The sequence below is a fragment of the Glycine max genome, chromosome 2, assembly GCF_000004515.6.
Source record: "Glycine max cultivar Williams 82 chromosome 2, Glycine_max_v4.0, whole genome shotgun sequence".
Taxonomy (NCBI): domain Eukaryota; kingdom Viridiplantae; phylum Streptophyta; class Magnoliopsida; order Fabales; family Fabaceae; genus Glycine; species Glycine max.
The window spans coordinates 29,372,428-29,516,606 of record NC_016089.4 but is presented as its reverse complement, the minus strand read 5'-3'; the positions used below and the strand labels follow the sequence as shown (position 1 = coordinate 29,516,606).

At 33.4% G+C, this 144,179-nt stretch overlaps 5 protein-coding genes, 1 non-coding gene and 1 pseudogene across 12 annotated transcripts; 4 read left to right on the top strand and 3 right to left on the bottom strand.

Moving 5' to 3' along the window:
• Nucleotides 1-430: 430 nt before the first annotated feature.
• Nucleotides 431-8,045, bottom strand: LOC100815867 (probable plastid-lipid-associated protein 13, chloroplastic). The gene is made up of 7 exons (XM_003518994.5): nt 7,610-8,045; nt 6,296-6,417; nt 6,146-6,229; nt 5,876-5,972; nt 2,951-3,167; nt 2,160-2,212; nt 431-799 (listed from the first exon to the last, which is right to left on the bottom strand). Exons 1-7 carry the CDS (start codon nt 7,838-7,840, stop codon nt 704-706), a joined length of 900 nt encoding a protein of 299 aa, XP_003519042.1. The 5' UTR covers nt 7,841-8,045; the 3' UTR covers nt 431-703.
• A 31,770-nt stretch (nt 8,046-39,815) lies between these two features.
• Nucleotides 39,816-39,888, bottom strand: TRNAA-UGC (transfer RNA alanine (anticodon UGC)). Its single transcript has one exon. It is a non-coding gene; the product is annotated as a tRNA-Ala (tRNA).
• Nucleotides 39,889-41,622: 1,734 nt separating this feature from the next.
• On the top strand, nt 41,623-51,843 carry LOC100815333 (neurochondrin). The gene is made up of 17 exons (XM_003518993.4): nt 41,623-42,015; nt 42,250-42,386; nt 42,999-43,102; nt 43,211-43,306; nt 44,024-44,117; nt 45,198-45,318; nt 45,401-45,600; nt 46,515-46,606; nt 46,875-46,930; nt 47,646-47,735; nt 47,835-47,934; nt 48,180-48,284; nt 48,375-48,447; nt 48,741-48,904; nt 51,105-51,147; nt 51,230-51,338; nt 51,468-51,843. The coding sequence occupies exons 1-16, from the start codon at nt 41,681-41,683 to the stop codon at nt 51,283-51,285; spliced, it is 1,866 nt and encodes a 621-aa protein (XP_003519041.1). The 5' UTR covers nt 41,623-41,680; the 3' UTR covers nt 51,286-51,338; nt 51,468-51,843.
• A 9,594-nt stretch (nt 51,844-61,437) lies between these two features.
• LOC100790692 (uncharacterized CRM domain-containing protein At3g25440, chloroplastic) lies at nt 61,438-68,273 on the top strand. Of its 7 annotated transcripts, none has more exons than XM_006575147.4 (5): nt 61,438-61,639; nt 64,260-64,423; nt 64,810-65,103; nt 66,916-67,323; nt 67,648-68,273. In XM_006575147.4, exons 1-5 carry the CDS (start codon nt 61,453-61,455, stop codon nt 68,185-68,187), a joined length of 1,593 nt encoding a protein of 530 aa, XP_006575210.2. In that variant the 5' UTR covers nt 61,438-61,452; the 3' UTR covers nt 68,188-68,273. The 7 variants fall into 7 exon arrangements, with proteins under 7 accessions (XP_006575210.2, XP_006575212.1, XP_006575211.1 ...); XM_006575149.4 differs by having other exon boundaries at nt 61,502-61,639; nt 64,794-65,103; XM_006575148.4 differs by having other exon boundaries at nt 61,506-61,639; nt 64,305-64,423; nt 64,794-65,103.
• A 14,359-nt stretch (nt 68,274-82,632) lies between these two features.
• LOC102667793 (uncharacterized) lies at nt 82,633-86,753 on the top strand. Its single transcript, XM_006575896.2, has 15 exons — nt 82,633-82,824; nt 83,855-83,888; nt 84,000-84,039; nt 84,298-84,442; nt 84,525-84,565; nt 84,698-84,792; nt 84,888-84,972; nt 85,079-85,206; nt 85,285-85,375; nt 85,452-85,605; nt 85,691-85,848; nt 85,926-86,046; nt 86,131-86,301; nt 86,413-86,472; nt 86,592-86,753. Exons 1-15 carry the CDS (start codon nt 82,633-82,635, stop codon nt 86,751-86,753), a joined length of 1,677 nt encoding a protein of 558 aa, XP_006575959.2.
• Nucleotides 86,754-87,978: 1,225 nt separating this feature from the next.
• On the top strand, nt 87,979-90,249 carry LOC106797511 (ATP-dependent DNA helicase PIF1-like; annotated as a pseudogene).
• A 10,281-nt stretch (nt 90,250-100,530) lies between these two features.
• Nucleotides 100,531-103,603, bottom strand: LOC100814276 (RNA recognition motif (RRM) superfamily protein). The gene is made up of 9 exons (NM_001255744.2): nt 103,472-103,603; nt 103,207-103,305; nt 102,986-103,106; nt 102,831-102,886; nt 102,157-102,204; nt 101,974-102,071; nt 101,232-101,301; nt 101,028-101,138; nt 100,531-100,907 (listed from the first exon to the last, which is right to left on the bottom strand). Exons 2-9 carry the CDS (start codon nt 103,288-103,290, stop codon nt 100,860-100,862), a joined length of 636 nt encoding a protein of 211 aa, NP_001242673.2. The 5' UTR covers nt 103,291-103,305; nt 103,472-103,603; the 3' UTR covers nt 100,531-100,859.
• Nucleotides 103,604-144,179: the final 40,576 nt, after the last annotated feature.

Below are 144,179 nucleotides of genomic sequence, written 5' to 3'. Positions count from 1 at the left end.
TACCTAGCACGTGGTCTCTTCTCATACCACTTTTGTAAAAAGAGTGCCAAGTTCCTGGGCCCATTTCTTCTACTTCACTTGAACTTGAAAGTCCAAATCAGCCATGAATATATATATATATATATATATATATATATATATATATATATATATATATATATATGCACCAACTTTGTTTTGTTTTGGTTCCTCAGGGATTTGCATTCCATTCATTGCTGATATAAATGGGCATTTCATACGACATATTTATGGGTTGGTTTGCATATAAACTACAAAAAAACAAACAGAATACTGTTAGCATAAAATTGTATCATTTTATTTTTCTCGAACCATTGGCACTGACCCAATCAGTTGTCAGCCAGGGAAAATGAAAAACAATAAAAAATAAAGGCCAGAGAATTTCTATAGAATATCTATATGGATCACAGGCAGAGACAATTTGCATTTTATTTCACTATTGGTGGTTGCATGAGTAGCATTATGCAATTTCTACATCAAAGAACCACTCTGTTGTGAAACTAAAAATGAAATACAAGGTTTTGTAAGAATTTGTCAGGCTTCAACCCATATTCACATTTCTACCCTCTGGAAAAACCAAAAGGAGTCTTCAGTGAGAAAGAAACAGAAGCTGTCCACGGCTGAGAGGAACAGAAATTTGACTCATCACCATGATTAAGGTGGGGCAAAATTCACTTCCCATTTCCTAGCTTTCATACTCTGGACTTGAATCTCCCAAGGAAGATGGTGCTGCATCCAACCTCGTTAAAACTTCTGGAATCCCGGCTGTGTTCCTTATTATCTGCAACAAAACCAGCATAAACATTCAAATATAACTATGATTTGATTTAATTAATTTTAGGTAAAAATGGCAATAGATACATTCCATCTGTGACTACCCTTTACATGACTCACGACAATCAATTAAAATAAAATAAAAAGGTAAAAAAGGAAAGAAAAACATTTGAATCCCATCTCCTTTTTATTTTCTTCCATGTTACTATAATACCCAAGTCCCTATCATAGCACCACCCCTTGAGAGTCAACATCCTAGCGATTACACTGAATGACACTTCACTCAGCCTTTCTAATCAGCTTCTCCAAAGGCCATTTCCAAGACACTGACAACCAACTTTGATACCAATTGGTAAGCACCCAACTGATCCAAGCACTTTGGGAACCTTCCCTTAAAAGTTAGCAGTCAAGGGAGGAGAACCAAGCCACTTAGGTACTCTACCAAACATCACATACTCGATGTAAAACGTAGGACAACGGACACCCTATAATACCAAAGTCCCTATCACAGACACAAACACACTATAAGAGAAACTTGAAAGTAAAACCAAATTACATTACTTCCTATCACTATAATTTAAAAAGTTTCATCAAGCCATAAAAGTTAAGAGGATATTGATGAGAACAATTATCTGTCTAAAACAACTTTATTAAATGACAGTGCATATAATAAGCACCAAACATTAATGATATAATAACATTTAGTCAATAACATTTAATCATTATTCAGGCCTTCCCTTCAAGACTGAATACACCCTGAGCTGCATTTGGCTCTCGGTTCTGTTCATGCAAAATGTCAGTGAGGAAAAGCAACCCTAACAGATTTTGAAGATGTTCAGTTGTTCACAATAGATGCCAGAAGCTCCTCAAGACATTAAACAATTTAGTGTGACTACATATGTACTACTTTCTTCCTTTTTCAGGAAAATTAGTATGTATTATTTTAAACGTAAAAGAATAAGATATGCTGGAAACCAAGGTCATAACTCAACCCAATATGGTCAAAGGTTTAAAACACATCTTATTCTCTATAACATTTAGAATGTGTCACCATACTCCAATTTGACAGTTCAAGTAAAATATATCCAAATATCCAATCGGAAAAACTTTTTAGTTGCAAGAGACTTTATTATACATATACATATATAACAACTTTAACAATGTATATTTGGAACATTTAATCCCAAAAATTGACCATATCCCCATATCATATTTATATTAGTTGAAATATACCCATGTGCTTCTTAGAGCGTGCATCAAAATTTGAGATTTCACATTAGCTCTGTCAGCATAGTCATCTACAAGGGTACACATGCATCAAATTTATCTAAAATTGATTCCGGAGAATGATAGTATGTTAAACTTACAAGTATCTCCTCATCGAGATAAGAAATCATGAAGAGTCTTTGAAAGCTCCCACCTTCAAATATGAGAAAATTTAGTGTTTTTCACATTGAAATTTGAATAAAGGAGCAAATTGTATACACACTTGTCTACACACATTATAACCATAAGTCAATTACATAATTTCATGCATGAGAAATCACAATATTCATAGGTCCTACATCTTACTTAATGACTCTCCTGATTTTGTAGTTTTCAATACATTTTAACCAATAAGAGTGTGTGGTTAGCACTCCTCTTTCATGCATATCTTATCTTTCTGCATATATATTTTGTGAGTAAAACCAATAAATCATTAGACAATATCACAGTGAACATCTACCAACATGAGACATTCCACAATTGTTCACAGATAATCTATCCATTCTAATCCAAGCCACAAGTACCTTTTGTTTTTCTTTTGGAAACAAAAAGCATGTATCTTTTAACTATTGAGAAAACAGGTCAAAAAATCAATTACAAGGCATTATCATTATTGGAAAATGCCAAGCAATAGCTGCAAAAGAATGGATTGTAATGATGGCATAACACAATTTTTAATATCTGAAACGATAGGAGCATACACGAAGTTCATGTTTCATAGAGATAAGGTATTTCCCAACCTATTGCTTCAACAGATATCCGGTTTTCAGCATATTATATTGGCAGTGCAAAGTGAAATGAGACCAAAATTCAAGAGATTTGCATATCTACTAGAACACTTCAGTCAGAGGACTTGTTGACAGGCGAGTATGGAAAATTAGCAGTTGCTTACTTAGAGGAACTTTCAGCCCACTGGCAACAGGATCCCATATAGGGGTAGGAAGTTGTTGTAAAGCATTAGCTGCCTGCCCCAGTGCACCTTTAAGTTGTTCTGGTACTCTCTCTTCAATAATTGTTGGTGTCACAAGAACCCCTTCAACATACTCTTCTTTCATTCTAAGTGGCCCCTCCACAGATAATTTGGTTGAGAGAATGACTTTGTTTTCTATCTACACTTGATCAAAAAGTTAATAGTCAATAGCACTAAGGGAAGGAGTAATAATAACAAACACAATCAGCAAAGAAGACAATATAAAATATGGCATATAAGGTGTACAATAATGTGTTGTGTAGGTACTAGGTATTATCATAGCTTTTAAAAAACACACCTACTAAATGGATTCCTCAAACTAACTTTAAATACTACTAAATGGACACTCCTTCAACTATGTCCAAAAGAGAAAAGAACAATAAAGTTTCTGGATTAAAAAAACACCTACTAAATGGACTCCTCAAACTATCTTTAAATACTACTAAATGGACACTCCTTCAAGTATGTCCAAAAGAGAAAAGGACAATTAAGTTTCTGGATTAAAAGTGGAGTATGGTAAACAGAAAAGGACGTTCTATTCAATAGATAGAATAATGAAAGCAGTTTACTCCTCTATTGGTACGTCCATTGTTATGTAAAATCAAGGTAACTTTCCATCCTAGTCTAAAATTATCCAGAAAAAAGCCCCAAATACTTTTCAATGTTTAATTGTTTAAATTAATCAAAGTTGAGGTTATAAGTGAGAATTTATTTATAAAGAAAATATATTGAGAGTAAGAGTGTGTAGTTATTAGTGTAACCAAGATTGTTTCTCCCAATTCCTCATTTTTCTGGCGCTTACTATTTTCCCACTTCCCATAAACAAACAAATTTATCCTTTAAATTTTTATGGACATTTAGTGCATGCCCCACTCTCTCAAGTATAGAGATTGGAGTAAACTATATCAAGTCCACTTGTATGACTATCATTTTTTCCCAACTAGTATTTTAACCTACAATGAATATGATAAATTTTTTTAAATAATGAAAATTCATAATAAATAAATATTTGTTCATATATATTATGTATATTATAAATATTTTTTAATCTATAACTATTATAAAGGGAATAACTTCATTTGGTGTCATCTTTCTTCTGGACGTTTTTACCCTCAACTATTATAAACCACTACTAACATTTTATTTTAACTTCCAACAACAGTTACATCTTTCAAAACAAGTTACACCCGACTATATATATATAGGTAACTTCCAAGTCCAAGCACGGAATGTCTTTTTTGCACTAGTATTTATAATGAATATGTTTGAATACATAAATTATAATAATTTGGATTTATAATGAACAATTTAACTTGTTATATAAGGTTATTTTTAACTATTAACATTTCTTTTACAAAACTATTGAAAGAAAAGGAAGGTAGTTTAAGATGGTTGAGAGAATTTTGTTTTACTAGTTATGGGGCAGTGTGTGAAACGCACGGTCAAAGGAGAGAAGAGAAAATATTGAAAATGTCTAATTGAGAGAGTAAAATATCACTCTCTAAGTTGTGTGTTCCGATTTATAATATAGTAGATCAATTGCTGCTAGGCTTGCATCGATTACAGATCTCTTGGTAATATGTCATCAGAGAAATGATAGAAAACATCACAAAGAGGTACTGCAAGAAACTCATAGCATAGTGTTTGGCACCATGCAGATAGAAGCCAAAAATGGCAGCGGAATAGCACTCAAATCATGGAGGATAATGCAGCTATTCCCTGTTCACACCTCAGCCCCTCCATTTCCCAGCAAAACCTTCACAGATCACTCATATTTCAGCCAAAATAGCCCCATTTTGCCCAACTCACTCCTTTTCTGGCCAAGCCCATTCATTTTCTGGCAAATCTCACCTCCACCTCTATCTTTCAGTTCATAAAAGAGCATAGATAACAGGGTGTTTCATAACAGTGTAACTCAACTATAACATATCCAAGATATCTTCTCAGATGAACTGTGTTTTTCTCATTTCATAGTTCATCACATTCCACTAATTTTTCAATTGCAGCCTTCAGTTTTTTACTATAAATTCCTATGTCCTCATTTCTCTCATTGTTAATTATAGCTTAAATTAATGGTGAAAGGGTGTTAGACTATGACTTTTTTGGTATCAACTATGAATATATCTGTAATTTTGGATAAATTTTTCAATTTTATTTTTAAGCATTTGTATGGGTATAGTATATATTATGTATCTCGTATTTATAATTTTAAGCAGCATTACACTAGCAGTTTTGGGGTTGGCAGCTCAGCAGCACCACTATATGGTATTGATAGAAACGATATATATTAATTAGCTACAGTTCATCCACAAGCATCAAGAGGTGAAAATGCATGATTGCTATGATCTGCATACATAATTAGATAACCATGCTATGTTAAAGAAAAATCTGAGTTTTAGTTTAGACCATTTAATTAGAATGATAGAAGTAATCCCCATGAAAACTGGTGTAATATAAAATCATTCACAAGTCTTCACCTAACAACTTAAGCTTTTAGGATAGTTGCTTCGTAACATGATATATTACCAAGTGGTCTAGAATTTGATCCTTGCTGTCGACACTCTTCTAGTGAAGAGCCGCAAGGTTTGTGAGCCTATACTTGTCCACGATTCAAGCCTAAAGGGCTCTTATGTGAGGGAGCGTGTTAGGCATGTAATATAAAACCATTTATGTGGCTTCACCTAACAACTTAAGCTTTTCTAGTTTTCTAGATAGTTGGTTGACAACAATTGGAAACGGTGAAAAACATAAATCAAATACAGCAAATTACTAATGAAATTTGCAATGCTTCATGAATGCTAAATTAAGATTTGTGCATGCATAAAAAAATTGCAAACTCAGGTATACCGAGTTTAATAATCTCATATTTGCAGTAATCTTCGCATTTCCATCTTTAATAACGACATCCATTTTTGACAAATTAGCCAAAGTTGAAGGAAAGATTCTGCAAGGATATAAAGAACATAAGAGCATTGTTACTCACCAATGAGATCCATCCAAATTTAATTGCAAATATAAAAACTTTATATTCTTATAATCAAAAGGGACCAATCTGAAGTCCCAAGAGAGGCACAATAATTGAAAAGATAAAAGCAAATCTTCGAAGAGAAAACTCACTCAAATATAAACCTAGCAGCAAACAAGCCTGGACTTCCAGAACCAAACCACTCAAAGTTCCATTGCCCCTCCAAGAAGGGTGACCTGTAGCATAAAATTATATGAACATCTTATGAAGAGGCACAGACATGGACACTTTCAGTAACTTACGTTGTGGGGCGAGGTGTTGGATTGAGCCTCTCAAGACCAGTTATCCTTTCATTCACATCAATCTTTTGCCATTCCGTAGTCTTCCCGGAGACCAAGGCCTCAAAACCCCCTGCATCTTTAAACTGGCAGGATGGCTCCAGGGTAAGTATATTTTAGTCTAAGCTTGATGATTTGCAAAAACAAGAATAGCAAATTACTCTTTTTCTGTATTTTAAGTAAGGCAAATGCTAACCAGTGCCCTAAGGGCATTGGTTAAGGAACTTAAAGTAGAAATCTTTTATTAGGAGGCGGAAAATTGTGTTGTCCATGATCTTTTTTACGCTCTTCTATGATTTACACAATAAATACTTTTCCATTTTAGTTCCTTAACCAATACCCTAAGGGCATTGGTTAGCAAGACCCTTTAAGTAAATCCTATCATTGTTTGTTTCATTATTTGTTTACAACTTTCTTTCTAGCAGGTAACCAGGTTCATTGGCATAAGCAATTCACTGATTAGAATTTTGCCTCACTCTTTGGTCACAAATATCAAGCATCAACCAGGAAAATAAGAAACAAAAACAAACACTATCTTCTAGTTTTCCACTACTCACATAGCACAGCAACATATTTTTCGCTTTCTCTTAAAATAAGTAATTGTGAAACAAATATAAACCAGAAATTCTCTTGCATAAGTAATTATGAAACAAATATAAACCAGAAAAGCATTGATTTTGGAATCAAAATGACAGGAACGAAAATTGTCAACAAACCTAGGCCCCTAACCATAGCACACCAACATATTTTTCCCTTTCTCTTAGCATAAGTAATTGTGAAACAAATATAAACTAGAAAAGCATTGGTTTGGGAATCAAAATGAAAGGAATGAAAATTGTCAACAAACCTAGACCCTAAACCCAATACACACTACTCATGAAGCACGATAAGACACCAACCAAGTATCCACACATGTTGGTAATTTTCATTCCCCCCAATGTCTTAAAAAACTGTCTGAAACCTCAATTATAGCCACAACATCATGTTTTCCTGGTCTCCTCAACACATTTGTTTCTGCAAATCCCATTAAAACAGCATCCACGACTACAATTTGAAAAACCTCGTAACCCCCCCGAAAAAAAAAGTAAAACAGAAAAACTATATAAAAAAATATATATGAAAAAGGGGTAGTACAGACTACACAGAGCCATACCCATTATCTAAAACAGCAGCAAGTTCGTTTCTTTACTAACAAAAACACAAAACAAAGGGCCAAAGACAAATGGTTAGGTCCCAGAAAACGCAAATGGGAAATACACGCAAAGAAAAGAAGCTCACAGCAAGAAGAAGCGATTCTTTGGCAGAAAGGCGTTCCATTTCTTTGGCATACGCAGCAGGGGCACCCTGAACGGCTTGTTGAACCATGGCTCTGCATCCCGATCTCTTATTTGAGCCTCTTTGGAGTGAAGAAAGTGTCAGCGAAGAAGAGAATTTGGAAGAGGAAGAGGGGATGCATGTGGGGATTGAGGAAATACAAGCATGTGAAGAAGCTGAAGCAGCGATTGACATTGTTTGAAATGAAATGAGTGAGCGAATGAATGGTGTGTCTCTTTAATCTCTTTAATTAAGACTCACGGAAGTGCTTCTTCAATTTGTCATCACTCATGAATTGTGAGTTGAAAAAAAAATTAGTAAAATGCTGAGAAACAACACGAATGGAATGGCACAGGTTTTTTACTCGAAAAATTTTCGATTTTACCTTTTGTCCTAATCTAGACCAAACGCCACGTTGGTTTCTGGTTTTGGTGTGTCTGGTCGACGGTCGTCGCATGGATGAATGTATTTTTATTTATTTAATAAAAGCATGTTAATGACTAATGAGCATTTTATAAATACTACTTAGGTTACTTGTGCAATGCAGGAATTACTTTTTTAATATTTTTTTCAATAACAATTGAATATGTAATATATCATTGAGTGACATTCAAATATGAATACAGTCGTAATATTATATTCTACAAAAGGATACCAAAAATACAAATTATGTATATACATATTTGTCACTAACAACAAACCAACCACTATTATTACCAAGTTCATCAAAAAATACCCTCAACATACATAAAATGTCAAATACATATTTTTTTTTCACTTTACACTCACACCATACAGCAACCAATATCTTTATATTTGGTTGTGCAATTTTTAGAATTATAAATTTATTACATCCAAAGTTCTCCAATACATAATGTAACTCAATTTTGTGAATTGCATTTGTTTTGTTACTAAAACTGGTTCGGGACGCTTACACTGTTACTCATTACATCTCATAAAACTCTTAGTAATATCAAGAAGAAGAAAATATTTAACTTTGAACTTTGATTAAAGGGAACATAAGGAAAAAACATAATCAAGCATTCTAATGTTAGAAGGTTAGTCTAATTAAAACATCCAAGAAAAGATACCTAAATGAAGAAAACATGCATTACCTGACTTCAACTTGATACATTTAAATGACTAAATTTCAAATTCAAATTGTCACCAAGACAATGACTTAGTGAAATATAAAACATTTAACCAATAAAAATAACTTCAAAAAAGAACTAAAAAATGTAGAAGTGTCTTTTGTTTCTCATATTCAATAAAGTCAATGTAGCTAGCTTATTTGAAAGAGGAAAAAAATGCTACAGAGAATTTAATCGAAGAAAGGAAGGGGATGAAGAAAAATGGCTAGTACCTCTATGGGGTGCAGGTGGAGAAAACCCACCAGAGCATAACACAAAGATAGGAAGAAATAAACTGAGTTGATAATTAAGGGCGTTGGGAAGAAAACAAAGCATCAAATGGAAATGGAAGGGATAAGGTGGAAATTATTGAATGCACAGTGAAAATTAAAGAATCAAGTAAAAGGTAGAAGAAAATTAAATAGATAAAATAAGGTGAGAGAGGGAAAAGACAATAACATTAAAGAAATTGAATGGTTGTAGGTATTCATTCATTTAGATAAATGTATTGGCATTAATGAGCATGAATAACAAAGAGTTTTTCGTAGGCTAAAAAAAGAAGTTAAGGAGTTCGAAACAATTATTCAAAATAGTTGAATATGAATAAGCAATTATGATGAAAATGAGAAACCATAAATAATTAAATGTTGGTAGAAGAATATGGAAAGGCAAAAAGGTATGAAAGAAGGGAATTAAAGTTTTGGAGGGAAAAATTTGTTGAAGTAAGAACTTTTATATATATAATAGATTTGTTAAAAAGTAGTATTGAATAAGATGTTTTTGTTGATATTATAATAATAAAAATATTGATAATGTACCGCCTCGGCTTACAATAGATCAATCCTTATACACTTAGTATCTTCGTGCTTACGCACTCAAGACTATCAGACTATGTACCTCATCGGTCTTAATCAGTTGGAACTAAGTCCTTCCTTTTGAACCCCTTGACATCCAATCAACCTTGGTTAGCGGCTTCCCTACGGATGTATTGTGAAACCCCAAGACACGACCTAAACAAAGTCGCTCAGGAGTCTCGAAGTAACAAAGATATTGGCAATTGCCCTGGGAATACCGAGGTCATTCGGGAATGAGACACACCCATATAATACCCAACATTTGACCTAGGAAGATTATATTGTTCCATTATCCGTCAAGTTGGCTCACATGTTCTCTAAATCTTCCTACACATTATTCAAAGTGTTTCGACCAGTTGTTTTAAAATTTTACCCACTTCCAGCCACGTTTGTTGCATCAATCGGCTTCCTTACGCTTGCCACAACCAATCAACAGTTGTTTCTCCAAAAACTAACTTTTTAGGTGTTAACATAACCTTCCCTATTTTCTAAGTCATTTTAATTTTGAAATTTTATCTTCTCGAATGGCGATAAGAAAATATTCAAGTAACCAAGCTTATTTGAATCCGACAACCATATTTCAAGTTTTGAAATTTGATTTCTGCTTTATCTTTTATTTTCTTATCTTCTTCAACCGATCTTGGCCCCTTATAAAATCCCTCAGTAGCTTTGCTTCTCTACTTGTTCCCAATCTTCAAAAAAAACCCTGACCTTGAACCATGTCAGCCTTTTCTGAGCAACCATCTTCTAGTGCCTTTGTGCGGTCACCTAAACCTGATCCTTGTTCCACCACTGGCAACCTTACTATCTTTGATGAACATCGCCAAGAGTTCTTCCTGGGCCCTTTCTTCCTCAATGAAGGCGAAAAATACTACAAAATGGCTAACAAGTTGTTTAATCATAAGAAAATCCCCCTTTCCAATTACTTGTAACTAGTATGGGATTCATAAATTCCCTTCTAGCTTTTGCGCATGGCCTACACCCTTTTCTAGAATATCAAACCTAGTTGTAAAAAGTTTTGGCTTCCTACAAAGATGAATGGAAGGAATGAGGGATTTACAATATGATAATGTTGTCAATCATTGATATGCAGTGGCCTCGAGATGTATTGATCGAAATCCTAAGGTTCTGCTCAACGGTTATCAATAGATTTGTCCTTCCAAAGGCTATGGTTGGCCCAACCCTCCTTGATGTGGTGGTTATTCTGAACTTACCAATTCATGGTGAAGAACAGTCGTCACTTTTTGGGACTTGTTGCATTCCTTCAACTACCCTAGGCATCAAATTTTCTAAAGATGACTCTAGGTATTCCAAATTCATGCTTCTCAAGGCCAAAAAAAGTGGTGTTGTTTCATCAAGTGAGCACCATGCTTTTCTTTTAACATGGTTTTGCAGCTACTTCATTTGTATTGGTTCAGTAGGCGTGGTAAGTGAATACTGCAACTTTATGTTGGCTATTACATTCAATCACGATTTGGCTTTGGATCTTCTACTTAGGGGCATTTTCCATCTTCTCAACAACCTTGAAGATGGCCACACTAAGTACAACACCATATCTAGTCCGATTTGGATTCTGATTCTTTGGGCACGACTATATTTTCTAGATGCCCTTTATCCTAGTATTGGTTTGCTAGTGACCAAGCAGGATAATACTTGTTACGGGCAAGCTCTCATTTGCCTCTCATTGCCAAAGATGTTAGCCTTTTTCATTGCAAATTGGCTCTTGACGGCTGATTTCACCCTTTGCTTTTCTCTCACTCCTCTTCAACATCAATTGATAGGTTCACACTAGACTTTAGTAGACACAACCACACCTAGTAAAGGGAGCATCACGACTAGAAATAATTTGGCCTCAACACTAACTAGTCATTGTCTCTTATTTGGCATAAAACCCACATCAAGGAACAAGTTAGTCGTTGAAGCCCATTACCCTCACTGTTTTACGAGGTAATTTGGTTTATTCCAATCCATCCCCAAAATTTGGGGATTTGCAAAGGATCCTCGAATGGCTATGGAGTTATAAGGTAGAGTAGGGTATAAAGCTACCCTACAGGCCATGATTGAAAGTCAAGGAATGTAAATTTTTTAAATATATTATGGATGTAGGTGCATTAAAATTATCAGTATTGTATGCACTGTAAATGACTTTATTCATATGTAACCTGATGACACATTGTGATATCAATGTCGTTGACTATGTATTAACTGATTATATTGTAGTTGGAGATGTTAGTACCATGAGAATACACTTTTATGTCATGTTTATGTGTGTATGTGGAAGGCCAAGCTTGTATGTGCTTTAATCATAGCTATTTGAATCTGACTTGGGCATATAAGGATGTTCAAAATGGTTTTAATTTGGTGCTAATTGAAGAAATTGAAGTTTAAGTATATTTGGGATATGAAATATGCTTCCACGCCATGTTTGACATTGATTGAAATTGCATGAGTTATGAATTCAGCTTTTGAAGCTTGTATACTTGTGGTTCCTCTATTAATTCCTTTGTTTAGAATCTATTCAATGAGCTTAAATATGTTATTAAACTAATAGGATTCACACTTAAAAAATTGGAAAAAGTATACTAAATTTGCATGTGGGACTACCTAAATATGTCCTTAAAATAGGACTACCTAAATTCAAACCTGTTGGAAAATTTGCATGTGGGAATTCTACTCTTGACCTCTTCAACAATAAAATAGTTAGTTTTTAGATTTTAAATCTTTTTGGTATAGCCCATTTCAATATTCCTGCAAGTTTGGTGATTTTTCTATGTAGGCATGTTCAAACTAGTTAAGGTGGAAAGATAAACAATTATAATGCGTGCTTGTACGCTTGAGACTTATATAACTAAAGAATCATATCTTGATCTCATGTGTCTTATTTTGGTATTGCTTCAAGGTCCTTAAACTTAACACAAAATCAATCGTAAGCCCAAGGTGAGAAAGTGAAACATGTCATAGTGAAATTGAACACAATGTGTTTGCTGGATTTTAGCGTTGTTGCAGATTTATCTTTATTTAGTTTGTGTAAACTAACCTTGTAACGCCTTAAAATTTTGCTAACTGAAAATAGATGCTTGATGTTTTTCTTTTGTTATTTGATTACTTGATTAATTTGGATGAGTTAAGGTATTGTGTGAATTAGCCATGTGTGATTTTCCTAATGTGATTGTTGAGTTACGTGGAGTTTTATTGACTTAGGTTTAAATTATGAGATTTCAAGCTTTACCTAAACTTGTTCCACTAAAACTATAATCCTAAATTAATTAACCGTTGGATTGCCTTCAAATTTGGACTGTGGTCTTGCAACCCAATTGTGCACGTCATGAGCGTTGGGATTTTCAAAATAAAATTTGTAGTATGAGATATAATATTTTCACCAAAGTAGTAAAATTTATTGGAGCAGAATTCGCCCAGGTGAGCAAAATTTCGCTTGGGCAAGTCTTGCAAGTTACAAATACGTCCAACAACATAAAACAACCATTTTACCTCAATCTTCTTCCCCAAAACCCTCCCCCAACACCCCAACCTCCTCCTCCATCACCACTGACCACCAGTGACCGCCACGAGCCGCCTTTGCTTGTCGTCAGACCATCGCACAGAGAATAACAGTTTAATCGGAGCAGAATCTTCAAAACTCAACTTGAGGATTCAGTGGAGAACAAGGCCTCCAATCCTCCCTTTGCGATTTCTTCAAGGTAACTATGATTTCTAAGCCTTCTCCTAGTTAGTTTGAGTCTATCTTTGCATCTCTTGTGATTGGGTACCATTATTGGATGTTTTTACACTTCCTTTGAAAACCCTTGAAATGAGACGTTGTAAAAGTTTCTTTTTATAAAATAGACTTCTTTTTGTAACCTTGTTGAACCCTATCATAGTGGAGTGATTAGAATTTCAAAATGACGTCTCTTTGATGTAGATCTCAAAACACCCTTTAGCCCCTTTTTAAATTGAATGGGTATTTGACCCCAAAATTGATATTAACCTTGTCTTTGAAATCTATACTAAATTTCTTCGATTTGGTATATAGAACTCTCGTTTGGATGAACGGACGTGAACTAAGAGATCTCAAAACAACATCGCGAGGAACTAACAAGAGATATAGATAGGTGAGGGAGTTTATTGTTTGTTTAAAGCTTTTGATACCATAGTTGGGGTCAGGAACCCAATTATGGGATGTATGTCTGTCCCTAGTCATGCTGGTTTTCAAGAAAAATGTGTTTTTAACTAATGGGATGTGATATATTTGTTATTGATGAATGAAATTGTGAATGATGTTGTTGTTGTAATGATTGGAATTTTTGGGAAAAGTCTTAATTACAGAGGAGACTCTACCAAAATTTTGTATTTGTTTAAATTTTTAAATGGCATAAGAGTTTTTTTGAATACCATAGTTCTCCTCTTTAATTTAGAATTTTCCTAAAATATCAGTCTCATGATATTATGGATTATTGTTGTGTGAGGTTTATGTTGCCTGAAGACATGGGGAATGTAAATCCCAGACATGAATTTATATGTATGTATGTGGAATGTGATTACTTGTGATGTTGATTATGAAGTTGAGATGAGATGATATTGATGTTGATAATGATATTGAGATGAGATGATTTTGATGTTGATGATGTCATTGTGATGATGTATGTTGTGTATGTACATGGAGGGTGTAGTGACCATATTGGATATCCCTAAAGGGGGGAAATAGAGTATTTAAAGAGTTTTAAGCATCCCTGGAGAAAGAAGGGGATGGCTTAGAATCTTTAACTATCCATGGACAGTGTATTGACGATGCTCATGTTTCATACTTTGTATTGCATGGAAATAGTATAAACTTTGTCAGTAAGTACTCGCAGTTTTCATGAGGAAAAATACTTGTACTTGGGGGCATGTTACTCGGTTTGGAACTTCCTTGAGACTTAGGTTGATCACCATGGGGGGGGGGAGTTGCCTGTGACATAGGGTGACCTCGAACACTTGCTGCCTAGTTTTCCTAAGTGAGAGTGTCATGTGAACACGCTTAGGCTATTTCCTGATGAATGGTACCACATTGCATTTTAGAGTTGAGTTAGGTGCATGCATCATTCTGAGCATAATTGATTTGAATTGTGAAAAAGTTGATGACTAGTTTATTAAGTGTATGTTGAATTGATGGATGATTGAGAATGATTATGATTATTGTTATTGTTTTCTTGCTAATTATTGTCATCTAGTGTTTGTTGATCTTTCATAATAAACTCACCCTTGCAATTTTTGTACCGTGAGTTTGGTGCATGTGATCATCTCGAACTTCATTCATGGGAGCAGATGAGCAGTAGTAGGTGACTTGGAGGAAAATCTTCGTGGGAGCAGATGAACAGCAATAGGTGACTTGGAGGGAAGTCTTTTGTTGGAGTTGCCAAGCCGATGTGATAACATTGGAATTTATTTTGAGGGAGAGTTATGTTTTGTTATCAACTCTTCCTTAGTTGGTTCCTTGACTCTTTTTGTTGGGCATATAAGTCCCAAGTTTAGATATATGTAAAAATTTAATTATGTTCTGGCATTTGAATGATGTATAGTGGTTTAATATGTGTGTGTGTGTGTGTGTGTGTGTGTCTGTATGTGTGTATTTATTCACGTGTTTGTGTGTTGTTTGATGAATATACATCGCAAAAAATTTACCATCATTTTAATAATCAAATTAATAGAGCTTTCACTTAAAATTGAAATGTCACATTTTATAGTTAGTGATATCATACCAACGAGGCGGGTTGTTACATTAATGATATCAGAGCAGGTCAAACCTTTCAACCAGTGAGTTGTGAGTCTGCTATGTTTCTTTGTGCATTCTTTGGCTGCCTTGTTGAATGCTTGATGTTTGTTCTTTGTATTTGGATTACTCACCTTGTTGTGCTTCCATGAGTGATAGAGATTTGATTGATGTAGTCATAACATGTTTGTATCCCTGATGTATGTTATACCATGAGTTTCAATGCCTTGTCACTAGCTATCAGACTGGCCATCTATATAATTTGTGAAGTGCAATGAGACGACATGACAAGCACTCAAGAATACAAAAGATGGAAAATAAGTGTTAATGTCTTAAGGGAGGACTATTTTAGAGGAGTATTTTCTTGAGGCATCAACTTTCAAGAGTAACTTAAGTAAGGACTTGAGATAAGTATGAAATTATCTTATTCTCTTTCTTGTGTGTATTCCTTCCATGTTTTCACTTCCTGGTGTGCATAGGGAGTGATGGCTGGATGGGATGATCGTGCGATAGTTGATGCCCTCCAAGACTTAGCCCAAGCTATAGGGAATTAGAATAGAGGAGAAACTTAAACTTTGTGTCTTCTTTGAATGATAACCTTGTGGTAGAGACCCCGACTAGTGGTTCCGTGTTAATTTCTGATGTGTGTTTGAATTGTCCTATAAAGATTTCTGATAGAACAATCTTAATTGATCAAATTTGTTTGCCTTTAAGCCAAATTAATGTTATTCTGGGTATGGATTGATTATCTTCCAACCATGTCTAGTTAAATTGTTTTGATATAACTATGATGTTTGATGATTCTGGAGTGAGTAAGGATGAGATGTTTATCTCTACCAACCAAGTTATGACATCTTTTAAAGAAGATGCTCAAGTGTACATGATCTTGTCTAACCTGGAAGTAAAGACCAAGGTTTTCATGAGTGACCTCCCTATTGTCAAAGAGTTTCCTGAAGTGTTTCCTGAGGATATATTTGGTTTACCACCTGAGATAGATAGAGTTTTCCATAGACTTGGTACCTGGTGCGAGACCTATATCCATAGCCCCTTATAGGATGTCTCCTATAGAGTTAGCCATGCTTAAGAAACAATTAGAAGAGTTATTGGATAAACAGTTTGTGCGACCTGACGTGTCTCCATGGGTAGCGCCAATGTTGTTAGTGAAGAAGAAAGATGGGACCATGAGATTGTGTGTAGACTATCACCAGTTGAATAAGGTGACGATTAAGAATAAGTACCATTTGCCTAAATAGACAACCTTTAGACCAGTGTAGGGCTGTGTGTTTAGAAAGATAGACCTTAGGATCAGGTTACCATCAGATTCGAGTGAAGTCTGAGGATATTTCAAAGAATGCTTTTAGGACCCATTATGGTTACTACAGTATCTAGTCAGCCTTTCGGTGTGACTAATGCCCTGGTGTGTTTATGGATTACATGAATAGAGTATTTTCCCTATCTTGATAGTTTTGTGGTAGTATTCTAGATGATATTTTGTATGCTCCAAGACTATAGAGGAACATGAAGGAGCACTTGAGGATTGTGCTACAACCCTTAGGGACTAAACTTTATGCTAAGTTGTCCAAGTGTGAGTTTTGGCTTAGATAAAGTTAGTTTCCTAGGACATGTGATATCCCAAGGCAGTATAGCTGTAGATCCTTCTATGATGGAAGTTGTTCTTAAGTGGGAGAGTCCTAAGTCGGTGTTTGAGATTAGGAGTTTTCTAGGTTTAGCGGGATATTACCAAAGATTCATAAAAGGTTTCTCCAAGTTAGCCTTACCTTTGACTAAGCTGACTCATAAAGGTCAAGCTTTTGTGTGAGATGCCTAGTGTGAGCATAGTTTCCAAACCCTTAAGGAAAAGTTGACAACCGCTCCTGTGTTGGTTTTGCCTAACCCAAGAGAACCCTTTGAGGTGTATTGTGATGCATCAAATATGGGTTTAAGAGGAGTGCTAATGTAGAATGGTTAGGTAGTGGCCTTTGGTTCTAGACAACTCAAGACTCATGAGAGGAATTATCCTACCCATTATCTAGAGTTAGCTGTTGTAGTTTTTGCTCATAAGATGTGGAGGTATTACTTGTTCGGCTCCAAGTTTGAAGTGTTTAGTGATCATAAAAGCCTTAAGTATTTGTTTAGTCAGAAAGAGCTCAACATGCATCAGAGGAAATGGTTAGAGTTTCTTAAGGACTATGGTTTTGAGCTTAGCTATCATCTTGGCAAAGCCAATGTAATGGCTGACGCCTTGAGTAGGAAATCCCTACATATATCTGCCTTGATGGTTAAAGAGCTGGATCTCCTAGAACAATTTAGGGACCTTAGCCTTGTGTGTGAGGTTACCCCTAACAGTATGAGACCGAGAGTTTTGAGGATCACCAGTGAGTTACCGGGATATATCAAAGAGCACCAGAAGACTGATCCATTTCTAAGGACTTGGTTAGAAGGTATAGAGTCAGGGAGAGATAGTAGTTTTAATGCAGAATCAGATGGAGTTTTGAGACTTCAAGATAAGATTTGTGTTCCCAATGTGCCTGAACTTAGGAAGATGATCTTAGAGGAAGGTCATAGGAGCAACCTGAGAAAACACCCTAGTGCTACCAAGATGTATTTGAATCTGAAGATAATGTTTTGGTGGCCCAACATGAAGAGAGAGGTTGGTGAGTTTGTGTGTGTGTGTTTAGTCTGCTAGAAGGCTAAGATAGAACATCAGAGACCTTTAGGTAAGTTACGACCCTTAGAGATACCCCAGTGGAAGTGGGATGATATCTCCATGGATTTCATTGTAAAACTACCTAGGCCCCCAAAGGTTTTGATTCTATTTGAGTTATTGTTGATAGATTCACCAAATCTGCACACTTTATCCCCATCAATATCAGGTTTTCCTTAGAAAATTTGACCTCCCTATATATTAGTGAGATTTTCAGATTACATAGTGTGCTATCTAGCATAATGTCTGATTGAGATCCTAGATTCACCTCTAGGTTTTAGGAGAGTTTGAACAAAGCGTTAGGAACCAAGCTTAGGCTAAGTTTAGCCTACCACCCTCAGACTAATGGCCAAACTGAACGGACCTTTCAGTCATTGGAAGACCTTTTTAGAGCATGTGTATTAGAACAAAAGATGAGTTAGGAATGTTTTCTGACATTGACAGAGTTCACCTATAACAATAGTTTTCATTCTACCATTGGCATGGCTCCCTATGAAGCTTTGTATGGTAGAAGGTATAGGACACCCCTAAGTTGGCTAGAACCCAAAGAGAACCTCACCTTAGGACCTGAAGTGGGACAACAAACCACTGAGAATGTCAAGTTGATCCGAGAGAGGATGAGGACTGCTCAGAGTAGGCAAAAGAGTTATCAGGAAAAGAGGAGGAAAAACCTGTAATTTGAGGTTGGTAATTATGTTTTCTTGAGAGTTACCCCTTGGACTAGGTTTAGTCGAGCTTTGAAATCCCGAAAACTCACCTCATTTTATCGATCCCTTCCAAATTCTCAAAAGAGTCGGTCTTGTGGCATATCAAATTGTGTTATCCCCGTCTCTTTCTAACCTCCACAATGTCTTTCGTGTTTGGCCACTCTGTAAATATATCCATGATCCTTCTCACGTGGTCGAATTAGATGTTGTTCTAGTAAAGGAGAATTTGACATATGAAACATTGCCTTTAAGGATCAAGAATAGGTGAACAAAGCACTTAAGAGGGAAAGAGATTTCGTTGGTCAAGGTAATGTGGGGAGGTGCATCGGGAGAAGATGCAATGTGGAAATTAGAGAGTCAAATGCAAGAAGCCTATCCAACCCTGTTTCAGTTAGGTCAATTTTAGGGATGAAATTTCTAAAATGGGTGGGAGAGTTGTAGTGCCTTAAAATTTTGATAACTAAAAATAGATGTTTGATGTTTTTCTTGTGTTATTTGATTACTTGATTAATTTGGATGATTTAAGGTATTGTGTGAATTAGCCATGTGTGATTTGCTTGATGTGGTTGTTGAGTTATATGGAGTTTTATTGACTAAGGTTTAAATTATGAGATTTCAAGCTTTACCTAAACTTGTTCTACTAAAACCGCGATCCTAGATTCGTTAACCGTTGGATCGCTTTCACATTCGAACTATAGGCTTGCAACCCAATTCTTCATGTACTGGCCGTTGGGATTTTCAAAATAACTTATGGAGTATGAGATATAATATTTTCACTGAAGTAGTAAAATTTGTTGGAGCAGAATTCACCCAGGCTAGAAGAATTTCGCCTGGGTGAGTCTTGCAGGTTACAAATATATCAAACAGTGTAAAAAAACCATTTTGCCTCTATCTTCTTCCCTTAAACCCTCCCCCAACCTCCTCCTCCATCACCATTGATCATTGGTGACAGCCACGAGTTGTCTTTGCTTGTCGCCAGACCACCGCACGGAGAAGAATAATTTAATCGGAGCGGAATCTTCAAAACTCAAATCAAGGATTCAGTAGAGAATGAAGCCTCCGATCCTCCTTTTGTGGTTTCTTTGAGGTAACTATGATCTCTAAGCCTTCTCCTAGTTAGTTTGAGTCTATTTTTGCATCTCTTGTGACTTGGGTGCCATTATTGGATGTTTTTACACTTCCTTTGAAAAACCCTTGAAAATGAGACGTTGTAAAATTTTCCTTTTTATAAAATAGACTTATTTTTGTAACCTTCATTGAACCCTGGTCATAGTGGAGTGATTAGAATTTCAAAATGATGTCTCTTTGATGTGGATCTCAAAACACCCCTTTAGCTCTTTTTAAATTGAATGAGTATTTGACCCCCAAAATTTTTTATTAACCTTGTCTTTGAAATTTATACTAAATTATCTTCGATTTGGTATATAGAACTCTATGTTTGGACGAATAAACGTGAACCTAAGAGATATTAGAACAATGTCAAAAGGAACTAACAAAAAGATATAGATAGGTGAGAGGAGTTTATTGTTTGTTTACAACTTTTGATACCATAGTTGGGGTTAGGGAACCCAATTATGGGAATGTATGTTTGTCCCTGTGCATGTTGGTTTTCAAGAAAAACTGTTTTTAACTAATAGGATGTGATATATTTATTATTGATGATTGAAATTGTCAATGATGTTGTTGTTGTAATGATTGGAATTTTTGGGAAAAATCTTAATTATAGAGGAGACTTTGCCCAAAATTTTATATTTGTTCTTCTATTTACTTCTTTATTAAATTTTAAATGGGCACAAGAGTTTGCTTTGAATACCATAATGCTCCTATTTAATTTAGATTTTTCCTTAAAATATCAGTCTCATGATATTTTGGATTGTTGTTGTATGAGGTTTATGTTGCCGGAAGACCTGGCGAATGTGGATCCTAGGCATGAATTTATATGGAATGTGATTGCTTATGATGTTGATGATGATGTTGAGATGAGATGATATTAATGTTGATGATAATGTTGAGATGAGATGATGTTGATGTTGATAATGATATTGAGATGAGATGATATTAACGTTGATGATAATGTTGAGATGAGATGATGTTGATGATAATAATGATTTTGAGATGAGATGATGTTGATGTTGATAATGACATTGAGATGGGATGATGTTGATGATGTCATTGTGATGATGTATGTTGTGTATGTACATGGGGGGTGCATTGACCATGTTGGATATCCTTAGAGGGGGAAATTTAGTGTTTAAAGAGTTTTAAGCATCCTTGGAGAAAGAAGGGGTTGGCTTAGAATCTTTAACTATCCATGGTCAGTGCATTGATGATCCTCATGTTTTATACTTTATATTGCATGGAAATAGTATAAAATTTATCATTAAGTACTCATAGTTTTTCATGAGGAAAAATACTTGTACTTGGGGGCATGTCACTCTGTTTGGAACTTCCTTGAGACTCAGGTTGATCACCATGGTGGGGAAGTTGCCTGTGCACCAGGGTGACCTCGACACTTGTTGTTTCGTTTTCCTAAGTGAGAGTGTCATGTGGACACGCTTAAGCTATTTCCTGATGAATGGTACACATTGCATTTTAGAGTTGAGTCAAGTGCATGCATCATTCTGAGCATAATTGATTTGAGTTATGGAAAAGTTCATGACTAGTTTGTTAAATGTATGTTGAACTGATGGACTATTGAGAATGATTGTGGCTATTTTTATTGTTTTCTTGTTAATCATTATCATTTGGTGTTTGTTGATCTTTTCTAATAAACTCACCCTTGCAATTTTTGTACCGTGTGGTTGGTGCATGTGATGATCTCAAACTTCATTTGTGGGAGCAGATGAGCAATAGTAGATGACTTGGAGGTAAGTCTTTTGTTGGAGCCGCAAAACTGACGTGATAAAGTTGGAATTTATTTTGGGCGAAAGTTGTGTTTTGTTATCAACTTTTTCTTAGTTGGTTCCTTGACTCTTTTTGATTGGGCATGTAAGTCCCAAGTTTAGATATATGTAAAAACTAAATTATGTTGTGACATTTCAATGATGTATAGTGGTTTAATATATATATGTGTGTGTGTGTGTGTGCGCGTGTGTATTTATTCACGTGTTTGTGCATTTTTTAATGAATATATATCGCAAAAAATTACCATCATTTTAATAATCAAATTAATGGAGTTTTCACTTAAAATTGAAATGTCACATTTTATAGTGGGTGATATCATAGCGATGAGGCAGGTCGTTACAAACCTGATGTAATGAGACTTAGCCATCTTAAATTTGTCTATTTTTAGGTGTTGTCTTTCCAACCTAATTGACCTCATAATTTTTAGAGCTTCATATATGATTTTATGAATATTTTTGTAAAGCATGTCAAAATTGTCAAGATGTAGAACATATTTATGTATAGGCAATGTTTGCATTATTTCGAGTTGGGTAATGTTTGAACTATGACTTAAGAGTGTTTTCCCTGTTATCATGCATCTCATAGATGTCTAAGGTCAGTTATGTACAAGCCCCAATCCTTACCTAAGTATGGAGAAAGTTAGGTACTTTAAACCATATCTAGGTCGCACACTAGATATAACCCGATATAATGTATTGTGTTAAGCTGCTTGAGATACAACTCTTGAATGATTTCCTCTAATTTATTTAGGCTTAAAGGTAGTTATTTACAACAATATGTGCTTAGTTATATCTATGGTGTATAAGTTAAGGAAACCAAATTGATTTGTGCAAGTGATGACTAATGACCTCTCAAGTTGTGACATGCTTTAGTTGTTCTGGTTTAGATGTATATGATATCATTGATTAAGTTCCCATAGTTATCCTTGGGGCCATGTGCATTTATTTTAATAGGCATTTTGCTTGCATTACATTTGGTTTCTTGTATGATTTTTGGCAAATGATTTACTATGGCAAGCCTGACATGGATTGTGTGATTGATCAAGGACTATTGATTAAGTATGATGTTTGTTAGATCTGGACAATCATTAACACCTTAAATTTTGATGTTTACAAAATGTATAACTTATTAATAATCTAATGAGTTGATGTTAAGTGGACAAGACCAACTTTGTTAAAGGACTTAATCGATATGTACATATCTCGTCCATACTTAAAGTGGAAAATGTTATGTTAAGATATAGTCAGCGTCCAACGCATTATAAAACCAATAATGTCCAATTGTTATAATAATCAGTGTTATACAATAAGTGTGTTCAACACTCGCATCTAGTTGGTATAAGTCCCTTACTATTATGACGTCCAACAAAGTATGGAAAGGTTATGCTAGTTGAAAATAGAAATACACATATTCTTGCTCATGAAAATTCATTTTGCCTCTCTTTATTTGAATTGCTAAAATTTTAATTTAATGAAAGCACAAATTATAAGAGAATAAAAGGTCTGCACAAAATATTCCTCAATGGTCATTTTCGTCAAGGACAAGGAGCACATGGTGTTGTTTGTACCTTTAATTCATTTCCTCTCCAATCAGAGTGTGCCACGTCGCCTCACCTCCCAATGTGAGACAACGGTCATTTCAAAGACTCAACACTAATCTCATAACGGATCCTTCATTGAAGTCTATAAAAGGCAGCCTCTACACAAAAAACAAAGCATAAAAAATATATCAAAAGAAAAAGAGAATATCTCTAAAGAAAAACTTTGTAGAAATCACTAGACGATACATTTACTCTTTTATTGTTTATTCTTTGCTAAGAAAAGTTACTTTGTACTTAAGATTTATTGTTTATCTATTCCTTGAGTGTTATTGAATCTTTAAATTCATTCAAGTTGTTGTTTGTGAAAACCAAGAGTAGCTTAGTGTTAAAAAATACTTGAGTTTTCTTAGATTTATGGGGAGTCTAAGATAATGCCAAAAGTGGCTAAAAGAATGCTTGTATAGCCAAAAGTGGTAGGACAAAATACTTGTTTTGTAATTTTTTATTAGTGGAAACATTTAGTGTTATGTAAAGGAGAATTGGGTGTAGCTCTGTTTGAGTGAATCAATATAAACAAGTGTTTCTACGTCTCTCCTTAATGGTTATATTAAGCATTCTTTTAGCTTTTTTTCACCTTTTTCAAAGTGTTGACTTGAAAAACTTTCATAAAACTCTATTACTAGACAATCAAACTCGATTTTATTAAAAATCATTTCCTATCACTGAACAACTTCAGTGTACACACACACACACATACATACATATATATATATATATATATATATATATATATATATATATATATATATATATATATATATATATATATATATATATATATATATATATATCATTTTGATACTATGATAAACTTTTTACTATAAAAAATTATTATCTTTGATTAACACATTATTCAACCCCCATCTTCTAGTGTGATTGTTGTTATTTCAATATTGTCTAATTTATATGTGGTAGTATTTTTCCCCTATAAAGATACTTTGACAACTTGTGGCAATTGTTATCACCCCAAATGTGTGAATAGAAAACGGTTTACAAACTACCCTCGATGAAGACGAAGATGAGAGATTTTTTCTTGGAAACTTTGCTAATGACTAAGTGCACTAATTTTCATGATTTTTGAGTAAATAAATTCTTTTGGAAAAGCCTTGCCAGGGACTAGGTGTCCACTGATTTTGTGAATTTCTGGGTAATTGAAGATTCTACTAGGGATTAGGTGTCCAACAACTTTTAAATTTTTTTCACCAATTTTTTCTTTTAGTAATACTTTTGTCTCATGATTTGTTAATCTTTGTGTGTTACCATGGTGATTAATGTATCATGTTATGTATGTTGCATGCTCATTGGCTTCATATCTCACAAGCAGTGGGTAGCTGAGCAGCTTGACAATAAAACTCCTAAATCTAGAAGGCTGAAAGCTCAAGGCGAATAAGAAGATGAGATATTTTATGTGGAGATCTTTACCATTAAGATACCTATGTTATGAGTACCTAGATACAAAATGACTTTGGGATAGACACCTTAGTTATTATGTTTACTCTATGTTTGGTAGGTGTTTCAGATTGGGTAAAGTTTATTATCGGTAATCGTTTGTCAGGCTCGAACTAGTTAGTTGATTGGAGGAATGTATTATACTTAACGATTATTAAAGTATTAGATTACATAAAGATGTTATATTTATACTCCTTGATTTTGAAAAAGCATAGAAATTTTTTATTTAATACATGTGACTCTAATTTATTCCTATCCTAATGCCCTTGGAAAATGTGTAGTAGATATTGGCAAACAATGACATAAGGCTTTAAGTTTTATCTCAAAACTAAATTGATGGTTTATGAAATTCCTACTCACCTGCATGTCTGGGTTGATTTATAACTTGAATCTTTGTTTTGAAAGCTGAAAGGTTATTATAGAAATTGTCTATCAAGTACTTGTTGACGATGCCACTTCATGTGGGCAACATGTATGTTTCTTCACTACATGAACACATGCATGTCAATCATTTTTATTTTACAAGTTTCATAATTTATAAATTGAAACACAAGTTTGTGTCGGTAAAAAAATATCCATAATTTTATTGAATTTGAGTAAATGGACTTTTATTTTCCAATTTTCAAATTTAAACTAGCTACGTTCCAATCCTGACAAGTTAGGTCCTTACATACTTCACACAATGGACTGATATAGTAGGCCAAAAATAGTCATGCCTATGAATCAACCACTTCATTTTTGGCCCTGATATATGGGAACCACATTATCCCTTGTGTACTTCTCTAATAATCCTTAGGGCTTCAATCATGCTTACACATTTCAATAGCAACCCACCAATTGTCCTTCTATACCATCTAGTAAAATGTATTTTAGGATCTTTCTTTCAAGTAATTTATCAGCTCATATCACCAGTCAACTGTTGAGACACCTTGGGCAACCATATTAGGCCATTCGTACTCATTCTCTTCGACCACTAATTCTTTGTGCTTGGAAGAATGTTGAGCCAATTCATTGGCCTCCTAGTTTTTATCTCATGGTATGTATAAGATCTCAACATCCATGAATTGTCTTAACAATTGAATAGCCGATTCATACAAAAAAATTAAATTTGGATGGCATCATCAATATTGGTCTATTAGTTGTTTAATTATTAGCTGCAAATCACCCATGATCTTAACTGATTTGGCATCTTTAGCTAACACTATTTTTATACCCAAGATCAAGGATTTGTACTCAGCCTGATTATTGGAACAATCAGCTGATAATTCACAGGTGAATTTCCTCGTCCACTCATTTTGGCTAGTTACTACTAGCTCTACACTTGCGGTTGATTGTGTTTTTTATCCATCAAATGACATGATCCACAACTTAATTCCTATGTAAGTCATTTGTCTATCAAATGTGTCTGGAGGATCTAAACATGGATGTTGCATTAGGAAATCAGCTAACGCTTGACCCTTCATAACTAACAATGGCAAATTACTAAGCGGGTATGCACTTAATTTCAAAGCCTATTTCATTAGTCGTCCTTGCAAGGTATGCCTATTTAGGAAGTACTTAATTAGGTCAATCTTACATACTACGAACACTTCTTTTGGCAACAAATAATATTCTAATTTAATTCATGCAAAGTACAATGATAAATAAAGCTTTTCAGTAGTCATGTATCTACATTCAACATCGACTAACAATCTACTTAAATAATACATAGATTATTCTGTTCCATCATCTGCCTTTTGTGCCAACAAGAAATCAATGGATTTTTTTGTTGTCGATACATATAATTTTAGCTGACCTTCTCCTGTTGGTGGTACCAACACCGGAGGTGATGCCAAGGCTTGTTCGATGTGATCAAACACTTCCTGTTGCTTTTTTCCTCAGACAAAATTTTCTTGTTTCTTTAGTAGCAACAATGGTGAAAAAGCTTTGAACTTGCTAGTCGAATTTACTATGAATTGCCTAAGGAAATTGATTTTTCTTATTAAGATTTGCAACTCCAATTTATTCTTAGGAGGGGCTACTTCTAGGATTGCCTTGGCCTTGTTTCTGTCAACTTCAATTCATTTTCTGTGCACTAAGAAACTTAGGAAGTGGTCTGTCATTATCCCAAAGGCACATTTTTCAGGATTCATCTCCAAGTCTATCAAGTCCTGGTCAAACTCATGAAATATCAAATTCATGGCCCTTTGATATGTGTCCCCAACATTCTTGAGTCCAAAAGGCATCACTACCCACTAAAAAATACCAATGGCACTAAGGAACCTAAAGACTATTTTGTGAGCATCCTCTTTAGCAATAAAAATCTGATTATATATTGAATAATCATCTATAAAGGTGAGTATTCCATTGTTAACCATAGAATCTACTAACATATCCATAACTGGCACCACATACTCATCCTTAGGGGTAGCCAAATTCAAGTTTCTAAAGTCAACACATACGGGTACCTTGTCGTTCTTCTTAATGTTGATGGATTGACAAGTGCACCAATTCATCTCAAGTAGTAAAGTTAAAACAGAAGTCCGAGTATCGTATTCATAAGGACTTTGTTTGTACTTGGGTAGATAAATATTTAATTAAGAAAAATATTTGGAAAAGGTAGTAGAAAACAGTAAATTAAATTGTTGAAAATTAAATCAAACAAGAAAAAGAATTAAACATGAATTTAAATTAATTAATTAAAGACAGAAAAAATGAGAAAATCCAATAATATTGTAGAAGGAAATTCAGAAGATGAGAATATTGGGAATTTAGCCTACCAAAGCTACTCCTTGATTTAATGTTAATGATTTTTCTCTATTCATAATTATTCCAATTTACACCTGCATCTACTAGTATACTCTAACTTTGGTCCCCTACACGAAAGAGCCTAATTTATCCATTTTCTCTCTCAAATCTCTTTATAGAGCTAGATTAGTAAATTGCATTAAGAATAGAGATGTATAACAAGCTAAACAAATATCAACTTATCCCTAGTGATGACTTTATTTAGATACCATTTTCTAGTTCTATTAGAAAATAATGTTTCCTAATGCTACCCCGAAAACTTACCATGCAAATGGGTGATCAAGCCACAAGCAATAATATTAAGCCCAAGAAAGGATAATGCAAAAGTAATATTCATAAATAGATAGGAAGGAAAATTATATCAAGAATAGTTGGCTGTCAAGTTCCCAACAAATGGGGTTTAGCTTCTCATTGTCATGGAGACTTTACAATTACAAGAGGGGAATATTTAGTAAAGAGGGAAACGATAAGAAAGGGAATGGGGGAAGGAATGACTCTGATTGTTTGCTTCTTCTTCTTCTAACCTTTGCCTTCTATAAGAAATTGTATTCTATTGGAATTTCCATCTCTTCTCCTTATTCTCTCTTCTTCTTTTATAGGTGCAGATTAGCGGGCTTCTGAATTAGTCTGATTTCCCTAATTAGTCATTCTTTTAATTATTTTGTTTTCCTGCTTTCCTCAATTAGCCTTATTTCCTTAATTAGTTCTTCTTTTCTCAATTAGTCTTTTTTCCTTAATTAGCTCTTCCTTCCTCAATTAGCTTGCTTTCCTCAATTAGTCATTCTTTCCTCAATTAGTCTTCTTTCATTAATTAGCCTTTCTTTCCTCAATTAGCTTTCTTTCCTTAATTATTCCTGCATTTCTGGGCTTTATTTTACTCACTAAGCTTCATAAATCCATCACTTTTAATATTCTTTGCGAAAAAAGTTAAATGATGTTAATTTAACAATTATTTGCTCAAAAAGGAAAAATTAGAAGAGAAAAATTACAAATTCCTCTATAATTTAACCCCCAAAATATACTTATAATTAGAAGTTATCAAACTCTCCCAAATTTAAATCATTGCTTGTCCTCAAGCAAAATAAAAAAATTCAGAGTTTACCAATCACAGTTCATGAGATAACTGCATACATTCCAAAAAGCTTCATTGGCCAATTCTCAAGTTCACAGTTGTCATAAGTTCATGAAAAGAGCAGAACAAGATGTACTTCAAATGAAATTGTTAGCAAGAATGACAAATCACAAGGAATAATTACCAAACTTCAGTCATCACATGACTAGTGTTTCTCTCAATCCCACAAGTGTCTCGGTAAAAGTGTTTGAATTATAACAACTGAATAGTAAAATTCCCAACTTTGCACATCATCTCATTCAATGCTATCATACATGCATAATGTGGATCACTAAGGACTTTATCAGGCTTGTAACATGGATGAGCTAACAAAGAAATCATGTTTTTTCTAGGAATCAAAGCTTAGGATCTAGGAGAGCATTCATTCACCCAAATTATTTACAACCATAACTTATAATTTTTAACAACACCAACCTTATTGCTTTGCTACTCTTTTCAGCACCTTTATTTTCTTTGATGATGGTTTACCCCAGCTTTTATTCTTTAAAATAACAAAACTTTTTTCTTTTTTTCTTTTGCAAATGTAAAAACATTCATATTGGACTGGAGTAATACCATATTTTGTAACTCAATTTAACTTGTGTTGTATATTTATTTTCTTGCAATAGAAAATCACCCAAAATCATTCCCCCAAATTTGGGACAAATTTGTTTGGATCCATGAGTACTCTCCTACAACCTAAGAAAAGGGTAGTTAGTAAATATCACATTTTGGGCTTGGGTTCCAATGACAAAATTTTTACATTAGGCTCAAAAAGGGTGCAAGGGATGCATTCATTCACATGATGACTTTTTGGCTAAGTAGCCGAATAAAATAATAAACAAGGCCTTGATCATCTCCACATCATACATGCATTTCAAGCAATCCAAGAATCATGCAAAATCAGGAAATTAAAACTAGTCTTTCTCTCATAGTTGAAAGTTCACACAACTTACCGGTTTACATTGAAGTATGAAGGTTCTCATTCCATGTTTTTCTGTCAGAAATATTAAGGGGGTGTTTGGTTTGCCTGTTTTCTATTTTCATTTTCACTGAAAACATAAAATGGGGATAAAAATGCGTTTGGTTGAATTTTTGAAAATATTTTCCCAAACTAACCAAAAAATGAAAACAATATTTTTTTCGTTTTCAGTAGAAAACACGAAAAAATGAAAATGTGGGTTTTTCCCATACTCCTCACTCTATTTTTTTTCTTTCCTCCACAGACAACCAACCCTTCGTCTCTCTATTTCTTGTCTTTGTGTTTCTTCTCTCTCACACAAACCATTCCCTCACACCTCTCTCCATCGATCGTGCTCCGCCACACTACCGCCACAACACCATTTCTGATTGACAATCTCTTGGTGAGATTTCTTTCATGTCTCCTTTTTTCTCCTTTTTTTGCTTCATAAGTCCATGGGTCTTCTATGCTCTATTGATTTTTTTAATGGGGATGATGATTCTTCATTTTAGGCTTTCATCATTTTTTCTATTTTTCTCCTTTCTTTTTTTTTTCTTCTCAAATATGCTTTTCCTGCGGGTACTACATCAAGTAGTAATGTCTTCATTGCGTTGCAGTTGCAGTGGGTTTTAATTTTATATAATGCTATGAACAAGGGTCCTGTAACCTCTTTTTCACCAAGTTACGTGTTTAACTAGAACACGTAGTTTAGGTTTTAAAAATGTGACTAGAAGTCTATAATTTCCACTGCTATTTCAATACAAATTCAAATAAAAACTTTCTATTTTAAATTTTTTTGGACTGTACAGTATTTAGAATTATTCTTGTTGTGCTTGCTTCTATTATAGTATTATCAAACTTATTGTGTATTGTTTTTTCTTTTGTCTGGCTATTAGGATGAGATGAATGGCTAAGCCCTGATTTGTTATGCTCTTTGAATTGAAGGTTTTAAATTACAATGATGAGAAATGTAACTGTTAAGGCCATCATTACAGTAGCATGCACCTCTAATCGGAATTGAGAACTGTATTTTAAAACTTTTGTAAAATAAAGTAACACTGTTCTTTTTTCTAGTTTTTTGGATTGTACAGTATTTAGAATTATTCTTGTTATGCTTGCTTCTGTTAGAATATTATCAAACTTATTGTGTATTGTTTTTTCTTCTGTTTGGCTATTGTTTTTTGGACTGTACAATATTTAGAATTATTCTTGTTATGCTTGCTTATGTTACACTATTATCAAACTTATTGTGTATTGTTAAGGCCATAATTTGTTAGTGGACTCACCATTCAAAATATAAAACATGCCTTAAGCTTTAATACAATTTTTATGTTGCATTCTTTGTTTTCCTTTGAATGAATGAGTTGTGAGTTGAAAGAGTTAGGAAAAAGATGGAAAATGACACAATATCAAAGGTGAAACTTGATTATGGATGATCTGCATTCTCTGAAGAATGGCTTCCTATAGTGGTTACTTTTATGTTGGTCAATGTCCATTTAAGATAGTATAAATAAAAATGTATTCATTCAAAATTTTAATAACACTAGAGCCAAGGTAACTTGTCCTGTAAAAGATTTAGTGTTGACTTTCCAACCAGTTAGAAACTTTCAAACCTTGTCCACTAGAAATGAGAAAAGCATCAACATTCCAACCAACAATAAACTTTCAAACTCTGTCCACTTGAAACGAAAAAAGCATCACTCTGGAATGGGGATTAGGTACTCCTAAATAGAGTATTTCATAATAACAGTAGTGATTGGGATCTTGAGATCTTAGAGTAGCAATTAATCTCTCTCAAAGTTTTTTTTACTGGATATATCATTTTATTAAAGAGTAAATGTTCAATACTTGGGATTATATGATAATTAGTATAGAGACTAGGTAAAGATGATGTCACCCTTCCTAGTTGATGGGCAACACCATTGACATCTTTCTCAAAAAGCCATTGACCAACAAGAAAATTAGATCTCTTCCGACCCTCTGTTCTCTAACAAAAAAAAAAACAAAAACAATAAAAAAATGATCGAGAGAGAGAAATTAAAGATAGAGAGGCAGTCAAAAGGCTGGAGAGAATTATATTCATATTATAAAGGATCCAAGTCCTTCCAACAAGGCTTTAACTAATAAGAATTAAAAAGAAAAAAAGGCTTTAACTAATAAGAATGAGATTGTAAAAAACAGCAAATGTGTTATCTAGACCACTTCTTCCTATCAAAATAGGCTTCCAAGAAACATATAAAACTTTGTAACTTCTTCTTTTATTTAATTCATCAACTCAAGTTATGCAGGGTTCATTTTGGCTTTTATTAACATTCATTTGATCCAGTCCTTTGGACTTTTATTAAATTGTGATTGTGGTTTCTTCTTCTTCTCTTCATTTCTATTGTGGTTTGTCTAAGATGTCATAAATATAATCATTGTTATATGCATTGTTGACATGATGTTCTTGGCCTAAGATGGGAGGAAAAAGTGAGAAAGGTGAAGTTATGGAGTGGTCAGCTGCAAACACAAAGGCTTTCATTGAAAAAATTTGTGAGAGAGTGAAAAATGGGCAATTACAAGGGTCAACCTTCAAAACTACAACATGGGAAGAAATTAACAAGGACTTGTTTGAGATGATCCAAAATAATTATGGTGTGGACAAGCTGAAGTCTAAGTTAAATCGTTTGAGATAAATACATCGTGATTTTTCAACTTTGCTAGCCCGTACCGGAGTCACTTGGGAAATGGAATCCAACAAAGTGAATGCCCCTGATGATGTATGGGACAAATTGATTAAGGTATAACTTGATCCTAAAATTATTGTTATTGTTATTGTTGTATGCTGTCATTGCTTAGTATTGACATTGAACACTTTATCTTTTATAGAAAGGAAGACATTACAAGAATTTCAAGAAACATGGTTTTGAGTACGACTATGATATCCTCGGTGACATATTCAATTCAAGCACAACAACTGGGAAACTAAGTCATGCTTCTACTCAAGAGCCACCAAATTCTGATGAGGAGAGAGCCATGGAAGGTGATTTCCTTACAAAGGGGATTCATATTAATGTTTTCGATGATGAGAAGGATATCAAAGGGCTTAGGCACAAAAGGAAGGAAATATTTTCTTCAGGTGAGCGTTACCGTAAAGAGGGAAAAACTTCTAACAAAGAGATGTTAGACAAAATTGTAAGCATATGGAGTTATTCAATGAGCCAAAGGACAACAACTTCAAGAGCTAGAGAAGAGCGATATAAGGGAAAGACTTCTCAAGCTACTAGTCCAATAAGTGATCCTTATTCAGCAAAGGCATACATGGAACTGTTGAACAACATGCAAAATGTTCCCACTTCAGTATACTTTAAGTTGATGGAGAAGTTTACAAGTAAGCATTGGAGGCAAATGTTCATAGTGATGGATGCAGAACGAAGGAAGCAATTGATAGAATCTCTTACTGAGTAGAATCTCTTGTTGAACATTGGAGGCAAATGTTTACTCAAAGTGTTTATGTCATGTGTCTAAACTTGTTTAATTTTATTGTGGTTTGTCTGCACTTATTATGGGACAATGTTAGGTTATATTATTCAAAGTGTTTATGTCATGTGTCTAAACTTTATGTTTTTATAATTAGGACGTCATTGTGTACATTATGCTTGGTATAATGGTTGGTTATATTATGGGACAATGTTTTTAATTAATGTTTTACATTATTTATATGTGCAGGTAAGATATGTCATTGAATTCATATGACGATAGCTCAAGTAGCATAGATTCTGAATTGGATGATTATGACGATTTAATGGATTTAGTGTTAGTTATGACCATCATAGAATATGAACAACGTTTTATTGATAAAACTCCATGTAGAACATCTATGTTGATTGGAAAAATGTATACCATAGAATTCTTAGTAGGTCATGAAACAAGATGTTATGAGAACTTTCGGATGAAGAAAGATGTATTTTTGAATTTTTGTGAAACTTTAAAGGAAGTTGGTAATTTATGTGATGGTAAGAAAATCAGCATAGAGGAAGCGGTTGCAATGTTCTTGATTATAATATGTCATAACTTGCGTCATCGGGTAGTTGCTGAACAGTTTCAACATTCATTGCACACGGTGAGCAAGTGGTTTCGGATTATCCTAAAAGTAGTTTGCAAGCTAGGTATGGGCATAATCCATCAAAGAAATAAAAAAAGTACACATCCTCATATTAGGGGCAATCCAAAATACTACCCATACTTCAAGGTATTTCTTTATTAATAATTTTATTTCTTTATATTTTTCTAGTGAAGTAAGTATCATGTTAAAATCATTATAAATGTAGGATTGCATTGGTGCCATTGATGGAACACATGTATCTGCTTGGGCTCCTTGCTTCTAAACAAACTGCTTTTCGTGGAAGAAAAGTGTTGGTGACACAAAATATATTAGTTGTGTGTGATTTTGATATGTTTTTCACGTTTGTTTATTCTGGTTGGGAAGGGACGGAAAACGATTCAAGGGTATTTTTGGATGCTTTATCTCCCGAAAATAATTTCCCAAAGCCTAATAGAGGTATGCTTATCTTTTATTTATTTATTAGTTTAACGTAATGATTGTTATAGTCCAGAGCATACATTCTTATTAAATATATGAATTGTTCTTGTTGCAGATCAATTCTATTTGGTCGACTCTGGATTTCCTAACATGCCTGGCTATCTTGTTCCTTTCAGAAGGAACATATATCATTTGTGCGATTTTCGTGAAGGATGTGGACGTCCACGTGGAAAAGAAGAATTATTCAATTACATACACTCTTCATTAAGGAATGTCATTGAAAGATGCTTTGGAGTTTTGAAAGCAAGATTTCCAATTTTGAAATTGATGCCAAGTTATCCCATTAGAAGACAAAGATTAATTCCCATTGCTTGTTGCACTATACATAATTTTATAAGAATGCAAAATGGTGTGGATACACTCTTTGACCAATATGTTGAACAACTCGTGGACATGGATGAGTAATGGTTAAGTGTAGAGCAACAAGGTGTCAACAAAAATCAAGCAGTTGAAATGGCACAAGTTCGACAAACCATAACAAATGAAATGTGGGAAGATTACCGTAGATCTTAAAAGAATTTATCTTAAATGTTAAGCTTTTGTTAGCATTCAGACTTAAGAACTTTCATTTATATTTAATGGCATGTATTATCTTATTTATTATTTATTGTTAAATTGCAACATGATTTTTATTTCAAGTTAAATTACAAGTTCATTTTATTACTCTCAGACTCTCTCTGTTGGGTGGTCTTTAAAGTAAAAAAGATTACTATGATAAGTAAGCAGCGCTCTAAATTTTAAAAAGATAAATATTCTTTCTACAACAAATATACTTAAGAGAGTAAAACATGATACTTCCCAGAGGAAATAAACTATTTATTCTAGTTTAAATTGTTCATGTAATAGAAATTTAATATATCACATTTAAAAATTTAAAATACATTTTCCTATAATTAACTTCAATTTTTTGTTTTAAAATAATTGCTTCATTTTATAAAAAAAATCAGATTTTCACCACCATTCTGTTGTACTGCACAATGTGCTTTATTTAGAAAATTAACTGAAAATTATATTTTTCCTTGTGATCAGAAGTAGAACTTAGCCACTTGGAGATCCAAAGTTTCAAACTTCCCACAGTTGTATTTGAAGATTTCAGTGTTTGCTCCTGTAAATTGGACATCATACGATTTTATTTTGTCAATGTATTAAAAAGTGAAGCCGATGACATGTAGTAAAGTAATGACATGTATTCTCTTATTTATTATTTAGAGTTAAATTGCAACATGATTTTTATTTCAAGTTAGATTGCAAGTTCTTTTTATTAATTCTCCACTTGTTTATTTTTTGGTATTTATATAAAATAATATACATCAGTTATGAAAATAGTTCAAACCAAACGCATTTTGAGTGTTTTCATTTCCTGAAAACAGAAAATAAGAAGTCAAACCAAACATGTTTTTAGAATTCTAATATCTTAAAAATGAAAATTGTTTTCAGAAAATGAAAATGCAAACCAAACACTCCCTAACCTTTTCACTCTTGTACGGTTAGTTCACACTCCATCACTTACATTGACACCTGTTATCATGAGAATCAACCATTCACAAAAATACTCATTAGTACGTAGGTAGTCTCACTCATGAAATCAGTTTACTCAAAATGTGTTGCAACCAATCAATAATTATCTACCTCTCTATCATGCATCAAACTCAATTAAAACTATTAAATGACGAAATTTAAACTACTGAAATTAAACTACTAAAATTAGATTATCCTAAATGCAAGAATTTAAAATGAGAATAAAAGAAACCAAAACAAAATAAATAAAGACAATTAAAGAGAATTAAAGAAAAATTCTGAACACCAACCAATTAACTGTTGAACGGCTACAAGCATTATGTCATTTACAATATCTTTTATTCCTCAATGCTTCTGGATAAGGAATTCTCTGGCCTTTAGGCAGTCCAATTTGCTAATCTTTAACTAAATAATCAAACATTTGTTCTGCTTTAGAAATATTGAAAAGGTAAGGCTCATTTCTCTTAGCTTCTTTACCCTTAAAAGGTGTAAGGTAGGACAAGAATTAGGCTTCCCTTTGATTAACTCATCCGCCATTTGATCAGCAGACAAGTCATCATCAAGGTCCTCTTGCTCTTATTCCAAAACCATGGATATGGTATGAAGATTTCTCTTGCCTCTATGGAATTTTCTCTGGTCTTTCCCATTTATGAATTGCTCAACCCTAGCCACTTTGACGACTAACTATGTCAGATCTACATAGTCTTTTGTAAGCAGTCGTTCCCGTAGTTGTGTAGCCATGTTTCCAATTGTGATGGTCTTATACTTTGACTTTGGAAAATTCACATTACATTTACTCCTCATTCACTTGAATTGTTCCAAGAATTTAGTGTCTGACTCATCAGATTGTTTGGTATTCATCAAATCGACTATCGAAATGTTTGGTTGAGGGTTGTAAAATTTATCATCGAAATAAAATTCCATGTCAACCCAACTATTAATCGAATTTGGTGGCAAACTTGAATACCAAGTGAGAGCGACAATAGGAACAGTTGTAGTTGATAATAATCATTCTAACTGAATTTCCCCACATTGAGCCTTGAAATGACTAACTAGGGGTGTTTAAAACCGAATTAAACTGTTTATAAACTATCAAAACGATGCAAAAAACCAAAAATCATTTAAACTAAAAACGGCAAAAATAAAAAATCTAAAAAATCGCACATTTTTTGCAGTTTGGTTAGATTTTCGGATCTTATTATAAAAATCGAACAAAACCAAATAGACCACATATTATAATTATAGATTTTTATTGTAATAACTAATAATAAGTATTAAATAATTTATTGTTTTTCTTTATTTTATAATCAAGATGCATATTTTACTTTTATATGTTAAAAAATAGTGTTAAATATCAAGTGATGCACAAATTACTATTATTTTTTAAAAAAGAGTTAGTAATATCATTTTATATTAAAGCTAAATAGAAGTGAAGATAATAATTTTCAACTAAAATATGTTTTAAAAAAATTAATTCATTTTTAAAATAATATAGCATAATAATCATCTAAGTTTAGTTGATAGATTTTAAATTATGATAATAAATTAAAAAATGAAAAATTTGCCAAATCAAACCAAACCGCGAAAGATTGCTTTGGTTTTGTTAGGATTTAGTGTTATATTTAAATCGAACCAAACTGAACTACATTTTTATTTTATGTTTGGTTCGGATGGCTTTTTGTCTAAAATCTGAATCAAATCGAACCACGAACACCCTTATGGCTAACATGCTCCATAGTGGACTTCTCATCCTTGCTTGAGAAGGTTGAAAAATTTCGGATTTTGTACCCTTTGGATTGCCAATCCATTACGGATAGGGCTTCCTGTACACTGGCCTGTTGTCTGGCTTCAACTGCATCCAAAATGTTTACGAATTGCCTCTGCTATCATATTAGCATCTATGGTCCAAGAAACAATTATTCTTGCCTTAATCCAAGTAGGTATAGGGTTTTCTATCATACAAGTGTGTTGCTTATCAATCATTTGTGACCCTGTCATATTCTTGGGCTGCATAAAGAATGACATGAGTCATTTGCCCCCTAGTCACCAAGAGACGATGCCCTGTATATTGATGACTTAGGTCCCCCCCCCATGTCTAACCTCTTCATATGTATTCTAATGGTGACTAAAACAATAGTATGAGAGTGGTTGAAGATTTTTGTGCATTGACGTCTATCTTGATTATAATGTGGTAAACCTTATTTATATTGATTAACCAAATGTTACATTAGCTTAAACACTGCCCAAAAATCCCTAAAATCTAGGAAATCATGACTAACATCTCATAATCGTTCTATTATCCATCAAGTTGATTCATACATTCTCTAAATCGGCTTATACACTATTCAAAGTGTTTCATCTAAGTCATTTTATCATTTTACTCAATTTCAATCACGACAACCACATCCATCAGATTCCTTAGATTGACCATAGTCAATCAAGAGTTGCTGCTTCAACAACTAACTTTTTAGGCGTTAACAACATTAAATATAATTTTGTTGATAATATTTATCATCCAATGCTAAGAAAACTAAGATACATACCGGGCAAATAAAATGGATTGTTCAAACACCTTTGCTCGAATTAAGATAAGTTTACTATGTCCTTGTTAAATTCAAAATTTAACTAGAGTCATTTAGTTGAACTTAAACAAGACCTTATAATATATTGGATAAGGTTAAATCAATCTTGTTTCTTAACATTATACATCAAAACTAATATAATGTATAATTAAATTATTAAATAAAAGAAATGTATAACTAACACTAAAGTATATATATATATATATATATATATATATATATATATATATATATATATATATATATAATATTAATATAAATATAATATTCGTATCATGTATACAGATATTATCTATTAAATAAAAAATTATTATCAACATGCAAATTATTAAAAAAAACTTATATTTTTTAGAAGATTATAAAAATATCATATTGGATTGAGATAACTCGAAATATAAGCCAAGCTCACCGTCAAAATATACCGTCTAATTTCTAAGTCCTAACATGTCAAAAACATCTTAAACTAAACCAAGACAGTGAAACGGAACGGGTTCATATTCACCCTACTCCTGTTAATATGATCATTTTTTCTCTCGAAAAAATGTCATCATTTTGTTTTATAATTCAATTGAAATATATTAATTTTATACAAAAATTTATACTATTACTAAGTCCTACATTTTTATGTAATTAAAAATTATTAGATTTTGTAATGATCATTTTAAAAATTATATATAATTTGATTTATTTTGAATTCTCAGTATAAACTTTAGATTTTATTAAAATTTAATGCTTGAGCTTGATCATTGATAATAAAATTTAGTGATTAACATTTATTTTTCTCGTTTTCACATTAAAAAAAGGCTTTCAAACCTAATACATTCTTGTTATTTCTTATTTAATTTTTTCATTTAATTTTCAATAATTAATTATTTTAAATATAAAACCAATTATTATAAATAATTTGTTCATTATAAAAGTAACTGTTTGAATAATTTAAATAAAATAAATAATCTTCAAACTACTTTTTATCTAATATTTCAAACATAAAATTTATTTTATTTAATTAACTATATCTGAATCCAATCTATTATTAAAATAATTTCAAAATAAATTTCATCTAGGAGTTTGATTTTTGAATAAACAATGCATGCTAGCCATGTAACTTTCTTTGTATCATCTTAATCACATATTGTTATTTATACTAAGTTTATTAATTTTGATAATAATTATCTAAAAATTATAATAAATATGATTTTTGATTAGTTAATAGAGTAAAAAAAATTATACCTATATTATAAGACTATTAAACTTTAAATTTACATACACTGTTAGCAGAGAATTTTACATCATAAACTAATTAGAAAATATCATGATATAATTTTTAAAATAATAATTATAAAAATAATATATGATTAAATGAGGTGTAATGCACTGCAAATATATTTAATGTAAATCCTTCGTCTCTTCCTAAAAGAATTAAATCCTTAGTGTGAGTGCACACTAAAGTTTTTGGACATAACCAGCTACAAACCCATCAAATACTTATTGAAAATATAATAAATTGCTAAAAATAAAAAGAATTAAACATAAAATGGAGATGCGGGGGATCGAACCCCGTACCTCTCGCATGCAAAGCGAGCGCTCTACCATTTGAGCTACATCCCCACGTTGACACGGAAAAAGGGAGAATATATTCAAATAAAGTATAGCATTTTCCGTTTTTCAATATTAGGTTTTGGTTGCTGGTTAAGCACCTTCGATTTAGGTTATGAGATTTGAAAGGTATCGAGGGTTTTAGAGGGAATGCAATTGCAATTTAGCATATTAAGGTCATAGGTTAGATTGTTTAAAGGAAAAAAAGAAGCTTTTGTGAGTGTAACTTCAATTTCCAAGTGGGAAAATAAATACTAGCAGTTCTGTGCTTTCCGAGTATGTATAACATTAGTGTTTTCAAGGTGTTGTAGAGGAGGAACTTAGTGTTTTCACAAAAAAGGTGCCTATGTGTGCAACCATTGCACTAGGAATCAATGTAGCAACCAAGATGGGGATCATTCTTAGCATTTGTTTGGTCTCCTCTACATGGGTAACATGGCTTAGCATCCATCCCCTAGTTGACACATGCCTTGTTGAAGAACCTACAATATATGGAAGTAGAGCCAGAAAATATATATTAGGATAGCCAAAAATGTAAGTTCAATAAGCATTCAAAAGAATAATCACATAATAATATTAAACAAAATGGTCTTAATCGGTTAGTGTTTCACATTCATAATAATTTTAATTTAATGTAAACGTTAATCTTTTTTTAGGTAATCAACCGTATTTATCTTGTCTACACCAATTTTTTTTTAAAAATCGTAATTTTAGACTGATATCTTGCCTACGATATCATGCAAATATTGTGACATTTGCATATATACATTGAGCATATTGTGTATTTAGGTAAGCATGATATATGTTTAGGGGTAAATGGCATATTTAAGGGCAATTAAGCCATTTACACATAGCTATACTTTCCTAAATATGGGATATACATGCACTACTTGTATGATTTATGGATATCACAATATCTTTTTGTAATATTATAGGCATGAAATCAGCCTAAAACTTGACTACTCCGGGCTATAATGTATGAATAATATTATTTGTACTATAAATTTTACAATAATGATAGAGAAAGAGATAGAAAAAGGAAAAAAAGAGCTGTAATGAGTGATATGATAGAGAGACATAGAGATAAAGAGTTTTGTTGAATAATTTTTTGTAAAAATAATATAATTCACACATCAAGTTGATGATAAATTAAGGTATATAGAATTTAGACCTCAAGGTTGGAGTGGAATCAATTCTGACTCTCCCTCTCTCGGCATACTCTTCCAAATCAAGCTCGTAAAGTTCTTTAGTGTAACTAGGAATATGCACTTTCCATTTCCTTGCAGCAGCCACTATGACCTTGGCCATCTTAGTGAATGGACTCCCCGTGGGACTGAAATCGTCTTTTTAACATAATAATGTCAAATTCCTGCAATAATTTAATGAGAAATTCGTTTCTAACATTTATACCTCATATCATATGATTCCTTGAAAAATATAACTTAGAAACAACTTGGTTTCTTGAAAAAAACAATTTCATCAATTTAAGGAAATGACTAATTTATCATATTTTTTTTATATATTTAAGGACTAAATTTATATTTTTTGTTTCTAATTATAAGATTTTTTTAGAAATTTATTTATCTATTTACATAAAATCTGTATCTAATTTTTAGATATATTAATTATTTTTTTACACACTCATACTTAATTATTTTTTTCAAATATTGATTAAAAAAAATAAATTAATTAAGAAAATAATTTTGAGAAGATAATAGAAGTGAATTTGATCACAGTTTCGGAAGTAATTTGGGTATTTAAGTGAAATAAATGATGTTATTTTCCCCCTGAAGGCTGAAGGAGGATGAGTCCAGCGAATCTGGAGGAGGAGTGCTTGAAACTTCTGAAAGGAGAGCGAGACGAACAGCGTCTGGCTGGGCTTCTTCTGGTAACCAAGTTCTGCAAAGCTGAGGATCAGTCCTCAGTCCGTAGGGTCTACGATGCGGTTGGACCTCACTTTCTCTATCGCCTCCTCAGAACCGGTATGGCAAGCGGAGGAGGAGGCCTCAACGATAACCGGAATGCCTACTTAAGCTTATCCATCACGGTTCTCGCCACATTTTGTCGTGTTCCAGATATTGCTTCCTCGGAGGACATGCTTTTCTATATCCCCCTTGTCTTGGAAGTAATATCCACCGGGTAATGTTCTGAACTCAACTTTGTTTCATATGCTATCAGGAGATATAAGGTGGGTTGGATGATTAAGGGAGAACAAGAGGGGAAAGGTCGTGCCTTCAATCCCTCCTGCTAACTAAAAAACTAACACTTAACAACAAACATTTGCCAATAATAAAAAAAAGGGTTTCATATGCTATCAGCCTTTGTTTTGTTTTGAGCAACTGCCTTTTAATCATAGTAATTTCTCTTGTTTAGGTCTGTCTTATCTGTTCTTGAAGAATGCTATGAGTTTCTATACTTGGTGTCAGCTGCTTCTGAAAGTGGAATCGCGAGATTTTTCGAATCCGGAGGCATCAAGATACTAGCTTCTCAAATGCGTTCTCTTCACGATGGTAAGTAAGATCTCTTTGTCTGCTTCTGCATGTAATGCTTGCTTGCATGCTCCATACTGGAGCGAAACTGTTGGTCAGTTGATTAATTTTTTTTATTTTGTATTTTATATTGGGGTAATAATCTAATACAATGTATGCAAAAGTTAGGAATTGTTAGGTAACTTAAGCTGAGGCTGTATTATGTGTGCATAACTATCTGTGTGTTTGAGCTCTGGAACTGATATCTACAAGATATTGTTCCAGAAGCTGTGTACAAATTCACAAAATAAGGAAACACAAGACACTGCAGGAAATTTGAGCATCTCTCTTCCTTACACCCCAAAGTCAACCTTACTTTTTCATTTACTGGCCATCTCAAAGTTTACCATTATATCTATGTAGAGTTAATCAATTTTTTTCCGCACCTGGGGATTTTATTTGGTGTCTCCAAGAATTTGTCTATCTAGATATTTCATTGTATACAATTCAGTAGGATTAATATTTCCATTCTTCTTTATAGTAACTACCTTTCTAGTGCCATATATATACACATCTACTAACATGTGTATTATGAACTTCTGCTCCTAATTGTTGTTTATGCATCATAATTCACAATAGTTAAACACTATGCAGGTTCACATCTGATGGAATTATCTTTTAAACTTTTGCAATTGATTCTGGGTAGGACGTCCTCGGACATAATTCAGAATAATGACTTATCTGAAATCTCAGTTATTGTAAGTGTACTTTATTAATATTTCTATTTTGTAGTTAATTTGTTCTCATTTTGATTGGCTAATCTTGCATCTTGGTGAAGCAATATTTTTTGACATGTCTCTCTACAGGTGGCAGCAATAGCAAGGCAGTTTGCTGTCTTGCACAATTCCTTGAAATTTGAAGCTCTCCACCTACTAAATGCCATTCTTTCCTCAAAAGATTCAGTATGTCATCTTGTCGTACTCTGTTTCCTTCAGTCATGCTTTTTATGGTGTAGTGATATTCTAATATACTTGATGATGAAAGCTCTTTTAAATTGATATATGGCACTGGAATTTGGTATATATGGGGTTGTTGTCTCTTTACTGATATTTATCCAATTTACTCCTGGATAAGAAATTGGATGTTGTTCCCCATATTTGACTCATCTCTCTACAGTGTAAATCTAGTGCATTTGCTTGTTAAAATATTGGCTAAGATATGTTTTTTGTCCCTAATTTTAGTTGCTTTTGGTCCCTATTAAAAAACATTCATTTTTTTTTTATCCCTAAAGAATTTTCTGTTACCAACTTTAATCCTTTTGTTAAGTTGGACTAATAGAGTACACTATAGGTAATTCAATTGGGAGAAAATCTAGAATCTACTGCATATTTCCGGAGTTCCAATGCCTTAATAAGTTTCTGGGCATTTAGATGCCATATATTTACAGCTTGTGTTTTATCCAAGTTTTAGCTTGTGTTTTGGCTGAGAATCCCCGTGGTGAAAGGAGACAAAATGTTCTACGAAGAGAGAGAGAGAGAGAGAGAGATGAATTGGGGAAAACATTGTGATTTAGGGTTTTATTCAATTTAAGTGGGTGTTGTGTGCAAGTCATGTTATTTTATTTATGTACACATTGATTCATTACCTTGCAATTGACTACAAGTTCTCCGCATTTTCAGTCACAACTTCGTGATGCCTTCCGATTACTTCCTCAAGATAGCTGGTCACCCAATATACGCATTGGTATAATGGCTATTTTGCAGAATCGTGTTGGTATGTTGAGAGAATTTGCTTAATTATGTGAGCAATGCTATTTTACCTTTTATTTCAGTTTCTCTTTCTCTGTATTAGGTAGCAGTTAGTTAGGATAGATTAGTTACCCATTAGTTAGTTAATTAGTTAGCTGTGAGTTGTCTATAAATAAGAAGGGGTTGAGAGGGAGAGGGGTTGTCTTTCGATTTGGGAAATGGGAAGTCTTTGGGAGAGAACCAGGTCTCTCGAATACCAAGAAGTGTGACATTTTTTTTCTCTCAATATTCATTAAGGATCATTTCTGTCTACAATCTGATCCAGTTTCTGTCACTTTGTTCCTTCATTAGGTTCCTTGAAAGCTGTAATTTTGGTCCTTTGATCTTGCATAGTACATACTGAACGGTTCAAGTCAGCAGGCTTTGTTATGTAAGCAAGACTGGTGGTGGTTTAATATGGGTTTACTCACCATATAAAAAGAAGGTTGGGATTATTATTAAACTATAAGAGGGATGAAAGAAAATTTGTGGATATAAGGGGGAAAAGGAAAAGGATAAACTGGTGTTTAAAGAAAGGTGGTTAATACTATTAAGATATAATTCTAGTTTTACATAAGCAATCACAGTAATTGAGGAAAAATTGAGAATTTAGATGAGGTGGTGTTGAGATAGACAAAGGTGAAAAGATATAGTGAACCTAAAGGAGTGTATTAAAAACTTGCTATATATTTGGTTTAACATTAGCAACAACATCATAGCTGGTAGGGATGGTATGGGATTAAGTAGCTATATGAAATAAGTCATACAAAGTGAGTATTGTTCTGATATCTATGACAAATACTACTATTCTTCTCTGACAATGAAACTGCACAATTTATGGACTAACTCCTGTTCTCATGTCTGAAACGTTAGTTTAAATAAGGTGGTTTGTTTGAGGGAAAAATTGTGGATTAAAAGACACTTCCTCTTTGCACTTTCACATAGATAATCTGAAATTTTGTAGAAATAACAATTGTCCTTATCTTACACTAATGCATTATGGGTTTGAGTTAAAACAATAAAACACCAAGCTATATGAATCTCTTAATTTGTTATTCATGTGCAGCACCTGCTGAAAGGTTGCAGGCTCTCATTTTAGCCGAGTCTATGGTTTCCATGTATGGAGAAGATTGGTTGATTGGCCAAGTAAGCACAAATGATGCACTAGATCCAGCTCCAGCTGACATGTAAGCTGTGCTTATTAATGTTAACTTTTAAGTAATCTACATGTGTGCTTATTGCTTTGTTTTCTCACCTCTTTCCATTTAGGTGCTTGTTGCTTGTCTTGGAGCAGTCAAGGGTTGAAATTGCTGTTCTTCTGAATGAGTTGGCGTACTTAAAATATGAAGCACCTCAGGATACTTCTGCCACAGCTGAAGCAATTTTTTCAAAGCGACATAATGTGGCTGTTGCTTACTCCTTGGTTGAGAGGATAATAAAATTAATATCAAATGTTGAAGGAAATGATGGTATATTCAAATACACTCAACTCACGTGGCCTTTAAATTCTGTTTTTCCATTTTTATGAAAAATGTAGTAACATTGAAAATGATTCTTCTGCTCAAATTCAGTCCACTTGGCCTTCAATTATGATCATACTGTTGAAACTATAGGGACTTAGACAAATGGAAAAAGAGATAAAGTGACTACATTGATGTGATATGATATTATGAAATATTTTCTAGATATTTTAACACGTTATGTAATGCCGTTTCACATTTTTTGGCTACAAACAACCATTTGAATTTTTTTCTTTTAAAAAAAGATAAATTTGGGCAGGAGGGGTTATTCTCAATTCTTTTATCTGTTGTGTGGTGATTAATATCATTGGTTTTTGGTTGACTAGTGTTTTTCAGTAGCTGTTTTGGAACATATATGGGTGAGAATATGAATACATGAATTTGAAGTACTTTTCAAATGATAGTATGGGATTTCCACAATAGTGCAATTTTTAATTATGCTGGTTTAGTTGTCTATACTCCTTTATCTTATATCAAACAATCATTGTCAACTACTCAACTGCCAACTATGTGGATACTATTTGGAATTTTGGATTTTGCTTATATTTTCATTTTGATTGCTTGAGAATGTGATACTCATCTCACATTTTGAAACTGTTGATGATACTGTTGCAAGAGGAGTGCTAGCAACACACTCTTTACCACACTCCTCCATACACACTCTCTTATTGGCTTAAACAATAAAATGTATTGAAAGCTACAAAATAAGGCGAGTCATCAAATAAGATGTGGGACCCACTGAATTTTGTGATTTCCAATAAATTTCAACCAAAGTAGAAGCATTTCTCCTGTTGGAAACTTGTCTTTGTGGGTAATTTCTTATGAATTGGGTATAATGCTTCTACATCATACTCTTTTTATAGGAAACCTCCTTGATGAAGGCACATTGACAAAGCTGATTCACCAACTGAATGAGACAATTGCTGTTGTACTAGAGTATTTAGAAGATGCAAAGGTAATTCGATTATTAATTGTTTAATCTAATTTTAAGTTTTTAACGTTTAATATTGGTAAGAATCATTGTTGGTATCAAGAGTTAGGATTAGGTTACTGGGAATGTATGGCCTGGCTCATATGTAACTGCATTATACTGCACTCATATCCTAGTAGTATATACAAGGGGACTGTGGTATACAATTCATTCCGTTACAGTATTTTTTTCCTATTCTCTTTACCCTGTTTATAAACATATAGTAGCAAAGTATAATGGTGAAATTGTACAGGAACATGGGCAAAAGAAAGGAGATGATTTACTTGCTTCAGTGCGAATTATTGGGAGGTATGATGCTTTACTGTTGCTCCCTTTGCATTACTTGCATTGCACTTGATGGATTAGTGCAAGGTGATGTGTCAACATTTCTATGATCCATTGAATGGTTTATTTCTATTCATATGTGGAACAGTGGAACACATTTTTCATCTTTCATATATTGATGTGGCATTTGTTGTATGGAAGTTTTAACAATGATAGACCATTTTAACATGTATATTATTCATGCTTTGACTAAACTTTTGTTATACCAACAAAATGTTCTATCAGGAAGAGACATGCCTATTTGATTTATTTTTTAAAAGCTAATTGGAAATTGCATAGAGCGTCATAAGCTAATTTAGATGGATGTTTTTTTAATTTCCATCCCCATCTTCCAAAAGGAGGTACTTTTGTTCAAGGACCAACTTTCTAGAAGCAGGCGCAGGTCTAACAGTGGTTTTATAGATAATACACCCTTCACTGAATAGAACTTTTGCTTGAAGTGTACACCTTGATAGCACATCAAAGATTGGAGGTTCACAAGTCATGAAAAGATTTTCTTTGAACTTATATTGTTTTCTGATAGCATTCTTGCATATTTGATGCATAAAAACATGGTAGGAGGTTTGAAACTTAGTTGAGTTTTTATCCTTTATTTATTTATAAATAAATACTTTTCAAATATTTAAGTTTAAACTTAGAGAGGAAAGATTATGAACTTTTTTCAACATGTTTGTTTCAGCTATCTTGCAGAAGCACCTGTAGCATGCAAGGAGAAGGTTCAAGATCTTTTAGGGTATATGCTTTCTCTTGAAGGTGAAGATGAACAAAGGTAGAGGATTATTGCTAAAACATTCTTTTTTGTGTGTGTGGTGGGGGATGGTATTTTGGAGTATGAGTAGCTTTTGCTTAATTTACTTCTATGTTACAGGCCCTTCTACGCTGTTTGCTTTCTGCTACCTATGTTGTCTCAAATTACTATGGAGATTGAAGGATGCAAAGCTTTGGCTTCATGTAAAGGACTTGAGGCTGTAAGTTATTTCTTGTTCCAATTCTTATATTTTTTATTTTACATTCTTTATTTCTCCTCCCTTTTTTCTGCTAATTTCTTTTAAAGGTGGATCCGTAGGTGTAAATCAACAAGATTCTAATGATTGGTGTATAGTTTAATTTAATATTCTAGCATTCTTTTACATTTGTTGCAATTATGTCATTCAATAACATTATTAACAAAGCAGTTTTTTTGTTTGGCTAAATATATTGGATATATTTGTAGGTTTTAGATTGCTTCAGTAAATTAGTTGGGTCACATGCTTTTCTGGTTGAGGATAATGGTTGCATCTTTATGGCATGTGATACAATAATGAATCTTTTATTAAAGGTGAGTTTCTTATCATAAATCAGCCTTATTATTCTATATTGGTTTTGGTTGTGCAAAATCTTGACATAAGTTGCACCTTTTTTACTCTAGAAAGACAAAGTTCAGATAAAGTTGGATGTATCAGCTATTGTTGATCTTCTTAAAGTGTTGGCTCATTGGTCAGGTACCATACTTGTTAGCAGCCATTAAAATGAGTGTTTTTATTGTGCTCCATTATGTCATCATATTCTTTTCTTTTTCATCTACTTGTTTGCATATGCATGTTTAAAAAATGACACCTGCTCTTGTGCAACTGTATTAGCATGTATCTATAAAAGCATGTATTTGCATGTTTTCATCTACTGTTGATTTTAACATTAATTCTTAATATGTATTTTGCTTATTACTTTTTATATTGAATTGACTGTATGGATTAAAACATGTGTCTTAACTTAGTTATTGAAACATTGCTTGTAGAAAACACTGATGAAATGTCAAGTATGATGATGGCTTCAAGCATTTGTACACTGATATTTGATTATACATCAGAAGAGGCTCTTTTAAACTGTCCAGATTTCGACTATAGAACTCTTAGCAGTCTTTATCTTCTCATTGCAAGATGTCTGGCATCATCAGAACAGGTGAATTGTAAATTCCCTTTCATTACTAATTTGTAAAGCAATTTGTGAAATAAATTTGGTTATAGTTGTTTTGTTGATTCCAAAGATACCCATGCGGTTGCACAATATTTGTAGGAATCAGACATAAATAATTAGTTTTAGCTTCACTGGTATGCCTTCTCCTGTTTATAAAAGTAATATTTCTTAAAATAATTGATTTGTTATCTCCCGTTCGCCAACATCATCGTTTCTGCCATATTTATCCTTATGTTGTGTGACTTTTCACTCCAAATAGTACAACTGTTGTGTAGCAATCTTTGGTGATATGATCCTTTGACTATTGAAATTCTTTGGTTTATCTTTATCTCCTTATTGTTTCATCACATCAAATGCATTTAATGTGACCTAATGTTTTCAGTTTTTCATAAGAATTGTAAAAGTTGCCATCCTGTCTGCATGAGGTCAAGTGTCATTACTAAACCGTTTTTTTCCTGTCAAATTTAAATACAGCCACATCATTACTTTGTGCATCAAAATGAAGAAATTTTTTATATAATTTGTGCATAATTCTGAAGTATTTACCCATCTATTATTTGGAGTCACTAATCAAGACAAGAATAATATCCATATCTTGTTCTAACTCTGACTCAAGATATCAAATTGATTATTATTGGCCTCGGATTTCTTCTGACAGTTAATTTTAACTGAACTGTTGTTCCTCTGTTTTGTTGAACTTTGTTAGTGCTTAGCTCTACTGAGTGTTTAAAAGGTTGGCTAAGATTTTGTTAAAACATAAGCACTTAGACAATGAAGGAAAGCTGGAGTTGCTGCACATGATGTCCAACGTGATGTCAAGGAATGAGATCGGGCTGCACAATGCACAAGGCAAGATAAAATGTCAAATGAAGAATTGAAGTTGCAGGATCCACGATGTCGGATACAATGTCTTGACATCCTGCCCGAGAATATTGGAGTTGCTGTACAATGCAAGATAAAAGTCAAGTGCAGAAGTGAAGCTGCAGGATCCACGATGTCGGACACGATGTCCTGACATCCGGCCCGAAAATACTGGACATATAAATCTGTTATATCTTTAACAGATTATTGTGCAGTTAGCAAGAGATTAGAAGATCTATCTTTAGGAACGAATTAAAAGATAATTAAAGTTCGAATTTCAAAGAAGAAGAGTTCGTTCAGGGATTAAAGATTAAAGATTAAAGATTCAAACTAAAAGATCAAAAGTTATCTTTTAGTTCTTTAACTGCAGATTTTTTCAGAAGAAGATAGATCTCCTCCAGCACAAGCCGTTGCAGCCCAGAAACGCAAATTGCTATATAATCATGGAGGCTGCACGAGTTCTGTACCAAGTCCGGGATTGAAGAGTTATTTTGTGAGTTTTGGGACTTGAGTCTTTTGTGAGCCACCTTGATGGTACCCTAGCATCAAGTGTTGGACCTATGTGTGTAGAGTTGATCTCTTGTGTCTAGAGTTGATCTCTAGTGTGTAGAGTTGATCTCTTTTGTTCAGAGTTGATCTCTGGTGTGTCTTTGACTTAATTGTAAACACAGGAGTGTGAGTGAGAGGGAGTGAGCGGAGGTTCTCATATCTAAGAGTGGCTCTTAGGTAGAGATCGCACGGGTAGTGGTTAGGTGAGAAGGTTGTAAACAGGGGCTGTTAGACCTTGAACTAACACTATTGAGAGTGGATTTCCTCCCTGGCTTGGTAGCCCCCAGATGTAGGTGAGGTAGCACCGAACTGGGTAAACAATTCTCTTGTGTTATTTACTTGTTTAATCTGTTCATACGGACACATATAATCTGCATGTTCTGAAGCGTGATGTCGTGACATCCTGTACGACATCTGTCCCCTGGTATCAGAATTTCAAACTTGATATCTAGTTCTAGCATCTCATCTACTAAAACTTTATTATTTGCGAAAAACATATAAAAAAAAGTTAATTTGAACTACGCATAGGCACATACATTATACTTATCCGCCTTATTGAACTACATGCTGACAACTATTTACTTTTCATGACCAAACCGACTTTGGTCTTCTAGAAAGCTTATTGCTTGCCTCCTTCCATCGATCCAATTCTGGTTTTTAATTACTTCTTGAAGTTTACTGAAGCCACACATTTGATGTTAACACTAAGCAGTGGACTAGATATTTTTATTTTGGTGATAATTAACACCTGGTTGTTTGTTATAATCTGTTGCAGGATACTAAAGTGGATATGGATCTTTCTGAGATTGTCTCTTCTGGTAATTATATTTACTGTATGCTAGTTATTAGAGCACTAAAGGCTTTTTGAGGTAGTTGCATTTTCTAACTCTCTTTATGCAGGCTTCTCTCGATGGGCTCATCGGTACCCCCACATCAGAGACGCTGTCAAGAACTAATTTTGATCCTCTCGATCTGGATTAGTTAGAGATGGATACTTTCAACTTCCAAGGTAGCATCACAAAATTCACTGCGTCAAAGATCTGTTTAGTTTGGTTTATAATAATGAGCTTAATTTTAATTCATAAACATCTTTTACATTATTATCTGATTTCTTGTTGTTACAACATTAAATTACCAGGTATTATCATTGTTGAAGTGAACTAATGATGTGCCAAATACATGGAATTGGAAAAAGACTACCTATCAGAGGATTGAAGCTCATGGTTACAAATCAATGCCTTTAGATCGCATCCCTCCTTGCCCATAACCGGTTAAAAAGGGACACAGACCTTTTGTTACAAGTAGGAAAAACCATGGTCTCCACATATTGTGAACATACTATGAGAAATTTGAATACGGAGACTTGTGACGCTTGTTAAAAAAAAAGAATTTGTTCGTTTTAGCACAGGATAGAAAAATAAATAGTCGTCTGTATATCCAAACTGTTTGTACCATTATTTTCCGTTAGGAGATATAGGTTTTAGATAACATTTTAATCCATGTTTTTCTTATTAGATTTTGGTCCCTAATTTCTTTTTTCTTTTGGTATTGATTTATAATCTTTATGCATTCACATTTTTTCTATTGATTTTGGTCCCCTATTCTTAGTCATTTGACATTTTAACTTGTTTTTTTTTTTCTTTATGAAACATCTTATTCATTCTTAATGAGTTAAAAATCGACTTCTTCCTTCTCACTCACACACACTCGAGTATAAACATTCAACGTCCCACAATTTGTGGGATAACACAAAAATAATTTTATCCCACAAAAGTAGAGGTGATTATTTGTTATTTTGCTTTCATCATGAAAATTTAATTAGTTATTTCCTATCATGAATATAATCCAAGCACATTAATTAACTAAAAGGTGACATAAAATTATGTTACAGAATCAAAAGGATTCATGTGGATTTCGAGATCCATGGTGGGAACTGGTAGTCATGGCGGGAGATTCGGCGGCACATGGTGGGAATGTTGGAGTTGTCGAAGGGGAGGTGGCTGACAAGAAGGTTGTAGAGGATGATATTGCAGGATTAGGTGTTAGCTTTTGAGCCGTTGTAGCTGACACGTCTAAGGATCTTTGGTACGGTGATGTGGTGATGCTTGGTGATGGTGGTGGTGGCCACGGCTGCGGCCGCAATACTTCCATTGTCGGGGGAAATGAAAATGAATTACAATAATGCCAACCAACAAACACAAAGTGTGTGTATTTGTAAGATTGTGGAATGTTGATTTTATAGCGTTTCAAAATTTGTTCATTTTTCTTAAATTCTCATTTTTTTCCCTTGGCAGTTGGCTTCTAGTAGTTGGTTGGACTTCACCCTTCCCAATGGCCAACACCCTTCCCAATGGCCAAGTATTTGAGGAGTATCACTATTTTCTCAATCTCATTTCCTAACATTAAATGCATATAAATTAAAACATATTTAATATAAATAAAATATTATTATATTTAAATTAAAAAATATTTATTTAACACTCTTTCCATTTCAAAATTATAGATATTTAAAGTTAATGCACATTCATTAAGAAATATTAATCAATAAAATTTTAGACTAAAATATCTATATTTAATCATGTTAGAATCATCATTAATAATGAATATTTTGATAGTGGAGAGTTTAGAAACAATGTTAATTGAATATTCTTATTAATGAGTGGTTAGTTATTGATATCTATCTTGGATAATAAAAAATATTTAATGCATTATATAATAATTGTAAATAAGGGTATAATTGGAAAAATAATTGTAAAAATCACATTAATTAGACTTTGATCTTTTAAAACATTTATTGTTTTAGGAAGAAAAAAAACAACTAAAAGGTCAAAACAACTACTAAGTTGAACTTCATCCAAAGGATTTACTTCGAGTATGGATTCTTTCTTAGCTAACATAAGAATTTCGATTATGATATAACTTCAAAATGCTCATTAGAAAGGTTCCTCAAAATGACATTGCCACCTATAATGACATAACAATTATCATCTTTGTTTGCTTCCTCTAGAAGTTTGTCAATTAAGTGGGCTCCACTTCAATGGTCTTCTTTAGAGCTTTAAGAGGTCATCAAGTAGCATCATGAAGTCAAGTTGAAGTCTTCCAAGTTAGAGAAACTCGAGCCAAGATCTATGTGTGAGAAATCTACCGTTGTTGTTTTAACCCTCTCAATAGAGAGTGACCTACTTCCGTAAAAGCCTGTAAATTGATATAGATCTAAGATAATGATATTGTAATTTCCTGAGTGGAAACCCTCTTGTGAGGAGAAATCTTTATCTGTGCAATCAAGACACAAAGACCATTTGTTGTTGAAAGTCTAGCAAGTGACCGTCAAAGGTTGTAAGTGGTGTAGCTAGTCTAGTTGTGGCTAGGTGTGAAGTCTAGTATGGTTGCTTGCAGATTGTTAAAATCCAGTGGTTTGTTGGTCCAATAGTGGTTGGTTGTGTTAGTGAAATCTCATCTTGAAAGGTGAAGGCTAGACATAGTCCAATCATTATCTTCTTCCTTTCTCTTTGCACTGATTTTGAACTATGATTTGTTAATTGGTTTTTACAAGTCTTTAAGTCAAGCTAACTCTTTTATAAAGGAACTTAGACCTATATCTTTTCATCACAGGTTTCCAACTAAACACATCATTCAAAATAGAGTTTTGAACTACTAAAATCTTTTTCCATAACCGTTTGCATTTTAGTTTTGAGATTAGAATAATTTTTCATTCTGAAATCATTTTCTGAACTTAAATCAAAAGACTTTTTATTTTACAAAAAAGAATCAAAGTTTGTGAAAAACACAATTCAACCTTCATTCTTATAGTATTTTTGTCACTTCATTGTCCCTTAACTTATTTTTTGGTTCTAACTTGGTCCCTTAATTTTTAAATGTTCTAAAATTGTTCCCTTACTTATTTTATTAATTACATGTTTATCATTTTCGATTTTCAATCATGATTTTGAATTTTTTTATTGATTCAATACTTGAAATTTGTCTTATTAGATTCATCTACATAGAAACTATGATAACTAATGATGAGACCAAACATGAATGTAAAAAAAAGTGAAAATTGCATGAAAAGTGAGTCCCATAAATAACTAAAAAACTAAAAAAAAAATATATTCTTTCTTGTGAGACTCACTTTTCACACAATTTTCATCATGTTTAGGGTCCTTTTTGTGCATACATTAGTTGATTTTCATATTTTTCATGTTGGTGAATTGAATAGGTCAAGTTTCATGTTTTGAATCATTAAATAATTCATAATCCCGATGAAAATAAAAAAATAATAAGTGTTTTAAAAGGACACACGTGTTATTAATTAAATAAAGAATCATTTTAGAACTTTTAAATATTAAGAGATCAATTTTAAAAAATAAATAAATTAAAGAATATTATTTTATTTTAGTTTTATTTCCTTTTAGTCTTTATCATATACTATCTCCATACCTAATTATAAGATTCTTTTAAGAAATCTATTTTTTCTCCTTTATTATTAAGTGTTTGCATTTGTGTAATCTCGCTAAATTCGTTAACCTCAAGTTTGTGTTATCTTCTCGTTGAACTCTTCTTCTGGAAATATCTTATCTATCTTTTTTTATAAGATATCTTATCTATTAAAAATCTATTTTGTTGTTTTGTTTGTATTGGTTTGATACAATAAGGAAAAAATGTTTAATTCGGTAAGGATGAAGGACAACTAAGATTAATTGGAAAATGATTTTAATTTTCTCCAATCTTGCTATACCTAAGTAAGCTTTGCTTTGCAAGGAAGAGGTGACTTATGTTTAACAATGATAACATTTAGTTTATTGATGAAAACAATACTTACATAATGTTTAACAATGATGTTGATTAAAGGGAAACGAGCCATCTAAGGTCCATGTCTTATGAATACCAGAAAAATGTATTAGGAATAAACTAGTTTCATAGAAGAGATGAATTACAATTTAGTTCTATTGCACATCAGCAATGAACAAACCTCATGGCATTTGCTAGTCTTCTGAGAATTCCTTAGTTATTGCAATGATAATTGAACTAGTAACTCGCTTATAATTTCGGTCTAAGCATATGGGGCCCTGTAAATAATCTGAGCTCAACTCACTGATTTACTGATGAAACGAAAAGTGAATGACGCATATTTATCAAACACTTAAAATTACATATCTCTAGATATAATATCAACGTGCTTATTTGATTGTTATTCACTGAACTTCTATTATGAGAAATTCACAACTACTGTTTAAGTTCCATTACCACCTAAAAACACAAGCGGAACGTACTATTAGTCTATTATAAGGAAATTCATCTCATCAACATCTGAAATTATTTACTTTATTCTAACCCACGTTAGAGGAGGTAAATCCACCCCCATTATAAGATAAAAATTGTGGAAGAACACATGAGTATCACTTTTCTAAGAATAAAAAGCTGAAGAATAATTCTTAAATGCCTATGCCAAATATGGAAATATCATATTTCTAGGTCACTATTTGAAGAATAATTTTACATAAAAGAACTAATATAAATTTATGAAAATAGATTATGATTCTCATAAACTCTTGATCAAATATCTCCACGAATATAACTATAAAGTTAATCCTTAACTTTGTTGGAGCCATTTAATTTTATTTTTGCTGATATATAGAATCACAACACAACACTATTCATAAGAGACTAAAAACAAGTTTTTTTTTTAAAGTACATAAAAAAATTGTTTGCTTAAAAGAAAAGAGAATTTTGTTGATTCTTTTTTTATCTACATATACATCAGTGAATTAGTATCAATGGCCATATCACAATGTGTGTTTAGATTAAATGGGATGATATAAAATTTTAAGGACTAAAAATAAGATTTCATGAAAGGATGGAGATTAAAAAGATATTTATTAACATTGGTCGATAAATAAGCTTGTAGTTAGAGATATAATCCCCGGGTCTGTCGGTCTATTGGGAATAATAAACCCTTTCTGAATATCCGAATGAACTGGTTGCTGAGGATATTATAAGTTGAAGAAGGAGGTGCAAGAAGCAATTTGGATATAACAAAGTAGATTGGGCTAAGAACAGAAAGGCAGTCAAGGTGTTAGCTATGAGTGTTGTTTGGTAGAGTGTTGCTAGGTGCATCCAGCATTATTGTCGGTGCACCCATCAAAGCTATTAAATGCCAAAATTGCCCCTGCTTGTTTTTCTTCTTACGGATCAAGGTGATCCATACGTTGATCCGTAAGACACTTACGGATCAACTTGATCCGTAAGCGTTTTACGGATCAATGTACGGATCACCTTGATCCGTAAGAAGAAAAACAATTTATTAATTAGTTTGTTATATATAGAAATCTATTTTTTTAGTTGAGATTCTTGTAATTGAAAACGATTATGCAATACATGAATTCAAACAGTACATTAACTTCAACATAGTCGAATGAAATTAAATTTCCATCAAATACTACAACTAACTAACTCATGCTAATTTTGCGACAAGGACAACTCGTCTTCCATTTGCGGTAAAGGTTTACTGAAAATAACTAAAATTTCTGTTGGCCCAATCTTTTTCCAGTAGTTAGACTCAATGAGCACCTTCATCACGTCCTCGTTGGTTTTGAGTTCAATTATTTCAAATTTTATAACTTTTTCTGAATACTCATGGTGACTTGGTTTCCGAAAAAACAATCGCGTTACCATTTGTGTTTCATCAACACCATAAGGGGGAATCCCACGAGGCGCAACTTGTTTGATCAAATCCTTCAGTTCATCCATGGTACATCGGTGGGAATGTCAAAGTTTTTGGGATTTTTTCCTGTGAACGAGTAACCAACAAACTCATTTTGGCGTGACATGTTCCACCTCCCATTGTAATATAGCAGGGCATCATGAGTAGGGGTCATAGTAGTTTCAAGTAAGTTTAAAATACCATCTGGGGTTCTAGCAATGCTACATAATAACTTAATCGGACCAACAAACGAAAATTCATGATTACACATTAACATTGTGTTAACATCAGCATCATCTTTCAGTTGCATACATTGAAACCGAAATTGATTACCTGCATACGTGAAAGGCTGCCGGTAGTAAATTTCATCCAAAAATTGCTTGTCGGTTAGCTTAAGGGTATTGTGTATTCTAGTTTTTAACGTTTGAAAATCACACCCGTTAGGTACTCGAATGGGAACTGGAGTGGAAGCTTGGAAGGAAACACCACTGTCGTTGTGAAAAATGGATCCACTTGGAAAAATAAAACTTAATGTGGAGTTCACAACTGTCTGACTGCTTGTCTCTCCCAAGAATGCCATAATTTTTTGTAAGACTTGGGTTGATACTGAAACTTGTGCTTTCTTACAAGGTTAGGTTGTGCCATATATATAGATGAGTTTTAATATTAGTGCTGCATTTTTTTAAGATTGAAAATACGCATGCACATGCTTTCTGTATGTGTTGTCAACTACACGAATGACATGACATGCTTTAGCTTGCATCAGATCTGCATGTGTAGTCATGCTGTGCAAGGTCCTTTCACGCGCTTTATGTTAATCCAGACAACAATTTATCATACACGGTTTTCCACAATGTGTAGTCAAGTCAGACAACGATATATCATACATGCTTTTTTAGAATTAAGTAATAATTTTGTTGTGGACAGAACAAATAAATTACATGTTCAAAACGACCAGGCATTTATAAATTACATGTTCAATCATCATTTATGTCAACATAGTCTCTCTTGAACATCACGAAACTCTTGTAATGCTGCATTATGCTAATATATGGATTTGACCATGACTTCGCCTGCGGATGACAATTGCTAGACCATAACAATGATTCAGGCGGTAAGGGACAACGATCTTTTAAATAAACCTGTTGTGTATGCGAAAAAAATGTTAACTCAATCCTACAAAACTCATTGCATAATCATAAGAAAAAATACTTCATATCTACAATGTACCTCAACAAAATGATTGTCATACACATGACCGATACAAATTATACAATGCAATGAAGAATTTGTCAGCGGTTGACTTCTAAGGGGAAAGAATGTCATGCTTTGTTGTTTAGACAAGGATACAACGATTACGTTATACCTTGATGCAATGACATGTCCCGTGTCCGTTATATCCATCCACTTATCCATTGTCACCTGAATAAAACAAATATACACGTCAAACTTAATTTCAAACTAAAGTCTTAAAAATCAAATTCATAAATTACATACCTTGGTTAACCCATCAACAAGTAGTGACATCCTTTATTCCTCAAATCTCTCCGTGCCACCAAAGAGCTTGATATAGTCTTCTGAGAAATTGGCAAGTTCTTTAAGCAGATGGTTGCGGACCACCGACCAAGAGTCTTGACCCATACCTAATAAACCGGCAACCGACCGATATCCACAGTTACCATCACCTTTGACATCAACAATCTTATCAATGAAGTCGTGCATAAATGGCTGAAACTGGTCCAACATGGGCATCATCGTTCTTCGATTCGGTTGCTCAGAGGATGATGCAGTACGTCTCACCGACGAATTGCTATTTTGTTGTGATTCAAAGGCATCTACATACTTCCAGTAAGATGGATCGCACTTTGTTGACCTTGGGTTCCTACTCGTAGTTTTCTTCGGTGCCCCCTTTGTGTTAACCTTTGCTGGAGGAGAACACATCGAATTCTGATCAAGGTGTGTAATTTCCCAAAGTTTACTTCTTAGAGTAAACTTGCCACAAACATCAAGTTCTTCAAATTTTTGGTATATTGTTTCAATTACGTCCTTGATGCCCACCTCGGGCTCAGATAACCCTTGGTCTGAAAAACTGAGTCTCCTCCAGAACATATGGATTGAATCAAGTGGGATGCAACCACCAACATATTTGGATAGCTCACAAGCACAAGGAAGACCAAGCGTGGTTCTCACCACGCAACCACAACTTGAGGGATTCTTGCCAGCATAGTGAACACGCTCTAATTTAGTAGCAATCTGATTTAAAGCATACCTTGAAACCATTCCAAGCAGCCTCCTGTATAAGGTTTTTTGGAACACATGTCCAATGACATGTGTACTTGTTTCAAATGATGCTTTAATATGTGTGTGCTGCAACGTAATCATGTTGTTCACGACATCCCACACACTACATTCCAATGCTATTTTGTAACAGTCTTTTTAATGACGAGTGAGCAGATTCAACCCTACATTTCAAATACACAAATAAAAATAAACATATACAATAATATAATTCCATAAATTTTTCAATGTTAATAGAAATAGTTGAACAGTTTCATACCTGTTTGTTGTTGTGTTTCCTAAGTGCATCACCTTATTAGTCCAGGCGGAAACAAATTTTTCCTTGTGTGGTATTATCCATGTTTCCTTGACATAGTCAACAAATTTTGGCCAAGGTGCGCAAACTACTTCGAACTTCTTCAGGCATTCATCAAACTGCTGTTCTGAAGGACAATCAGTCAGAGATCCCCAGCAATCCATAACATAATCCCAAACATTTTTTTGCGCAATTAGTGATTTACATTTAGCCTTCACATTCTTGTTTATGTGAAAGATGCACAACAAATTTGTGCATTCAGGGAATACATCTTTCACTGCATTCATCAATGCTTGGTCTCTATCAGTGACAATAACTCCAGGGAGGGCATCACACTTTAAAAGAAGGCCTCGGAAGCGTTGTAAAGCCCATACCAAATTATTAACGCGTTCACCCTCCACATATGCAAAACCGGCAGAGAATGTCATCCCAGTCGGTGTCATCCCAACAAAATCGAGCAATGGGAGTCTATACCGGTTTGTTTTGTAGGTGCTGTCTATCAAAAACACCAAATTGCATGCGTTGACTAACTTCACTGAATCAGGGTGACACCAAAAGATATCACGAACCACGTCTTCATCCTTTATTCTGTGCCAATAAATATATTGATCACGTTCAAGAAGCTTCATCAGATGTTGTTGCATTTCAAGATCGCTTCCTCTTATGGAAGAACGAAATGCACTTCTTGAATTGTATATCTGTTTAATAGTCGTACAACTATTGACATTGTGTTCCTTCAGAGTTAGCAGAATGTTTCTTGGCTTCACCATGGACTTCGTCATATCAACAATAAGTGTTTTTTCAGCTTTAGTCAATCGCCCCACATATGGATGTCCAACTAATGACTTGGGCAATTCATGATTATGCACTCCACAAATCAACTTCACCATCCAACCTTCTCCTCCAACCACTGGCTTGCAACGAAGCTTGAATGGACACCCACATTTCCTAGTCCTAGTGTCTCTTCTGATAAATTCTTTTTTCCTACACTTATACTCGCCACTCCTTTCACAGCCAATTAACACAAACGTAGTCATTCCTCTACTACCTGTCTTTGTGTCCGACCTTAAAATCACCGCCACAAATCCGTTTTCATGAGCCACGGATCGAGCCCACAGCAAAACATCCTCTCGGCACTCAAACACCTACAAAATCCACATGATTTAAGTTTTCTACCAGTATTCATTTTATTAAATATGTGACAAACATTAACATTATAACCTGAGAAGTCTTGAACGCATCCGAACAATCAACATGTGGTTCATTCGCACCACATGATTCTACATTTTCATAATCCATATCCGCTCGTTCAGACATTATTTCATACATCCACTCATCTTCGTCCATCTAACCAAATCAAACAAAAAATGGCCATACAAAAAAATTAGTAATTTAAAAGAAAAAAGGAAAATAAATGCAAAAACAACAAATACAAAAAAAAAATACACTTACGGATCAACTTGATCTGTATCTTCCGGATCAAGTTGATCCGTAACATCCTTCCAGATCAAGTTGATCCGTAAGTGTTTTACGGATCAACTTGATCCGGAAGTATGTCCGTACGTCTGCGACAGATACCACCATCTGCGTACCTCGTTTGTCGTCACCGACCACCGCAACGCTCGATGCCGGTACCTTCACTTTCACCGCTGCGCTCAACGCTGCTACCCTCACGAACAAGACACAATGCCGCACAAAAAAGAGAAAACGAGAGAAAGCACAGCGAACAAAAATGGAGGTTCTGCGCCTTAAAAAAAATTCATTTTTAAGAAAGAAAAAAGCTAGAGACATTTTTGCCATTTAAAAACTTTGCTGGGTGCACCAGCAAAAATGCTAGGTGCACCTAGCAACACTCTGTTTGGTATCATGGGTTCAGGTGAAACAAATAGGAAAGATAAGATGTCTTCTCTGGGCACTTCCAAAGGGATTCTAGAAATTGCCAAGTTCGGCGTCTATGTCACCGCTCATGTACACTTTCGCCGACAATCCCAGCAACCTCCGCAAGTTCATGGGACATGTATGTATCTTCTTTTCATGGTCGCTTAAATAAATTGTTGATGTTTTTCCTTGAGAATCATGATTCTTCATAAAGTTTATTCTTAGGAATATGTAAAATATATTGGTTTCCATCTTGATTGCAAGTGTAACCAACCCGCTATTTAAGATATAATAGAAAGGAATAATAATAAGAGAGTTCCAGTGTACAGATCCCCATTACTGCATAAACAGATTGTATACCACCACTGATAAACACCAAAATAGCCTATATTAACTGAGCCCAAATGAGGATCCCAAATTGCATGAGCTATAGGTCTTACATGTAAAGGATCCTGTATCCATGACTCAAAATTCCCTTGCCAAGCTACATGAAACAGATTCGCGGTCTGTCTACTCCTTTTCTTCAATGGGTACCGTGCCACGCTAATATCTCTCAGTATACAATTGTTTCTTTGCATTCGATTTGGTTTCTTAACACATCACAATGATGCTAATTGATACTGGAGGTCTTGGAACTTCATTATGAATTTCAGGATTGAAAATGCATTGATTTGTTACAGCAGTACTATGCTTTTATCTTGAGATGAATTCGGTAGCAGTGCTTTACTTTGTTATTGCTTCACGAAAAAATCTGACATTTGCTAATAACATAGAGGGATTATTCAAATGTAATGTAATCTTAGAATGTTGCTTCAGTTCTGAACAAAAAGGGGAACGTGTGTTGCTTCTTCACTTGCCATTAAATAAATGAAAATTTTAGATTGGTTCACCCATTATCATCATTAAGTAAATGATAGAATCGTGAGCAGAAGTTGGCTTTTCTTCCTTAAGAAAATATCTTAAATTCTCTAAAATACATTGGACCCAGAGGATGCAACAATTTAACATACATATATATGTGCAAGATTTATTTATTGGTAAAATCAAAGAAATAGAGTGTTTTGTTGAATTATAGTTCATTTTTCATAAATGGTGAGAAAGTTAGTGTGGAATGATATATCTATCAATTTTTCACATTGAAGCATTCTGAAATTGGATTAAATAATTTCAGATTTGACTATCCACTAAGTTTAGATGAACAATAATTTCAGATTAAATAATTTATGGAACCCTTTGGTAGCACAACAATTATCATCTTTGAAAGCCCTGTGGCCTGTGGCTCTCCAATAAAATCTATTATTTCATATTTGTTTCACATTTTGACACATTGATTGTTTTAGACTCCTCACTCACTAAGATTAAAACTTTATTCTTGCAGCGTTGGTTGTGGTAGTCTCAATTTTGTATGTCATTTACTAGTCTCAATTTTGTATTGTAGAAAATAATGTTAGTCTCTTATTTATAAATCACATTGTTCCAAGTTTATGCATCATGAGTAGATTTGTCTGGAATAAAAGAAACAGTTGGCATAATTTTTGGTGGGTTCTGAGTTTATATAATTTTTGGTGGGTTCTGTGTAACTGATATCTTATTACTATGTGTAAGGTACTGAGGCGGTTTATTCTATTTGGATTTCTTTTTCTTATCTTGCCGTGCCAGGCAGATACATTGTGGTTGGTTCTTGTCTTGTCTGCAATATTGATATTGTCATTCTTTCAACTGTTTAAAGGATATGCTTGATGTGTTTTCTTCTACTTTTTGGGAAATGTTCCACATAGCTTCTATGATAGTGCTGTTTTACAGTTTCAGTACTAGGAAAATTTATCAGCAAAAGAATGTTAAGATTGTAATCTGAAATAAATGTATGCAACTTTTTCATGAATGACAAAGACAAATTATTGGACCTCTTGACTATGTGATTCTAAAATGAGCTTTCAATCATAGTGTATGAACATTGTAGTTCTGGTAGAGTTGTCATATTGCAGTTCAGGTAGAGTTATCATATTGTATTTCTCTAGATGTGTTGATTGCAAGAGTGCATTTGTTTGTGCTTAATTTGCTAGAAATGTCTTTTTTAGAGTTGTGTTGTGAAAAAACCACCTTTTGTGTAGTCTTAAAATAACTTTTGTTTTCCAAGCTTATCCAAATGCAGTCTAAGCCAGGTTTAGACTTTTAATTTACTTAAGCTAAGCTAATATTTTCTCAATTCATTGTCTCTCTAAATCCATTCACTTTCTTTAAGATTCTGAACAGCAAGAATATATGTAGCAGTTAAATTCAAATGGTTTATTGCATTTGAGATTTGACAAACTTTGGGTAGAAACAGCTCCAAGTTCTCATCATATTTTACACCTCAGTTATTGTTTTCCATACTTTGTCACTTGAATTAGCAATGTCAACTTGTCAATCATGTATAAATGAGTGTTCCCTTGCTAATCAAATTTACTGAACGAATTATGTCAATAGAATTTTTTCTAGTTCAGCCTGTCATCAACTGGTGATTATATTTCAGAAAGAAAAGCTTATTATGTTTTTGTTTTTAATTTGTTTTCACTTTTTGTAGTTCTTATTTAGTTCATTTGAAAATGGTAGTGAGAAATCTGCACCTTATGATTCTTATTTCTATGTTATGTTTGATACTAATCAAGATCTATATATTACAATGTATAAACAAATTGCTGGAATTTGACATTATTAAGTTAAAAAGACTAGATTTAAATCCCAGCCGTTGATTTGTTTTTAAAAAGGAGATTTGGTAGGGTTTAAGCATTGCGGCTTCAATTTTATCTATATCGCATTGGTAGGAAGCAAATCAGAGAGTTTGATTGGGAAGTATGGTGTGGAAGCTTTTGGGAGCACGCCCTCTCTGCTCATATTCTTCTTCTTTGCTTCTCACACCCCTCTTATTTCGCAGCAAAATAAGGTACCTCTGTCTCAGTATGTTTTGCATTTTTGGTGTCTTGTTTTTCTTTACTACTGCATTTAATTGTCTACTTAACTAAATTAGGAATACTAGAAAGACAAACCTCAGATTTGTAGTCAAAGAAAAAAATTGGAATGTGATATTCGTTCAGTAGAGTAGTAAGAAATGGAATTCAAGTAAAGTGTAAGAGTGTGGATGTCACCTCATTTTCCTGTTCATTTGTGTTCTCTTTCAACTCAAACGAATGGACTCCAGTGAACTACCAATCATTTTGAACTTTTCTTTTTCTTTGGTTTAGCTAGCTTGTGATTTTGTATGTGAAGCAAAAAAAATTAGCTTGCTTCAATATTATTGACGTACACTGCTGTAGCTTGGTTCATGGCCAGGAACCTATTTTTGGGCACCTCTGTTACATGAAACCATCTCCTTTCTTGGGGAACGTAAGCTTTCATTCATATCCATTTCTAAAGTTTAACGATAAGGTTGTAGAGCAACAACATCAGGATTCTCAAAAGGCCTCAAGTGCTAATGTTGATGGTGATGGTAATGCCAAAGTAAAGAGGAACAAATTAAAGGGGAAAAGAGCAGTTGTAAGATGGCTCAAGTTCTTTAGATTTAAGAAGAAGAAAGAGTATGAAAGGATGACAGCAGAGGAAAAAAATTTATACAAATTGTTAAAGGTAAGTTCTATTTTAAAAAATTTTAATTTACATATATCGACCCTTTCTATTGTTTTGAAACAACGTGCTTCTGCTGATTCTTTTGCTTTGCCTCTTCACCACCATGTGTTTGCTATATCCAGATATATGTTTGTTTTTCTTATTAGTATTTTCATGCTACACATGGGTTGTGTTCAAATTTTAGCACGAAGAACTAGGATTCTCTCACTTCATAATAGTGATATGTAGACTAATGTTTAAAGTCTTATGAGTTATGTATTTCTTAAAATAGTGAAGCTCTTGATAAGAATAAATCTATTGTTGTTAAAAACTTAGTCATGCAATAGTATTTTCTTCTTCATTATGTATGCCAAAGCATGTGGGTTGTGACTTAAGAAATCAACTAGAATACTAGAAGCTTTTCAAGCAATATTTTGTGCAAAGGTTTTTGTGATAGAACTGCTTAAATTTCTTGAACAATTGTTTGTGTCATTAAAGAAAAATAAATTCCTGGTTCTTCGTATTCAATGTTAGAATCTGGCATGCAATATACCTATTCAAACACAATTTTAGTTAGATAAAAATGCATTAAATCTTACAGTTTTGAACAGTCAATTACAGAATTATGTTAGTGCATTCATTTTTATAATATGCATAACAAATTGCTATCTAATTCCTCAAGTTTATCTTTCTGTTCTTAATAATTTGCAAAATAAATTGTCAAAATCTATTTGGTAAATGACTATGTATGAAGATATCTAGCTTTTTGATAGTGACATTGTTACGTACTGGACCAGAAAATGAGATAAAAGTGTAATCTTTATTTCTAAAAACTCAATCTCTGCCCTGGTATCTATGTGATACAGACAGATATGTTGTACAGAGAAGTCCCTCTCACCAAGGTATTTGAGAAACCTGTATTCTTCCTCCCAACTTCCTTCTCAGTTTTCAACTGACTGAAGCTAACTCCCCCTTTATCCCCTTTCTTTACTGAATTCAAGAAGTTATTCTGTTATTAACAGAACTGAGTTCTAATCTCCTAATGAATACAGGTACTAGTACTATTTTTGTATTGCTGTGATCCAGAGAGAAAATATACTAAAGACAAACCTCTCTTCAATGTATTCAAAAGACCCTGACCCTCTCCCAGTCTGCCTAGTAAACCCCATGAAATTTCTCATCTTGTTAGAACGTTATTTGTTTAACAGAGTAAAGCATTTCTTGTCCTTTAATGAAGGTTGATCCAAGTATATCTATCTACAAACTGTGCATTCTGTAATTGATGACATTATTACAGTTAAAACTTAAAAGTGTTATGGAAGAACTCAATTTGATTCTGTATGTCAAAAGTCAAAACTCCAATGGACCTCTAATATGGTTATCTGATCTTGAATGAAGAGACCTAAAAGTTTTAGAATTCTACAATCTTGGTAGTTTATGCAGATCAGCTGCACTCACTTGTTAATTGTTGCTTGGCTAATATGTCATAACAAGTGCTCATATAAACCTGGTCTGGGAATTTGGCATGATATCATTTTTGCCCTTGATATTATTGAATCAAAGTTGGCCTTTACTAAATTCAGCTACATCACTCCAAGATCCATCATTTTTCAGTTTTAATCTGTGCTAAGTGGCATTTTTATGTTCTCTGATGACATGGCATGAAACAAATTATTTTGTTTCCCTTTTTTTGCTTTCCTCAAGAGTGAGAAAGCTCTTGCATTCTCATTTATTTTATAAATCACTGTTTTGAACTAAAAATGGTTTACTGGTTTGCACTTTATGTATGTTGTGTCAGTTATTGAACATACAATACTTTCTCCATCATTCTAGGCTCGAAAAAAAGAAGAGAGACTTTGTGAAGCTCTGAAAAAGATTGAGCCTGCAGAATCTTCAGAAACAACCCATGATCCTGAGATATTAACCCCAGAAGAGCACTTTTTCTTCTTAAAGATGGGCCTCAAAAGCAAAAATTACGTGCCAGTTGGAAGACGAGGAATTTACCAAGGTGTAATTTTGAACATGCATCTGCATTGGAAAAAGCATCAAACTTTGAAAGTGGTGGTGAAGACATTTTCAGCAGAGGAGGTTAAGGAAATTGCTGCTGAGCTGGCAAGATTGAGCGGAGGTATAGTGCTTGACATTCATGAAGATAACACAATAATAATGTACAGAGGGAAAAACTACTCTCAACCACCAACAGAGATCATGTCTCCACGAGTCTCTCTTTCAAGAAAGAAGGTACTGTATTGTGTATTCAATTTAACTAGTGGTGTTCTAAAATTTCTCCTACAGTTCTAGGCCTTAATTGTCCATAATCTTTTTGGGAAAATTTCTCCTACTAATGCTTCACTTGCAAAACCACTGTTGTGTCTGATTTTGCATTTGTAGTCCTTGAATGTGTGTATGCAATCTTTCATGTTCATGCTACTTGTCTGTTTCACAATAAATTATTTTTTCTTTTTCAAAGTTGACACTACATAATTTTATTTCATAACTCGTAAGTGCCTTGTTGGTGATGGTTGGTTCTCACTGTACCTCTTGGGGGTGTTCTCATCTTTGCAGGCATTGGATAAATCCAAATACAGGGATGCCCTCCGAGCTGTGAGGAGATATATTCCAAGGCTTGAACAAGAGCTTGAAATTCTTCGTGCTCAATTTAAAAGTTCAGCTGAAAGTAATACAGATGCTGCTGAGGCAATCCAGAACAGTGGCAGAGAGAGTATTGAGTCTGGGAGCATCTCAAATTTCCAGCTACAGAATTCATATAAAGACCGTGAAATGATGAATGTTAACATTGGGAGCACAGAGGATGAGACAGATATGAACTCTGAATTGGATTCTGATTCTGATAAGTTATCAGATATATTTGAGACTGATTCAGATACTGAGAATTTCGTAAAGGAGGAGAAACCTCTTTACTTGGACGAGTTTGATAATTTTCCAGAGCAAAGCGATGGAGAAATGAATGATTTTGAGGAGCATATGCGACAAATGTCTCTGAAATCAAAAAACATGGAAAAGGACGATAACTTACCTAAGTTGGACGAAGTTGACAAGATTTTTCTGCAAGCTACTTCCTTTTTAAAGAAAAAGATAAAATGAGAAATATGCAAAAGACAAGTGTAATCATTGTATTGGATATAAACAGTGTAGTTTGGGAGAAATTACAACGTACAACAATGAAGTAACATTGTGTCTGACTCATTTTTAACACAATAGATAAAAATTTAATTGAAACACTATTTTTTTTAGACCTCGGTATTTAAAAGTTATATTAGATCACAACTAATTTGAGATAAGTGAAGTGGGGGATAAAGTTATCCCGGCATCTATTTTTTTTTTTTTTAAGAAAAGGTTATTTGCACAACAAATTTAATGTTTTGATGGAAATAAATAGATGGTCAAAATTTTTAGAGGGATTTTTTTTTAAAATTACTAATTGGGGGTCATTTTTGAATCATTGTCTATTTTGAAATTGTTAGACAAGTGGTCTCAGTTATCTTAAGAAGGGGGGTTGAATTAAGATACAAAAATTATCCTCAATTACAATTTAACTCTCTTTTTGAATTAACAATATATCCTTAATATGAATTACTTAAAAGATAATTCAAAAATAAATTTCTTTAAAGCAAAAGATAAATAGTAATAAATAAAAGAAGTTTAAGGGAAGAGAGAATGCAAACTTAGGTTACCTCGCATACGTCAGTCCCCAAGCAACTCGCTTGAGATTTTCACTATCTTGTAGAAAGCTTTTTTACAAATTCTGAACCACACAGGGACACCATTCCCTTGTGTTCAGATATCCTTACAACTTAAGAGACCCTTGGTCTTTTAAACAGATCTCTTTGAATAATAAGAAGAAGAATTTCCTCTCTTTAAGAGAAGGATATTACAATTGAAGATCGATTAAGATTCCTTATTGAATTTGCAAGTGTTTTGAGAAGGAATATTTTGAAAGTGATAAGACAATTTGGTTTTGAGAGGATAAGACAATGTTGTTCAGAAAAACTCTAAGGAATTTCGTATCCCAAGTCACCTATTTATAGGCCTTTGATGGTTATTCAAAAACTTCTTGAACAGTTGCGACTCTTGGGAGTTATTTTCGAAAATTTCTTACTGGTAATCGATTATATAAATGTGGTAGTCGATTACACAGTTAGTTTCTGAAGAGTTGTGACTCTTCAGACTTGAAATTTGAATTTTTTTGTGTCTGGTAATCGATTACAAGCTTTTAAAATTTAAATTCAAATTTCTAAAAGCTGTTACAAACAGTTTAAACTTCTGGTAATCGATTACATACCTTGTGTAATCGATTACAAGCTTTTAAATTCAAATTCGAAATTTTCAAATTGTTTCAGAAATCAATTTAGCCATTGGTAATCAATTGATGTAATTGATTACCAGAGAGGAAATATCATATTTTTGAAAAGATAATTGTTCTTAAAAACTTTTGTAAAATATTTCCTTTAGTCAAACCTGTGCAGCATCAATTAAGGAATTCTTTCTAAGATCCTAACTAAGTACATTGTTCTTCTTGCATTTCTGAATTCTTGACTTGAATTGCGCTCATCTTTGGCATCATCAAAACTTTATATCATATATGCTTCTACAATCTCCCCCTTTTTGATGATGACAATAATCTGAAATCAAGATAAGTGATATACCATTGATAATGCGTGCTTACAACCCTTACTCCCCCTTAAGATTGGAATTTATGGCTAAGTTCATGATAAATTCTACCCTTAAGTTCTCTCCCCCTTTGGCAACATCAAAAAGCCAAAAACGTCTGGAAAAAGAAACTAAGACAATAGTAAAATCATAGCACAATTTATCCATAAACTAATTCAATCTATAGAATAAACCAAAAAAGTCTTAATCATCAAAATCAAAGTCTAAAATAACCAAACACAAACCAAAACATAATGGTAAACATCCAAGACAACCATAACAAAAGTACTAAGTAATAGAAGCCAAAATACAAGGCGAAAGAAATAACCATAAAGCTAAAGGAAATAAAACATAAGAAAGATAACTAAGAGTCGGTCAGGGGATTGAAGCAACGCCTGATGAAACTCACATAATCTTTAAGCCTAGTGATATGAGTATCCATCCCATCAAAGCGAGTATCCATCACATCAAAATGTTCACCCACAAATGCTCGAAGATTGCAGAGCTCTGTGAGGACTTCAGTTAGTAGAGAAGAAGAAGCATCCCTTTGTGGTGGAGGAGATGGGGTATGTTCGTCAGGAATAGGCGGTGGCAAGTCTTGTTTGCGAACCCACTGACCATCAACATCCTTCCGGTAACCAAAGGAGGTAACAACACCGGCACCAATGGAGAAAGACCTTTTAGCCTTGACATATGGTTCATCATCCAAAGGAACATTGAAATGATGAAGAAAAAGAGTAACAAGGTGGGGATACAGGAGATGTGCATTGGCCCTTAATGCCTTATGCATCCAGTACCAAACTAGATGGGCCCAGTCGATTTGACGACCAGTTTGAATGGCCCATAACAAAATCAAATCCTCCTCAGAGGCTTGGGCAAGATTTAGAGATCGAGGAAGCAAAATATGAACAATGATATAGTGCATGATGCAACAATCGAAAGTAAATGACCCAGCAAGTGATCTGCCGGTCATGTTAGTCTGATCATTGCAGACCATTTTGCGAGCATCACGACTTGAATAATCAAATTTCCAGTCATCAACAAAAGTGCCCTCAAAAGGAACACCTTGACTGGGCAGTTTAGTCAATGAAAAACACAAGGACTGATAAACAATAATAGGAATGTTATGCACCTCAGAATAAAGAACGCCATCTTGAATTTTCAAATTATTATAGAAAACCTTAACTAATTTAGGAAAGTATGGTAGTTTAAGAGACATGAAATCGACCAAAGCATAGTTTTGAAACACTTGGTAACAATCAAATGTTTCTCCATCAAAAAATTCAAGGTCAAGGTACTTACGGTCTAGAATGACTCTATTACAGAATTAAGAGTAGTACCTCTGACGTTGATCATCGGAGGAAAATAATGAAGATGACCGAGGAGATGAAAGAGAGGGAGGAGCTAGTGCTGGTGGGTCTCCGGAGGTTCCATGGCGGCGACGGCCAACAGAGGTGGTGTTGGAGGAAGATCCCTTTTTTTTATGATTCAGCCATTTGAAGTTGTTTCAGTTGATTTTAATTGGTGGATTTTGAAGAGAATTGAAAAAGATGAAGATTGGACTTGGTTTGAAGCAATTTGGTTAAGAAATGAGAAAGATATGAGGTTTTGAAGATTTGGGGAGGGTTTGCGTCGTCACACGAAAGGGGAGAGTGAGAGTTCTGCGAAAATGCAGATATTTATAGACAGAGACACCTTGTAATCGATTACAAACCATTGTAATCGATTACAGGAGTAACCTGTAACTATTGGAGCCTACTGGCAATCGATTACAGCCTTACTGTTATAAGGTAATCAATTACAGAGAATGGTAATCGATTACCAGACCCTTAACCAAGGCTTTTTTAACTAAGAACTAACTATTCTTAGGTCATATACATACTTAACTATAATAATCAGGCACAAGCAAATATAGTCAATCAACAAGCACAATCAAACACATTCAATCAACAATCATCAAACACAAACAAATCAAAATAGCAAGCAGTACTCATTGGTGTAGCCATATGCTTAGCATTCTCCATCCCAAATCTGTGAATCAAGTCTTTGCAATATTTTTATTGATTGACAAATATTCCATTCTTGGTTTGCTTGATTTGCAACCCAAGAAAGAAATTTAGTTCTCCCATTATTGACATTTCAAATTCACTTTGCATGTCTTGAGAGAATTCTTTGCAAAAAAGTCATTAGTGGATCGAAAGATAATATCATCAACATAGATTTGAACTAATAATATATCATTTAACTTCTTAATAAAGAGAGTAATATCTACTTTACCTCTAGAAAAATCCTTTTCTAAAAGGAACTTACTCAGACGTTCATACCAAGCCCTAGGGGTTTGTTTTAAGTCATATAAAGCCTTTTTCAATTTAAAAACATGACTAGGCTTATATGAGTTTTCAAAACCAGGGGGTTGATCTACATATACTTCCTCTTGGATAAAGCCATTCAAAAAGGCACTTTTTACATCCATTTGATAAAGTTTAAAATCCATTATGGATGCAAAGGCTAATAACATTCTTATGGCTTCTAATCTAGCAACTGGAGCATATGTTTCCTCATAGTCTATCCCCTCTTCCTGATTGTATCCTTTGCCTACTAATCTAGCCTTATTTCTAATAACTATGCCATTTTCATCTAACTTGTTTCTAAATACCCATTTTGTTCCTATAACTGGGTAATTTTCAGGTTTCTCAACTAATTCCCAAACATTATTTCTTTCAAATTGGTTCAACTCTTCCTGCATAGCTATTATCCAATGTTCATCAATTATGGTTTCTTTCAAACTTTTAGGTTCAATCATAAAAACAAAATCCATATTATTGCAAATATCTTTAAGAGAATGTCTAGTGGTTACCCCTTTTGACATATCACTAATGATGTTGTCAAGAGGATGATATATAGAAGCTCTCCATTCTCTTGGAAGATCAACATTTGCTTTAATTTCATCAATGTGAAAATCTTCATTATTTCCATCTCCTTTGCCTTTGTGATCTTCTCCATGAATATGCATTTCTTCTAATGATTCTGAAATATCATCTAGTACATATTTTCTTGAAAAAATTGCATTGAATGAATTCTTCAATAATCATGAATGAATTCTTCAATAATCATAGTTCTTTTGTTATATATTCTAAATGATTTACTTTGCAATGAATAGCCAAGAAAAATACCTTCATCAGATTTAGCATCTAACTTTCCTAAATTATCTTTATCATTGTTTAGCATAAAACATTTACATCCAAATACATGAAGATGTGAAATGTGGTAATCGATTACACAATTAGTTTCTGAAGAGTTGTGACTCTTCAGACTTGAAATTTGAATTTTTTTGTTTCTGGTAATCAATTACAAAAATGATATATTCGATTACAAGCTTTTAAAATTTAAATTCAAATTTCTTAAAGCTGTTACAAACAGTTTAAACTTTTGGTAATCGATTACATACCCTGTGTAATCGATTACAGGCTTTTAAATTCAAATTCAAAATTTTCAAATTGTTTTAGAAATCAATTTAGCCACTGGTAATCGATTACCAGAGAGGAAATATCATATTTTTGAACAGATAATTGTTCTTAAAAAACTTTTGTAAAATATTTCCTTTAGCCAAACCTGTGTAGCATCAATTAAGGAATTCTTTCTAAGATCCTAACTAAGTATATCGTTCTTCTTGTATTTCTAAATTCTTGACTTGAATTGTGCTCATTTTTGCCATCATCAAAACTTCATATCATATATGCATCTACAAAAATAAGTCATGTTTCCACTTCTAAGTTAAAAAAAGTGGTAACATTTATTATAACTTTTATTTTATTTTTAAAACTGAATTAAAAGTTGTAACATTCCTGCCATGCATCCAAGTCTTGAATTTGCCAATAAGTCAACGTGGTATATGTTTACATTATAGTAAAAGATATACCTAAACCAAGGAAATACTTTAGTAGGCCAAGATCCTTCGTCGTGAAGGAATTATTAGAAACTTTTTTATGCTAGCAAACCCAGACAATGAATTACTAGCAAGGATGCCATGAAACTAGAACCAACTGCCTTAATATTATCATTTATCTAATTAATAATTTCCTTTTTTATTTACCCTTTTTAAAAATCATTTTCTCACATTCTCAGCCACCCTATGTTCTTCCTCTGCATAGTTAAGGTCTTTTATGAATTTTATTAATAATCTCAAAAAATGACTATCACATTATTATTTGACGTGATGAAACTCTCTAACACTAAATCAAACAAAAAAATAATAATTAATAGAACAAGAGTGATCAATCATTTAGTTGATGGACTAAAAATAAAAAATTTAAAAAGTTGAGTGACAAAAAATATTAAACTCAAAATAAAATTCAAAATTCAGGGGATATTTTTTATATTATTTGTTTGTTTGCAAACTCCCGCATTGTCTCCATTAGCGGCTAGGAATTTTTTTTAACTCTTCTGGTTAACAGCTTTAGACTATTCTTACTATTCATAGTTCTCGGCTGACTCTTCTCATCCAAGTCTTTTTTTATATATATAGTATTATCTTATTAAGTATATAAAGAAAAAATAAAGTCAAACTAATGGGAAAGGAGTGAATGATTTCAATACTCTTACCGGCACAACTAAAGTCTTTCTTATGGCCAGACACCTCAGCTTAACGGAAGTCAATATTCTAACAAAACTATAAAGGGCATACTTTGAATACTGATCAAGATTCACCCAATTTTAAAATAATGTATTCCATTGATATTGGTGAAATCCAATATTAAAAAATCATCAATATTATTTTACTATATTCTAGTCACTAGGTAAATATATTTTTTTTTCTTTGATAAGTCATTATGCAAATTATATAAATTATATATTGATCTACATATATTATAATCCCATTTATATAATTTATATAATAAGTATACATAGAAACAAATAGATCTACTAGTCATTGATTAGTTCCTTATTTAGGAATCGAATCAAATAGGACTCATATAATACCCATGATAAGGCATAAGTCATAGGTTCAAATCCAAAAGGGACTTTTTACTTTTTTCCAGAAACAAAGCAATACTCTAACAAGTAAGCAAGCGCTACGCCCCTTTTAGGTTGGGAAAAAATAGAAATGTTTGACCCCACTGGTGCCATTTTCTTCTTTCTTCAGGATTCAATGGCAAACAGTTGACATGAGGCATTATTCCCACAGCAGAAGATTGGATTGTCCAACTTTTGCAAATGAACCCGTTCAAGCTCAATCCCAATAGTCAGGCATTCTAGTGAAAACAACTCATTTTCTGTGCATGGATATCTTATACCAATTATTGAAAATAACCCAATCTTCCAAAAAGTTAAAAGAACCATAAGCAAGAGACCTAACCTTACATGAAATTTTCACTTCATAGCTCCTCGTTCAATTCTTTTGAAGTCATTGGATCCATTTCATACTTATGAAAGGGCTATGCATCGAAATGAGGTATCACATTCTACACACCCATCTATCTATTTTGAACCTAGCTTAAGCTCGTTTATCATAAGGGGTTCACTCGGCCAAAGCCCAATGTGACACTGTAAATACTTGAGGGAGTGAGATGCCCACCCACGCTAACCAACAATCCAATGCGTTTGAGTGGATGAACAAGATCCCTTGTTAGAAGAGAAAACACATTATACTATTTGTAATTAATAATAACTATACTCCATTTCACTTGTCTTCTTGACTGGGAAAGGCCCAAAATACTTGGGAAAAGAAAAATAAATTATAGGAACATCTTTTTATTGAGTTGTTTCTGGATTATTGTGTACACTTTCATGAATATTCAGTTTGAGATTCAGATGCAACAATACATTTCGATCGAAAACTACATTCATTTTGTAGGCTGATACTACTTTCACTTCATGCACTACTGCAAAAAAAGACATTTAACGATGATTAAAAGTCATTTTCAACAACAGTTACAAACCGTCTTTATAGTCAACATCGTTGAAAGTCAACACCATTAACGACAATTCTAACAAAAATCATTGTTGAAAAATTGACCTTTTAAAGACGTTTGTTAGACAAGATCCGTCTTAGAAAACATATTTTTTAAAACGGTTGTTATCTAAGAACCATTTTAGAAAGTATACATTCTAAGATGATTTTTATATAACAATCATCTTAGAAAACGTACATTTTAAGACAGTTCTTAGGTAAGAATCGTCGTAGAATGTATACTTTCTAAGACGGTTCTTATATTACAATCGTCTTAAAAAGTGTGTATTTTAAGACGGTTTTTACCTAAAAATCGTCTTAGAAATTCAAAATGCTTTATTACATCCAACAGATTTTGACACTGACATTGTGAATGCATTTCAATCTAACTAAATATACTAAATGACTACCAAATTACAATTATGAAACATTAACCAAAGCATCCCCTCAATAATTTGATCATTAGCCCGAATAACATATGAAAGAAAAAACAACAAAACAAACACATGCATTGAAAGACAACATGTCTACAACAAAGAAAACAATCCACTATCCTAGAAAATCCAAAGGAAAACTAATAAGAAATAATTAAATAAGTAATTTCCTAGTTAACACTGCAAGGACAAAATTACATACAGGTAATTTACGAAGATCAACATGGATGCATGGCAGTAATGACACCATCCACTTGGTGCAACTTTGTTGTCTTTAAGAATTCTCAACCTACCACTATTTACATCAACTACAAATACCTTACCTGAAAACACAAGTTTTTTCTTTTTATTTGGCTAAATGGTAAACTTAAAAAACAAGAAACTAGTACACCAACACATCACTAAGTACATTGCAGAGCAAAACACACTGTTTGATAGGAATTGTTCGAAGATCTAAGGAGATTATTATCTCCAATAGAGAACATTTTTTTTGGTGACCTATTATGGGTTGAGGATTGAGGAGAGGAAGGAATCTGAAACTATGTTCACATTTCACAAAGCAACTAATTCCAAATCCCAAGGTCAAAGTCATAATTCACTAAAACTAACTAGAAGTCTTTGGGGTGAATTTCTTCCTCGAAGGAAAAAGAAAATTAAGAAAACATTTATTATAACTTATGAAGAAATTGAAATCCAATATGATTTGAAAAAATTCTTAGACAAATTGATACCTTGGCCACTTAAATGAGAGGCCATGTAGAGGGTCTTTCCACTAGGTTGAGGATCCACAACAGAAACTACTAGACCTGCAATCAAGGATGTATGACACATTGTACAAGAATATAACCATGTAACATAAAAATGTCTTTTAATTAAAAAAAAAGAAATTAAGATTGGTTGAAATCTATACTTCAATTAGCATATTGGGTAAAATAGCATTTATGCAAGATGCAAGGCCTTTGGCTTTATGTCTGCTTTACAAAGGTGGCTTGGCCAATGACCTAAATAATCCTTCTTAGTGACTCATATTCCATCAGGCACAACAAAATCAAATCATAGAAACTTCAATCCTACTAATACATTAAGATAAATGCATACAAATAATGCATTATTCCTCGTGGGTCATCTTAGCAAAGCAGAGGCCACTATTCAAAGTAAAATACAAAATAAGAGAAAAAGAAACTTCATATATTAGAGCCTTATAGGCATCCCTTCTATGAGAAAAGATGACAAGTTGACCTGCACTCTCATCTTGAAGTGAACATAAACCCTTTTTCTTTTGACCAGCTTGAGTAATAATCTGAAATATGAGACTACAAATAGTTTACCTGAGAAAGTCATGCTTAGTTCATAACTGATTATAACAGCAAAACAAATATAACTTCATTGCCTCCCATGTGAAAAATATAAAACATAAAATAAAAGGAAAAGATACAGTAGGTCAATAGCTGGCTAAAGCCCAATTTCACCGTATTGATGTTGAACCTATTAGCTATTACACAAGGTAGGAAATTCATACATGCAGGTCCAAAAGTCTCTATTGTATGCTTTTTTAGTCCAACATTCCATCCATCTTCAAGGACTTATGGTCCCATCAAGGAACTTTTATCTGAAGAAAATCTTGCAAAATATAGAGAATTTTCAATTCCAAAATTTACAGCTCACTATAGAACAAAATTTATGAAGGATACTTCTCCTCTACTTTTCAATTCAATCCAACCCATAATGTACTTAAATTGGGCTGGATCGATTGAAATTTTCAATCCAATCTTATAATTTGCCCAATCTGTTTTTAATTTTGAATTGAGAGCAGATTAAATTGGACTGAGTGTTTGATGCATTGTAACCTTACAATTATAAAAAAAAAACCCCTAACATTGTCTCGTGTGTGACTTATGACACCCCTCAGTACCAAACTGTCAATTATTGGTGAAGATGTCCCTTGAACATTTGAACTCCTAAATGTGACATTCAAAACTAAGCATTAGATGGACTATTAGAGTATCTTGATGATAAAAGATTTTATTGGCTTTGAGAAGATTATAGCTTGGAATAATTAACCTTCACACTGTAATTCTATTAAGAAAAATATGGTGTAATTTCAAAACAACATTTTCTACCATTTCTTTGATTTTTTTAAGTTTACTAAATTTGCCTGTGTATTAGCTTCTGAGACAAATTCTGCATTTGAGGAAGCAACACACATCCGTACCTTTCGATAGTCCCTCTAACACTGCAAAACAATACAACAAATAGAAACTTAAGAACATACATGCTAATTTTTTTACCAAAAACACATACATAGTGACAACTTAATCTGTAGTTTACAAATTTTAAAAATTAATTATGAACTCATATTCTTTGACATTGAAGTTTTAGGTCACAAAGCTTAACTTTTGATTTTTGTCCTTTTATTTTTAATTTTCATCCTAAAAAATTTAAAATCTTATTTTTGGTCTATACTATTGTTTAAGATTCATTAACGATAGTGGAATGTCAAGTGACCCTCCCAAGAAACAACCGTAGTGTCTTGGTACAATGTCAACATGTAATATCTTAAAAAATATTTCTAGAAATTAAAATTAAATTTTTTATAGGAATCAAAATCAAAATTTGTTCATATTATAAGGACTAAAATCAATAAATTTAAATGAATGAAAAATAAAATAATTTTTTTATAAGGTCCAAATAACTTGCTAATTTTATATGGACTAAAAGCATATTTAAATTTTATAATTTTTAATTTCAATGACCATTGAAATCTATGAAATTGAGAAATTACATTACATTTATTACATAAGAGAAATGATAGGAACAAATTATCTAATACATTCTTTGTTATCGACTAAAAATTATACATTATAAAATTTTGTGAATCTTAATTTCATTTCATTCATAATAGTAGAATGTATACAAAAGGAAATATTATATAAAAAAAACATGAATGCTAACATGAAACCCTAGTGCCCTTACATGAATCTTAATTCTTATCTAGTGAGTCTTACTCATATGTTATTAATTTCTCTTCCATATAAATAGCTCAGTGCATGGCCTCGTGCTTTAGTTTCTTTGTTTACCATACAATGTTACGCCCTCTCCAAATTTTACTAATAAGAACACAAATTAATAAGCTAGTTGATTGAGTATGGTTAAACATATGAAGTTTCATTCTTTTGATCCTAAAGAATATGTTAAACCCATCTGTCTGAGCTTCTCTAAAGTTCAAATACAAAGTAGTTATTTACTGAGTATGTAGGAAAAGGTTGATGTTGCATCAGTGGGTCGGGGTGGTGTAAGTTTAACTTTCCCTTTAATTGAAATGTCCAAATTAAAACACACATATACTGGAGAGAATAGGTAAAGAATTGACGTCAGGAATGAGAAGCTTTATTCCACAAAGATGAAAGCAATAAAAACATATGGGAAAGAGAACTAATTTTCCTTTAGCCATTCTTAGAATCTGCTATTATCATCATGTTACTTTTAGCTACTTAGGGTAAAGAAATCAGAAGTGAGGATATAATATCTAAACACTATGATATAGCTGTACAAATTCTAAATGTTCTTTATAATAATTGTCCTTCTCAGGGAACCTTAATAATTACTCATTCTAAATGTTCCAGACCACAAGCCACCTGGTACAGGAAAGATTGATACAATTGTACAAATTCTAAATGTTCTTTATAACATATGGGAAAGAGAACTAATTTTCCTTTAGCCATTCTTAGAATTTGCTATTATCATCATGTTACTTTTAGCTACTTAGGGTAAAGAAATCAGAAGTGAGGATATAATATCTAAACACTATGATATAGCTGTACAAATTCTAAATGTTCTTTATCATAATTTTCCTTCTCAGAGAACCTTAATAATTACTCATTCTAAATGTTCCAGGCCACAAGCCATCTGGTACAGGAAAGACTAATACAGTTGTACAAATTCTAAATGTTCTTTATCATAATTGTCCTTCTGAGATAACCTTAATAATTACTCATTCAAATCAAGCTTTGAATGACCTGTTCGAGAAGATAATGCAAGTATGGTCTTTTATTTGTCCTCTATTCTTACATGTTGCTTTGTGATTTTGAAGATTTAATTATTTTTAGTAGTTAATGTCCTAGTACATTACTAAGTGCTTATTTTGGGGAAGGGGAAGCTCTATTATTGCTCCTCTTTGTAGACACAAGGGTAAGTTTGCTGCCTTGTGGCCTAGAGCTCATTGGTTCAAGTATTGGAAACAACCTCTTTGCTTGCGAGCAAACGACTATTGTACATGCCACTCTCTAGGCTTCACTTGGTGGGAGTCGTATGCATTGGGTCACCATTTATAAGCTTTGTTATTTGCATGTAGTATGATTTTTGGTAATTAATTCACGGAGAATAAGGAAACCATTCTTATGTGTCAATGATGAGTTTTAGTATGATTTAAGAGTATTAGATACTTTGATTCAAGAGTCATAGTAATTTATTCTATGTCTACGAGTTAGATTAGTCAATTAAGCCTAGGCATTTGCTATAATTAGGGGTCTAAGACATTATATGTTGTGCAAAAGTCAGTTAAAAGCTTTTTTTAGTCATAAACCAAGAATTTATTTAGAAAGGACAAATACAGATGCAAAAGGATAAGATGCACAAAAACTAAGTCAAGAATGAATTGAAGAAAGCATAAAAACCAAGAACTTGACACATGTAACACAACATGGCAATCTTGTTGTAGACGCCCCTCAAACACTTCCAAGAAGCTAAATGAACTAGTTGATCCCAAATAAACTCTAAAGTCTAGAGACAACACTTGACTGGTAAAAATTCTAGTTCTTTCAATCACAGGCACAAAACAATTGCCAATCAAATACGCGTAGTATTGATTTAGTTTACTATTGAAGTATTGCACTACTGATGATCTTCATGATATCATGCATGCAATATCTTGATTATCTCCTAAATTTGGTAGTAGAAAGTTTGTAATTAATCAAAAATTTAGTAAATACCAAAATGGTGGAACATTATTAGAGGGAAATGTCTGTAAGCTAGCTGAGATGTTTCGTGCTTTACATATTGAGAAAACAGAACTGCAAAGAATGATGGAAGAAGATTTGAAGATTAAATATGATGAATCCAAGGTGATGCTTGAAGAACATGCTAATCAAATTTTGAAATTGTCCTCAGACAAGGATTGTCAAAATGAAGAGCTCATATGTGTGTGTGAAGTGAATCAGAAGTTGGAGTCAGAAATGCGGTACCTATGTCAAGAGCTTGGAGATACTAAACTGAGGAAAAAGAAGCTAGGTGATCAAGTACTTAAGAGAACAAATGAGATTGAACAATGGGAAACTCAGGCTTCAACACTCTTGGCTGAACTTAAGATTTTTGCTGTCAATGAAACATTATTTGAAGGAAAGGTATGTGAGCTTGCTGATGCATGTGATAATCTTGAACGCAAAAACTACTCCAAAGACATGGAAAGTGAACATCTAAAAGAAAGAGTTAGCAAGCTGGAAGTTGATATTGTTAGACCGTGCAAACAATTAGCTGCTTATGTTTCTACTGCCAATGCTTTGAATGATTTTATAACATCTCTAGAGATGTAAAGTCTTGCACATAAAAAGCCTCATGACTATGAAGAATCAAAGCTATTAACATATCATTTTAGTATTTGGATGTGACATTATTATAGCTTTTTTCTATGTCATTCCTTTAGGCTATAACTTTACAATTATGGGGTTAGATCCTCATTCTTATTTGCACTCATTTGTGGTTTGAGGCATTGTTTTGTACTGTTGAGGTAAATTCCAATCTTCAACCATATTATGAAGTGTCTTTCTTTACTTAAAAATCACAATATGACTTCATTAAAACCTTTGTCCCATGAAATATGGGATGTAATGGCGTCTGGTTTTGCAATTAGTTTGTTTGCCATTGCTTTGCATTTCCATACTTTCTAATAATAGTTTGCGTGGTTAGGATAAAATGATTTTGTTTTTTTATTATATCAAGATGTCAAGCATGTAGGTTTGTAACATATGGTTCATTATTTCATTGGCTCTGATTTATATGGAATAAATCAATTTCCAAATCTATCTAATTAAATAAACTACTTTTTTTCTCTCCGTAAATTAGTTTGTCAATAATCTGCGTTGTAGTAATAATTTGATCGTAATCACCATTTTTAGCTTAAAAGTTTGGTGAATAATGAATGCACTAAAAATGGTCGACTAACAGATGAAGATCAGACTGTTATGGCACCAGATGCATTGGCTTACTTCCAAGACATGTAGAGAAGGTTGTATAGCAATTGCAAGGACAGTTAAGTAGTTAAATGAAAGTCTTAAAGCCAAGAATGAAGAGAACATTCAAGCAAGCATGTTACTAAAGCAGATCAAGCAAGGCCATATATTTGAGATTGAAGTTCTGCTGAAACACATCATGCATGACCAAATATCCGAATTTTCGTAAGGGATAAGTAGGAGGAAAGAAATTCTTGAGGTTGTTGATCAGATGCATGAGTTGTGGGAAACATCAGATAATGATGCCACTATTCGCAAGCAAGCTGAAAAGACACAGAAGATGGCTGTTGGCAATCATCAAAGAGGAACAACCAAGGAACCCAAAAATACATATGCTTCAACAAATTCCTTGGTGGAAAAGGAATTGAGTGTGGACAAGTTAGAGGTCTCAAGAAGATTGACGGTACAATACCAAGAAGGGAAACAAAGCAAGATTTTTCCATGACTTGATTCTGATGCACAGAAGTTGACAAACCTCTAAATCATCATACAAGATTTGATGAAAAACGTACAGATAAATGAGAAGAGCACTAAAGGAAAAGTGTTGACTTTGGTGGGTCTTTAGGACACTAAAGGTTTTCATCAGAAGATTGGACATGACTATAATGAAACCTTCTCACTAGTTATTAAACTTATAACTATAAGGATAATTCTTACTCTGGGCTATTTCAAATAAATGGCCTCTACAACACCTGGATGTCAACAATGCTTTACTAATTGGTGTGTTGGAGGAGGAAATTTACATGCAACAACAATCAGGTTTCCAAAACTCTAACAAGCAGTTAGTTTGCAAGATTGAATAAGGCAATCTATGGACTCAAGCAAGCACCTACAACATGGTATGGTAAACTCAAACATGCTCTACTGTAGTTTTAGTTCATTCCTAGCAACTGTGATCCATCTTTGTTTGCGTATTCTAAGGCAGCTTCTATAATATAAATGTTAATCTATGTGGAATGTTAATCTATATGGATGACATTATAGTGAAAAGGAATGACTATAAACTTATTCAAAAAATTGTTTCTCAGGTAAATAGTTTTTCTCTTTAAAATATGGAGATCTTCATTACCTTGAAGGGATTGGAGTCACTCATCATGATGATGGCTCTCTCACTATTATTTAATCCAAGTATCTTAGGGATCTCCTAGCAAAGAGAAAAATGATTGAAGCTAATCCTATTGCCTTTCCTTTTGGGGGGGGGGGGGGGTGTAAGTGGCGGCAAGTTAAGTGGGTGATGGAAGGGTCATTGTTAGGTAGGGGTATTTTAGGACCCTCTGGAAATCACATAACATCTATATATCTATATACTATCTATAAAAGAGAACCCTCTGGAAATTCCTAAAATACCCCTACCTAAGATTGTGACAGCTGTCCATTTTCTTGGTTTTTTGGTCTTTTAGCCCTTTCATTTTCCACTCTTCTGCTTCTTACAGGTGTCTGATTTTGCAAATTGTGGCTTTTACACGTGTTTGATTTTGCAGATTGTGCATGTGCTAGCCTTTGCTTCTTTACGTGGTTTCTTGCATTTCATTTCAGTGTGATGCTTCAGTTTGCGTTTTTTGCTTTTCATTTTTCCAGATACAGACCAGGTTTGGGTTCTCTATGGTGCTGTTTTGATGTATGTTTTCTTACATTGGATGTTAGCTTATGGTTTTTTGGCTTTTCTTTTCTTACATGCATATTACCTTTTGGTTTTTGGCTTTTGTTTCGGTGCTGTTTTCATGTGTGTTTTCTTACATGCATGTTAGCATCTCATTTTTCTGTGTCGAACGAGTTTTTGGATTTTTTCTTAGGTTATCGTGTTTCTCTTTTCATGGTGGTTTTGTTGTTAACTTCTTCCTTGCAAGATTATCGGCATTGTTGCATTTTTTCGCAGTATTATGGCACGTTCTCTAGACAAGATAAAGAGCATCAATGGCTCAAAAGAAACTCTTAAACTTAGTGTGAGGATCAGTAATCTATGGTTTATTGGCACGCCTAACAAATCTGAGCAAGCTGAGATGGTGTTTGTGGACTCCTATGTATGCTTCAATTTTGTGTTTTTTTTTGTAGATTTATTACTTATTGTTCAGGCCATTATGTTGTAACTTTAATGCAATCCAGGGTGATGAGATCCACGTTGTTTGTAAACAAGACCAACTGAAGTAAAAAAAGATGGACTTGAAAGAAAATTGTACTTATGTCATGCATAATTTGAAAGTGCTAAAAAACAATGGTCAGTACAGAGTCTGTGATCACCAATTTAAATTGGTGTTTATTGGGGTTACTGTTGTAAGGGAGTGTGTTCTAGAAAACATCCCTTTTAGAAAATACAGGTTTGCTGGATTTGCAGATATTGTGGCTGGCCAGTTTGAACCTGGGCTATTGGTTGGTATGTTAACTTATATTTTTGCAATTGAGTTTATTTTGAAAGTTCTGCTCTTTTTGGAATAAAATAACATTCCTTGATTTTCCTACTTGCTTTAGATGTTATTGGTGTTGTGGAGGAGGTTGTCTTTCGCCAAGTTTCAGGAAAAGGTAGAAGGGTAGTCTTTAAACTAAATGACTTGAGGTAAAGTTCGATACTTGGTAACAATTTGTGTCATATGCTTTGTCAAGTTGTGGCTATGATTACATTATTATTAACTGATTGCCTCATAACTATTTGTTTCTGATAGTCAGCAATTGCTATCTTGCACTTTGTGGGATGATTATTGCTTGCAGTTTTTAAAGTTCTTAGATGATTATGAAGGTGATGGCCCAATTACAGTTCTATTGACCCATGGTAGAATAAAGGAAGCTCAGGGTATATCCTTATCTTGAATTTATTGGTTCCTCTGTTTATGCTATTGCATGTTATGGTTCTGTTTTTTAAATGATTTAGGATCTTGTCTCCCATCGGTCAACAATTCTTTTAAGGCTTCAAAGTTAATTATTAACAAACCGGTGATGGAGATTCAAGAATTCAATGAACGGTATTTTGTGTATGTGCTATGTAATATATGTTGATCATTTTTTGTCTTATTTTTGTTGTTGATTCTATATTTGTAGGCTTGCAGAGTTGGGCATTGAGGCTCGGTCAGGTTTTAAATCCCATAGTGAAGGGTGTACACAGCTTTCAGGTTCTATCCAATTATCATCAAAGGAATCATTCTTTGGAAAGGCTGAGGCAAAGACTATTGCTGACATTAACACCATCTCTAAAGTAATCATCTTATATAGATTTTAATTCTTTACCCCGCACTATCTGAAGTTTTTTCACCATTTGAGGTGTATGTTGTTTCACACAGGAAATTGTTTGTGTAACGGTTGGCACAATTACTAGGATTGTTCTGGACAATGATTCATGGTGTTATACAACTTGCATTCAGTGTCATAAAAAAAGTGATGCAGAGATGGCGCCCTTCACATGTGCATGCGGCAAATACAATAAAGAAGCTATGCTTAGGTCATTGTGATCTTTTAAAATGTTGTGTATTCTTCATACCTTCATCATTTTTTCACTATTGGTGCATATGGTAGCAGGTATAGGCTTGAGGTGATGATCAACCAGGGAGATGAAAACACAAAATTCCTGCTTTGGGACCGTGAATGCAGTGAATTAATTGGTCAATCAGCTGATGCAGTTAATAAGCTTAAAATTGAAGTGTGTTTTTGGATTCAAGAGTAACTCTTTATGTTTGATATGTTATTTTTTGTTTGTGTGATACAATTATTCTCTTTGCACAAGGATGGTGATGTTGATTTGAATGCTTCACCCCAAGCACTTGATAAGCTGTTGGGTTATGAACTTGCTTTCAAGATAAAGGTGCAACCCAAGTTCAGGAATTATGCTATTTTGAAGTGTTCAGCTGACTCAAGCTTAATAAATGTTGTGATGGATATGCTAGTTGATGCTGAGGTACTGTTCAATGCAAGTTATTTGACATTAACTATTGTGAAAACTATGTATTCTATTCATACTTATTTGTTTTGCATGGGTTGTGTTATCTTCAATGTATGTCTTATTCAGACATCTTCAAAAATGGATATCCCAGTTTCTGATTCCAATCATTCTGTCCAACATGAATCTGTGAGTTTTGATCACTGCTCTCATTTTTTAATATGATCTTTCTTGCAACTCTTGCATTTTGACACTTCATGGCTTTCAACTTAGCATTCAACTTATTCATTGCTATTTGTTTTATCCAGCAATCCTTGTCTGTGACAGCAGGCCATGATCCACTGCTTGGACTCCCCTTGACACCTACAAAGCGGCATACATTTCAAGATTATGATGATGAAGCAGGGACCTCTCAAATTTTACCTCCACAACTTTCATCCAACAAATTAAAAAAACATGGCGCAATTTAGTGCATTTGGTTGCTTGCAAGTTGTGCTGAACAATTTTTTTTGCCCTGCTATTTATATATTGTAAATTGGCTCCTACCTTTAATTCTGTTGTGGTGGTGTTCCTTTAGAACTTTGATAACAACTTTTGTTTAAATTTGAATCCTATTTTGTATCCAAGTATTCTGGGATTTTAGTTCTGTGGTTTATCCGATGTCACCTTAACTATTGCACTATATTTCAAAATCCTTATTTGTTCAATTGTTAAAATAAATATCGACAAAGCATGGTTATATTAATGGTTATAAAGGCATGTTTCAAGAAACTCGACAAATTCTCAAAGTTGATACAATACCTATGCAAATGTTATGAATTCAAATATATCGTGAGAGATAGAACAAGTAAGATTTGGAAATACAAATCACAGATTGCTAGACAGAAAGTTCAGAAAACATGTTCTTCACAATCATGATAACTTAAATTTCAATCAAAGTTTTAGAGGGCCATTAAAGCATCTGATTTTAAGGTGTACATCCTTAATTGTCTCAGCACAAAGTATTCACAGGAAACAAATTAAAATGTTAGAAATAATTACCACGAAATATTGATTACTAGGATAGCTAAACCAGCATTCATATATGATTAATTTTCTAACAACAGAATATACACATCAAAACAAAAGTATCAGCTTTCGAGTCTTGAGAAACATGATCTTGGATCATCAATGATATGTAATTAACTGTTTCTTTATTATCAATCATCGTTTAGCATCATTTGTTATTTTAGATGGCATTTTTGGCTTGATTTTACTTTGACAAATGCAGAATCATATATTTTATAAATTTACTCCATCTTTCATCATATCTCTCAATATGATGTACAATGAATAAGACAAGTAAAAAAACAATTTCTCTTTAGGTTGACATCCTGCTTCTGCCATGCATAACATTTTCCATATCACATTTCTTATCGATGGCGCCAAAGCATAGGCCAACATAGTGTTCTCTACGAAGACCATGATGATATTGATGATGTATTGTCTAAGCCAAGTATCTCTGATTCAAAGTTTATTTCATGGATGAACACCAACCAAAATTCTGTTGAAGGAAGAAATCTTACTTATGCAGAATTTGTTTCTAAGTTTGTATACAATCAGAAGAAAAGATGTTGGCACCTTAGGAAGAAAGGCTACACCATTGACAGATTACTATGGGTCCCACCAATTACAGGGGAATTATTTTATTTAAGAATGATGCTTACTGTTTGTAAAGGACCTACCTCATTTGAGGATTTAAGAACAGTTGATAATGTTCAGTATCCTACATATAAAGAAGCATGTTTTGCTATGGGATTTTTGCAAGATGATAAAGAATTCATTGAGGCAATCAAAGAAGCAAAGGACCAGGGTTCAACACATTATATAAGAATGCTATTTGTGTTGTTACTTTTAACTGCAACAATGAGCAAACCTGAACAAGTTTGGGACCAAACTTGGCATTGGATGGCTGATGACATTGTCTATAATTATAAAAAAATCATCAACAGGTTCAGGTTAGTGCTAATTTCCCATGACACAAATCAATATTGATACGACACATAATTTGACTTTTTTCCCTTTTGTGTATTAGCATTACAGCTTGATGATAGAACTCTTCAGAATCCGGTCTTGCTTGAAATTGAAGAACTGCTGCAAGCAAATCAAAGATCGCTTAGAGACTATCCTTCAATGCCATATCCAGAGGATGCAAATTGTCCATCCTATCTAGACAATAGCCTTATATTAGCTGAACTGAATTACAACAATCAAGAACTTAGATCAGAGTTTAAACATCTATTTTCTCACATGACAGGTACATTAACTACAGAGCAATTTACCCCTCTGAAAATTATTATGTCCATTTCCTTCTTAGCTTTTCTCATCTATAAATTAGTATTTCAACTTGATTCATTTTTGTTTAAATCTAACACCACATATTGATAATTCCAGACGAACAAGCATCAATTTACAATCAGATTGTTGAAGTTGTTAATAAAGATGAAGGTGATATGTTTTTTCTCTATGGATATGGAGGTACAGGAAAAACATACATTTGGAAAACACTTGCAAGTTCACTAAGAGCTGACAATAAAATTGTAATTATGGTAGCCTCTAGCGGTATAGCTTCTCTATTATTGCCTGGAGGTAGAACTGCACATTCAAAATTCAAAATTCCAATTCCAGTTTTTGAAGACTTAACTTGCAATATCCATCAAGGAACTCAATTAGCTGAACTATTAAATCAGACAAGTCTGATCATTTGGGATGAAGCACCCATGGCTCACAAATTCTGTTTTGAGGCACTTGATCACAGTCTTAGAGATATCATCAAACACAACTCAAAGGACAATAAAATCTTTGGAGGTAAAGTCATGGTCTTTGGTGGAGATTTCCGACAGATCCTGCCAGTCATTCCAAGAGGCAGCCGCTCTGATATTGTTAACGCAACAATTAATTCCTCTTATCTATGAGATCATTGTCAGATCTTGAGACTGACAAAAAACATGCAAGCAACAGATCAAGAAGAAACTGTAGCTTTTGCACAATGGATTATAGATATTGGTGATGGTATTATTGGAGATGAAAATGATGGCTATGCTACTATTCAAATTCCACAGGAACTATTAGTCATAGAATATAATGATCCTATTCATAGTATAATTAGCTCTACATTCCCAGATCTATCTCATCATCATAATGATCGTGAATACTTCCAAACCAGAGCAATATTAGCTTCTACAAATGAAACAGTACAACAAGTTAATGATTATATGCTTACAATGATACCAGGTGATCATTACTAAATTATCTTATTCTGTTTTTCATCTTTTAGTCAACTTTCCTGGATTTTACATTTTTGGTTGATGAATTTGCTTTTTTATGTCTAAAATATTGATAGGTGAACAAATGGAATATCTAAGCTCTGATTCAGTTGACAAATCCGAAACCATTGAAAATTGTCATTTCCGCTCACTCACAACTGAATTTCTTAATTCACTGACAACATCTGGCTTACCTAATCACTGTCTCAAACTCAAGATTGGAACACCTATAATGCTATTAAGGAACTTAGACCAAACTCAAGGGTTGTGTAATGGTACTAGGTTAATTATCACAAGACTAGCAAAACATGTTATTGCAACTGACATAATTTCTGGCACAAATATCAGAGATCATGTTTATATCCCACGAATGTCTATGTCACCTTCACAGTCACCATGGCCTTTTAAGCTATTGAGGAGACAATTTCCAATAATGCTTTCTTATCCAATGACAATTAATAAATCCCAAGGACAATCCTTATCTTCAGTTGGACTTTACTTGCCAAAACCAGTTTTTTCACAGGGCCAATTATATGTTGCATTATCAAGGGTCAAGTCAAAGAAAGGACTTCGAATTTTAATACATGATCTGAACAAAAAAAAAATGACTTCAACCACCAATGCGGTTTTCAAAGAGGTCTTTACAAATATTAAAAGGTAAATCCAATTTATTTGCGATTGCAAATTTAATTCTAACCACAACTGTATTTGCTTCTTACTCATATGATCTCTGATATATAGTTAAAACATCATCAAAAGAGCCAATCTATAATTCATCAACTTCAAAAAACCAATCTTCCGTTATGGAGTGCATTTTCTTATTTGCTGCATTTTAAATTTTCATCCCTTTTCATGAACTCCAAATTAACCATTTCTTTCATGAATTGCACGAAAGAAAATAAAATGTTTATCTCAATTTAAATACTACCATTCAGCAAATGAATTCTATATGTTATTCTGGTTGTTTTCCTAGGATAATACACTTATTATTATTCTTTTAGTAGAAGCATTTCTCTTTTGTTAGATAATCAATTGCCCTTGGAAAATATTATCTATGTCAAATCATTACCGATTTCAGCATTAGACAGGTCATTCATCTGATAATGCAAATTGTATTTATAACAATAAAAAATTAATTTCCTCTTTGTTACATTCAGCAATAAAAATACCTCTTCACCCGCCTCCACCACCACAGTCCTTCATACTCATAATTATGCCAATTCACGTCCAATCTTTGAACGTAACATTCAATGCTCCACAATTCCCAAACCACTTAACTTGTCGCCACTTACACCCCCCCCCCCCCCAAAAGCAATGACCCTTCCATCACCCACTACCTCACATCATCAAACCACCGTTCCTTTTCCTACCACCTTCACTTCAACTCTAACCAAATCATTCTCTCAAAGCGACTAGCACCATGACTTCCACTTCATCAACTGCCTCAAGCAACATAAGCCTAAACCCAATACCTCACTACATGTTCATTGATTTCGTGATTTTTTCCTTGCCTTTACTTAGATTTTTTGTCGATATCCCGAACCAAAATTCAACATCTTGCCATCTGTATTTGTGACTTTTCCAATTGCAATTTAGGACAGATATATTGAACAATTCTACCTTTGAATCCATCATTGTCTCACTCAACTTTCTTTCTTTCATGTGCCAAAGCCCTAATTCAATTTTCCCTGCTTCTACTTCATTTATTTGTACCCATTGTCTTAGGTTTATTGCATACTACATTATAATCTACCTTACTCTTTAGATATTAGTAACGTTTAAATCCATATTTTTGCCCCTCACACTTTTTGCATTCATGTTGTGCTTTTATGGCAATGCGTGTTCTATTTAGACATTTTGTTGATACTAATTCAAAAACCTGTTCCAGTGGTTCTAATTTTCTATTGTTAAATAGATAGTAAGAAATTTAAATATTAATTTAGTTTTCTTCATTGCTAACGAGTGGTGAAAATTATCCAATAATTTTAAATGATGCTACTATATTGTCACTGTCAATGGACCCTAGGTAGCATGTCATCTAGAATAACATTTGAATCATGCATGTAGGAAAAAACAGTTTATCCGTATCCTATTCGATTATGCCCTAGCCTAAACAAAACAGAAAGAAGATTAAGTTAAACCTTTTTAAGTGCCTATTAAATTTTGTAGCATTCTATTACCATTATTTCCAAGTATTGTATTAAGATTCTGAGTTGTTTGGTTATATACATCATCTGTTACATTGTTTTTATAATGTTGACTCTGCCCTTTCAAACTTTCTTGCTTTTGGTCTTTAATTGGGGTTATAAAGTGTATTTTCTTATTTGTTCGATCATATCATCTCTGATATACATCATATGTTATATTCTTTTTATAATGCTGATTCTGCCCTTTCAAACTTTCTTGCTTTTGGCCTTTAATTTGAATCATGAAGTGCATTTTCTTATCTGTTCAATCATATGATCTCTGATTAAGAACTTTTGTTGCTGCTGTATTTACTTTTGGTGCATTTTCTTATCTCTACTTTATTTTCTTCACCCATGGTTTTATCTTTGACTTTCGTTACTCTGCATGAATTATACATGTTCTGCATTGCTTATTTTCATGTCTTGCATCCAATTTCTTACGTGTTATATTATATGCATATTCTCTTATGTTATTTTGATTATCCTAATTTACAACTCTTAAATCCAATTACTACTACATTGCAGCAACACCTCAATTTAGAGCTGCAGACAATTAAATTGGTCAATATACATGTTTTTTAAATGCTAAGTCCACTTTTTTTTCATTGCACTGCAGTTGAGATTCCCTACTATCAGACAACCATTAATATTGCAATTTAAAGTTGCGTTCCATTGTGACAAGGTTAAATCAAATGCTTCTTTTCCATACTTTATCCTTTGCTGCTTTTGATATTGTTTTTCCTTTTTTAAATACTTTTTCCCCTTGCAAGACGCCATAGAAATACCAGGGTTCTATCAGCGCCAATGGCTACCGAATTATCCAGAAATTGTTGAATTTAAGTATGATGGGGCAACCTACGAAATTCAAGTCAGGCAACACAAGGGAAAACTTTACTTTGCTGATGGCCTAACAAGATTGAGGACAAAATTGCAGATTTATGAATAAGTGATCATAAATTTCCTAGCCTGTGACCACCACTCAAAATTTGACCTCCACTTCACTCCACCATTACTCCAGCAGACATGCAAAAGGCGTCGCGCATCAAGGAAACATATCTAGACATATGAAATCACCCAATCATTGCTAGGGGCACCATATCCACTGGTAAAATATTTATATCCATTTATATCTTCTATACAAATATTAATTTCAATGCCTAACTCTTTTTTTCCCTACAACAACTTCCACCCTCTGTCACACAATGCCTAATCCACTGTGGTGATCACATGACAATTTTGAGAAGATTCGGACCTCCACTGCAATGGAATGTAGTAGTGCTTGACAAAGGAATTGGTGATAAGTATATCACTCAGCCTTGGTATAAATTCCTTCAAGAAGGTGATTTTAGCCATGGAGACGAACTCTCATTCTACTATAGGCATGCTGACAAAATCAGGGAAGTTGTCATCAGACGTGCAATTGATTGGGATGACAGTGATATAGATTAGGAAAACCTATTGTGTTATTTTGTAAAACAATGTTAGTTATGTTTGTTTCCGACGTTTTTATATTTATCTTTAAACAATTTGGCAATTGATCAACTCTACTATTTAGAACTATTTAATATGAATGTTACTCCTTTTATCTTTTTACAATATCTTTCTTTTTATTCTTCCATCGAAAATCATTTAACCAAAGACCCGTGCATACGCATGGGTTACCAACTAGTTATTGATATAAAACGATCAGAAATCGATCCCTTAAACTGATTTTTTACCTACAGTTGTTTTTTTTTCTAAACCACCACATACGAAATCGGTTCCTCAAACCAATTTCATAAGGTTTTTTGTTTTTTGTTTTTTTAAACTTAGTTCAAAATGTGAACTGAGTTTTTTTTCGTTTTTTATTTCTTTTGTTATTTCTTTTAGTTTTTTATTTTTATTTTTAAATTTTTTTCTATTTTTCTCTTACAGTTTTATTAAAAAAATTATCTGATTTTTGTTTTAATTTGTTTTATATATATATATATATAATAATTTGTTTTATATATATATATATATATATATATATATATTAATTTTTGAAAAATATAATTTATCTAGAATAGTATTTAAGAAAAAGTATATATTTAATTACTCAATATAAATATAATTTAGTTAAATATTTATAAAAGAATATAATTGCATATGATTTATATTATATTTAAATTTAGTTAAATATTTTTCTTAATATGATTTATAACTATCATATGGAAAAACATTAAAAAAAATTAAACTTTCCTTGTTATGATTTACATCATATTTTTATTAATTTTGTTCCTTATTTAATATATTTTTCAAGAAAAATGCATATATTTTTAAGTGATCATATATTTTCTTAATTATTAATTTTATTTTGTTTTAGTAAGAAAATTAAATGAGTAAAAATAGATTAAAAAATATAGTAACAAGTTAAATTGAACTAAAATATTTAAATTTGAAAAAATACAATAAAAATTTTAAAACACAAAGAATATGACATAAATTCAAGGTTGTTGGCTTGGGGCTAAATGATGAGGGCAATTTTTCTATGACCTAGGATGCGACACACGGAACATCACTTTTGTTAACTCAATTCTCAGATATCCATTTCAGTGTGGATACGAGAAGAGACAGGATGACCTTGAGAATTTCTTTTCTTGTTTGGATCGGGGCAGATTATTGGCTCGTGACACGATGGCTAATACGCTTTGTTGCTCAATTCTCCAAACAATCCTTTGTAATATGTTGGAGATACTTTCCAGCATATACACAAAATATATGTAGTTCTTAAACTCATGGTGAGCATGCTTACAAGCAACAACAACATGAGAACAAGACATGTGCAATTTCTGGAATTTGTCACAATCACACCACCTTTCATCCAGTCTAACCGTGAAAATCTCCAGCGAGCTGAATCTTTCTCGGGTTTATTGTCTTCTAGACCAAGAACCGTGTGCCGCAACGATCGAACTCAAGAACAGTGTGAGTGTTTGTCTTTCTCTGTGCGTCTTTGATGGTCTTGTTTAGTACTTGCATATAAATTTGGTCAAATACAAGCATTGTTGTGGCTTTTCTCTTTCTTTTGTTGAACAATGCATTACACCTTAGATATGTTGATTTTACTAGCGCACCTATTGGCAGATTTCTTTATTTCTTGAGTACCGAATTAAAGGACTCAACAAGATTGGTGGTCATGTGCCCCTATCGTCAGCCACCATCCCATGCGAGAGTCCATTTTTCTCACGGAATCTTGCTACCCAATTAATTTTTCGATCAACATTTGCTTCCTCCCTTAGAATGTTGTAGTAGTGATTGAATGTAGGCTCTGTCCTCGCATATGTTGAGTATTTATAAACATACAATTTCAATATTGTGAATAATACAAAATGAAGTGATATTTAATATGAAGAGAAAGAAGTTTGACACTCACCCATATTGATAATTAGTTTTTTTATGTCATTGTTCATGTAATTCTGTGTAATGCGTCGAATGAAGAACACATGCACAGAATTCTATGTCGTCCACCCACTATCACGTCTTGAGTAGGCACTTTTTATTGACTTGTGTTTGTCTGAAATTAAACACTGACCGTGTTGTGGGGTGACATGCCTTTTTAAATTTTGGAGGAAGAAGAGTCATGCTCCCGCTGATTCACTCTCGACAACAACAAAGGTTATTGGAAGGATTTTATTGTTGCCATCTTGTGCAACTGCCACAAGGAGGGTTCCCTTGTACTTTTCGTACAATCATGTTCCATCGACCTAAACCACTAGCTTGCAATATTGAAACCCATCGATACATTGTCTGAAACTCAAAAAAAAGACGATGGAACATCACGAAACTCTCTACTGCTTGATCTCCTTGTGGTGATATTAGCAGTGTTTCCTTCTCCACAACCAAACCAAGAACAAAATTGTTGCATAGCTTGCAACAATCTCGGTAAATCATGGTACGACCTTTCATAGTTGTCGTAGATGTTTTCAATAGCCTTTTGCTTTGTCAACCATGCTTTGTGGTATGTGGTGGTGTATCCTTCTGTGCTTTTGATGTGTACTATCAAGGCTGACACCGAAGTTGATGAATCATTTTCAATCAAGTTGTGGATACTTTTACTGATGAGCAAATACGACAGCTTTGCATGATCTTGTGAGATTGATGGATTTGAACATGTATGGGATTCACGGAGTTTTCTTATTTCTCACTGCTTACTTGCAAGGATGTATGATGTCTTGCACCTTCAAGCACAACTCCCTTCATCACAAATGACAATTAGTTTTGTTAGGTTTGATAGTTGTGTCTTATAGTTAGCTCATTTGCTCACATGATACTGCTGCAAAACATGTTGTACTTCTTGTTTTGTAAGAAAATTCATCCCTTCAAAGAGAGTCCCCATCGGATGTTGGACTTCTTTGCGATCCAAGCTATGAGCATATTCAAAATCTTGAAAAGTATATTATTCAAAATTTTGCATGTGTGGTGTTATGTAGTATGGTGGTACGGTTGTGATTGGTGGAACAGTCTCAGCTTCTTCCTCATCATCTTCCTCCTGGGATTGATTGTGTAGAACTTCATCTTCGTCCTCACTAAAGGAACCGAGTTTCCCATTTGGTAAGCCAGACTCTTTTGTAAACTCAGGCTCGATGTGACTGCACAATGTTTTCTATAAGGCGGTTTGACTAAACATTATTTTTTTCAAATAACGCAAATCAAACGTAATTAATTAAGACTCAATCTAAACCATTTATATTGTCGGTGAGATCTCAGTCATTGGTATAACTCATGTGAAAACAATACATCACCTAATATATATAGCAATAGGGGGTTAAATGCAACTCAACACCTTTGTCTGATATTCACCCTATCATCATCGTCTTCTAACCAATTATTTTTTCACAAAGTCTCATTCATCATGGACAATAATCCATGGGAGTTTCTCAACATTGATGACTCAAACCTTTCATCCTTTGTTCACCCTTCTAACCCAAATTTGTCATCCTCCAATTCAACAACACTCATTCCTAGTCCCGCAAGGGTCGTACAAGTTATCATGACAAATCAACAATCTAAGGAGCCATTCCCTGCTCAATAACTCATAATGCATGCCCACCAAGTAACCAAACGTGAATTTAATAGGAATCCATGGTTATATGTTTTAGATTTTGTTCAATTACAAGGTCAGCTACCGTAAAACATTTATGGTATTGATACACCTAAACATTCAATTGATTGTTGAATTCGTATAATTGTAGGATTGGAAAATGCTGATAACACATCTCACAGGACACCGTTAGGGTCCACTGATTATACTTTTAGTCGTGTACCTTTAACAATCGTCATTGTCAAAAGTTGTACCCCGAACGGTTATGGCGACATAAGAGTTACACTCAAGGTAGTCAAGTTTAATTCGGTTTATAAAGATTACATTGCTATTTATGGGATATTCATTCATGAGAGTTTTGATTTCAGAATCCTAAAGGGACTATTGATGCCACTTTGCGATCGACAATCATAGAAGATCAAGATTTTGGCCAATATTGGTTCTATCTTAGTTCTACAATAGGTAAGTTTCTTACTCTTGTTGTTAATTTCTTACTTTTTATGTTGTATAAAGTTTATCTTTTTGTTGAACGGAATGGTATACTCTATAGGCTGTTGTGTTTTTTCCCTTTCCTCCTCACTCCAAATGTTATTTGAATATTACACTGCACAATGTTGTCAAGGTAATGTTTTTGCATTTTAGGTTACCAATAATTTTGGTATTCACAAATTTGCATTGTATGCCCATATGTTGTTAATATTTGACCTAGGTGTTTCCGGAAAATTGACCTCTTGTCAAGAAGTATTTATTATGTGCATCCAACACATAATGAAGTGTGTTTGAGTAATGGCTTTATCGTTTATGTTTGTTTTTTATATTAATGATTATGTATGTTTTAGGAATTTTATGTGTAATCTTATTTTATTTTATGGTTTATCATTGAAGTTCAATCACAATGTTTTTTTAATAATAGCAGTAATTCCAATTTACATTGCGATTGAACTTAAATGATAATTCATAAAATAAACTCAAGAGAGGTTTGACCCGCTAGAGATTTCACGATCAGGTTGGAGAAAGGTGGTGTGACTGTGACAAATTCTAGAAATTGAACATGCCTTGCTCTCATGTTGTTGCTGCTTGTAAGCATGGCTCACCATGAGTATAAGAACTACATGCATCTTGTGTATACGTTGGAAAGTGTCTCTAATATATACCGAGAATTTTTTTTGGAGAAGTATTGACCACCGTGTCACGAGCTAATAATCTACCCCAATCCATACAAGAAAAGAAATTTTAATGGTTGTCTTGTCTCCTCTCGTATCCACACCATAATGGATATCTAAGAATCGAATCAAACAAAGCGATGTTTTGTGTATTGCATCCCAGGTCATTCAAAGAAAAATTACTCCCACCGTGTAGACTTAAGCCAACAATGTTGAATTTATGTCATATTCTTTGTATTTTTTTAAAAAAATTGTATTGTTTCAAATTTAAATATTTTAGTTCAATTAACTTGTTGCTATATTTTTTATCTTCTTTTTCTCATTTAATTTTCTAACTAAAAAAATAAAATTAATAAATAAGAAAATATATGATCACTTAAAAATATATGCATTTTTCTTAAAAAATATATTAAATAAGTAACAAAATTAATAAAAAAAAATATGATGTAAATCATAACAAGGAAAACTTAAAATGTTTTTTTTAATTTTTTTCCATATGATAGTTATAAATCATAACAAGGAAAATATTTAACTAAATTTAAATACAATATAAATCAAATAAAATTATATTTTTTTATAAATATTTAACTAAATTGTATTTACATTAAGTATTTAAATATATGCATTTTCTTAAATACTATTTTAGACAAACTAATTTTTTATAAATTAACATATATAAAACAAAATAAAACAAAAAAAGTTAATTTTTAAAAAAAAATTGTAAGAAAAATATAGAAAACAATTTAAAAAAAAACTAAAAATAAATAACAAAAGAAATAAAAACAAAAAAAATCAATTCATATTCTGAGTTAAAAGACACCTTATGAATTTTTTTCTAGGAAATCGATTCCGTAAGGTGATTTAGAAAAAAAAATTGTAGGTGACAAATAAGTTTGGAGGGACTAATTTCTCACCATAAATAATGTTTTTTATCATTGTGATATAAATAATTTTTGAGTTGTATTATTTAGATAATTATTTATTTTTTTGTATTACTTGGGTGAAAAATCCACTATCATCGCCATAAGCCTTTGGTCTAATCTTGGATTGTGCTTAGTCCATGAAAGATTTACAAGCTCTCTAAGAACATGCCAATTCCTTTATTGAAGAGAGAAAATCAAAGCTCGCCTCAATGTTTATTGCCCCCATCAAGTTCAAGTCAATTGTCAATCGATGTTATTCCATCTTTTTAAAAAAAAGTGCATTTATATTCTTACATTCATTGTAATACGCTTTTTACATTTTCCCCATTATGGTGAAAATTCATAAAATAATTACTAAACATGGGAGTGGTGTAAAAAGTGGGTAAGAGTGACAATTTTATAAATTTGATTGGTTCAATCATTCGTTGATTATTTTACATATTATAGCAAAAAAAAAAAAAAAAACTGTCTTTCTCTCTCCCCCACACTTCTTGGTAATTGAAAAGGATAGTAAATTATTATAAACCTCCCATAAAGGCTTCAACTCTAGATTAAAAAAAAAACACTTGTATTTCAGTTAACCAAAAGTTCATAGGTATTAAATTTGTTTTAGGCTGTTCACAAGGGTCAAGGTTTAGACTGGGCCGGGTCACTTGCAAATTTGGGTTACAATTTGGGAATTGTTAAATACATTCCCTTTTTGCTAGGTACCTCCTACTTTGATTTAACCTTTTTACAAAAAATACCTATAACAAAAACACATTTCCTTGCATTGGGGCGTGCATTCACAATACAAAACAAAAACAAGTACGGGTACGAGTTAGATATATTCATATCGAATTTAATTGCCAGGATTTTTTTCTCTTTTTAGTTTGTTTGTTTTTCCCTTTCTACCCCTCTTTCCTTTCTCTCTTTGCCCTAATTTCAAAGGCTGATGCGGCATTGCCACCACTATTGAGTACCAATGCTTGTAATGGAATGGAAGAGATGCAGGCAGAGACTCGCCTCCTATGGTGTTAGCAACATGTGCGAGAGGGGAGCACTCAAATACAAGGTGCGATGAAGAGAGAGGAAGTTATGCTACTGTAATCACGACAATTTCTAGTCAGAGATCGAGCACTAAAGGAAGGAAGGTGATGCCAAGGAGAGAAGGAAAGTAGAGAAAACAAAGGGTGGCACCACAAAAAATCACTCCCAACAACAAACAGGTGGCGATGAGAGGCGAGAGAATTGATCCCTTTATTCTTGCGAGTTTTACTGTTTCCTTCTATCTTTTCTTCATTGATTTCCCTAATGTTGGTCCTAACATCCTCTGTACATGGGAAGCTTGGTCTGTAGGGGTGCACCTAGCCAAATTGTGGCTCACCCAAGCACTTTTCTATTCTGTTTTATAATTATTATTTCACTTGTATTTGTTATGGTGATGAACAAATGACACTTGAATCTGATGTTGATGGTTTGAAATTGCCTAGTGCGTGGGAGAAGAGGGAACAAGGTGGAGGAAGGAGATGAAGGGAGAGCACCACTGCCACCCACAGTGATTAAGAATGGGTGAAGAATGGGTAGAATGGGAAAAAGAAAAAGAAAAAGAAAGAGAAAAAATCTTGACCATTAAACTAAATATGAATATATTCAATGGGACAAAATAACTCCCATGGGAGAACTAATCCACTCTCCCACGTCAACCAGCGTCCGAGTCTATATTCTGATGGTCAAAAAATACAAAACAAACTCAACTTTCCCTTGAATAATAACCATTTTACTTCTCACGTGTATTTTGTTTTTTCCTCAAACAATAACCATTTCACTTCTCACGTGTATTTTGTTTTTTCCTCAAACAATAACCATTTCACTTCTTCAGTGCCGGATAGTTCTCAACATGGCTCTCATCACAATATAATTTCAAGGTATACTCAATGAGCTCAATGTGGTCAAACCCCTCAGTCTTCAAACTTTATTTTCTTTGGTGCAGGTTGGATGTTGCCCACCTGCAACAGCAATTATATATTTCAGAATGAGCAACCAAACCGCAGATTGAGAACAAAAGTCAAGATGCAGACTTTCTAATTTTATGAAAAAATACAGATTGATAAAAGCAAGAGTCTCACAATCTCAGGGCATTCATAATCAATGCCAGCAGCCTCTATCCTTTTACGTCGTTTTTGGTCATGTTTCAGAACCTTATCCACCAACTTCTGGTGCTCTTTCAATGTTCTTTCCTGTAATCACAACATCAATGAACGGAACATTATACTGAGAATCAGGCTGACAATATCCAGAAGATATACTTTCTTATCCATTGATCTAGATACCTTGTCATGACGCTTCCGTTCAATTTGGACTGAATCCAATGGCTTGTAATGGTAATTGAATCCTCTCCATCTATAAAGAAAAATGCCACATCACATATTCATTTGATACTCGTGGTGATATTCAAATGCACGAAACTAATTCTTAGTTTAACCTTTAATCAAGACACATAATATGAAATTTTACAGGATCAGGATTCCTGCTCATTTTTCAGGCAAGTGGGATTATTTGGTTAAAAAGGAATGCTAGGCTTTTTAATTGCACATGTTGAGATATGATAATTTTCCTAGCTACTATTTGGGTTTCTGCTCATAGCATTTTTTGAGGTCTACTTTCTTTCGTTGCTGGGGTGGGGGTCAGAATAATAATCTTGCCTACAATCATCTTGAACAAAAGTGTCACCAAACTAATGGGCATATAATATAAGAACTTGATAGAAGTTCTATGGAACAGAACTGATAATAAAATTCTATCTGTTATACAGAGGGATTGGAAACCTATAGTGTGCTAAATTATCTTTGAGTCTAGCCAATGCCCCACCCCAAAATAATTCGTGGGAATTCCTGATTGTCCCATAGTGTTTTCTTCTAGACTCTCAGTAAATATCTTTCTTTTTCGTACAAAAGTAAAGAAAGGAGATGAAAAGAGAATAGACAGTTAGACACTAACAGCCTAGGATTAAGAAAACCATGTAATGAATCCTTAAAAGAAGATAGATATGGAAAAAATTTATGAATAACTTACATTCTTGGATGAACATGCTCTGGAGGTATTACATAAACTTGGAGAAGGTGTTCAAAAAGGAGATAATTATGCATAGTATCAGCCACAATTTTTGCTACCTATAAATCAAAGCATTATATTAGAACGAGGTAATAGTAGCCAAAAGTCACAATACATTGATCAGTCAGCTGAAACAACTACTACCTCAGGAGATTCAAATTCTATGAAACCAAAATGTCTTGATTTTCCAGACTGTTAAACATCAAGAAACACATATGGTCAGTATCAATCAACTAAAACAAATATCAATCATCACTGCAATGGTAATTCAATAACAAATAAATACTGCTGAATCAAAGTATTTAAAGAAACAAATAACTTGATGGCTCAAAACACATACTTTCTTCCAAATGCTAAGAGCAAAATACAAAAAATTATTAAAATATTGATTCAGATGCGCTTTATCTTCCATGAAGTGAGTGCTGAAGACAAGGAACTCACAACTATTATATGCTTGAAGGTTTTGCATTTGCATTTAAAAATTTCCTTAAATTAAGAAGACACACCTAAACAAAGCATGAGACAAGAAAAATAAATTTTGACCACACAACCATCCTTGGATAAAAGATAAAAAGAAGTTAATCACACTATCCACTCGTGAGTGCATTCTTTCCCCTGATACACATTATACACCCATATGCACATACACACCAGAATGAAACATTCGACAAAAAAAAAACCACTGAATTCATAAGTACCATCAACTATACATGAGTAGATAAACTAGAGTAACCAAGGATTACCACAAATCATCATCAATTTATGTAAACAACAACAAACACAAGCAAAGGAAACAAGTAAACAAGCATGCAACAAACCTTTTTATTCCTTGCGATTCTCAACCTCTTGATGGTTCCAAATTGCCCAAAATAACCTAAAAAAAAAAAAAGCAGTGATAAACACAAAAACAGTCCACAAAAATCATGTAATAAAATCTGAACAACAACAACAACAACAAAAGCCAAAAATGCACCTTCCATCTCCTTCTCATAGAATCCATGCGGAATCCGACCGACATACAAAACCGTGGCGGTGTTCTCCGGCGGCTTCTGCTGGGAGGCGGCGAGCTTACGAGCAGGACCACCTTCCAAGGGCTTCACCAATGGAGCAACAACATTAAGCACACAAATTGCACACAAAAAGAAAAGAAAATTGAAAACTGAGAGCACATGATATCAACATTCATTGACGTACCAAGAAATCAGCACCCTCAGATGGCTTATTATTAAAGGAAGCCCTTTTCAAATTATTCATAGCTTTCTTCGCCTTCTTCCCCATCTCACTATGCGAACCCTAAAACGTTACAGAAACAAATTAGATTATCGTGAAAAAGAAACGGCTTTGCGATATATAACTGCAAAATTGTGTTGCTTCGCTATGCGGCGGTGAGTTGAAGGTTGAAACCCTAACGGTTAGAGCAATTCATCAATTTCATTTAAATAAATTTGAATTACTATACCCAAGAGAGTATTGAAAATAACGTGGGAGGCGCAGAAGCTTTGATAAATTAGAGGCCGGCGAGCAGTCTGAGCAGTGGTGGTGAGTCGCGAGTCTGAGGCTTGAGAGCGGCGCAAACACAAAAGGGTTTTATGCTTTTAGGTTAAGTTACGAGGAAATAGGGATAAAATACTAACTTATGAAATTAGATATAAGAATAAAATAAATATAAAAATATACACCAAAATACTTTATTTCCTTTATGTATAATTATAATATACACCAAAAACTAACTTATGTATTAGACATCAATCCATTATCATTATCAATTTATTATTATTATTATTGTTATTATTTATTTAAAATTTGTTATAACCAACGTCTTGTAGTTTTAAATATTAAATTATTATAAATGTTTTTTGAATTTGAAAATAGTTGAACCAAAGAGTTATTATTAAGGTCTTCCTGGGGTCAAGCCACATGTAGGGAACACATTTAGTGGAAAAATTCATATTTAATTTTCATTATATACAAAATCTTTTAGCCCATCGATAGAGTTAGCAAAATGGGTGGGTCAGTTTGGCTAAATCCATTGGATCAAGCATGAAAAATGGTTTAGGTCTAGTTAGTTCATATGTTATATGATCTTATTTTTTGAAGTCCAACAAGGTCTAGTGGCCCGTCAAGCCAATCCATATTGACCCATTTTACTATTTTAGTCTAAATTTATATTAATTCAAAATATAAATAAATTAAAAAATATCGGGCTAAATTAAACTCAGTTGAATTGAGAACTGTGTTTCTTGAGTCCAATCTAGTCCAACAAGCCTATCAATTTGGTCCAAATATGCCCAATTCTATTTACTCAACACTTTTAGTCCAACTCAACCTCGCCTAGCAGGTCAATTGGTCAAGCTTGGCCTTCCAAACAATGTAGGATCATTTTGCTAGCTTTATCCAACAACAGTCATGCATCGCAAGTGAAATTAGTCTCTAACCTAGCATGTTGGGGCACTCTAATCTCTAATCTAGGACAAATTTTTTTTTTTATGATTATAAAATCTTATTATTGATAACTAATTTCTTCCAATATGATCATACATCAAATATTTTTAAAATGGTTATATAACTTTATTTATATATAATTATATACAAATAAAAAAAGTTAATTCATCCCTCGTAAAACAATTAACTTGTTTATTGCTTAGGATACACGCAATATTAATTATAATATTAAATTATAAAAGTATTTCTTTTAATTAATTGAAAAAACTTAACTCATAAGTTTTATATTTATTTTGTGGTTTTTATTCTTTATTTTTAAGAGGAAATGTTTTTTTAATATTTATTTTATTGTAAAACACAATTATCTAAAATTATTATAAATGATTTTTACTCTTTATGTTGAATCAAAGAGATTGAAATTTGGCAAGCAACAAAACTCACTTCTCTTGTGGTATTTTTAATATTTATTTAGTAATCAAATATAAAGTGTTAGAATAAGCAACAAAACTCACTTCTCTTGAAATTTGGCAAGAATTATCAAATTAATCGACTACATGTTTAGTAATCGATTATCTAAGTTAGTTTTAGTATATAAAAGTCTTTGAGACTCAAGATAATCGATTACCACATTTAGTAATCGATTAGATTGCGCCTAACAACTTTAGGAGCTCTCTACGAAACGAGATAATTGATTACCACTATCTATAATTGATTACCACGTTTCTAGAAAAATGAAGAAAAGAGAGATTTGAATGAATAAGTTGATGGCCACATTTGTTAATTGATTAAAATAATTTTATCTGTTAAAATTATAAATACACTCACATGTTCTTTCTCATTACTGACTCTTGATTTGATTTTATCTTTTGGAAAATACTTTTTGAAAGTCATCTAAGGGAACCACTATGCATTTCAATAAGAGATTTATGTTGATCAAGATTCATTCATTCTTCATCATGGTTTGATAATCAAAGGAAGAACTTGAAGATGTTGTGATTTGCACATCAAGGTGTATTCAATTTAATTATGAATTCTTTATAGGTTCTGACCTTGATTAGGGTTATCAAGGATTCAAGGGTTTGTGTGAGTTGATAGGATTTCAACTCCTAATCCTTCTTTTGATGTGAAAGGGCCATAAAAACTTTGTTTTCTAAGGTTTTCAAATATATTGATTTTATTTGTTGTTGATCTTACTTCTACAAGTTTTTTGAGAAAATGTTGATTTATAAAGGGTTATTGATTTTAATTGAATTAAGAAATTAAGCGGTAATGTTTTCAAAGGAATTTATTACACCCCCTTTTATATTCTTGGTTATTCCAACATTTTATATCATAATGATTCTCATCAAATCAATCAATTAAATCAATAATTATATATTATTTTGGTTTTATTGAATATGGTGACTGATTTATTTAATTTTGTGGAATATTTTTATTACAACAATATATTTAATAATAATTATAACATTCTTTATAAATATGATATTATGATAAAAAAATATAATTCCTATAATATTACATGAAGCATTTTTTTTTTGTAATAAATTGTAAAGAAAAATATCATAATAATGAGAGTTGAATTGTTATTTAAAAAAATTTGCAAGTTTTTTTATTAGGCACACTATCATCTTATACAACTTAAAGAAAGCAAACATAGTCAGACAACAATGGACCAATTATGTAAAACACTTTTATAATAACAAAACCAAATTCAAACTCTTAGTCAATTAAATAATATATGATAAACAAATCATACACAAAAAGTTTTATATTGGTTCGTTTCTACCACTAAGAATACATTCAATTCTTCATAATCCACCAAGTTCCACTACCTAGTATTCTTCACAACCACTTTTGGATCTTACAACAAAGCTTACTCAAGCTTTAAAAACCTAAGTATTCTTTGACTATTAAGCCATTTCTGGCTCTAACAAATTAGTAGAGTTGTTGATGTTTGTTTGCACATAAACTAGCCTTAATGTCTTATAGACAGATATACAAATTAAGCACTTAATCTTTTTTTTCTCAGGATTTACAAGGTGTTTCGAGAGTCTTACAACTTAAACAATTACAAAATAAGCTTAAAGCAGAGAGGGAAAGAAATATTTCAAATATGGCTTGCAAGTTTGTCACTTCAATTCTTCAAAGCTTCTTGTATTTATACCCTTTCTTCATAAGGTGGGTCTTGTCTCTAAATGGTCTTATGTTCTTCGTGTTAGCTTGCATTTGAAGAGGTATCCATTGGTGCATTAATGTGAGCAGTAAATGCGCATCCAATCCATGTTGATAAACCTCTCTTCTTATCTTCTTTAAGCCATACTTCAACAATGGTCAAATCACTTTTGCTTAGAGCAAGTTGTAACACCCTAAAATCTATTATAAATAAATATGCACTTTTTCCATTTTGTAAATTGATTTTTTTATGTATTAATTAATTCAATTGCGGAAACATTTTACTTTTAAAAAAACATGAGTAAACTTCTTTTTTCTTTTTATTCCTTTATACATACAAGTTGTGATGAAAAATATAAATCGTTTTGTAAAAACATATGCATTCCAATTATAAACCATACGCTTTTTGAATGAAGAGAAAGAGAACTGCTATAAAGTTAAACTACTAATATATATATATATATATATATATATATATATATATATATATATATATATATATATATATATGAAGGATGATTCATTACAATACTTAGTGAGTTTGAAAACAAAATACATTAGAGTGTGGATATGCCCTAAATTACACATAATAAAAAGATGATGATTGCAAGTACCAACAATATATTTGGAACCTAGGTCTACCCATACATATGCAAAAGAAAGGAAAACACCCAGTTCCATAACATTCATCACTATCCTAAACCTAGGGAAGAAACTATATGCAAAAAGGGTGAAGCAAAAGGTCAGTAGTTTAGAAGATCCCTAACATTGAGACTTTTGTGAGGAAACATTCAACATATCCTCATCGGGGTTCTCCTCAAAATAGGGCAACTCCCCACCAACCGTTGTCACTATTGCTACATGCTTTGATGCATTTGAAGAAGACGACAAAAATGGTGAAGAATAAATCTTTATGATTTCCATGGATGCTACCATCTGACCCTAAAATAAAAATGTAAGGGGTGAGTCTTTCGGCAATCCAAAACACAAAAAGACCTAAACATAAGTCAAAACACATAAGACTAGCAACCATTGCGATGTGGTTATCTACAGGAGCTCACACACATCTTAAGGCGTCACTTTTTCACTAACTCAACATATACATCACATTGGCTAGCTACCACTGGAACTCCCAAAACTCAATGGTCTTACAACATTTTAATTTGGATGACTACCGGGAGTATACCTTCACCACAGTTTAATGGCAGGCTTTCACTGATCGGTTAAGCCTTGCATTTGTCGGGATTGTCAAGTTGGCTTCATGGAAAACACAACCACAAACTTCGCACCACATCCCCAAGAAATAGTAAGTCAGCGAGCATACCTCAGGTACCACTCTATAAGGCCATCCCAAACTTTGAGGACTAACTTCTTACCACTTCTCCTAAGTATTTACTTTATCGCCGTTGTGGGGTATGACTACACAGGTACAAAATGACGTCGAAGGCGAACCAAGTTCGATAATCATTTGAACTTAACCAAAATAGGGATCCCATCCACTCCTCACAACTTCTAGCACGTTTTCCACACACAATTCTCTTGAAGGAGTTCTCTGCATTCCACCACAAGTCAATGTCTTGCACATCTCTCAAGCACATTACTCTATCGGAGAAAACATCCTAGTCACATTGGTACTTATGTTTAAGTCCTTACGAGTTAACACAAAACATTGTATGTCGTTCGTCACACACAATGTCCACTAGAACAAGGTTCTAGTCCACATTGGGACTTATGCCCAAGTTCTTGCGTCATTCAAATAAAAGCACACATCTTTCAAGACACATTGTGCCCACTAAAATAAGGTCCTAGTCGACACCAAGACTTGTGCTCATGTCCCTATAACTACCACACATAGGTCCTAATACACAAATCATTACCGCCCCCGGTTACAAGATAACCGGGTCACACAAAATGTCACATGAAATAGTGTCTGAGGTCACAACTCCCAATCTTCAATTAAAACATCACATTCCATAGTTATAGTTGCCCGGGATTCACACTTCCAAGGTCTTTCAATTGTATACAAACATATTATAACTCACATGGAAATCATCAAATCATCACACAAAACTTAGACATAAGTAACAAGGCAAATCATTCGTACTTAGTCAAAATTTAAACAATTCAATACATTCTAGTAACATGCATTAAAACCTTAGCTTTTAGAAAATAGGAAGATTCAAGCCTCTGTAAGACATTGCAAAGAATTTTATTATTAAAAACCTTTTATATAGACTTGAAGGAAAATGTATTATCTTTCCAACAAGGTAAAGTACACCACCATTAAAACTCTACAAAAAACATAAAAATTCTTCGAGGCAATGAGACAGAGAGTACTCTAGTTTAGACATAGTTCACAGATTGGTTAATTTATACCTCTTCCCAAAACCAAAAAGACTTTTACCTTTTACATTGTGAATTTAACATAATTCTATTTTCATAAAGGTAAAAATTACACAAAAATTTATCCTAAGTTGTTCCTAGTAAAGCCTTCTTTTTGTCATTTTTCCCAGACCTAAAAATTGTCTTTCTTGCAGCAACGTTGTTTCACTTGAACCTTTAGAAAATGAAGATGAAATTTATTTTTTAAAATTTACATGGACAAAAATAATTTTTTCTCTAGTTTTATAAAAAGTAAACCTTTTGTTCAGATGATAACCAAAGAAGCCAAAAGTTACAAAAAAACGAGCAGTGTCAGGCACTCCTTGCACAACAAGATAGTCACCTTGCATGTCACATATGGGCCTCAAAATGACCTTATCTCTCAAGGGCTTCAACACAAACATTGTTGCAAATTGTGATAGAGAAAAACAAGACAAGTTTCATGAAAATATAACAATTAGATTTTATTCTAGGCTTGAAACTCTAAGACTGGTCCAAAGGATAAAACCTTCCGACCAACCTCTCCATTCTCATAGCCTAATTTCGAAAATCTAAACTTGCTTTTTAAAATGTAACAAAAATTGGACAAAGTATCCTTTGTACTAGGAGATCTTCCAAAGCACAAAATGGTCAAAAATAATAAGAGAATGCATGCATGCAAGTGAAAATATCTCAATTTTTCAAAACAGTGAGAAAAACAACTTAAAGAAAGCAACTTTTGATGCATGCAATGCCATGGAGGACCAATACACCATGGTTGCCTCCACCCAAAGGCAACCATGGGGGCTGAGTTCAACTCACAAATCCCCCATTACCACAAGGTTCATTTCACACGAAAATGGAGAGAGGATTAGGGTGCAAGCTCTTGGCCTTGCAATCACAACAAGGACTTGTGCTAAAAATTTTAGTGTGATCACCCTTGGCTCTTGTAGTGTCCACAAAAATTGAGAGAGATGGAGAGGAGAGTATTTAGCTTTTTTTCTTTGTCTTGGTTCAGCTGAAGAGAAGTGAGAGAAGAGAGCATTTTTTTGTGTGTTCAAAGATTGAAGAGAAAGAAAAGAAGCGACTGGGTTAGAGTGTAGGGGAAGGGGTTAAGTGTTTGAGTGTACAAAGAGGTGAATGGGGGAAAGTGTTGGCATGCATGGTCAGTCCTTTCTCCCTTATTGGTGAGTGGAGATTTGCAATGATTGCAGAAAAAGGGATTTACACAATGTAATTAATTCACCCAATGTAACCATGCACTATGAAAATATATTTTTCTTGTGTGCGAAAATATTTTTTTACTAACTTTAATAATTAAATCTAATTAAATAAATTTTTATAAAACTCAGTACTTGAGACATTAAATAAATTCCAATAATCAATTATTTATTATTTTTCTTAAAAGGATTAAATCATAACAAAATACCCCCCACAGAAAAAAACATTTAGGCAGCACTTACTAACAATTAATCACAAGGAACCTAATTCTCGAGAAAACACTCCACTTACAAAAGAATAAATAAATTAACACTTTGATGTCTAATCAAATCACAATCCATGATCAATTCAATCACAAACAATTATATAATCTGACATTGTGATTATTAATTAAACCACTCCCTACAGGCAATTCACTTACACCAAGAAACGCAGGTATATAATTACAGGAAAAATACTTTCACGAGAATAATTACACGTATATTCACATAATTGATTTTTGTATACTTTTCTACTTAACCCTTATTAAGAATATACTAATTTTCTCTATTTCCCATTCTTTTCCTTAATTATTCAATTACTTTATTAATCACATGCAATTAATCAAGACTCATCTTTTCTTATTCGAAATAATTAAATCTTAACCAACTCACTTAGGTGTCTACTTATTGGGTCGAATTTTGGGGTTACACAAGTTCTGCCTACAACATGTGTAGCAAGTGAAATAACAAATATCACACTAGAAGGGGATTTAAATAGTATGTTAGATAAAACTTAAAGATTTTTTTTTTGCAAAGGATTTGATTTTCACAAACATATATGTTGAAATATTGGATTAGGGGAGTATTGTCCAATGAGCGCAAAAACAACTTATTCAAAACAAAACGAGGACTCTTGTCTAATGCTAATAAACAAAGTTTTCACAAAGCTTTTCAAGTGCATACTTGTGTGACAAATGTGTCAAAAGGTAGAAACACTTAGGTTTATACTGGTTTGCTTAAATATAGTTACATTCAACTCTCCTTTACAAACTAATAAAGGGTTCCACTAATCAAAACTTGATTACAAAAAGTATTTTATCCTAACACTCTCGACTACAATAGTATTCTCTAGGCCATTTTTGAATTTCACAAACAACAAATGTTTAACACTATGAATACCCTTGTATTGTTTAACACTAAGTCACTTCTAGATTTCACAAACAATAAATGTTTAAAAGAATCACAGATTCAAATCACTTTGCTAAGTAAAGAATTAGCTTGAGCACATGAAATTCTTGTCCAATAACTTATCCGGAATATCACTTCAAAATATCTTGCTCGTTTTTCTCTTTGTTTTTCTTGCTCTCAATATTAGAGCTTTAGTCACTTTTTATAGACTTCAATGAAGAGATCCATTATGGGATTAGTGCTTGACTTGATATGACCATTGTCTCACAGCTGGAGGCATTGCCACGCGTTGCATTCTTATGGAGAGAGAAGGAATAAGAGTACAAACAACAACATGTGCTCCTTCCTCTACAACACTAATGACTTGGAAGAATATTCTTTCATATTTTTTCTATTCTCTTCTATTTTGTCCTTTCTTACTCTAAATCACATGTTAACAATTCAAAATAGGATAGGCATAATGTATTTACTAAAGATGAGTTTGTGCACTTCTCCTTTTAGCTAACATGAATCTAGTATAGGAATGGATGCCACTTATACTTAATATAAAATAGTTTGTGCAAGTGAATAAGTTCATTGGACGCGAATAAAAGGACTCAATGTAAATACACTGGTCTTCAAAACTAATTGGACACTTGTTAATCACAGTGTGTTGGACGCAAAATATAAAACTTTATAAAAACAAGATCCTGTGAGTGAATTAACGATAACTAATATAGAACATATAATAGATGTTTGTTACCATATGTATTCATATATAATGAGTCATGTTTACTAAAGAATAAATCATTAGTCCATCAATTATTTATATCTTTCTAATCATCAAAACTTAGGGTGTGGATGAAGCATCCAGTTATGAAAAAATGGACCATGCAGATTTAACAATCTCCCCCTTTATGATGATGACAAGCCATATAAATTTTGATTCAGATAAAACATAATCATGTGATTTATACAAGGAAATAAGCTCATGCAAGATTATGAGTTATGTGTTAGAGCAAATATGTGTGTGTGTGTGTGTGTGTGTGTGTGTGTGTGTGTGTGTGTGTGTGTGTGTGTGTGTGTGTGTGCATGTATGTATGTATGCTTGTAAAGGTTTGTTTAAAAACTCCCCCTAAGTCTAGAAACCCTTATGCATGTTGCAAATAATGATGTCAAAGTAAAACATGCCAAACACATATAAATAACAACATATAAAAACATATGTGAGCACTAAACCACTTGTATTATTAAGAGTGCTTCTTTACATCAAAATTTCTTTTAACATTTTCCTCATTTTGTCATTAAAAAAATATAGGGTTCAAAGAAAGAAATGATATTGTCATTCTTGAGTGGGTGGTGGTGACTGAGATGGCAATGATTGAGTAGATGGAGAAGATCATTTAGAAGTAGGAACAAATATAGGTACAAGAAGCATATGTAGTTGAATAGGTGGTGGTGGTTGGATGACAACTCCAAGCATGTTCATCTGAGCTTGTTGAAGGTTATGGAGAAGCATATATGACAGGTTAGTGAACTGAGAGAAGGTTATTTGCTATATGGATAGCTTGTATTGCTCATTCTTAAGATGTTTTTGCTCAACATAAGCTTGAAGCTTTTATTTTGTCTCTTCTCTTTGCTTCATAATAGCTTGGGTCACCAACTCCTTTGTTTCTTCCCTTTGCTTCCGCATAGCTAGAGTTACCATGGCTTGAACTTTGTATTTTGAAAGAGCATCTACATTGGGGGCAACATAGCTTATGGGATCAACATCCTTCGTGTTGCTTGAGTTGCTGAGAAAAACAACAACTGCATTATGATCCTTTTTTTGTAATGAGGTGGCCTCATTGGAAGGTTTAACCTGGTTTGCTCAGTGTGTAATCCTTAATCAGCCTTAGCAACATTGGATGAAGCTTGTGAAGCAACTTTTTTGACATCCTTTGGCAAGGCATCAGAAGTTTCAAGATTAGTACGTACTTGGGTGACCTTGGTAGTTTTTTCCTTAGCTATTTTTGCAATAAGCTTAGCTTGTATAGCTCTTTCCCATTTCTCCCTTTTTGATTTAAGATCTTCATACACTTGCATCACGTAATCAATTATCTTTCACAAAACAAACTTATGCATCATCAAAGTGATACGTCTTGGTTGGACACAACACTTGGATGGAATCCTTGTGGTCTTCAAGTTCTTGACCATCAAACCCATATGTGGAGGCTTTGGAAGTATCAAACCAGATAATTTGATTCTAAAAAGTCCTAGCATCAAACTGATCTAGCTTGCATGCAAGCTAGTTACCTCAAAAAATGGTCTTCCAATCACGGGGATGGTTCACAAGTTCTACTTTCTGATCTCTACAAGGCATTTCTTGGTTGAAGCAAAGCTTGAACCCTTTCTTCTTACCTAAATCACAGACTGGTAGTCTTGGGAAAGCTTTTGTCAAGGATCATCTTGATATCAATTGCTCTACTGATGTGTAACCTTGGAGGATAGGTAATGGCTTGATTGGGAATGAACATCTAAGAAAGACGCCTGTCTAGCTCAATCAACTGATCATTAGATAACCATATGTTAGCAGGGTTGACAGGGAGAAATTTTGTAATAGATGCTCATAAATGGATATTCTTTACCCATTGAACCTTATAATATTGACTTCATTAAAAAGGATCCATGTTGTTTCTTAAAGAAGAAATGTCTGAACTAATAAATGTCATAACATCCTTGTGTTTCTTTTTTCCTTTGGTTTTATCAACTTATTCATTGCCTTGGAGGGGACACATAATCTATTGAGTTCCATCAGGGAGCCAACATGGTTACATCTAGACTAGGTTGGGATACACTGGTCGCGTCCAAGAAAGAGTGTCCAAGGTGACTATTGCATTAGCTAGTAAGGCATTAAACTCAGCAGAAGGAACATGATTATAATCATACCTCATCCATGGAGTTGGAGTCACTATAACAAACTGTCTTTGGGCGGGTTCTTGTTCAGCTTTGTAGATTATGTCATTCTGCTTGCAATAGATATGTTCATTACTTTTAACTAATGCAACAATAAACTTGCCATTGAGCTTCTCTTCAACATATATGACTTGTGGGTGCAGAGAGCTATAAGGTTTTGATGAAGCCACCTAAGCTGGTGTTGGACGTGAGTCCTTGAACTTAGAAATGTCAATAGAAAAGGGTGAACATTGACTGAATTTTGATGATGGGCACTGGCGTTGAAGAGAGACATAAGAGGTGGAAACATCAACACTTAGAGATTCTTTAGAAAGAGAGGGTTGCCTAATTTCATTGTCAAGTACTGATTTGTTTTCCCGAGTTGCCCGTGTCTTCGTCTTCTTTGGCACTAAGGACGGGATAACTGGTTTTTTTTGGTAGATGTTGGCCCCTTAGTGACTTTTTGCTTTTTCTGACCAGCAGGGATCTATTGTTGAACTTCTATTTTTCAGTTCATTTGGAGTTGAAGAGCCTTTTCTTCATTGTTTCACTTAAATACCTTAGCCTCTGATTGGTGTTCTTCTTCTTAGATAGATTCTTTGGACTACTCTTTGGGGGAGTAGTATTTGGACACTTGCTGGGAGGAATGGACACAGACATGGACTTGTGTTTCTTCTTGGTTCTCCTTTATTTTTTGAGCATTTCTTCCTTTTCATCATCCTTTTGAGTCTATCCCTGTCTACTTTTTATTGGCTTATTCTTTTATGATCATGTTCACCCTATTGGAAATGCCAAACTGTGATAGAGCATCATCATCATCAACTAGAACATTTGCAATATGCTCTCGTCTTCTTCTAGCAATCTCTTGTTCATCCACTTGTGATACTTCTCTTTCTCCAATGTCGATCTCCAACTTCATGGCTTTGATGTTTATTGGACTAAAGTTTTTGTTTTCTGGCTATCATTGACCTTTTTACCATAATTGTATTTTTGGTTTCACCGTCCAATTCATCATTGAAGATTTGATAAACTCATTGCTCCAAAAAATGCGTGTTCAACAATGCAGCATAGTAGATGTCTTCAAATCCACCTAACGTCCTTGTGGTATGAAAGATGTCGATGGAGATGGTGTGAGGCAATCATATGGTATGTTCTCCATAAGATGAAAAAGAACAAAATTTTTCAAGTTTGATATAGAATCCTTGGATCCTATATTGTGCAAGATGTTCTTGTTACAGATATTTTTCCATATCTTTGCTAGATCACACAATATATTATATACCACCTTCTTCTGGTCCTTCACTCTAGAAATGTTGTTCTTGAGCAGTGCTCATGCAACATGTTCTGTATAATTTTGTTCTCAGTTGTTGTGATACTTGCTTTCTTCTCTCATACACCTAGTAACTTGGGCAATAATTTCCATGGAAAAAGTGATCTTCTTTCTAAAAATAGTGGAGATCATGGTTTAAGGGTTTAGAACTCAGCATTATGCCAAAATATCATGATGAGCTATGGATGAATGGTTTGAGGAAAGTTGAAATAACATCTTATACCCCAACATAGAAGTGTTTCATGCATATTCAAACCGATGCTCTCTAAGTAGCCAATATCGAAGTAGTGCTTGATATGAATGGTAGGATCATTGTCAGTGTGTGCCATGGTTGTGTCGATCTTTGGGATGGCTTGCTCAAACTAGAGGCTTTTCTTCCACTTGACATGATGAGAAAGCTTAAAGCTTTTAGAGTTTAGGGTCTATGTTTAGCACTTAGGAAGAGAGTGAGAGATACAATGCAAGAGATGAAAGGTTTCTTTAATTTAATTGAGAAGTGAAAGATTTAGAGAGAGATTGATTTTGAGAAGATTTGTTAGCTGATTTTTCTATAGAAGCAAGCTTCATGATGAATCAAGATTGATTCAAAGAGTTTTGATGATAACAAAGATGATGACAAAAAGCTTAAAAGTCAAGAACACTTCATGATAACAAAGATTAAATCAAGTTTCAAGTTCCAAGAATTAAGATCAAGATTCAAGACTCAAAATTCAAGATTCAAGAATCAAGAGAAGACTCAATCAAGATAAGTATTAAAAAGTTTTTTCAAAAACTGAGTGGCACATGAATTTTTCTCAAAACCTTTTACCAAAGAGTTTTTACTCTCTAGTAATCGATTACCAGATTATTGTAATCGATTACCAGTAGCAAAATGGTTTTCAAAAAACTTTCAAACTGAATTTACAACGTTCCAATTAATTTCAAAATGTTGTAATCGATTACAAGTATTTGGTAATCAATTACCAGTATGTTTGAACATTGAAATTCAAATTTAATTGTGAAGAGTCACATCCTTTCACAAAAAAGCTTTGTGTAATCGATTACACTGATTTGGTAATCGATTACCAGTGATAGTTTCTGAACAAAATCAAAAGATGTAACTCTTCCAATAGTTTTCAAGTTTTTCTAAAAGTTATAACTTTTCCAAATAGTTTTTAAGTTTTTCTAAAGGTTATAACTCTTCTAATGGTTCTCTTGACCAGACATGAAGAATCTATAAAAGCAAGACTTTGATTTGCATTTCCATATCTTTAGCATCCTTTAAAACTTTTCCCAATTGATTTCTGAATCTCTTTGAACTCCTTCTTCTTCTCCTTCTACCAAATGCCTTCAAAAGTTTTCTGGTTTTCCAAACCTTGAAAACTGTGCTATTCATCTTTTTCATTCCCTTCTCTCTTTTCCAAAAAGAATTCGCCAAGGACTAACCGCCTGAATTCTTTTTGTGTCTTTCTTCTCCCTTTTCCAAAAGAACAAAGGACTAACCGTCTGAATTCTTTTGTGTCTCCCTTCTCCCTTGTCAAAGAATTCAAAACGACACAGTCTGATAATTCTTTTGATTCTTCCCTTTCCCATAAACAAAAGATTTCAAAGGACTAACCGCCTGAGAATTCTTTTGTTTACCCATTCACAAAGTTTCGAAGGACTAACCGCCTAAGAACTTTGTCTTAACACATTGGAGGGTACATCCTTTGTGGTACAAGTAGAGGGTACATCTACTTGGGTTGTTGATTGAGAACAAGAGAGGGTACATCTCTTGTGGATCAGTTCTAGTGGAGGGTACATCCACTAGATTGTTCAAAGAGAACAAGGGAGGGTACATCCCTTGTGGATCTTTGCTTGTAAAAGAATTTTTACAAGGGTGAAAAGAAATCTCAAGGACCGCAGGTCGCTTGGGGACTGGATGTAGGCACGGGTTGTTGCCGAACCAGTATAAAACTCTTGTGTGTTTGTCTTCTTCTTCCCTACTCTTTTAATTTCCGCTTTGCACTTTAATTCCTGCTTTTACTTTTGGTTAAGTTTCTTTTCTATTCTTTATTTTCTTAACAACATAGTAAAAGCCTAAGAAGGGTAATTTTTAATTAGTAAAGGTCTAGTAATAATTAATTCAACCCCCCCTTCTTAATTATTCTGAGGCCACTTGATCCAACATTTTCAAGGCATTTGAAAAGTATTGATGAGGCCTGTTACATGAGAAGTGACTCAGTAGAGGCAACACACATTCTCTTACCCAAAATGTTGTGTTTCAACTTAATAAACATGATGTTGGTGTTATGCGCTCTTCCATACGTTGGACACTCATGTGAGATGCACATGTTAATAACTAAGAGTCATTGGACGATATGTCCTCTAGACACAAACTATATTGGACGCACATATAGAGAATAAATCACTCCTTTATAAAGTACATTCCAAGTTGATTCCTTAATTGAATCATTTTTTCTTCAGTTAGGGTTTTATAAATATATCAACAAGCTGATTTTCAGTGTTTACAAATTGTAGATCCACTATCCTTTTCTAAACATATCTCTTATAAAGTGATCTTTAATTTCTATATGTCTTGCCCTTAAATGGAATGTAGGATTTTTAGAAAGACTAGTAGCAATTTTGTTATCACAGTAGATAGGAATGTTACTCTCAAAGATTTTGTAGCCCTTTAATTGATTATTGATCCATAGAAATTGAGCACAAGCACTAGTAGCTGAAATATATTCTGCCTTAGCAATGGACAATTTAATAGTGCTTTGCCTTTCGCATATCCAAGTGACTAAGTTACCACTAATGAAGTGACAACATCTACTGGTGCTTTTCCTTTCAAGTTTGTCACTAGCATAGTCAGCATCATAGTAACTTATTAACTTGAAATCCTTTTATATCTTAAAGCATAGACCAAGGTTAGAAGTTCTCATAAGATATCTAAATATTCTTTTAACAGTAGTTCGTGAACTTCCCTTAGTTCTTTCTGAAATGTTGCACATAGGCATACATTGAACATAATGTCGAGTCTAGGCATAGTAAGATATTAGAGAGACCCTATCATTGCTCTATATTGGGTTCTGTCCGCCTTCTTAGATTCCTCATCTAATTCAAGATATGTGGTTGGATGCATTTGAGTTTTCATCTCTTTTGCATCATTCTTATTGAATTTCTTCAAAAGTTCCTTCACATACTTGGTCTGATGAATGTATATGCCTTTGTTTACTTGATATTTAGTCCAAGAATGAATTTCAATTCTCCCATCATACTCATTTTGAACTTAGTCCACATCAACTTACAAAAATCCTTACATAGAGGTTCATTAGTAGCACCAAATATAATATCATCAACATATAGTTGAACTAGAATGAATTGGGAGCCACAGTTTTTGGGAAATAAGGTTGTGTCTACTTTTCCTCTTTCAAAGCCATTTTCTAATAAAATTGAACTAAGTTTTTCACACCAAGCTCGAGGAGTTTGCTTTAGCCCATATAAAGCTTTGTTAAGTTTGAAAACATGATGAGAAAAAATATCACTCTCACACCTAGGAGGTTGTTCCACATAAACTTTCTCTTGGATGAGTCCATTCAGAAATACACTTTTATATTCATTTGATACAACTTTATATTACTATGAGTAGCATATGAAATTAAAATGCATATTGCTTCTAGATGAGCTACAAGAGTAGAGATTTCCTTATAATTTATACATTCATGTTGTGAGTAACCCTTAACAACTAACCTTGCTTTATTCCTTACAACCTTACTGTCCTCGTCTAGTTTGTTTCTGAATACTCACTTCACTCTAACTGCTTTCTTGTCTTTGGGTACCTCAACTAACATCCATACATTATTTTTTTGGAACTGGTCGAGCTCTTCCTACATTGCCTTATCCCAATTTTCATCTTGCATAACATCTTCTATGTTCTTGGGCTCTATTTTCGATATCAATGCAGTATGACCTTGAAGCCTAAGTGATGATCTTGTTTGGACTTTATCTGAGGGATCACCAATGATTTGACTCTCTGGATGATTCTTCCTTTTGCTTCGTCTAATGGGTTATCTTACTTCTCCTTGAGGTCTGTCCAATGGTGGATTAGATGCTGCAACTTTTGTGCTATGACTAGATGATACAGTGTTATTGATTCCATCTTCCAGTCTTATATATGCAAAAGACTCTTCTAGCTCCAATAATTCCTTATCAGGCTTGGTGTCATTAAACCTTACATGGATAGCTTCTTTAACTACTAAGGTTTTAGAGTTATATATATTTTATATGCCTTGTATATTTTAGAGTATCAAGTGATATTCCATCATCATTCTTTTAATCAAACTTTCCTAAGTTGTCCTTAGTGCTTAAGATGAAACATTGACATCCAAAAGGATGGAAGTATGATATGTTGGGTTTTCGTCCTTTACAGAATTTATAGGGAGTCTTTCTCAAAATGAGTCTAATGTAAATTTTCTTTTGCAAATAATAGGCAGTATTCATTACTTCAACTGAAAAGTGTTTAGGAGTAGAATTATCATTAAGCATGATCTTTTCCATTTCTTGTAATGGTCTATTCTTCCCCTCAAATATAACATTTTGTTGTGGTGTTCTTGGAATTGAGAAGTTGTAAAGAATACAATTTTCTTCACAGAACAACTGAAAATGTTCATTTTCAAATTCTCTTCCATGGTCACTTCTAATTGAGGTAATGCATACTTTTTTCATTTTGAACCTTTTAGCAGAATTTAAAGAATACCTTAAAAGACTCATCCTTGTGGGCTAGGAACATTACCTATCTAGATTAATTGTCCACTATGACAAATACATACCTTTTACCATTCACTGAGGCTGTTTTTGTTGGGCCAAACATATCAAGGTGTAACAACTCTAAGGGCCAAGAGGTAGAAACAATGTTTTTACTGGAAAAAAAGTTCTTAACTTGTTTCCTTTTTGGATAAGCTTCACAAAGTAAGTCACCTTTGTATGACATACTTGGTATACCTTTTACAAGGTTGTACTTTTGCAACTTTGAGATTAATCTAAGGCTTGTATGACCAAGTTTTTTATGCCATACCCAATGATCTTCTTTGACAAACAATAAGCAAAATACATTTTTGATCTGATGGCTCACCAATTTGCAGTAAAAAGTATGCAATCATCATTGTTATAGGCAATGCAATCATCATTGTTATATGCAATGCATTCACCTTTGTTAAGGGAAACATCATATCCACCGTCACATAATTGACTTATGTTCATCTGGTTGTCCTCTAGTCCTTTAACAAGCAGAACATTATCAATGGGAGGATAAGGATGCATACCTATCTTACCTACTCTAGTTATCAGTCCTTTTTTATTCCCTCTGAAAGTTACAATTCCACCATGCACAGGGGGTCAAGCATTGAAACATATAACTTTCTCTTGTCATGTGCCGCAAGTTGCCATTGTCTAGGTACCATGACAGGTGTTTCCTTTCGACTTCCAAGGACATCTACAACATGAATAAGTTTATCCATAGGTACCCAAATCTTTTTAGGTTCTTTCTTGTTAGTGTTGAACACATTGGACGCCCCCTTCTTAGGTAAGTCCTTGCATTTGGACGCCATGGGTCCAACTTTTCCACAAAAGTAACATACAGCAATATCCCCATCATGAACATACTTTTTCCCTTTATACCCATGACCAAATATTTCCATAGGACTTATGTTATACCTTAACAGTTTGTCAAGGCACTTAGTTTCTCCAACAAATTTGACTAAGGTTTCTCTTCATGAAGTTTTACAACATCTTGAGGTTGATCTTTTATGAAATAATTCCTTAAAAGCTTTTCATTTAAAACTTTTAGAGACTTTTTATGATTTCATATTCTATCCAAAGATCATGTTTACTTATCTTTAAGTCCTCATAATCTTTGTGAGCTTGTGCACATTCTTTCCAGAGATCATACTTCTCTTCAACAAGGTGATCTTGAAGTTCATTAAGCACTTTTATTTCTTTTTGTAGAACTTTAATTTTACCTTCTAAAATGTGAATGTATTTCATTAAAGTATCTTATTCTTTGGAAACTTTTTCATTTTCCACACAAATATTTTTTTTTTCAAGGTTTCATAAGCTTCACCATTTTAAGTAGTTTATATGAAAGAGTCGATATCCTTAGATTGATGGAGTTCGTTAAGTTTAGTATGATCCTTGGATAGTTTCTTAAATTCTTTTTGCAAGTTTTTGTAAGCTTTTGAAAGAATGTATGATTTTGAAAGTAGTTCATGATAAGTTTGTTTTAATGATTCAGTGTCATCAAGATCTACCTCATCTAGTTTTGATTCTAATGCTTTAGAGGCTATATCAACCATAAGACATAGGTGACTTCCTCTTCTCCTTCTTCATCAGTAGTATCGTCCAAGTGCTCATGAGACTTTTATTGTCCTTTAACTTGTAATACTTATGTTTGTCCTTAGGCTTATTCAATTCTGGTCACTTTGACTTGAAATGTTCAGGCTTCTTACACTCATAGTATATTACAAAGATATTTTCTCTATCTTTTTTTGAACATTTTCTTGGAAGAGTTCTTCCATCTGGACCTACTCTTGTTCATCCACATCTTTCAAATCTTCTTCAAGATGAATGCTAACTCATCATCCTCATCAAATTTTGCACCTTTAGATTTTTCATCAATAGAGTTGTCCACACTCAATGCTTTGGACGACCTTTAGGATGATGATTTAGACATTCTTTGAATGATGGAACTTTCTTGACTTTTTGGGCATTGAGAGCTAGAGACTTTCCCTTCTTGATTCCTTCGTCTTGTTGAAGTTCTTGTTCATGAACTTTTAAAGTTCCAACAAGTTCCTCAAGTGACATGGTGTGAAGATTCTTCAGAGCTCTCTACGTTGTAACTTGTGGCCTCCACTTTCTAGACAAACTTCTCAGAATTTTGTCAATATGGTCATAATTATCAAAAGTTTTGCCTAAAGATCTTAATTCATATAATATGGTTTGGAAGCATCCAAACATAAATTGTATGTCTTCACCTTCCTTTATAGTAAATAACTCATACTTAGGTGTGAGGAGACTCAACTTGATCTTATTTACCTATGACAACCCTTCATAAGTGTCATACCCTAATTTCGTCCGGGGATTATTATTATACAACCTTTGATTGGCCGCTTTGAGATACTTGCCACCCTTTGTTGCACAATATGTGAAGTCCCGAGACGTGCCGAAAATCGAAAGGAAGCAGGCTTACGCGATCCGTGAAAATTCCGTAATGTGACAGAAATCGAAAGGAGGTGTTTTTCGCAATTCGTGAGTTTTCGTAACTTCTTCGAAAGATAAAAAAGAGTAAATACATAATCCGTGAAGATTCGTAACCTTGCGGAAGGAAAATAAGTATCGTTACGAAATTCGTAAAGTTTCGTAACGTTACGGAAAAAGAATTACCAAAAAAGGTGAAGGGGGGTGCATTTAGTAAAAGGGGGTACAAATAGCAATTAGGCCCACTTGGGCCTTCTAGATTATTCCTCCTGAAGGCTGTTGCTTCTGGAGGAAGCAACCTTGCTCGCCTGGGCGAGCTGGGTGGCAAGCTCCTCCCCTATTTTGCTATAAATAGGGGGAGGAGTGAAGGGAGAAGGGGTTCAGCCTTCTTGGCACTTCTTATTCTCTCGAAATTGCTGAGGAAAATTATTTCCGTGAAGAAAATCCAAGCCGAGGCGCTTCCGTAACGTTTCCGTGAGTAATTACGCGAAGATTCTCGACCGTTCTTCAACATTCATCGTTCGTTCTTCGTTTTCTTCAGTCTTCAACGGGTAAGTACCTCAAACCGAGCTTTTCAATTCATTCTATGTACCCGTGGTGGTCCACATTTTGTTTCATATATTTTTATTCTCGTTTTCATTCGCTTTCTATACCCCCTTTTGACGTGCTTCAGTCATTTATTTAAGTCATTTCGCGCCTAATCTAAAAATAAAATAAATTTCCACCGATCATTTGAATTGTAGTATTCGTTAATTTCTGTTAAAATGAATTCCGACCGTTCGGTCGTGCCGTAACCACGTTGGAAATAAAAAAAGAGGTAAAATAATAATATAATAATAAAAAATATCTTTTAGTAAAATGAAGCGGAAAAATCAATCGGACGTTTTCTCTTTGGGATTTCTCATTCTTAATTGAATTGACTAATAACTAAAGCGAAACTAAGGCTAAAATCAATTCGCCAAGTCAAGCTCGTCCACCAAAAAATCACTAAAAAAGGGGATTTGAAAGTTTTATCTCAGCTTTTTCTTACCAAGTTAAATGGATCATTTTTAAAGGCCCAACACCTTTAAGTGATCACCTTTCAAGTAAAAGGATCGCTTGATTCACCTTCAAGAAAGAACTACGTAGGTCTGATTTCCTCTTTGATGGAGGGTACGTAGGAGCAAGAGCCCCGCTTTTGTCGACCTCAAAAAATAAAAAGAAATAAAAGTTAAGGTAACACAATTTCCACAATTCTAAAAAATAGGCTGTTGTCCTTTGAGACAAATGTGAGAGGTGTTAATACCTTCCTCAAACGTAAATACAACTCCCGAACTTAGAATTTTCATTTCGACCGGTTTCCTTCGGTTTTTTCGACGTTTTCCACAAATAAACGTTGGTGGCGACTCCGCGCATCTTTCCTCCTTTGGAAAGCGCACCCGAGAGCCTCGCCCTCGCTCGCCCGCGAAGGGCACGTTGCGACAATAAGTTATGGCCAATGTGTCCCATATTTGCTTAACAATTCAGAAGCTATGGACTTTTGTGTATTCTTCTTCAAAAAGAGTCGATAGTAAAGCATTACGGGCTTCAAATTTAAGCATAAATCTCTATTTTTGCTCATCCATCCATTGGATTTTGGGGATCTTGTTTAATTCAACATCATATGGAACATAATTTCCACTTTCTACAACGTCCCATAAATCATTGTGAATAGACTCAAAATGCACAATTATTTATTCCTTCAGGTAGTCAGTCTGATCCTCGAGAGTCACATTTCAAAGTTGTTAGGAGAATCTTACGTTATCTAGTAGGCACTATTAACCAAAGTTTGTTCTATATGAAAAATCAAGATTTCAAGTTGGTAGGATACTATGAAGCAGACTATGCATGGGATAGAGTTGAACAAAAAAGCCCAAGTCGTGGATGCCACTATATTGGAAATTGTCTAATATATTGAGCAAGTAAGAAGTAGAACTCCATTATTCTATCTACAAAAAAAATTGAATATATGTATTTGCAAGTTGTTGGTCATAACTGTTATGGGTAAAGTATCAATTAGAAGACTACGTTAGTTTTGAGAACAATGTACCAGTATACTGTGATGACACTAGTGCAATCAATTCGTCCACAAATTCCATACAACATTCAAAGGTTAAGGATATTGAGATAAGATATCATTTCATTTGTGATTACGTCCAAAATGGTATTTTTGACATAAAGTTTGTAGACACAAATCATCAATGGGTTGATATCTTCATTAAGCCTTTGTCTAAAGATCACTTTGTTTATATTAGGGATCATCTTAATATGGTTGGTGCAACACTGTTATTTTCATGAATACATGATTAAGTGCTTTAATTAATTGCAAGAATAATTAAATTTATTTCATGTTGTTGGAAAATAATAATATAAATAAAGTGGATGATGTCTTATATCTGTGAGAGAGGAGTGTGATAGGTTTTGGTTGGGTCAGGTTTTGGTAAGAAGGGCATTTTCCTTATTTTTTTCATCTTTTGTGAGCCCTTTTTGTTGCCAAAAGGTGTTGGATCGAGTGGCCTCAGAATAATTAAGAAGGGGGGGTTGAATTAATTATTCCTATACCTTTACCGATTAAAAAATAAATCTTTTAAGGCTTTTACTAAATTGTTAAGAGAATGGGGAGTAGAAGAGAAACTTAACAGAAAGTAAAAGCGGAAATTAAATGCACAGCGGAAAGTAAAAAAGTAGGGAAGAAGGAAACAAACACACAAGAGTTTTTATACTGGTTCGACAACAACCCGTGCCTACATCCAGTCCCCAAGCGAACTGCGGTCCTTGAGATTTCTTTCAACCTTGTAAAAATCCTTTTACAAGAAAAGATCCACAAGGGATGTACCCTCCCTTGTTCTCTTTGAACCTAGTGGATGTACCCTCCATTAGAACTGATCCACAAGAGATGTACCCTCTCTTGTTGTCAGTCAAACCCAAGTAGATGTACCATCTACTTGTACCACAAAGGATGTACCCTCTAATGTGTTGAGACAAAGATCTCAGGCTGTTAAACCATTGATACTTTGTGAATGGGGATACAAAAGAATTCTCAGGCGGTTAGTCCTTTGAACACTTTTGTATTAGGGAAAGGGAAGAATCAAAAGAATTCTCAGACTGTGTCGTTTTGAATTCTTTGACAAGGGAGAAGGGAGACACAAAAGAATTCAGGCGGTTAGTCCTTTGTTCTTTTGGAAAAGGGAGAAGAGAGACACAAAAAGAATTCAGGCGGTTAGTCCTTGGCGAATTCTTATTGGAAAAGGAAGAAGAGAATGAAAAGGATGAATAGCACAAGTTTTCAAGGTTTGGAAAACCAGCAAACTTCAGAAAGCTTTTGGTACAAAGAAGAAGAAGAAGTTCAAAGAGATTCAAGGCTTGTAAAGGATTGTATGAAATAAGTGTTCAAGATTATTGAAATGTAAAACAAAGCCTTGTTTTTATAGACTCTCCATGTCTGGTCAAGAACACCATTCAGAAGAGTTATAACTTTTAGAAAAACTTAAAACCCATTTGAAAAAGTCAAAACCTTTTTGAAGAGTTACATCTTTTGATTTTTCAGAAACAGTCACTGGTAATCGATTACCAAATAAGTGTAATCGATTACACAAAGCTTTTGAGTGAAAAGATGTGACTTTTCATATTTAAATTTGAGTTTCAATGTTCAAGGGCACTGGTAATCGATTACCAAAACATTGTAATCGATTAGTACCTTTTGAAAATAATTGGAACATTGTAAATTCAGTTTGAAAACTTTTTCAAACTCATTTTGCTACTGGTAATCGATTACAACAATATGGTAATCGATTACTAGAGAGTAAAAACTCTTTGGTAAAAGGTTTTGTCAAAAACTCATGTGCTATTCAAAGTTTTGAAAAAAAACTTTCTAATACTTATCTTGATTGAGTCTTCTCTTCATTCTTGAATCTTGAGTCTTGAATCTTGATCTTGATTCTTGAGATCTTGAACCTTGAATCTTGATTCTCGTCTCTAGACTTTCTTCTTGAGTTCTTGAATTCTTTTTGATTCTTATCTTGAACTCTTGAATTATTCTTGATTCACTTGAGTTGTTCTTTGATTGATCTTTGAGCTTTTTGTCATCACTGTCGCAACGTGCCCTTCGCGGGCGAGCGAGGGCGAGGCTCACGGGTGCGCTTTCCAAAGTAGGAAAGATGCGCGGAGTCGCCACCAACGTTTATTTGTAGAAAACGTCGGGAAAACTGAAGGAAACCGGTCAAAATAAAAATTCTAAGTTTGGGAGTTGTATTTACGCTTGAGGAAGGTATTAGCACCTCTTACATTTGTCTCGAAGGACAACAGCCTATTTTATAGAATTGTGGAAATTGTGTTATCTTAATTTTTAGTTCTTTTTATTTTTTGAGGTCGACAAACGCGGGGCTTTTGCTCTTACGTACCCTCCTTTGGAGAGGAAATTAGACCTACGTAGTTCTTTCTTATGCGTGAATCAAGTGGTTCTTTTTTACTTGAAGGGTGATCATTTTAAGGGGTTGGACCTTAAAAATGATCTTTTTTACTTAGTAAGAAACTGACATGATAAACTTTCAAAAAAACCTATTTTTGTGGACGAGCTTGACTAGGCGAGTTGATTTTAGCCTTAGTTTCACTTTAGTTATTAGTCAATTCAATTAAGAATGAGAAGTCCCAAAGAGAAAACGTCCGATTGATCTTACGCTTTTATTTTACTAAAAGGTATTTTTTTATTATTATATTATTATTTTACCTCTATTTTGATTTCCAACGTGGTTACGGCACGACCGAACGGTCGGAATTCATTTCAAACGAAAGTAACGGATGATACAATTCGAACGATCGGTGGAAATTTATTTTATTTTTAGATTAGGCGAGAAATGACTTAAATAAATGGCTTAAGCACGTCAAAAGGGGGTATAAAAAGTAAATGAAAACGAAAATGAAAATACATGAAACACAATGTGGACCACCACGGGTACATATAATGAATTGAAAAGCTTGGTTTGAGGTAGTTACCCGTTGAAGACTGAAGAAAACGAAGAATGAATGATGGATCTTGAAGAACGGTCGAGAATCTTCGCGTAATTACTCACGGAAACGTTACGAAAACGTTACGGAAGCGCCTCGGCTTGGATTTTCTTTACGGAACTAATTTTCCTCAGCAAATTCGAAAGAGAGAGAAGTGCCTAAGGGGCTGAACCCTTTTCTTCTTCACTTCTTCCCCTATTTATAGCAAAATAGGGGAGAAGCTTGCCGCCCAGCTCGCCCAGGCGAGCAAGGTTGCTTCCTCCAGAAGCAACAACCTTCTGGAGGAATCTTCTGGAGGGCCCAAGTGGGCCTGGTTGCTATTTACACCCCCCCTGTTTACTAAATGCACCCCCTTTCTATTTTTTTGTAATTCTTTTTCCGTAACGTTACGAAACTTTACGAATTTTGTAACGATACCTATTTTCCTTCCGCAAGGTTACGAATCCTTACGGATTATGTATTTACTCTTTTTTAGCTTTCGAAGAAGTTACGGAAACTTACGAATTGCGCAAAAACACCTCTTTTTGATTTCCGCCACATTACGGAATTTCACGAATCACGCAAGCCTGCTTCCTTTCGATTTCTGAGACGTCTCGGGACTTCATTTATTGCACGTCATCAAGTAATAATCCCCGGACGAAATTAGGGTATGACAATCACCTTTGTCATCATCTTTTGTTATCATTATTGTTATCATCAAAACACCATTGAATCACCTTTGATTCACCATGAAGCTTTGCTTCTACAAAAGGGACACCCTCATTCATTTTCCCTCATTTGACAAAAAAGCCCTCATTTCCTATCTTATTTTAAGAGCTCTTTCAATTCTTTCATTTCTCCTCTATCCATTCTCAAGAATGAGGCTCAATCCCCTTCAAGACAAGGTGATTTCTTCTCTCCCTTGGAGCTCATGATCCAATATTGGATGGTGGTGTTGTGGTTGATGGAAACTCCCTTTGTTAAGCTCAAAGCTTCTCCTTATTCTCTTCTCTTTTTCAAGACTTAAGCTTGGAGACAATAGGTAAGGGAAGCTCTACCATATTTTCTATTGTTTAATCTGATTAAGAGAGTTGTTTGTGCCCTAAAGCACTTTTATTTTTCTTGGATTGATAGAATTGGTTGTTTAATTGTCTTTTAGGGTTTTTTCCCCTTTTATGCTATTGATTTGGAATTTCTTGATTCAATCTTGTATGTGCTCAATGGGTTGTTCATTGATGTTCTTTTGAACTTGTATTGGGTATTGGAATGAGTTCTGAATCATTTGTGAATGATTGGAGAGTTTAGGAGTGATAGAGATACATTTGGGTTCACAAGAACCCCGAAATCACTGTTAAACAAGTGGCCTTAATAACTTAAGAGGGGAGGTGAATTAAGTTTAAAAAGCTTCCCCTAATCAAAATTTAATTCTCTCTTGAATTAGAATATGCACACTCAATATAAATTAAGTAAAGAATGATTCAAATATAACTTCTTCAAAGTAAAAATAAAATGCAATAAATTAAAGAAGTTTGAGGGAAGAGAGAATGCAAACTTAGTTTTTATACTGGTTCGACCACGTCTTGTGCCTATGTCCAATCCCTATGCAACCCGCTTGAGATTTTCACTATTTTGTAAAATCCTTTTATAAAGTCTGAACCACACAGGGACACCCTTCCCTTGGGTTCAAAAATCTTTACAACTTAAGAGACTCATAGTCTCTTGAACAACAATCGTTTGCTTTTGAGAAAGAAGATTATTTCTCTCTTGAAGAGAAGAATATTACAAGATGAAGATCGTATATGAATCCTTATAGATTTTGCAAGTGTTTGGCCAAGGCTTTCTTTTGAGAGGATAAGACAATTTTTGTTTTGAAAAACTCTAAGGAAATTCGAACCCAAGTCACCTATTTATAGGCCTTTGGTGGCCTTTCAAAATCTTGTGAACAGTTTTGACTCTTGGGAGTTATTTTTAAAATTTCCTCATTGGCAATCGATTACAAATATGTGGTAATCGATTACAGAGTTAGTTTTGAAGAGTTATGACTCTTCAGATTTGAAATTCAAAATTTTTGTGTTTGGCAATCGATTACACAACTGTTGTAATCGATTACAGGCTTTTAAAATTCAAATTCAAAATTTCTAAAAGCTGTTAAAAATAGTTTTCTCTTCTGGTAATCGATTACATCTTCTGTGTAATCGATTACACAGTTTAAAATTCAAATTCAAATATTTGTAAACTGTTTTAAAACTTATTTAGCTTTTGGTTATCGATTACATCCTCTGGTAATTGATTACCAGAGAGAAAAACATTTATTTCAAAAATAGAGTTTTCACTTTAAACCTTTGTAAAATGTTTTGAGGAGTTAACCTAAGGCCAAACTTGTGCAACCTCATTTAAGGAATTCTTTAAACAGACTATGGACTAATTGTTCATTGTTTCTCTTGAATTCTTGTGATCTTGACTTTGATCAAACATGAATAGCTTTCATCTTTGGCATCATCAAAACTTCATATAACATATGCTTCTACAATCACGATATATAGAATATGCAGACCCGTTGAGCGGGATATTCTCGCTAAGCGAGCAAATTCCTCTAATTTAGAAAGTTTATTATTCTCATAAGATTAGAATCCGCTAAGCGAGACAGACAAGTTTGGCTTAGCTAGAAATGCTAGCTGAGCGAAGATTTCGGTAATCACTTCTTTTCGTTTTGGTTAAATAGTTTCCAAAATTATAATTAAAATTTATTTTCTCCTCTCAATAATGAATATGAATAATTGTGTGATTGATGCATGATGATTTTTTTTTATAGAGATGATGATGTGAATATGATCTTGTATAAAAGGTTTGTTGTTGGTGGTGGTGGTGTTGTTGTTATTGTTGGTGGTGGTTGTGTTGTTATTGTTGGTGGTGGTTGTGTTGTTGTTGTTGGTATATAGTGTATGCATAGTTGGTGTATAGGATGCATAGTTGGTTCACGAGCATATGGTTATGCACGTAAGTTGAGAGTGTATGGCGAGCTCTCAACCTAGTGATGGGGGTTTTCTTGGTGGCTAACATGAATGGGCTTGTAGAATACACAAGTGAGTGAATTCCTTTAGATGTATGATCTTGCAAACCTATAGAGGTAAGCCAATACTCATAATTGTCTATATTCATTAAAACTACACTTCCTCCATATGGTTGTCCCAAGAGACTCCTTGAATGATCTGAGAGTAAGACTATGTTAAGGGATAAGGCTCATGGGAGATCGCTCGTATAGTGTTGAAACTCCATGGAGTAGAGTTAGTGTTGATGGGTGTCAGTTATGGCCTAGTTGGCCATTTGTGTGTGTTAGTTGTAGCCTAGTTAGTTATAGATATGTGAACATTGTGTTATGATTATGAAACAAAGTTTAGAAAGCTTTTTGGCAAATAAAAAGCAATGGGCAATGGCTAGAGAAAGATTCTAAAAAATAATTGTTTGGAAGAATATCATATATGTTTTTTGAATGTGTGCCAAAGTCATGCTTTTATAGACTCTTCATGTTTGGTCAAAGAAACCATTGGAAAAGTAATGACTTTTGAGAAAACCATGTTAAGAGTTATAACTCTAACTTTTTATTCAAAACTGTTCACTGGTAATCGATTACCACAAAGGTGTAATCGATTACACAATTCATTTTATGAAAAGTTGTGACTCTTCACAATTGGATTTGAATTCCAATGTTCAGATTCACTTGTAATCGATTACTAATATAGTGTGATCGATTACACTATTTGAAAATCATTTTGGAACGTTGTAAACCATTTGAAAACATTTTGAAAACCAAACTGGTCACTGGTAATCGATTACTGTCAACTATTAATCGATTACCAAAGTGTAATCACTCTGGTAACTTAGAAAATTTGAGAAAATTATTTTGTAAAACAAAATTGTGCTATTTGGTTTTTGAAAAAATCTTTTAATACTTATCCTATATGAATTCTTGACTTGTTGCTTCTTGATTTCTTCTCTTGAATCTTGAATCTTGGATTGGATTTTTGATGCTTGATCTTGAAGTCTTGAATCAATTACTTGGGCTTTTGGCATCATCAAAATTGCTTGGTTCATCATCATGAAGCTTGCTTCTACAGATTTTATTTGGATTTGTTTGAGACTTTTGTTGTACCGTCTTTTAGACAAAATTTGATTTCTATTTCTAGTTTGGACAAATTTGGATTTTCTTGTTCATTTGGAAATAATAATGTTAGTCTCTACCAAAATTCAAATATGGTTGGTTCTGGTTCTTTAATTGATAATCTTTACATGGTTGTTATTGTTAGTTCCTATAATGAAATACTGCAAATAAGTTCACATGGTACAAATTGAAAAATTGAATGAGAATTTAGCCACCTTATGGCATAAGCGTTTGGGCCATATCTCTAAACAAAGAATTCAGAGACTTATGTTGGATGAAATTCTTGACCCTTTGGGTTTATCAAACTTTGAGGTCTGTATTGAATGCATAAAGGGAAAACGAACAAACATACGAAAATTAGGTGCTGAAAGAGTTAAAGACGTCTTGGAACTAGTGCATACAAACATTTGTGGTTCTTTTCCTACAACTTCTTGGAAAGGCCAAGCATTAAACATTTGCACATTTGGGGTTGTCCAGCTGAGGCACGGCCTTATAGGCCATATGAAAGAAAGCTGGACTCAAGAATAATTAGCTGCTATTTTGTTGGCTATGCTAAACGCTCTCGGGGCTATAAATTTTACAATCCCACCTTAAGATCTTTTTTCGAGACGGGAAATACAAGATTTTTTTAGGAAGTTGAGTTTGGGAAGGAAGAGAACATAAGGAATGTTGTCTTTGAGGAAGAACCTGTTATTTACAGTGATCAAGTCCTCATACCTATTACTGTTCAAGACACAACTCCAGTAATAAAAGACAATGTTCAAACTATTGACATTGTTCCAGAGCAAGACAACAATGAGGTTCTCCCTCAAATACCTTTAGAGTAACCTCAACAACCTCAAGAAGTGTCATTAAGGACCATTAGAGAAAGGAGAAGTGCAATCTCAAATGATTATATTATATTTCTCCAAGAACATAAGGATGGTGTTGGTTTAATAGAGAATGATCTAATCAACTTCTGTCAAGCTATGCACAATTCTAACTCTCAAAATTGGATTGATGCCATGAAGGATGAGATGAAGTCTATGAATGACAATGAATTTTGGAATCTAGTCGAATTGCCTGAAGGTGTGAAACCTATTGGTTGTAAATGGATATTTAAAATCAAGAAGGATTCAAAGGGTAATATCGAGAGATATAAGGCTCGTCTAGTTGCTAAAAGCTTTACTTAGAAGGAAGGCATTGACTGTAAAGAAACCTTTTCTCTAGCATCTTTAAAGGATTCTTTTGGTTAAATTGTGTAATTTTAAGAAAATTTATGTTATTTTAAGACTTCCCATTTATTGTATTAATTGTCTTGTATTTTTGGTTAAATTGATTGAAACAACATGTTGCAAAAGTAACCTTTGTTGCGTAAATTTATTTGATTGAATTTACATGAATGTTGCATGAAATTATTCATATGAATTGTGCTCGGCCCAAAGGAAGACACAATTTGACAGAATAATCACATGCTTGCAATGATAAACATGTGGTGATTATAAATAGTGTGATTTTCCATGTGAATAATGAAATGTTCAAAGGCAATCATTATTTGACCGGAATAATCATTATATAAGTTTTCCATGTGAGCAATGCAGTGTCCAAAGACAACCTTTGTTTGATAGGACTTATCACCAATGTTTGATCAATGCATTGAGAGTACCACTTGCAGTTAGTCTTTTTCAATCCAAAGATTGAGGATTAATGGTGCACTAGGTATCTTGTTTGGGTCTTGAAATTTACCATAAAGATGCTTTGTGCATTACATGTTTATTGTTCTCTTCTTTAATTGTTGTTGTGGTTACTACTATGGTTTAAATTACTCATATGTGAATCCCAAATCTGCATGTATAAAATTTAGAGTTTGAAATTATTTTTGTGGGAGTCCTAAGGTAATATATGAGTAATCTTGGTATGCAACACTACAAAGTAGTAAAGTGCATTATGCATTAATTGAAGAGAACAAGGAACTACATGTTTTCATATCGAAAGTCTAGAAGTTTAGAGATCATTGGGTATTCTGACTTCGACTATTTCAAAATGTCTTAATAGCAATCACTTCACATAAGGATTCATATTTGACCATGTTGGTTGAGTTAATATTTTGCTATGAGACATTATACTAGAATTTATGATTGCTAAATTATTGTAACTGGCTTGCCTGTTGTCGCCAACATTAAGTAGTCATCAGGTGTTTATTGAGACAATATCTTAGCAATCTTGTTAAGGATTCAACTAAGTAAAAGTATTTTTTGGTTGACATAAAGTACTTGGTTATTGAATAAAGAATTTAGAAAATGCATATTTGTATAGAACACATAGGAACTCATTTCATGCTAGCTGATCCACTTACTAAAGGTATGACACTAAAGTTTTTTTTTCACGAGCACACTGCTCATATTGCTCATATGGGTATAATTCCTGACAGTACCTTAGTTTAGTGAGAGTCTTACTCATGTTCTATATCTTACGGTTTACAAACATTTTGTTATTTGGATTTTCTGCAGAAATAAAGTTGATGTTTATCATTTTATTTTGAGTTTGTTTTGTGTGCAATGTTTGTATTGCATTTTGGATTGATCTCTATAAAGAATAAAGTTTGGACTAGTTGGAAATAGACATGATTAAGATCACATTGTATGTAATTTCCATGCCGCTTATCCATATTTGATATATGTCATCGAGTATGAGTAACAATGGTGATCATTGTTGGATCGAGTGGCCTCAGAATAATTAAGAAGGGGGGGTTGAATTAATTATTCCTAAAACTTTACCAATTAAAAATTACTCTTTTAAGGCTTTTACTTTTGTTGTTAAGAGAATATGGAGTAGAAGAGAAACTTAACAGAAAGTAAAAGCAAAAATTAAATGCACAGCGGAAAGTAAAAGAGTAGGGAAGAAGGAAACAAACACACAAGAGTTTTTATACTGGTTCGGCAACAACCCGTGCCTACCTCTAGTCCCCAAGCGACCTGCGGTCCTTGAGATTTCTTTCAATCTTGTAAAAATCCTTTTACAAGCAAAGATCCACAAGGGATGTACCCTCCCTTATTCTCTTTGAACCTAGTGGATGTACCCTCCACTAGAACTAATTCACAAGAGATGTACCCTCTCTTGTTCTCAGTCAAACCCAAGTAGATGTACCCTCTACTTGTACCACAAAGGATGTACCCTCCAATGTGTTAAGACAAAGATCTCAGGCTGTTAAGCCTTTGATACTTTGTGAATGGGGATACAAAAGAATTCTTAGGCGGTTAAACCTTCGAACACTTTTGTATTAGGGAATGGGAAGAATCAAATGAATTCTCAGATTGTGTCATTTTGAATTCTTTGACAAGGGAGAAGGGAGACACAAAAGAATTCAGGCGGTTAGTCCTCTGTTCTTTTGGAAAAGGGAGAAGAGAGACACAAAAAGAATTCAGGCGGTTAGTCCTTGGCGAATTCTTTTTGGCAAAGGAAGAAGAGAATGAAAAGGATGAATAACATAAGTTTTCAAGGTTTAGAAAACCAGAAAACTTCAGAAAGCTTTTGGTACAAAGAAGAAGAAGAAGTTCAAAGAGATTCAAGGCTTGTAAAGGATTGTAAGAGATTGTTGTTAGAAAGATTGATTAAAAATGCAAAACAAAGCCTTGCTTTTATAGACTCTTCATGTCTGGTCAAGAAGGCCATTCAGAAGAGTTATAACTTTTAGAAAAACTTAAAACCCATTTGAAAAAGTCAAAACCTTTTTGAAGAGTTACATCTTTTGATTTTTCAGAAACAGTCGCTGGTAATCGATCACCAAATAAGTGTAATCGATTACACAAAGCTTTTGAGTGAAAGGATGTGACTCTTCACATTTAAATTTGAATTTCAACATTCAAGGGCACTGGTAATCGATTATCAAAACATTGTAATCGATTACAGCCTTTTGAAAATAATTGGAACGTTGTAAATTCAGTTTGAAAACTTTTTCAAACTCATTTTGCTATTGGTAATCGATTACAACAATATGGTAATCGATTACTAGAGAGTAAAAACTCTTTGGTAAAGGTTTTGTCAAAAACTCATGTGCTATTCAAAGTTTTGAAAAAACTTTTTAATACTTATCTTGATTGAGTCTTTTCTTCATTCTTGAATCTTGAGTCTTGAATCTTGATCTTGATTCTTGATTCTAGGCTTTCTTCTTGAGTCTTGAATTCTCCTTGATTCTTGAACTCTTGACTTGTTCTTGATTTACTTGAGATGTTCTTTGATTCACTTGAGTTGTTCTTTGATCTTTTGAGCTTTTTGTTCATCACCTTTGTCATCATCTTTTGTTGTCATCATTTTTATCATCAAAACACCTTTGAATCATTGTTGATTCATCATGAAGCTTTGCTTCCACAATTATGGCTTAGTCAAGCTAAATTGTGATGAAAACTGCAGTGGGAGATTGTTAGGAATTTTATAATTCCTAATTAATTAATATGGGCTACATATTATATTACAACATTTATATTAGTTATTTACATTTAAATAGGTTCAATATAAAGTAATCTATTTAAGTGAGCCCATTAGACTGTCATAAAAATTGATATGGGCTTAATGAGCGGAAACCAGTTTGGCCCATTAGGGGATAATGGGAAACCCTAATAGGTTTAAAACATAAGGCATGATTATTGTCCCCAATACACCAAATCAATAAATAGTTTCTCCTCTCCCCATCTGAAGAGAAAACAAAGGTCTCATAAGGAAGAAGGTGATTTGGTTGAGGAAGGTCATTAAACCAATTGTTTGTGACCGCTGTAAGATTCCGCTGCGTGTTAATCAAACTTTATGGATCCAGGTATTCCTTAAAACCTCTTGATAATCTGACGTAATATGTTATGCTACTCATTTGGTATTTTATAAGGTTTATTGAAAATTCCCAACAATATCAAACCATGTCTCATACATTTGTGTATGTGTTATTAGACGATAGAAGAGTGTTAACTCGTTGGCAAGTGAATTTGTCACAAGTAATAAAGTACTCGACAGTCCGAGTGTCAAATCCAAAGGGACTTTATTTGTACTTAGATTAATGCAAACCCAATTTAAAAGGAAGAGATAAGAAATTTAAAATAACAGATAAAGAAAGATAGTAGATAAGATAAAGATTTAAAGATATAAATAGAAGATAAAAAAGATAAGAAAAAAAGTAAAAGATAAGAAAAATAGAAGATTAAGATAAAGATAAAAAAAGATAAATTAAAGATGTGATAATGTTGGGACCTGGCCTGCCTAGGATGTATGATTTTATAATTTTTCTTTATCAACTCAAGTGAATTTATCCTACCCACATCTGTTCATTTACTTGCCCATGATGTCTCACGATGACAAGCCTATTTTATTTATCTATCCGCCAAATGTCTTTGAAAATATTCAACAAATAAAATGCATGAAGCTTAAATTCTAGATGTGTGCTTAAATGCATGGGCATAAAGTTATCATTCTATGTCTAGCAATGATTTCCTTATGATATCTTTTCTTTTTTTTTTCTATTAGAAGTTACCCTCTTTCGAGCGTCTAACCCCTAAAACTAATGCATGCATACCTTCTTTAAATCTTATTTAGAAGTTACCCTTTGTCGAGCACCTAACCCCTAAAAGAATGTAAAGATGAATGCATGGGAGATAAATAGAAAAGACAATAGGATAGAAAATACTTGTTGTTGCATTGATAAATAATGAAGAGTACATCATTCATCGCTTTGGCTTTTAGGCCTGCCAGGCCCTAACTAGGGGTTTAGCCTCTCATAACCACAAGGGGCATTACACTTGAAATGAGGTATAAGAATTGATAGAGGAGAAGGGATGGAAACAAAGGACATAAAAAGAAGGGTTCCCCCTATTTGAGATGCTCAGACTTAGGATGTATTCATTAGAGAGCTTTGAGTCTTCGGGGTTGGTGGGGTGGTGTTTTCCCTTTGGCTTGACTCCCTTTTATAGTTGCTGAAGTGGATTTAGGCCTATGTACTCGCACTTAGCACGCTCTGCTCACTTAGCACAGGTACCTGTTTTCGCGCTTAGCGCATTCTGCTCGCTTAGCGCAAGTACCAATTTTCGCACTTAGTGCGCTGAGTGCGCCTTGGGCTGGGCCTGATGCTCAAACCTTCATCTTTTTTCGTATTTTTTGCATCTTTTTGCTTTTAATCCCTCCCTTTTTATATCTACAAGTCGTAAATAAGAAAAATATCAAATTCTATCATTTAAGCCAAAAATAGTTGCTAAATAAATATTTTTAAAGATATTTTCAATATATTTTGATTATCAAAAATAGCTCATGTTTAGCAGTTATCAAAGAGACATGCCATGATCTGATACAACATTAAATGGATGGCATTTAAGAATTCATTTGTTGCTCTATGTATAAGACAGGTTTTGCAGAGACATTTTCCTAGGATTTGTTGTATCTTATTAAGAATAAATGAAGTTTAAGATCTAGAAGTTACCAAACACCATCAAAAGACACACATTGTTGGTGACATACCTACTTTGACTTAAAGCAAGTGGTTTCTGCTGAAATGGTCAATATGAAAGCTCAAAAGAGTGGTTTTTTTGCATGAAGGAGTATGTGCATTTAATGCTTCAGCGACCACAATCTTTAGAAGTGAGCTCAAGTGAAGAAATCTATCTGTTTAGAGGCAACAAGAACTTGTTGAAGAATGCTTATAGATACCAAAAGCTTTAAAGACATTAACACAAACTTACGTGCTCTCTTTTAAATTCTTTTTGTAAAAGCTTTATGTATACTTCTGTATAGTTCTAAGAAGCTCTCAAAACACCTTGAACACCTTGAGAGAAAATATTAAAGTGCTGAGATTGTATATTTGTCTGTAAGATGATTACGAGTTAGTCATTATGCAAACTATCAACAAATTTGTTTGATTTGTATAAAGCCAACAATGGCTTGGTAAGACAAAGAATACTGGGTTGTAACAAGCTTGGTGTAGAGCTTGTGTTGCAGAGCCAGAAGTGGTCGTGACTAATACTTGTAACTTGCTGAAGTTAGTGGAAATTGGTGTTTTCCTAAGAACTGAACATAGTCTCAATGATAAAGCCGAACAATATAAATCTTTGTGTCTTATATGTTTTCATTATTCTTTTGCTTTAAACTGACCTAAGGTTTGAATTTGATTTTATTTTGGAAAACTCTATCTATTTTGAAAAACCTATTTCCATCGTTTGAAAGTGTTTCAGTGAAAAGTTTTTATTTTTCTTACAAAGTTTCTCTCCAGACAATAACTTTGTTTTCTTATAAAAATGCTTAAAAGTTTCTAAAATCATAACTCAATTCCCTTTCTTGTGATATTAGCCTTTAGATTTATGTTTTGAGGAGATTTGAGTTGCTCTAATGTTGTATATGGTTATATTCTGATGGAATGTCATAAGACACATAGTTTGTTTAGTTATGTGTGTGTGTGTGTGTGTATTACGTGATGTTTTATCTTGGTACCGAGTGTTGTAGCTTTTGGCCTTTGGAAAGTGCAAAAAGTTTACAAGACTTTCATAATTAAATTAATAGAAGAATTTTAAATAAATTAAAATAAAGTTTTCTACTTGAGTTAGTTCTTAGTTCCATGCATTGACTATGGACGGATACCCACTTCTTTTCCTCTCATTTCTCATTTTTTTATGTCAGTTTTTCTTCTTTTATTGTTTCTTCCAATTGTTTTTTTTTTGTTTTAAATTGAATTTCTTGCTTTATTTATGTTTTCATTTTTATTTTCCGTATATTTTTTTTTTCTAGAATTAGTAATTTTGATCATAATCCTTATTTTTATGCAATTGAAACCCTATTTTTTAAATTAGGATGACTTTTCAAAATATATAATTACAATAACCACATTAATAACCATAATATATCTTTAAGAATTAAAAAAATGATTTTTTTTATGAATTTTTAGGTGAAAAAGTAATGAATATGGTGATGTCACGTGGTGTGAATGTGGGAAAAATAATTGAGTATGCTTTATTTTATATTATCTTAATCTTAAATATTTGAAAAGAGAAGTATAACTTATTTTAAAAAATTTAAACACTAAGTGCTATAAAATTATTCAGCAACTTCTATTTAAATTCATTAAAAAATACTTTAATTGTCCATAATAATTATCATGTAAGAAAAAAAGTCTCAAAATAATTATTACCTCATTTTCATAATGTTTTAACTTTCTACTTTTTCAAAAGAATTGATGTTTTAGAATTCCAAAGTCTATGAATGTATGAATACAGAGTTTTGATGATGCCAAAGTAGAATCAAACAAGGTTGCTTCAACAAACATTCAAAGGTTAAATATTACTTCAAGATTAATTCAAGGTCAAGCAAACAAGATCAAGAAAAATATAAGGCCTCAAACAATCTCATTGGTTGATCAAGTTATTGCCACAAAACACATTGTTTCCAATATCCAAGGCTCTGGTAATTGATTACCAAGCAGTGTAATCAATTACTAAGAGACAATTTTGAAAAACAACTTTTAAAAAGGGTTTTAAATTTGAATTTTGAACATGTAATCAATTACTAGATGTTTGTAATCAATTACCAACAACGACACTTCAGAAAACATTTTGAAAAGTCATGACCCTTCAAAATATAACTGTGTAATAAATTACTAAAAGCCTGTAATCGATTACCAGTGAAGAATTTCATAAAAAACTTTCTAAAAAGACACATTTCTTCAAACTATTTTGAAAATGCACGATGAGTTTATATATATGTGTGTCTAACTTCAAAAAGTAAGAGAGAGATTTTTCTAATAGAACTTAATTGTCAAATGCTCTCTAAGCAACTATTGCTCAAACACTTGCAAATCTATTGAGAATTCTTCTAGGAACTTCAATTTGTATTATCTACTCTAAAGGAGAGAAATCTTTCTGTTCATCTCATAAACTCAGTTGTAATCAAGAGATTGTTTGTCTCTTGGATTGTGAGAATATTGAACACAACGGTGAGGGATCCCAAAGTGTGTTCAAAGTCTGTAAATGATATACAAAGATAGTGAAAAATCTCAAGTGAGTTGCTTGAGAATTGGACGTAGACATAGGAAGTGGTCAAACCAGTATAAATTGAGTTTGTATTTCTCTCTTTCCTTATCTTAGTTATTTTATTGCATATTATTTTGTCTTGCGCAGTTAAAAGAACATTATTGAATTAATTGATTCTTCTTCTTCTCTTTTTTCTGTATTCTGAGTCCATCATTTAAAAGGGGATTAAAGTTTGTTAGTAGGAAAATTTTGAAACTTAATTCACTCCCTTTTAAGTTATTAAGGCCAATTATCCAACAAAGTCTAATTAATGTATTTTTTTCAAATATATTCTTATTCAATATCTACTAAGAGTGATGCAACTATCAAAGATTAATGTATTAAATAAGGACATTTTGATATTTATGTGTAATAACTTTAAATATAAAAAGATATGGCAACTATGTACTATCATTTTAGTTTTTTAATATAACATTAATTGTTAATGAGTAAATATTAATGAGGAACAAGAAAAAAATAAAAAATGAATTAATGATGATAAAATTAATTTTGTAATATTATCATTCTTTTTTATTTATTTATTAATTTTGTATACGTGTAAAATAATATAAGAAAATAATTATATTGAGTTGAAAGTACTGTACTTTGTAAACTATTTTTCCTAAAATCAATAGACTTGACTTTTCGATGCTATGTAAACAAGTTTTATGATGACTAAATCAAATTCAGACAATTTATAGCATTAGCATTGGCATACAAAACAACACCCAATGTTCGAGGCAATTTTCCTCAACATTAACCCTGTGTTTGGATGGAGAAATTTAATTAGGTAAAGTATTTCAACAGAGATATTAAATTGCTTTCCAATAATCTAATATATTTGAATGGGGTATTTTAAAAGTAATTAAAATGCTATCATTTTTATAAAGTATTTTAATTACTAATTTGAGAGAATTTCAAATTCTCATTAAAAAGCAAAGAAATTAAAATTCCTCCCTGTATCCCTCTCTCAGCACACCACACACCACGAGCTCTCTCATCGCACACCCACACCACGAGCTCTGTCTCTCCCTCTCAGCACACCACCACGAGCTCTCTCTCTCTTTCCCTCTCAGCAGCGTTACGAGCTACCACTCCTTCTCCGTGGCTCTTCTTCCTCTCGCTGGTAAGTTCCTCTCTCCTTCGCTCATCTCTATTTTTTTTTCTTTTTTCAAGTTTATGTTTGTTTGATTTTGATTTTATTTTTGTAGCTATAAGGGTCGCTTGATTTTATTGATTTATGTTTCGTTTTGTATTTTATTTATTTTGTTTCCGTGATTTTGATATGTTGGTGGGTGTGAATTGAATGGATTTGGAGTTGAGATAGGTTGTGAGCACCATATGTTTGTGAATATGCATCAAAGAGAAATAGAGAAACAAATCTGTTTGAATTTCTTGAACTGTATGATTTTCTGGGGGTTCAAGGGAATTGGTGTATTTGGCATTTTGGTTATTTGTTGATGGGGTTCAAGGGATTACATGCTTACATGTATGTTCATAGGGAAAGTTTTGATTGACAAAGATTAATTTGTGTCCTAGAACTGGCTAAGTTCACGGAAGCAAGCAGGGCTTCATTAGTTTATCCTCTGTCAAGTTGGTATGCAAATCCGCTGGCTTGTTTAACTGTGTCTGCGTAATAAGTTAAGGAGCTTTTTCTGTTGAAGCAGTGTCTGCATAATTGAACGATTGGTGTTGGTTGGGAGTTGATACATTTTAAGCATATAACATATATGAGGGGAAGATGATATGGAGGGATTTATCAGAGGTATGAGACAGTTTGTAAGCTGGTCACACTTGGAACAATTGCTTAGCCTAATACACCAAATTGAACTAGTGGTGGATCTAGAACCTAGATTAAGGAAACAATTTATTTAAAAAAACTATGGATTTTGCCAAAAAAAACTGTGGCATGATATATATCTATTCTTTAGGCTTTTGTAAGGGATTATTTACCCTCTTTACATTGTTTTTATTCTTCATTCTCGTGTACATCTCATCAAGGGTGCATTAACATCTAGAAAGCTCAACGTAGTTGAAGGACCTTCTTTTAAGTGTTAAAGATAAGGCTTTCCCGTGTTATCTGTAGGTAAAAAGGTAGAGTATCGAGGCCAAAAAAATTAGGACTAAGTGTTTGGTAAAAAGGGTCTTACTTTTTTGCTGGGAAATTGTTTTCTGAAATAGAAAGGGGAATTAGCACTAACACTTGTAGCATTGTGCAGAATTGGTAATTAACAATTTACATTATTTTCATTTTGTTAATTTCTTGAGTTGTGCACAAGAAGAAAATATTATTAATTTCTTGGTCTTAAATTCATAGTTTTCTTCCTCTGTGCGAATATTTAAAAGGGGTGTTGGTTTTGGTACATGGTAAGAGGTATCGTATATGCTGATTTCGAGGGAGATATGATGTTAATTTTGTTAAAAGGCCAACGTGAAGCTTCAAGTGTATCCTTATTATGCCATTGAGAAACTGAATTACCGTTATGAACGTTCCAAGCTAAGGTTTTATTGGAGATATTCCTTATTGCTTAGGTTTGCATATCATATCACAAAAAATAATAAATTTATGATTAAATAATATAAACATATTAAAGTACAAATAAATAGACATAATATTTATATATCATCTCTATATATTATCATCTTTCCATTTTTTTACAGCTATCTTTCAATATTTTTAATACTCATTGATATATTGAGAAATGTTTTAAAAAGTAAAATATTATTATATTTGGGTTAAAATATTCTTATTTTAAGCATATTACATTGGTTGTGTGGAAATGGATCACTGGACAAATCAATATTACAAAAGAAATGTTCATGGAAGTATGCTAATTGATAAGCAATAACGTGATGGCATTGATGGGATATGTTGGTATTGCTTTTTGCTGGCAGCTATACCATGATGGCATTGATAAGAAATACACGTTGGAGGATTTATTGGTTGCTGAGGTAGCGGGTTAGGACTTAGGATGCAATACTTATGTAATCTCTCTTAGGATGCAATAAGGGCTTTTTAATAAGTGCCTTTTGTTTTAAGGTTATTGTTTAAGAAATCAAAAGAAAAAGATTTTATTAAAAATCATATAAGAGCACTTTTTATTCTTTATATTCGTGTATATATCCATTACTCTACTAATACTAGGAACTAGGAACTACTTTGCAATATATTTTAC

Bases quoted from the DNA above. Each gene is read 5' to 3' on its own strand.
- LOC100814276 (NM_001255744.2), bottom strand. From the start codon at position 103,290: ATGGGGAAGAAGGCGAAGAAAGCTATGAATAATTTGAAAAGGGCTTCC. The intron at 102,205-102,830 runs GTTTGTTGCATG...GATGTTTAACAG, and splicing joins GAATCGCAAGGAATAAAAAG to TCTGGAAAATCAAGACATTT. The intron at 100,908-101,027 runs GTGAGACTCTTG...TTGCTGTTGCAG, and splicing joins ATTATGAATGCCCTGAGATT to GTGGGCAACATCCAACCTGC.
- LOC100815333 (XM_003518993.4), top strand. From the start codon at position 41,681: ATGAGTCCAGCGAATCTGGAGGAGGAGTGCTTGAAACTTCTGAAAGGA. The intron at 45,601-46,514 runs GTATATTCAAAT...CTCTTTTTATAG, and splicing joins AAATGTTGAAGGAAATGATG to GAAACCTCCTTGATGAAGGC. The intron at 48,905-51,104 runs GTGAATTGTAAA...AATCTGTTGCAG, and splicing joins GTCTGGCATCATCAGAACAG to GATACTAAAGTGGATATGGA.
- LOC100790692 (XM_006575147.4), top strand. From the start codon at position 61,453: ATGCTAGGTGCACCTAGCAACACTCTGTTTGGTATCATGGGTTCAGGT. The intron at 61,640-64,259 runs GTATGTATCTTC...GAGATTTGGTAG, and splicing joins TCCGCAAGTTCATGGGACAT to GGTTTAAGCATTGCGGCTTC. The intron at 64,424-64,809 runs GTACCTCTGTCT...GTTCATGGCCAG, and splicing joins TTATTTCGCAGCAAAATAAG to GAACCTATTTTTGGGCACCT.
- LOC100815867 (XM_003518994.5), bottom strand. From the start codon at position 7,840: ATGTCAATCGCTGCTTCAGCTTCTTCACATGCTTGTATTTCCTCAATC. The intron at 3,168-5,875 runs GTATACCTGAGT...GATCAAGTGTAG, and splicing joins ATATGAGATTATTAAACTCG to ATAGAAAACAAAGTCATTCT. The intron at 800-2,159 runs GTAAGTTTAACA...GTTTTGTTGCAG, and splicing joins ATCTCGATGAGGAGATACTT to ATAATAAGGAACACAGCCGG.
- LOC102667793 (XM_006575896.2), top strand. From the start codon at position 82,633: ATGCATGAGTTGTGGGAAACATCAGATAATGATGCCACTATTCGCAAG. The intron at 83,889-83,999 runs GTTTGATTTTGC...TCATTTTTCCAG, and splicing joins AAATTGTGGCTTTTACACGT to ATACAGACCAGGTTTGGGTT. The intron at 85,606-85,690 runs GTAATCATCTTA...TGTTTCACACAG, and splicing joins ACATTAACACCATCTCTAAA to GAAATTGTTTGTGTAACGGT.